Below are 144,179 nucleotides of genomic sequence, written 5' to 3' on the forward strand. Positions count from 1 at the left end.
GGAGTTTTAAACTACAGAAGTAATCCAAGAAAATTATTTCCCTTATTACTTCTCTCTTAATCGACAATACCACCCCCTCCCCTTTGTGGGTTCCTAAGGGTCTTTTGTAAGATCCACATCTCATCTTGTTAGCTCCACATGCCTATCTCGAGCCATTGGCTCTTCTAGTCTAAGCCTCTATTTGGTTAATATTACACATCCTGATACAGACAAAGGAAATCATAATCGATTGTACAGAAGGCGACAGTGAAAAACGAAGCTCCCTAAATACTTCCATATTATCAACGAATCATCCCTTGGACTTAAAGATTCTCCAGCTCTCCTTTTACCATTTCCCATCTTGTGGATAATTCTGGCTAAGTGTTATTTCCTCCTCGCCCTCAGTTGTTCCAGTATCACTGTTAGTACAACGGAACCCAACCCATAATTTTCAAATTCCAAATTCTGTCATTCTTTACTTTCATTTCAATCCCTCTGATAGATACCAACGTGTTTAACTCGATCCCGATTGTTTCATTAATTAGATAACAAAATACTGCGGATGCTGGAAATCCGAAATAACAACAGAAAACACTGGAAAAACTCAGCAGGCCAGGCAACATCGGTGGAGAGAGAAACAGAGTTAATGTTTCAGGTCGAAACCCTTCTTCAGAACTGAGAAAAAAGCAGGAAATGAAACAGATGAAAAGGCCAGTTTGGGGGCTGGGAAATGGGGGCGGGGGTGAAAGAACAAAAGGGAAGGTCCTTTTAATCTGTTTCATTTCCTGCTTTTTTCTCAGTTCTGAAGAAGGGTTTCGACCTGAAACGTTAACTCTGTTTCTCTCTCCACGGATGTTGCCTGGCCTGTTTTGTTTCATTAATTAGATGGTTTCACTGTGGAGCATGTGTCAGTGCCTTGATTTTAAAAAGTTCTAATCAGTAGTGATACATTATATGTTCTCACTCTCCTGCCGACTTTAACCATCCCATGTAGTGGTGTCAATGAGACTGAGCATGTCTGAGACCCGCTCTTCAGTACATCTTTACCGTGCATTCTGCATACTGATTGCCTCACATGCAACAGATCACATCTGCACGCACAGCAGTATCCCAAGATCATGCCACATGTGACATCAAATCCAAGCCATCCCCGCGCTTTCAAGTTATCTTATCAAAAGATCGGGGGGTGTCTGGAGATCTTTCTTTATCTCGTCCTGCATGGTCCCGATGTCCCGGGTGGTGGGCAGGCTATCAAATGCATTTTTCTCATTGATCAGTATAGGCAAGGGCACAACCATATCCAAGAGAAAGCGAGCAATTAACTATTCTTAACTACATTATCCTGACTTTCACGAGATTGTGCATTGATACAGACGGATCTTTTGATGAATCATGCCCAGGTGATTTGTGTTTCTCATGTACTCACCCAGCTTCTCCCTAACCCCTTCTCTTCAGGTTCCTGACTTTCACCCATAATCACCTCGGGCCACCACCTTAGACCCCATTTGCTGCTGTCATTTTCTTTGTTTTTATCTTATACTCTCAGTCACTTCCTCACCTCCAATTTTACACATCCCATTATATAATCTGCTCATCTCATTCCTGAGCCCTGGAGGAACAATACAAATATTGACATGTATCAACACATATTTGTTAAACTCTTCTTTGACCCTTTTTCTCTCCCGGAATATCCCACGATATTGTGCCTGAGCCCATCCTATCTTTTCACGATCTGATTTCCAGAGAGCAGTCTGTAAGTTAGTTACCTTTAACACTATAGTTCCGCCTCCCCCCCCCCGCCCCCTGACACCAAGATTAGCTTCAGTCTGGACTGCCATTGTTGGATTGCCAGGACATGTGAGGATTCGATAATCTCAGCTCTCTTCGCTGTTTCAATGTTACTCGATACACAGCATTGGGCAGGAACCACCTTGACTGGACTCTTTCTTTTTCTCAAAAATAAAAAGTAGATAAGAAGAAGGAAAAGAAAGAGGTTGAGGAGGTCATCCCAATTAAAGAGGAGCCCGAGCAGGAAGATGTGTTGAAGGGAGTGGACATCATGGCTCTGGCAATCAAACCAGAGGATCTGAGTAAGGTACAAAGAAGCATTTTATTTCTCCTGTTGTAGTGATGTGTGTTTGGAATGTGGCTTTCGGATTTCCTGTGGAAATCAGTTTTATGGAGAACCCCAGGCGAAGGACTGAGGCCCACAGAGCAAGACACCACCAGGATTAGGTGTCAGCCGTGGCTCAGTGCTAGCCCTCTCGTCTCTGAGTCAGCAGGTTGTGGGTTCAAGTCCCACTCCAGAGACTTGAGCCCACAATCCAGGCTGACGCTGCAGTGCAATGCTGAAGGAGCGCTGCACTGCACGTCACTCGAATGAGACGTTAAACTGAGGCCCCGTCAGGTGGATGTAAAACATCCCATGGTACTATTCGAACAGGGGAGTTCTCCCTGGTGTCCTGGCCAATATTTATCCCTCAACCAACATCACTAAAAACAGATCTGCTCATTTATTCTATTGCTTGTTTGTGGGACCTCGCTGTGCACAAATGAGCTGCCACATTTCGCTATATTCCCACAATGATTGCACTTCAAACATACTTAATTAGCTGGGAAGCACTTTGGGACACCCTGAGATTCTGAAAGGCACTATATAAATGCAAATTATTTTTTTAAGATGTAAAATATTAGAAGGGGGATAGAATATAAAAACAGGGAGGTATTGTTGCAGTTGTACAAGGTATTGGTGAGACCGCACCTGGAATACTGCATACAGTTTTGGTGTCCATACTTAAGAAAAGACATACTTGTTCTCGAGTCAGTACAAAGAAGGTTCACTCAGTTAATCCCGGGGATGAGGGGGTGGACATATGAGGAGAGGTTGAGTAGACTGGGACTCTACTCATTGGAGTTCAGAAGAATGAGAAGCGATCTTATTGAAACATATATGATTGTGAAGGGGCTTGATCGGGTGGATGCGGTGAGGATGTTTCCAATGATGGGTGAAACTAGAACTAGGGAGCATAATCTCAGAATAAGGGGCTGCTCTTTCAAAACTGAGATGAGGAGAAACTTCTTCACTCAGAGGGTAGTAGGTCTGTGGAATTTGCTGCCCCAGAAAGCTGTGGAAGCTACATTATTAAATAAATTTAAAACAGAAATAGACAGTTTCTTAGAAGTAAAGGGAATTAAGGGTTACGGGGAGCGGGCAGGAAATTGGACATGAGTCTAGGTTCGGAATGGTCATGGCCCTGTGGGTAGCGGAGCGGGCCCAGGGGCCGGCCCTGTGGGTAGCGGAGCGGGCCCAGGGGCCGTGTAGCCTGGTTCTGCTCCTACTTCTTGTGTTCTAATTATGTGTTAGATTTCAGGAGATGTTCTATTCCTGTTCCTGGCTGGGGTGGAGATCACCTTTTACAGAAGGTAAGTACTGTAGAAAATATAGGGACAGAGTGATCTCCTGGACGAGTTTCGATCGCCTAGATGGGTCGGAGAGGAATTTCCCAGATTTTTTTCCCCCCAAATTGGCCATTGGGTTTTTTTATCTGGTTTTTCGCCTCTCCCAGGAGATCACATGGGTTCGGGTGGGATGGAGAGTGGAAGTAGATTTGAGGTTAGGATCAGATCAGCCATGATCTTATTGAATGGTGGAGCAGGCTCGAGGGGCTGATTGGCCTACTCCTGCTCCTATTTCTTATGTTCTTATGTTCTTATGTTAACTAGTGATTAGGTTGGGTTTTTAAAGGCAGTAGATTGTAGAAGGACAAGTATCTCACAACTCGCTGCCACCAGTGTGATTTCGTTTGAAGGTATTTTAGTGAGCCTTTCCCTCTTGCAGCGAGTTTACTGCCCTTGCCGAAAAATGGACCTTCCATCCCCTATGACCCAGAAGCTGCAGTTCTCCAATTTCCTGCCCCTGCAGAGACCTTGTACCCTTCAGGACTCTCATCATCCTAGGTCACGTGTGCTCACTGCTATTTGTCTCTCTCTGATTCTCTCCAGAAGATGATATTGTCAACATACCACATTTTGAGCTCGGCTCAGATTCTATCAATAAATATATAAGACAGATTGTGAGAGGAGGGAGAGGTTGCGCGAAATATAATGTAACAGTGACAATATCTTCAGGCCACCCACCTGGCTGTGACTGAGCAGCACTGCCTCCAGAGGCCGAAGCTGATCGGGGAGGCAGCTACAGAGTTGTGCCCGTTTCTTCAAGGAGATTGGCAGAAGCCTTCTGCATAGGGATGGCAGTGCCAGTGGCTGTCAAGGTGACCACAGCCCTCAATTTCTATTCCACCAGTTGCTTCAATGTCCGTTTGCTGCCCATCGAGTGATTATAGTTAGGAAGAAAGGCTCAAATAATAGGTGCTTTTTTTTTGCACTGGAGCAGAGACGGGCAAAGGGGATCTAATCCAAGTTTCTAAAACTCTGAAAGATGTTGAGAGGATAAATAATGAATGGAAAGGACTTGCATTTATATAACGCCTTTCACCTCAGGACATCCCAAAGTGCTTCACAGCTAATGAAGTACTGTTGTACTTCTGAAGAAGGGTTTCGACCTGAAACATTGACTCTGTTTCTCTCTCCACGGATGTTGTCCGGCCTGCTGAGTTTTTCCAGCGTCTTCGGTTGTTATTACACCCAACTTTCTTTCCTGGCTCCCATATTAACTGATGTTGCTAACGGTTCCCTCTCCTCAGCTACTGTCCCCCCTCCTTCAAATCTGCAATCATCACCCCCTCTCCTCAAAAAAAAACAGCATTGACCCGCTCTGTCCTTGTAAACTACCGCCCCATCTTCAAACCTCGCTTCCCTCTCCAAATTGCTTCAACGAGTTGTCGCCTCCCAAATCTTTCCCACAATTCTATGTTTGAATCCCACCAATCAGGGTTCCGCCCCAGCACAGTATTGAATCACAAATGACATCTTGTGTGACGGTGACTATAATAACCTATCCCTCCTCATCTCCCTCAACCTGTCTGCAGCCTCCGACATTTGTTGACCACTCCATCCTCCTCCAACGCTTCTGCTCCGTGGCCCAGCTGGGTGGGACTGCACTCGCCTGCTTTCATTCTTATCTAGCCAGTTGTACCAGGGATTCACCTGCAATGGCTTCTCTTCCCGCTCCCGCACCGTTACCTATGATGTCCCCCAAGGATCTATCCTTGGGCCCCCTCCTATTTCTCATCCACATGTTGCCCCCTGGCGACATCATCCGAAAACACAACATCAGTTTTCACACGTACGCTGACGACACCCAGCTCTACTTCACCACCACCTCTCTCGACCGCTCCACTGTCTCTAAATTGTCAGACTGCTTGTCCGACATCCAGTACTGGATGAATAGAAATTTGCTCCAACTAAATATTGTGAGGACATTGTCATTGTCTTCAGTCCCCATCACAAACTCCATTCCCTAGCCACCAGCTCCATCCCTCTCCCTGACCACTGTCTGAGATTGAATCAGAGGGCTTGATTTTGCCATTGGGGGTGGGCTGGGGCGTGTCAGGTGGTTTTCATGTCAGGACCCCAACTCCGATGTGAAGTGGGAAACAAGTGCGATTTTGCCCTAATTGGGCACTTGATTTCCAGCGTGTGGGAACCCCTGGCCCAATGAGTCTTTTCATACAGAAAGTCGCCTCCGATGACATCATCAATGCTGCTGGATTTAAGGCCTGCAAGCAGCCTTGCTTTTTCTGAAGACTTTAAACTTCATGCCCATTGTTGTGATCGCTTCATTCAGCAACTATGTCCAGCAGTAGGCCAAAGTGTGCTCCAAGGTTCGATGAGGCCTCCCTCCAAGCTCTGGTGGAGGGAGCAAGATCAAATAAGGAGGTGCTCGTTGTAGTGTATGTATCCGTCTACCTTTAAGAAAACCATTGTATGTAACCATTCACCTTTAAGAGAACTATTTTAGGTGTGGCACTACTTTGTTGGCTTCTGTATACTGTAATACCGACGGTGACCACACCGGTATATAAGTGCTGTGTCAGGATTTATTTGGCAGATTCGCCCTGACCTTCGAATAGTAAAGTCCTGTTTTAAGTTACTCTGGTAGTCTGTGTATTAATTAACTAAACAACCCACAGACTTTACAGTGGCGACGAGTCCGATCGTACCCTGCGGCAACAATACTTCCGAAGCAGTTAACAAGCGTCGAGAAGAGGCAACCGCCCTCGTCATTCTGCTGGGAGAAAACTCGAGTCTGCAGAGCTGGAAAGGAGGAAGAATTCAGAGACAAAGACTTCCATCAGCAACAGGCACTGACTGTCCCTTCTGCCACGGTGAGGAGTGAGCCGATCAGCACGAGAAGCAAGCCGGCCACGGTGACTGTGAGTAAGGGAAAAGTAAAAAGAATAACCGGAGGATAAGGGCGGTGCACTTGACCACGGTCGAGGGGGAAAGGAGCCGGACAGAAGTCGGGCCCAGAGGCGCTGAGACTGGGGCAGCGTGGAGCAAAGAAGCTGCGGTACAGACAGGCTGGGGACGCAACGGCGTCGTGAGACAGCTAGACCGCGACCGGCGAAAAAGGCCGGGCAGCGACCGAAGCCACGAAGCGCTGCGACCGGGAGCGTAGGTGCGGGAAGATATAAAAACTCAGCCGCAGCCGGGGAGGGAAGCACCGGACTGTGAGAGGGCTGGGAGGCGCGATTGGGAGCCGAGCGAGTGGGAGAGGCAGAGCCGACCAAGGGAGACTGAGCGAGAGCCAGTCCAGCGGCTGAAACTGTTCGCCGTCAACGGGGTGTACGCAGCGCCGGTTGCCCTGCCGAGAAAAGGGAAAGCACTGAAGCCGACGCGCAGGCTGTGAACCTGAAAGCCAGTGGCCGTCGCCCGTGGGGAAAGTGTACCCCTCCCGCTAGGGGAAGAAACGCGGGAAGCCGCCATTAGGCGGAGAAGAAGACAGAAGCGGGGAACCGCCATTGAAGTGGGCGGGGAGAGAAGATAAGCGCGGGAAACCGCCATTTTCGCGGGAACCGCCATCTTGAAGAAAAAAAAAGAAAATTTAAAGAAATAATTCGTGGTGTTATCAGGAAGAGAGGAAGATGCCTAAGCGTGGTAACATCAACGATTTTAATTCCGAGGTAGAAGACTGGGCCACGTATGTGGAACGCATTGAGATCTATTGTGAGGCCAAGAACCTTGCTAAACTCGATGGGCGCGAAGACATACGGGCTCTTGAAGCATCTACTAGCACCAGCTAAACCGGCGGATCAGACTTTCGATGATATTGTGACTGTTCTGAAGGATCACTTGAACCCCACACCGTTGATGTTGGCGGAACGATTCAAATTCTATGCGAGAACGCAAAGGAAAGACGAAAGCAACGCAGAATACTTGGTCGAACTGCGTAGACTAGCGAAACACTGCCAGTTTGGAGGGAATCTGACAGAGGCATTGCGAGACAAGTTCGTGTGCGGGTTGTCAAAGGAAGGAACGCAAAAGCGACTACTCGAAGAGAACGACCTTACACTTGACAGGGCTGTCCTTATTGCAGCATCGCACGAAGCCGCAGCGAAGGGAACTGCGGAAATGCAGCTAAAGGCAGCGGCACTCAGTGTGGATCAAATTACCTCGAGTACAACAAAATGCTATCGTTGTGGGAAGACAACACACGACCAGAACCAATGCTGGTTTAAGAACCAGGAATGTAGGAAATGTGGCAAACTGGGTCACATAGCTAAGGTATGCCGGTCAGGGAAGAAGACCAACAACCAAAGGAAGCCATCACAGGAAAAGTACAACAAGGTACACAAGGTGGCTGAGAAGAGTTCAGACGAACAGAATTCGGACTCAGACCCAAACGGCCAGGAGCTGGGCAGTCTGAGAATTCACAATGTGAGTAAGGAAGCTGACCTACAAACTATCTGGGTCATGCTAAAAATAGCTGGAGTCCAAGTGAAAATGGAGTTGGACACTGGATCAGCTCTATCAGTCATAAATCGAAGGGATTACCACCGGCTATTCTCACATATGGCATAGTGGTTAGCACTGTTGCCTCACAGCGCCAGGGACCCGGGTTCGAATCCGGCCTCGGGTGACTGTCTGTGTGGAGTTTGCACATTCTCCCCGTGTTTGCGTGGGTTTTCCCCGGGTGCTCCGGTTTCCTCCCACAGTCCAAAGATGTGCGGGTTAGGTTGATTGGCTATGATAAATTGACCCTTAGTGTTAGGGGGATTAAATACGTGGGGTTACGGGGATAGGGTGGGATATGTGTCGGTGTAGGGGTTACGGGGATCGAGTGGGATATGTGTCGGTGCAGGCTCGATGGGCCGAAATGGCCTCTATCTGCACTGTGGGGTTTCTGTGATTTCTGTGATATCCCCTTAAGAGATACCAAGTTCGTATTGCAGACATACACGGGGCATAAAGTATACCCCATGGGGAAGATAAGAGTCAAGGTGAGAGATGGGGGTAAAGAACACCCAAGAATGAACTTATACGTACTACCTGAGGGAGGACCACCACTTCTGGGACGGGAGTGGATCAAGAAAATAGACATGGAATGGCACTATCTAAAAGCCATAACGAGTGAGGACTCGGTGCAGACAATCAGCTCAGATTCTGAAACGGATGACGATAAGACCAACCCAAATATGAAAGACAAGGCTAAAATGGACTTGCCGACTAAGGTTGGAAGAACGAAGGCATGCATAAAGGCTTATGCTCCAGAGAAGAACAAAGTTTCAGAACAGAACTCCACCAAACAACGACAACATAGTTTGACAGAGAATTCTGAGTCTGTTCAGTTTACGGACATATCCATGACTGACGAACACCGAGCTCGGACTCAACTTTATTTCAAATTACGACAGCAAGTAGAACAAGTGAGTTACCGTCTCGAACAAGAGATGAAAACAATGAAAAAGTTCTATGACACCGAATGGGAGAATCTGGAAAGACAACAGAAGCAGCTAGCTCAAGCAGAGAGCGACCATAGAGCCATTGTGACCAATTACCGATCACATCTCCCTTATGCTGTTCAGGAGTTAGAATATTTGCAGGAAGGAGCAAATGAAGAGGAATCTTCAGGAAGCCAGGATTTTATTCCCGTTCTTCTCTACGACTCCTTACAAGCAGAGTTTGAGAAGTTGAAGGAACAGTATGAACAGGCCCAGGCTACAATCCTGGAGGGGATTAACTCGGCAACCTCCGAAAAGCTAGTTTCAGTAGAAGCATATGAGCAACTAAAGGTTGAACATGAGCAAGAAGTCCAAAGGCTGCAGGAAATTCTTGATGAGCTCAAGGCCAAGACAGACTCATCGGTAGAAGTTCCATCCATAGATGAGAAATTAGAGGTGAAAGACATGGCAGAACATGAAAGACAAGATGTCCAAGAACTCATAAAAATATTGAAGGAAACCCAAGACAAATATGAGGCGGCAATGACCGAGGTTCAACAACTTGAAGAACAGATTCAACTGGGAATCCTTTCAGTGGAAGAAAAGGAAACTGTAAGAAACACAGAGACTGTAAGAATGGCCCCTGAACATGAGCTAGAGAGCATCAAGGCGCAACTTCTCCAAGTGCTGAAAGCCAAAGTACAAGAGGAAAAGAAGGTGAAAGCATTGGAGGAAAAGGTGGATGAAATGGAGAAGACTCTGATCCACAGTGTTCCCGTGGAAGAGTTAACGGTCAGCCAACTCCTTCATATGCTGAGGGACAAGACTCTGCAATGGGAACAATCTGAACACGAGCTTCAATCTTCAAAGGGAAGGAGTTCGGAGCTCTCAAAAGTTATGGAAATAGCTGAGGTTGCAACACAGATTTTACTGGGATGCCAAAAGTACGCTGAATCACGTCTATGTGAACAACAGAATGTTGAAACAGCTGCTCCAGTAGAAGGATTGAATAGCCCGATCAATCAATCCCCGATGGAAGGGGAAGTATTGAAATCACAAATGAGGTCATTAGTGAAGGATTTGCAGGAAACCCAGGAAGAGCGGGATGAATATGAACGCATGAAGAAGTCTCTTCAGGAAAGATGTCTAGGGAGGGAACAACAGTCGGCTAACGTCCAGTTGGGTAAGGAAAAAGTAGCAGGCCCTCTCGCTAGACTAGTTCAGGACGACACCGAATATTACCATGACCTGTTGAGTGACACGGAATATTACGAGGACTTGGTCTGCCCAGCTTGTGATGAAAACTCCCAAAGTGCAGAAATCAGGATGAAGCACTTAAAGTCTAAGGAACATAGGGAGATGGTGGCGCTACAGCTGGCAGCTGATAAGGGAGCCCCGAGAGTCTCCAAGAAGCAGAAAAGAAAAAGACGAAGCAGAAGGTGATAACCATCTAAATCATTATCACTTCTACCAGATCATGTACGTGGGCCCTACGAAGGGAGCCAAATCAGTTGGCAAGTAGGAAAAATTACCAAGGCAGTCCAGCTGTTTTAAAAGTCAGCACTGCTGATTCAGCAGGACGGAAGTTCAGGCTGTTAAGTCAAGGGAAAGACTATTGGATGAGTCACGCTAGCAATGTGAACCGGCTACACCACAGAGATGTTGTTCGGACCGAGTCAAGACCAGAGACTGAATCTGTGAACTGTTCCTGCAGAGACTGTATCTGTAAACTGTTTCCCGCATAGATTATACCTGTGAATTGTTTTACATGAAGTTGAATATATGTTATGTTTAATGGGGGACTAAGTATGTTGTAAGCTAAAAAGGGAGGATTGTAGTGTATGTATCCGTCTACCTTTAAGAAAACCATTGTATGTAACCGTTCACCTTTAAGAGAACTATTTTAGGTGTGGCACTACTTTGTTGGCTTCTGTATACTGTAATACCGACGGTGACCACACCGGTATATAAGTGCTGTGTCAGGATTTATTTGGCAGATTCGCCCTGACCTTCGAATAGTAAAGTCCTGTTTTAAGTTACTCTGGTAGTCTGTGTATTAATTAACTAAACAACCCACAGACTTTACACTCGTCCCTTCCTCGGGGAGGAAAAAGCCTCCCCAGCAAACTAAAGCTGTGTGGATGCAAGTGGCCCAGGAGGTCAACTCAATCTCTATGTGCCGCAGAACCTGGCTGCAGTGCAAGAAGAGGTTTCATGACCTTCTCCGCACAGGAAAAGTGAGTATGACTTTCCCATCACCCTCAATCTGATCCCCATTGCCTCTCCTCACCAGCACTCTGCTTTGCCAACCTCTTCCTCCACATCCCACTTGACACTTATATCCCTACACCCTTACCCATTCCCTCTCTCTCTCTATGGTCACATTCACTTAACTATTTGAACATGCAACCCTCACACTCCCTATCAATGTGATGCAATGACAACAACTTACAACACACAGGGAGGGCCCTTTGTCTCCTAAGCATCTATGCTATGGATTCTCTGCACTCACTCCTTCATTCTCACTCAAACTCTACTTGTGTCCCTCATTGCAGGAAAAGAGAGCCCACAATAAGAGGGAAAGAGCGAGGACAGGAGGAGGGCCACCTTCAGTAGCCCAGCTCACCACCTCAGAGGAGGTGGCCCTGGAAATCGCCGGTGTCGAGGAAGATTCGCAAGTGGGGGATGGATAGACGGGCGCATCACAGCAAGCCGGTGACAGAATAGTTTGGCATCTCTCATTGACATTGCATGAGTGACTGATAATGATTCTGATGCTCTAACAGATTGACTTATGATCATCTGCACAATTCAATGTGCATGCAACCTTTACCTCACATCTCTAACTCTTTCCTTTACTGCCCCACAGGACCATCGACAGCCCCCGTCCCCACTGTCCAGGAGGAACAGCCTGAGCCTCAAGACTCCTCAGAGGAAGCTGCAACCTCTGAGGGCGCAGCGTCAGCAGAATTCAGCGCACCCAGCACCAGCGCAGACACACCTCGGTGGGACTGTCGCGAGATAGAGTAGTGTTGTCATCTGGTGTATCACAGCTCACAAGTGAGCATCAGCCATGGAGGAGCTAAGTCACCAGAGTGTTGAAAACATGGTCACTGTTCAGAATAGACTGACATCTCTGGAGGAGCGATGGGCAGCTATTGAGCATAGAAACCAGACTTTCATGGAATTCCTCTGGAGTAGGACTTCCAGTGCAGAAACGGGTGCTCATGGCCCCCCTGGAGCGCAGCAAGGTGCTGTCAAGCCACTTGCTAGCTCTGAAGTGGGGCTGACCTATGAGAGGGATGTTGGTGGCAGACAACAAGGAAGTGGGGGCTCCTCGCCAAGCGCTCACATGACCATGCCACTGCAAAGCCCTCGGTCAGAGACCCAGATTCCTCACCCAACTGAGATGGGCGTCTCAGCCCCTGCACAGCTGCAGGAGCAGCAGACTGTTTCCGAGCCCTCACAGGCTCGCAACCACAGAGGACGGCCACCAAAGGTGTCGAGACAGGAGCAGCAAGCAAGTGAGCAAGGGGCCTCCACATCTGCTGAAGCCACAGGGGAAGCACCACGTAGGAGCACGCGTAAGAGGAAAATAAAGCACAAGTAGTCACAAGATAGTCACTTGCGTGTTCTGTTGTATTGTTTTTTAACAAGCCATCCTTGTAATGTGATGATAAACAGATTTGATGGCAAACTGTTGAAGTTGTGGCCTGTGTCATCTCGCTCATGAGACTTCCACATTGAGGGCTTAGGGCGACTTGCAATTGTCAGTATGGTGGTCAGAGTGACAGGAATCCGCAGGTTCTTGTCCATTGTCGATGCTCTGGTAAGAAGATGCGAGGCAAAAGTGTTTGTGCAGGCTAAGTAAATCTGGCCAACATGAGTGCGTCCCTTGCATCCCGGGCAGCAATGTGGTTGCGCGCTGGCGCCTTCTGGCCTGTGCAGCTTCAGGTGGGTCAGCAGCAGCTTGGCGCTCCTGTTGTTGCTCCTGTTGTTGTTGCTGCTGCTGTTCATAGTTCTGCTGCTGCCGCGGCTGGTCTTCATCCGAATCTGATGTCCAGGAGGAAAGGAAATAAATGGTTCCCATGCTTCTGGTATATGCCTCAGTTGAGGAAGCACTGTCAAGGTGGGGAGAGGGGTTTCCCAGGAAGTCACACTGGAGATGGGTGTCAGGCTCCAAACTTCCACAACAATAAATATGCCTGCTAAAAGTTCCCCCAGACCTGAGGCAACAAAGTTCTCAGAGCGCTGGTGAAGCTCAGGTGATGTCAGTCAGCAATGGAACACAGACACACTGGTGCCGGCCAGTTCTTAAAGGGGAGGGCCGATCTTGCTCTTCATCCACACCCTGGTCATTGCAGCCTTGAATCTCCGCCTGGAGAGACATGTGCATCAATTCTGCTGGAAATAACAATGGAGAGGCCCAGGAAAAGAGCTCAGAGTGCAGCCCCCTTAGTCTCTTCTAAATCGATGCAAGGAAGCTCAAATCAAAATGAACCTCCAAAGTGCTGCTCAGTACCCAAAACTCTTTCACACAGCGCTGAATCTATCTAGAAGTGTCTCTCTCTCTCTCTCAGAATGCGTGGTGCAAAAATGTCGCCGACAAAAAAAGGCTGGAAGCGGCCGCCTTTAAATAGCGCACCCCCAGTCCCTTCCCGACGACAAAACACTCCCCTCAACCTGTCGTTGCTAGCGCCAGGCGGAAATGCAGGGGGCGCCACTCAATACCTGGTCCGGGGCGTTGCACGCTCGACTGATATCACGATCTGCGGGCACAGGAGATCGTGGCGGTAGTGTTTAGCGCCGCCGCAAAATGTCTGGTCAATTTTGCGAGCGGTGCAAACATCGCCGCGCCCAGACGTTAGTTGCTTTGCGCCCCATTAGCGCCCTCTTAGGGCACTAACGGGAGGCGCTAAGCAACCGAATTCTTCCCCCATATGCTTTGTTAACCACTCTCTCAATCTGTCCTGCCACCTTCAGGGACCTATGCACATTAACTCCCAGGTCCCTCTATCCCTGCACACTCTTTAAAATTGTGCCATTAAGTGTATATTGGCTCTCCCAGTTCCTTCTGACAAAATGCATCACCTCACATTTCTCTGTATTAAATTCTATCTGCCACTTTTCTGCCCATTCTTGACACTGCGGCAGCGGCGGCGGACCTCAGTGGAGCGAGGTAGTGGCGGAGTGACTACAAGAGGCGGCGGCAGCAGGTAGGCCTCACAGCGGCAGCGGACCTAAGTGGAGCGAGGCAGCATCGGAGCGACTACAAGAGGCAGCGGCAGCAGGTAGGCCTCACAGCGGCAGCAGCGGCGGAGCTAAGTGGAGTGAGGCAGCATCGGAGCGACTACAAGAGGCAGCGGCAGCAGGTAGGTTTACCAATCTCCGAGGGAGGGAGAGAGAGAAGTAAAAAGTAATCAAAGTCTGACGTCACCAGAAAGCAGGTAAGTGATTGGTTGGTGAGTATTTCTCTCTTTTTCCAAATTTAAACTCTGTGGTCTATAGTTTAGAGGGTGTCTGTGGTGTAGCGGGGACTGTTTGTAAACCAGGGCCCTTAAGTATATCATTTAACTGTAGTGTAATTGGTGGGATTGATTTGATTTAATTTAATTTGAATTAATTAAAGGGTAAGTCATGGCAGGAGAGCTCGGCCCCGTGGTATGCTCCTCCTGCGCTATGTGGGAACTCAGGGACACTTCCTGTGTCCCTGGCGACCATGTGTGCAGGAAGTGTATCCAGCTGCAGCTACTGGCAGACCGCCTTGCGGCGCTGGGGCTGCGATTGGCTACACACTGGACCATTCACGATGCTGAGGACATCGTGGATATCACGTTTAACCAATTGGTCACAACGCAGGTAAAGGTTGCACAGGCAGAAAGGGAATGGGTGACCACCAGGCAGAGCAGTAGGCGCAGGCAGGTAGTGCAGGAGTCCCCTGTGACCATCCCCCTCTCAAACAGATATACCACTTTGGATACTGTTGGGGGGATGGCTTATCAGGGGAAAGCAGCAGCAGCCAAAATCCTGGCACCAGGGGTGGTTCTGCTGCACAGGATGGGAGGAAAAAGAGGGGTAGAGCTATAGTCACATGGACAAAAGAGCTGAACTCAAGAGGTGAGGTGAGAGTGACTGCCCTTGACATCAAGGCAGCATTTGATCGAGTGTGGCATCAAGGAGCCCTAGCAAAACTGAAGTCAATGGGAATCAAGGGGAAAACTCTCCATTGGTTGGAATCATACCTAGCACAAAGGAAGTTGGCTGTGGTTGTTGGAGGTCATTTATCTCAATTACATGACATCACTGCAGGAGTTCCTCAGGGCAGTGTCCTAGGCCCAACCATCTTCAACTGTTTCATCAATGACCTTCCCTCCATCATAAGGTCAGAAGTGGGGATGTTCGCTGATGATTGCACACTGTTCAGCACCATTCGAGACTCGTCAGATACTGACGCAGTCCGTGTCCATATGCAGCAAGACCTGGACAACATTCAGACTTGGGCTGACAAGTGGCAAGTAACATTCGCACCACACAAGTGCCAGGCAATGACCATCTCCAACAAGCGAGACTCTAACCATCTCCCCATGACATTCCATGGCATTACCATCGCTGAATCCCCCACTATCAACATCATGGGGGTTACCATTGATCAGAAACTGAACTGGACCAGCCATATAAATACTGTGGCTACAAGAGCAGGCCAGAGGCTGGGAATTCTGCGGCGAGTGTCTCACCTCCTGACTCCCCAAAGCCTTTCCACCATCTACAAGGCACAAGTCAGGAGTGTGATGGAATACTCTCCACTTGCCTGGATGAGTGCAGCTCCAACAACACTCAAGAAGCTCGACACCATTCAGGATAAAGCAGCCCGCTTAATTGGCACTCCACCCACCTTCAACATTCACTCCCTCCACCACCGGCGCACTGTGGCTGCAGTGTGTACCATCTACAAGATGCACTGCAGCAACTCGCCAAAGCTCCTTCAACAGCACCTTCCAAACCCGCGACCTCTACCACTTAGAAGGACAAGGGCAGCAGACGCATGGGAACATCACCACCTACAAGTTCCCCTCCAAGCCACACACCATCCTGACTTGGACCTGTATCGCCGTTCCTTCACTGTCACTGGGCCAAAATCCTGGAACTCCCTTCCTAACAGCATTGTGGGTGTACCTACACCATATGGACTGCAGCGGTTCAAGAAGGCGGCTCACCACCATCTTCTCAAGGGCAATTAGGGATGGGCACTAAATGCAGTCCAAGCCAGCCAGCGACGCCCACATACCATCAATGAATAAAAAATTAAAAAAATAGGGGATTCTATTGTAAGGGGAATAGATAGGAGTTTATGCGGCCACAAACGAGACTCCAGGATGGTGTGTTGCCTCCCTGGTGCAAGGGTCAAAGATTTCTCAGAGTGGCTGCAGAACATTTTGGAAGGGGAGGATGAACAGCCAGTTGTCGTGGTGCATATAGGTACCAACGATATAGGTAAAAAACGGGATGAGGTCCTAAAAGCTGAATATAGGGAGTTAGGAGGCAAATTAAAAAATAGGACCTCAAAGGTAGTAATCTCAGGATTGCTACCAGTGCCACGTACCAGTCAGAGTAGAAATAGAAGGATATTTCAGATGAATACGTGGCTAGAGGAATGGTGCAAGGGGGAGGGATTCAAATTCCTGGGACATTGGAACCGGTTCTGGGGGAGGTGGGACGGTTTGCACCTGGGCAGGGCCAGGACCGATGTCCTAGGGGGAGTGTTTGCTAGTGCTCTGGGGGAAGGTTTAAACTAAAATGGCACAGGGTTGGGAACCTGAGCAGGGAGACAGAGGAAAGGAAAAAAGTATAAAAGCAAAAGACAGGAAGGAGAAAAACAAAAGTGTCAGTCAGAGAAATCAACGGTTTAAATCAAACATGGCCACAGTAAATAATAATTCTAAAAGGCCTAAGAGTGTTAAAAAAACAAGCCTGAAGGCTTTGTGTCTTAATGCGAGGAGCATTCGTAATAAGGTGGATGAATTCACTGCGCAAATAGAGGTAAACAAATATGATATGATTGGGATTACGGAAACATGGCTCCAGGGTGGCCAAGGCTGGGAACTCAACATCCAGGGGTATTCAATATTCAGGAAAGATAGGCAAAAAGGAAAAGGAGGTGGGGTAGCATTGCTGGTAAAAGAGGGAATTAACACAATTGTAAGGAAGGATATTAGCGCTGATGATGTGGAATCTGTATGGGTAGAACTGAGAAATACCAAGGGGCAGAAAACGTTAGTGGGAGTGTTATATAGACCTCCAAACAGTAATGCGGAGGTTGGAGATGTCATTAAAAGGGAAATTAGAGAAGCATGCAATAAGGGCACAGCAGTTATCATGGGTGACTTTAATTTACATATAGACTGGGCTAACCAAATTAGTAACAATACTGTGGAGGAGGAATTCCTGGAGTGTATACGGGATGGTTTCCTGGGCCAATGTGTCGAGGAACCAACTAGAGATCAGGCCAACTTAGACTGGGTATTATGTAATGAGAAAGGATTAATTAGCAATCTTGTTGTACGAGGCCCCTTGGGTCGGAGCGATCATAATATGATAGAATTTTTCATTAAGATGGAGAGTGAAGTAGTTGACTCAGAGACTAGGGTGCTGAATTTAAATAAAGGAAACTACGATGGTATGAGGCGCGAGTTGGGTAGGATTGATTGGGGAATGTTACTCAAAGGGTTGACAGTGGATAGGCAATGGCAAACATTCAAAGACGGCATGGATGAACTACAGAATTTGTTCATCCCAGTTTGGCATAAAAATAAAACAAAAAAGGTGACTCAACCATGGCTAACAAGAAAAATTAGGGATAGCATAAGATCCAAGGAGAGGACATATAAATTGACCATAAAAAGCAGTAAACCTGAGGATTGGGAGCAGTTTAGGATTCAACAAAGGAGGACAAAGGGATTAATTAAGAAGGGGAAAATAGTGTATGAGAGTAAGCTTGCAGGGAATATAAAAACTGACTGTAAAAGCTTCTATAGATATGTGAAGAGAAAAAGATTGGTGAAGTCAAGCATAGGTCCCTTGCAGTCAGAATCAGGGGAATTTATAATGGGGAACAAAGAAATGGCAGAGCAACTAAATACATATTTTGGTTCTGTCTTCACAAAGGAGGACACAAATAACCTCCCAGAGATGTCGGGGAGCATAGGGTCTGATGAAAGGGAGGAACTGAAAGAAATCAGTATTTGTAGGGAAATGGTGTTAGGGAAATTGACGGGATTGAAGGCCGATAAACCCCCAGGGCCTGATAATCTACATCCTAGGGTACTTAAGGAAGTCGCCCTAGAAATAGTAGATGCATTGCTGGTCATCTTCCAACATTCGATAGGCTCTGGAACAGTACCCATGGATTGGAGGGTAACTAATGTTACCCCACTATTCAAAAAAGGTGGTAGAGAGAAAACGGGGAATTATAGACTGGTAAGCCTGACATCAATAGTGGGGTAAATGCTAGAGTCCATTATAAAAGATGTAATAGCAGAGCACTTGGAAAACAGTGACAGTATCGGACAAAGTCAACATGGATGTACAAAAGGTAAATCGTGCTTGACTAATCTACTGGAATTTTTTGAGGATGTAACTGGTAAAATAGATAAGGGAGACCCAGTGGATGTGGTGTATTGGGACTTTCAAAAGGCTTTCGAAAAGGTCCCGCATAAGAGATTAGTGTGTAAAGTTGAGGCGCATGGGATTGGGGGCAAGGTATTGACTTGGATAGAGAACTGGTTGGCAGACAGAAAGCAGAGAGTTGGAATAAACGGGTCTTTTTCCGAGTGGCAGGCAGTGACTAGTGGGGTACCGCAGGGATCGGTCCTTGGGCCCCAGCTATTCACAATATATATCAATGATCTAGACAAGGGAACTAGATGTAATATCTCCAAATTTGCAGATGACACAAAGCTGGGTGGGCGTGTGTGCTGTGAGGAGGATGCCGAGAAACTCCAGTATGATTTGGACAGGTTGGGTGATTGGGCAGAAGCATGGCAGATGCAATATAACGTGGATAAATGCAAGGTTATCCATTTTGGTGGCAAAAACAGGAAGGCAGATTATTATCTGAATGGCAATAAATTGGGAGAAGGGGAAGTGCAACGAGACCTGGGTGTCTTTGTGCACCAGTCGCTGAAGGTAAGCATGCAGGTGCAGCAGGTGGCTAAGAAGGCAAATGGTATGTTGGCCTTCGTAGCAAGAGGGTTCGAGTACAAGAACAAGGATGTCTTGCTGCAGTTGTACAGGGCCTTGGTGAGACCACATCTTGAGTATTGTGTGCAGTTTTGGTCGCCTTCTCTGAGGAAGGATGTTCTTGCCATGGAGGGAGTGCAGCGAAGATTCACCAGGCTGATACCTGGGATGGCAGGAATGACGTATGAGGAGAGATTGGGTCGATTGGACTTGCACTCGCTGGAGTTTAGAAGGATGAGAGGGGATCTTATTGAAACTTATAAAATTCTAACAGCACTAGACAGACTAGATGCAGGAAGGATGTTCCCGATGGTCAGGGAGTCCAGAACCAGGGGTCACAGTCTAAGGATAAGGGGTAAGCCATTTAGGACAGAGATGAGGAGGAATTTCTTCACCCAGAGAGTGGTGAACCTGTGGAATTCTCTACCACAGAAGGCAGTTGAGGCCAATTCATTAAATATATTCAAGAAGGAGTTGGATATATTTCTTAAGGCTAAAGGGATCAAGGGATATGGGGAGAAGGCAGGAACGGGGTACTGAATTTGGATGATCAGCCATGATCTCATTGAATGGCGGAGCAGGCTCGAGGGGCCGAATGTCTCTGAGGCATACAGCAGGGCGGGTATCACTGCTGCTCTGTAGACCATGAGCTTAGTGCTGGGTTTGAGGTCCTGGTCTTCAAACACTCTCTTCCTCAGGCGACTGAAGGTTGCACTGGCACACTGAAGGCAGTGTTGGACTTCGTCGTCGACGTCTGCCCTTGTTGACAGTAGGCTTTCGAGTTATGGAAAGTGGTCCACATTGTCCAAGGCCTTGTCGTGGATTTTGATAATCAGGGGGCAGTACTGTGTGGCGGGGGCAGGTTGGTAGAGGACCTTTGTCTTACGGATGTTTAGTGTAAGGCCCATGCTCTCGTATGCTTCAGTGAAGGTGTTGACTGCATACTGTAATTCGACAACAGAGGATGGGACGACCTTGGATCTGGACTGGAGGTGACGGAGGTTGAACAGTTTCTCGTTTGTTCTGTGAATTAGCTCCACTCCAGCGGGGAGCTTACTGAGGGTGAGATGGAGATGGAGCATTGCAGCAAGGAAGATCGAGAAGAGCGTTGGTGCGATGACACAGCCTTGCTTGACCCCGGTTCGTATGTGAATTGGGTCTGTGGTGGAACCGTTGGTCAGGATCACGGCTTGCATGTCATCGTGAAGCAGGCGGAGGATGGTGACAAACTTTTGAGGGCAGCCGAATTTGAGGAGGACACTCCATAATCCCTCACGGTTGACAGTGTCGAAGGCCTTTGTGAGATCAAAGAAGGCCATGTACAGTGGTTGGTGCTGTTCCCGGCATTTCTCTTATAATTGACGTGCGGTGAAGGTCATGTCCATTGTGCCCCTTAGTGGGCAGAATCCGCATTGCGACTCTGAGAGGAGCTCTTCAGACACTGTGAGAACGTGATTGAGGAGGATTCTTGCGATGACTTTCCCTGTGGCAGACAGCAGGGAAACTCCTCTGTAATTACCGCAATCGGATTTGTCACCTTTCTTGAAGATGGTCACAATTACGGCGTCTCTGAGATCCCCTGGCATGCTCTCCTCCTTCCACATAAGAGAAATGAGTTCATGAATTCACGCCAGTAGTGCTTCTCCGCCATGCTTTAGTGCCTCGGCAGGGATTCCACTAATTTGCTGATAAAAAGCCTTTTTATTGCCTTTTATGTCTTTTGATAATTTCCTCTCATAACCTTCCATCACCTTTCTAATCTTTTTTTTTACCTTTCATATATTCTTTATATTAGTCCTGGTTTTCATTGTCATTTTCTGTCCTATGTGCAAAATGCTTCTACTTTTGTTGATAATTTGATTTTATCTCCCTATTCATCCGTGGAGCCCCAGTCATTGATATACACCTTTTATTCTAACTTGGGGGATATTCCTGATTTGTAACCCTTCCATCTCCTGTTCAAATATGTTTCATTGCTAATTCATTGTTCTATTTGCCAACTTTTCTCCTATTTCATCTGGTGAGATTCTTTTTTACCTTGTTATCTTATCTTTTCCGGTAAAGTGCCCTTGCTCTTGACTTTTCTTTCCCCTTTTCGATGCTTACACTGAACCCAAAGTCATCACTGTTTCCCACAACTTTAACATTACTATTAATATACGCCTCTCTAACTTGTCTCCAAATTTCACCCTCCATTTTCTTTCCACTCCAGTTTGTAATGTGCCCCAACCATGTCTCCGATCCTTTGCTTCTCCTCAGATCAATGCAAAGGGATTCTGTCTGTACCACTTCTCCTGGTGACCATGAAGCTATTGGAATGTCATAACACCCCAACTGGTTCACTCATGTCCTTTAGGGAAGCAAGTCTGCTGGTGGTACCCGATCTGGTCTATATGTGAGTCCAGTCCCACACCAATGTGGTTGACTTCCCTTCAAAATGGCCCAACAAAGCCACACAGTTCATGGAAACTAGGGATGGGCTATAAATACCAGCCTTGCCAGAGTCATCCACATCCCGAGAACTAATAATAATAAAAAAGGGTCCTGCCCACCTTGGCAGTGGCTTGGCATCCCACCCCTCCATGTGGGGCGACTGCCACAGATTCTGGTCACACAGGAAAGGTGGGCACCAATGAAACACCTCAATTGGGCCATCCGCCCAATAGTCCCACGCAAATGAGGAGCCCTCCCATTGATCCCCTCCCCCAAACTCTAGGAGCGGTGAGAGTTGGAGGGCTCCACCAGGCAGAATCCCAGCACGGTGGCATAGTGGTTAGCACTGTTGCCTCACAGCGCCAGGGACCCGGGTTCAAATCCGGCCTCGGGTGACTGTCTGTGTGGAGTTTGCACATTCTCCCCGTGTTTGCGTGGGTTTCCTCCGGGTGCTCCGGTTTCCTCCCACAGTCCAAAGATGTGCGGGTTAGGTTGATTGGCTATGATAAATTGACCCTTAGTATTAGGGGGATTAAATACGTGGGGTTACAGGGATAGGGTGGGATATGTGTTGGTGTAGGGTTTACGGGGATCGGGTGGGATATGTGTCGGTGCAGGCTCGATGGGCCGAAATGGCCTCTATCTGCACTGTGGGGTTTCTGTGATTCTGTGAACCACCTGGATTGCCAAACATGGAAGTGTGTCTATCTCTACAGGAGTTTCCAAATAAAACAGGTCCAGCTGCAAAGGCTTGCTTTACATTCTGTGTTGTTATATTGGAGGAGCATCTAACTGCATATTTAAAAAAAATTTCCAGGCCGCTCTTTACTACAGCCATCACATCCGTTCCAGTAACATTTGTTGCAACATATTGGAGGATTGGGATTCCCATCTCTTCATAATTCTACGGTAACAAGTGAAAAGATATTACCACATGGCACAACTGTACAGTTACTGAAAAACCTCTGTGTTGAGAGGACTGTCCTCGGTGCCCAGGTGTGGCAGCAGTATCCATGGCCTGGATGGTCTGAGCTTTAAAGAGAGTTAGGAGATTTTGATGGGATCGCCACTTATTGATTATCCTTGCCTTCTCTTTCATTTTTAAACTTTGTAGGTCCTTCACCTTAAGTTCTCTATAAAAAAAATAGAGAATGTTATTAAAAAGCCTTCCACACTGAATGAGAGCGAATGATCATGTGTCCAGGTGTGGTGTTTCACTGTGAGTTTTTTTTACCGCATTATCTGAATGGAGGAATGTCAATGTTTTGGGGTATCAGCCACCGAGGAACAGCACTGAGGTTTGAGCTGCCTGAGGCGAGTGAGCTCAGTTGTGGGTTGAGTGGTGAAGTGGGCCGCAAACTATCATAGAAACATAGAAGATAGGAGCAGGAGGCCATTCGGCCCCTCAAGCCTGCTCCGCCATTCAATGAGATCATGGCTGATCATCCAAATTCAGTACCCTGTTCCTGCCTTCTCTCCATATCCCTTGATCCCTTTAGCCTTAAGAAATATATCTAACTCCTTCTTGAATATATTTAATAAATTGGCCTCTACTGCCTTCTGTGGTAGAGAATTCCACAGGTTCACCACTCTCTGGGTGATGAAATTCCTCCTCATCTCTGTCCTAAATGGCTTACCCCTTATCCTTAGACTGTGACCCCTGGTTCTGGACTCCCCGACCATCGGGAACATCCTTCCTGCATCTAGTCTGTCTAGTGCTGTTAGAATTTTATAATGAGATCCCCTCTCATTCTTCGAAACTCCAGCGACCCAATCTCCTCATACGTCATTCCTGCCATCCCAGGTATCAGCCTGGTGAATCTTCACTGCACTCCCTCCATGGCAAGAACATCCTTCCTCAGATAAGGCGACCAAAACTGCACACAATACTCAAGATGTGGTCTCACCAAGGCCCTGTACAACTGCAGCAAGACATCCTTGTTCCTGTACTCAAACCCTCTCGCTACGAACATAAGAACATAAGAACATAAGAAATAGGAGCAGGATATTTATCGATAAGATTAAAGATCGAATTGGGAACTGGAGTTAAATTTGAATAAAATTTCTTAACGTGGAAGAATTTTTCCTCATTGATAAAACACGACTCAAATGTTTTCTTGAGACACAAAATCAAATGTGATCATTGTTGTGTATGTACCTTTAAGGGAATAACTGGTCTCAGACTGCATTACCGGCAGTGACCACCCCTGTATAAAAGGCCCTAGCAGGCTTCTGTAGTTTCAGTTTCCAGGTTGTCTCCATTCAGTAAAGACTTGTTATAATCAACTCCTGCAGTCCGTGTCTGAATTATACACGGACATAATACTGGCGACGAGTAAGAAACGAACTTACCTGCAACTCGGCAGCACCTCAGACGACGTTATTGAAGGTCGAAGCCAGAAGAAAGAAAAAAAAAAAATCCAAAGAAACTCGAGAAACGGGCGTCGACCGTGGGCAACTGCCCTCCAAATCATCGAATTGAAAAGTTGCAGGAGATACTGTCGAGAGCCAGGCTTGGTTCTCCAGTCTGTGGTTTCCCAGCTAATCGGGCTGGTGGCAGGTAGTGCACTGATCCTTCCTGGGCTGCGGCAGGCTAGAGCTTGATTGGGTGGCTCTGCAACGGGGTCGGGCAGCGAGTCGGGAAGCAAAGAGAGAGAGAGAGGGTGGAGCACGCAGGGCGCGGCCGGTGTTTCGAAGCCGGGTAGCGTTTGGACCTAAGAAGAGGGAGGGAAGTGTCCCAGAGGGTCCGCTCCACGACGGGAACGGTTCTTCAATTAACGGAGCAAATATTGAAGCGCGATAGAAAAATAAAAATACCGCGGAGAGCGGCGTTGGCAGCAGTGATCGGGGAGGCGCGAAGACCATAGGGCGTCGCCATTACACGATAGTAAAATAAATATAATCGCCAGCAACAGCATTGGCAGCAGCGGCAGCGGCGGGAATGCGCGGGAGGCGCCATCTTAACTCGGCAGGGAAGAAGGAAAAGCGCGGGAGGCGCCATTTTGATCCGTCGGGAACGAAGGCAAAGCGCGGGAGGCGCCGTCTTAGATTTTCAAGATGCCAAAGACTGGCGATATCACTGCCTTCGATAATGCAATAGAAGACTGGACCACGTATGTGGAAAGAGTCGAGGTATTTTGCGAGGGAAACGAAATAGCCGATGAGAAAAAGGCATCGGTATTGCTAAATTTAATGGGCGCAAGAACGTACGGCCTATTGCGGGACCTGATTACTCCAGCCAAACCGAAGGCGAAGAGTTTTAACGAAATTGTTGCTATCCTACAGGAACACCTAAATCCTACACCGCTGCTGATAGCAGAAAGATTTAAATTCCACAGGAGAAATCAGCATAAAAATGAGAGCAATGCTGAATCCCTTATGGAACTACGCAAGCTATCAAAGCACTGCCAGTTCGGAGCAGGACTGGCAGATACCTTACGGGACAAATTTGTCTGTGGACTCCTGAGTGAAGGAACCCAGAAGAGGTTACAATCAGAGAAAGAGCTGACGCTAGATAAGGCTTTCAGCGTGGCAGTATCGTACGAAGCAGCAGCAAGGGGAGCTGTGGAAATACAACAAAAGCCAGAGGAATATGGCACCCACGAAATGACACGGGGATTTGCAAAATGCTTTCGCTGCGGCAGAACAAACCATGACCAGAAGGACTGCTGGTCCAAGGACAAAATATGCAGGCAATGCGGAAAGATGGGACACATTGCACGAGTTTGCAGGTCTGGGAAGAAGACCAACGACAACAAAAAGGCTACTAAGGAACTGTACAGGAAAGTACAAAAGATGACGGACAGTAGTTCCGAAGACCAGATGAGCGACAGTGAATCCGGGAACAAGAGACTAAGCTGTCTCAAACTTCACAACGTAATCGCAAAAGAGGATCACCGAACCATTTGGGTCACCCTCACGATAGCAGGATCCCAAGTCAAAATGGAATTGGATACAGGATCAGCTCTAACCGTCATGAATCGACGAGACTACGAGCGGCTATACTCACACATACCCTTGAGAGAGACATCCATTGTCTTCAGGATGTATACGGGGCAAAAAGTATACCCCAGAGGAAAAATAAGGGTGCCTGTCGAATACAACGGCAAGAAAATACGGAAATTGTATCTCTACATTCTGCAAGATGGTGGACCACCGTTATTGGGACGTGAATGGATCAGAAAGATAAGTTTAGACTGGCACTCCATTCAGGCACTGATGGTGGCTGGTAAAAAGGATGACGACGTCACTCCTGGACGATTGTCAACAATCTTAGCTGACGCCAAAGAGGTATTTCAACAAGAACTGGGCACTCTTAAAGGCGTAACCGCCTCGATAAAAATAGAGGAGAATGCAATTCCCAAGTTTTTCAAAGCAAGACCGGTACCATATGCAATTCGCCCAGCCGTCGAGGCAGAGCTGGAGAATCTGGAGAATGCAGGCGTGTTATCTAAGGTAGACTGGAGCAAGTGGGCGACACCCATCGTTCCTGTCATGAAGAAAACGTTAAACAATAAGTCTGAGGAGCCAAGGAAGGTACGCATCTGTGGGGACTTCAAGGTGACAGTGAACCCAGTCCTTCACACAGTACAATATCCTCTTCCAAAGATAGAAGATATCTTCGCCTCACTATCTGGAGGGAAGCGTTTTACAAAAATTGACCTAGCACAAGCATATTTGCAGATGGAGGTTGAAGAATCCTCTAGGAAGTATCTCACGATAAACACTCACAAAGGTCTTTACCAGTATAATCGACTGGTATTCGGAGTAGCATCAGCTCCGGCGATATGGCAAAGAGCGATGGAACAAGTCCTGCAAGGGATTCCGGGGACTTAGTGTTACTTGGACGACATCCTAGTGACTGGTGAAGATGACAGTGAACACCTTGCCAACCTAGAGCAGGTGCTCACTAGACTACGTGAACACGGGCTACGAGCCAATCGCCCCAAGTGCGAGTTTTTTAAGAAACAGATATCGTATTGTGGCCATGTGATTGATGAAGAGGGGTTGCATAAGTCCCCTGACAAAATTGAAGCGGTAGTTAAGGCTCCAGTGCCTGAAAATGTGTCGCAACTGAGGTCATTCCTCAGATTGGTGAATTACTACCATAAGATTTTGCCGAATTTGTCCACAATTCTGCATCCACTGAACGCCCTACTACGAACGGGAGTAGCATGGAAATGGAGCGATGAATGTAAGCGGGCCTTTCAGAAGAGTAAGGACCTAATCACTTCAAGAGAAGTATTGGCTCACTACAACCCATCACTACCGATAAGACAGGCGTGTGATGCGTCTCCCTACGGCATTGGGGCGGTACTGTCACATAAATTCCTTGATGGTTCAGAGAGGCCGATAGCTTTTGCGTCACGCTCGTTAACTTCAGCTGAGCGTAACTACGCCCAGATTGACAGAGAGGCCCTCAGCCTGGTGTGGGGGGTGAAGAAGTTCAATCACTACCTGCACGGTCAGAAATTTACTCTACTAACTGATCATCAACCTCTCGTCTCCATTTTCAACCCTCAGAAGGGCGTACCGATAATGACGGCACAACGGCTACAGAGGTGGTCCCTTTTCCTAGGGGCACACCAATATGACATCGAGTACAAAGGAACTAAACAGCATGGGAATGCTGATGGATTGTCGTGCCTACCGTTGCCGACGGTGGAAGAAGAACTGGCAGTGGATCCAGTGGAGTTATTCCACTCGACTATAGTCGAATGTCTCCCTGTGACGAATGCAAACATAGAAAAGGAAACACGAAATGACCCGACACTCTCCTGGGTCTATGATTTAACGGTGAAAGGATGGCCAGCACATGGCGAACCACTGCTGCCAGCATTCTCGCCGAGAAGAGAACAGCTGTCAGTGTGCAGAGGAACCTTGATGTGTGGATCCAGAGTAGTAATTCCACCCAAATTGAAGGATAGAGTGCTCAATGAGCTTCATGAGGGTCATCTGGGAGGGGTAAAAATGAAGAACTTAGCCAGAGCGTTTGTGTGGTGGCCGGGAATCGATAGAGAAATCAAAGAGATGACCAAGAGCTGCACAGGATGCCAGAAGGTCCAAAACGCCCCACCACAAGCCCCTCTACATCCATGGGAGTGGCCCTCATCTCCATGGCAAAGGGTGCACATTGATTTTGCTGGTCCCTTTATGGACTTGGTGTTTTTTATTGCGGTGGATGCACATTCAAAGTGGCCAGAGGTAATAAAAATGTCCTCAACCACCACAGAAAAAACTATCACAGTCTTACGAACCATATTCGCCAGGAATGGGCTGCCTGAACAGATTTGCTCTGACAATGGACCACAGTTTGTGTCTGAAGAGTTCCGGAGGTTCTTAAAGAACAATGGTGTTAAGCATTACACATCCGCCCCATATCATCCAGCCACTAATGGATTGGCCGAGAGGTTTGTTCAAACATTCAAGAAGGCTATCAAAGCAATGTGTAATGAAGATATACCCCTACAACACAAGGTGGATAACTTCTTGTTTGCCTACCGGAATGCGACACATGCGGTTACCAACCAAACTCCAGCCATGATGTTCTTCAATCGAAGACTACGATGCCGCTTGGATTTGGTTAAGCCAAACGTCAGAGGAGATGTGGAGAACAGGCAGTTTCAGAATATGAATGAAAGGCCGACCAGGAGTTTTAAGATAGGTCAACCAGTTTTGGCCCGGGACTACCGCACAGAGAAATGGCAGCCAGGAACGATCTGTACACGGCAAGGACCTCTAATGTATACCGTGGACGTTGGAGAGAGCATTGTAAGACGCCATGCTGACCAGATTCTAGAGTCACTGGAAAACGTCAACTCCACACCACGATCTGATACACCTGGCGATGAAACCGAAGTACCAATTGCATCTACCGCAGAATCGGTGATATTGGAAGCAGACGAACCAAACAACGACATTGATCCCGACTCAACCTTGCCAGAAGAACCTGATATCCCAAAGAGGCGTTATCCAGACAGAATCAGGAAGCCTCCTCAAAGACTGAACTTATAATCGCTTAACTTCAACCAATGTATCTAGCAACCGTAATTGTAATTGTAATTAGTTATTATTTAGTTGTTAAATGAATGTTATGTACTGTTTATCTAAAAGGGGAGGAATTGTTGTGTATGTACCTTTAAGGGAATAACTGGTCTCAGACTGCAGTACCGGCAGTGACCACCCCTGTATAAAAGGCCCTAGCAGGCTTCTGTAGTTTCAGTTTCCAGGTTGTCTCCATTCAGTAAAGACTTGTTATAATCAACTCCTGCAGTCCGTGTCTCAATTATACACGGACATAATACTCCACACTCCTCCACACTCCTTCCCCCTCCTCCACCCCTCCTCCACCCTCCTTCATCCTCCTCACCACTCCACCACCCTCCTCCACCCCCCTCCTCCACCCCCTCCCCCCTCCTCCCCCCTCCACCACCCCTCCTCCACCCTCCTCCATAACCCCTCCTCCACCCTCCTCCCCCCTCCACTACCCCTCCTTCACCCTCCTCCACCACCCCTCTTCCACCCTCCTCCAACCTTCCACCCCTCCTTCACCCTCCACCACCCTCCATTCTCACATCATATTAAAAGCTAGCTTTAGAATTGTTGTCAAAAGCAGGAACCATTTGGAGTAAGATTTATGATCTAAAATGGCGAGGCTGATTGTAGACCCAGTTAAATAAGATAAGGCAGGATGTGGCCAAAGTGGACTGGGAGCAGCTACTTATAAGAAAATCCACATCAAAGCAGTGGGAGACTTTCAGAAGGGAAATAGAGAGAGTACAACACCAACATGTTCCCGTAAAGGTCAAGGGTGGGACCAACAAGCAAAGGGAACCTTGGATGACAAGGGATATACAAAAATGCATTAGGAAAAAAAGGGGGGCTTTTGGCAGTTACAAAAGACTAAAGACAGAGGAAGCCCTAGAGGAGTATAAAAAGTGCAGGGGCATACTTAAAAAAGAAATTAGGAGAGCGAGGAGGGGCCATGAAATAACACTGGCGAGCAAAATAAAGGAAAATCCTAAGATGTTTTATAAGTATATTAAGGGCAAGAGGATAACCAGGGAAAGGGTAGGGCCCATTAGGGACCAAAGTGGCAATCTGTGTGTAGAGCCAGATAATGTAGGCGGGGTTTTAAATGAATTTTTTGCATCTGTGTTCACTATGGAGAAAGACGATGTAGACATAGAAATCGGGCAAGGGGACTGTGATATACTTGAACATATTAGCATCGAGAGGGAGGAGGTACTAGCGGTTTTAGCAGGCCAAAAAGTGGATAAATCCCCAGGCCCGGACGAGATGTATCCCAGGCTGCTGTGTGAGGCAAAGGAGGAAATTGCAGGGGCTCTGACACAAATTTTCAGAACCTCTCTGGCCACAGGGGATGTACCAGAGGACTGGAGAACAGCTAACGTAGTACCATTATTCAAGAAGGGTAGCAGGGATAAACCAGGGAATTACAGGCCAGTGAGCCTAACATCTGTGGTAGGGAAATTATTGGAAAAAATTCTGAGGGACAAAATTAGTCTCCACTTGGAGAGGCAAGGATTAATCGGGGATAGTCAGCATGGCTTTGTCAAGGGTAAATCATGTCTGACCAATCTGATTGAATTTTTCGAGGGGGTGACTAGGTGTGTGGATGAGGGAAATGCTGTGGATGTGGTATACATGGACTTCAGTAAGGCTTTTGACAAAGTCCCGCATAGGAGACTGGTCAAGAAGGTAAGAGCCCATGGGATCCAGGGTGCCTTGGCACGTTGGATCCTAAACTGGCTGAGTGGCAGGAGGCAGAGGGTGATGGTCAAAGGTTGCTTTTGTGACTGGAAGCTTCAATTGCTACTTGGCCCTAAACAGACAATATAACATGGCTGATTACCTGACCATGGTAAAGGATAGCAAACTGAGAAAAACCTTGACAATATACAGACTTAGTGAACATAGCCTGGTGATCAAAAAAGGTAGACACAGGCAAACCCGGCTACCAAGAGAGGACAGGATATGCTCTCACTGCAGTCAGGGAGTGGTGGAGACAGAGATGCACTTCCTCACAGCTTGTAAAAAATATCAGGGCATAAGGGAGAATTTCTACCCAAAATTCACAAAAATATGCCCGGAATTCAGAAATTTGAATGACGACCAAAAACTCCCATACCTACTAGGGGAAGAGAGAAATTGTGTAACCTTAGCGGCACACTATGTTACAGCTTGCCATAAACAGAGGGACAACCACTGAATATAAGAAAAGAGTATATACAAATTATATGAATGTATATTTATACACTCAGGGATATATCTGTTTATACACTGTATGGATAGATCTGTATTTTTGTGTACAACCATGAATGTTTTTCGATGCTTTGGCAACATAGGATGTACCTTGTCATGCCAATAAAGTGATTTGAATTGAATTGAATTGAATTGTGTCCAGTGGGGTACCTCAGGGATCGGTGCTGGGTCCCTTGCTATTTGTGATCTACATAAATGATTTGGATGAGAATGTAAAAGGTATGATCAGTAAGTTCGCAGATGACACGAAAATTGGTGGTGTGGTAAATTGCGAGGAGGAAAGCCTCAGGCTACAGGACGATGGGTGGAAAAGTGGCAAATGCAATTTAACCCTGAAAAGTGCGAGGTGATGCATTTTGGACGGCCAAATAAGGCAAGGGAATACACAATGAGTGGTAGGACCCTAGGAAGCACAGAGGGTCAGAGGGACCTTGGTGTACATGTACATAGATCCCTGAAGGCAGCGGAACAGGTAGATAAGGTGGTTAAAAAGGCATATGGGATACTTGCCTTCATTAGCCGAGGCATAGAATATAAGAGCAGGGAGGTTATGATGGAGCTGTACAAAACGCTGGTAAGGCCACAGCTGGAGTACTGTGTGCAGTTCTGGTCGCCTCACTATAGGAAGGATGTGATTGCTTTGGAGAGGGTGCAGAGAAGATTCACCAGGATGTTACCTGGGATGGAGCGCCTCAGCTATGAAGAAAGACTAAACAGGCTGGGGTTGTTTTCCTTGGAGCAAAGAAGGCTGAGGGGGGACCTGATTGAGGTGTACAAAATGATGAGGGGCATAGATAGGGTAGATAAAGAGGAACTTTTCCCCTTAGTAGGGGGATCAATAACAAGGGGGCATAGATTCAGGGTAAGGGGCAGGAGGTTTAGAGGGGATTTGAGGAGGAACTTTTTCACCCAGAGGGTGGTTGGAGTCTGGAACTCACTGCCTGAAAGGGTGGTAGAGGCAGGAACCCTCACAACATTCAAGAAGCATTTGGATGAGCACTTGAAATGCCATTGCATACAAGGCTATGGACCAAATGCTGGAAAATGGGATTAGATTGGACAGGGCTTGATGGACGGCGCAGACACGATGGGCCGAAGGGCCTCTTTCTGTGCTGTATAACTCTATGACTCTATGACTCTAAACACATGTGGCTGCGTTTATTTTGATGTGTGAGTACATGAAAGTTGTACTTTTAAACTGAAATGAGCAAAACCTGGTTAGCATACTGCAGTTTGCAGAATTTTTTTCCAGTGTTTTTACATCAGTTTCAGAAGGTATAAATTATTTTAAATAGCTAAGCTATGTTAAGTCATCAAATAACTACTGGTGGATTTAAACACTGTCTTAAATTCACAAAGATAAGTACAGATGTCAGGGAACACCATCATCTCCAAGTTCCTTTCCAAGTCACAGGCTAACCTGACTAAGACACAGATCACCACTTCATCGCCACTGGGTCAAAATCCCGGGATTCGCTGATTCCCTACCGAACACTGCAGCAACTCGCCAAGGCTTCTTCGGCAGCACCTCCCAAACCCGCGACCTCTTCCACCTAGAAGGACAAGGGCATCAGGCGCATGGGAACACCACTACCTCCAAGTCACACACCATCCTGACTTGGAAATATATCGCCATTCCTTCATCGTCGCTGGGTCAAAATCCAGGAACTCCCTCCCTAACAGCAGTATGGGAGTACCTTCACCACACGGACTGCAGCGGTTCAAGAAGGCAGCTCACCACCACCTTCTCGAGGGCAATTAGGGATGGGCAATAAATGCTGGCCTTACCAGCGACGCCCAGATCCATAAACGAATAAAAAAACATCACTGTGGGAGCAGTACTGCCATAAAGACTGCAGCAGTTCAAGAAGCAGGCCAATGACCACCTTTTCAGGGCCTCACGAGCACTACACATAGTCCCAAGAACAAATATATAAGAAAAGGAGGGAGGCCTTTTGGTCCATCTAACTCATCCTTCCAGAGAAACCTACAATAGTCCTCCACCACTGCATCCAACTGCTTCTTGAATGACTCCATAGATTGTGGGTTCGAGCTCCACTCCAGCACATCGGGGTAGAGTTTCCGGACGCGAATTGCGCTGAAAATCGCGCAAGTTTCCCAAAGTGAGGTTATGGTTTAAGCTTCCGCTCAAACCTATTTCAATAATCACAAACGTAAAATCTTCCATGAACCAGCTCAATCGGGCAGTGTTTTGGAGCATAATGTTTAAAAATATTCCTTGATATATTTAAGAGCGGTAACCTGGTGCAGTTTAATACAGCTGACAATGGGTTCATCACAAAAAATACGCACTTTTAATCAGTCCACCACCTGTGAGTTACCTGATTTTAAATAACTGAAAATGACTTTAAAAACTATACAGAACCATACAGAACTGTACAGTTTCATTGGTGTACAGTAGTCAGTTTCTTAGTAAATGACATTTTTTTAATATTTAAAAGAATTGAAAGATGTCTATTAGTGTCCTCGCGCTTAAAAAAAGGCTTAATTTTAAGAGCCTCTTCAAAGGGCCACAAACAGGCACAATTAGCGGAAACTCGCCTTGCTGACTCATTCGATCTGAGGGCGTGGCCAGTTTTGTGGGCGGGGCCAGCTTCTAACGCGATGTTTCTTAAACCAGCGCAAAAGATCGCGGAAACGGCACGTAACTTGTGCTTGAAATTCCTCGATCTTTTGCGCTGGTTTGGCCGATCTGGGGCGAAACTCTACCCCATAATCCAAGCTGACACTTCAGTGCAGTACTGAGCGAGTTTGCATTGACGGAGATTTTGTATGTTGGAGAAGTCATTAAACCAAGGCCCCCATTTGTTTGTAAAATGAAATCCCATGAAATTATTCGAAGAAGAGCAGGGGATTTCTCCCGGTGTAATGGCCAACATTCACCCTTCAACCAACACCACCGAAAACTGATTCACTGGTTCATTAATCTTGTTGTTTGTCAGACCTTGCTGTGCGTAAAGTGACAACACTTCAAAATTAATTCTTTTGCTTTGGGACATTCTCAGGACATGAAAGGCACGATATCAATTTTTGTTTTATTTATTCATTTATGGGATGTGGGTGTCGCTGGCAAGACCAGCATTTATTGCCCATCCCTAATTGTGCTCGAGAAGGTGGTGGTGAGCCGCCTTCTTGAACCGCTGCAGTCCGTGTGATGAAGGTACTCCCACAGTGCTGTTGGGGAGGGAGTTCCAGGATTTTGACCCAGCAATGATGAAGGAACGGCGATAAACTTTCAAGTCAGGATGGTGTGTGACTTGGAGGGGAACTTGGAGGTGGTGGTGTTCCCATGCGCCTGCTGCCTTTGTCCTTCTAGGTGATAGAGGTCGTGGATTTGGGAGGTGCTGCCGAAGAAAAATGCAAGTTCTTTCGCTCTGTAGCAGAGACAGTGGCCACTCTTTAAAGTGCTTGGATGGGTGACGGTGACTCTTTGTTGGCTTTGCTTACGCCTCCATTGCTGACCTTGTTGAGGTCCAGACCTGTCTCGGAAGTTTTGACTCTGTCAGTGCAGTATAGCCAAGGCTCCTTCCACAGACAGACTAATCAATGCAGAATTTCACACCCATACCAGAATTTCTACTGTCATTCTCCCCACCCCTTGTTATACTTCCTCAAATAGTTTTTCCTGCTGTAATTAGTTTGGAGCCAGTGCTTGATGTACCAATCCCATTATCTGATCTGAATCCAAATAGTGCCAGGATACCAAGGATAGGATTCTCCTCTTCACTGGAGTATGACGGTGAGGTGGGCCGTGGAGGGACCCTGTACCCTGAGACCGCTGAATCCCCGACCCATTTTTTTGCAAGGCATTCTCCAGGGAGGGATCACCGCCACGAGAGAACCTACAAATCATCAGCAACCTGAAGATGCAGTAGTGCTGCAGCACCAGAAGATGTGCCAAGGGACCTGAAGAGACAGAAGAACCAAAGGTGAAGAAACCTACCTGTCTTGTAGGCCTCAGCAGATTGAGGCCTACAAAGGTAAGTGCTGGGGCTGAACAGGAAGTAGAGGAGGCCTCTCCTAGGCCCCCCTCCCTCCATTTAGAGAAATCGGGACCTTTTTCACAACTACCCCGAGCCGACTAACACCTTTCACCATGCAGTCCCGGGGAGCGGCAGTAACAGGGATGGCCGCAGGAAAATCCACTGGGAACTCGAGGCCCAGGACCTGGCTCTCATTTACATGCAGCTGTTGGGAGAAGAGCAGCCAGTGAGGGTCCTGGCGGAGGCAAGGGGTCGGAGCGGGAGCACAGCAAAAGGCTTTACCACCAATGTTGCCCCTTTTCTGCTGCTATCCTGGCCCTTTAGGGAGGAGAAAGCAGAGGAAACCCCAATCTCAAGCCTCTAATCCCCATTATGTGCATATTGTGCACTGAATAGTGTTGAAACATGAAATGCACAGGGACTCTAACACCACGATTGGCAGCTCCTTAACCAACTGTTTATTGCAATTTGGTAGGTTAATAAGCAAGGTGTAAAATGCATGAGGATTACTGAGCTATAAATCAGTGAAGATTAGTGTCACATTCAGATGCAGAACACCATTGACTGGTTTTGGGGTTTCTGAAACAATCCAACAGCTTCATGGTCACTTTTACTGATACCAGCTTTTCATTGCCAGATTTTTTTTAATTGAATTCAAATTCTCGAACTGCCACTGTGGGATTTTAACTCACTTTCACTGGATTATTAAACCAGGCCTCTGGATTACTAGGCCAGTAACATAACCACTGCGCTACCGTTCTCTTGGCAGGACTGGCTTTGGTACATCGGGTATTGGTTACTACTATTGAAGATCTAGTTGCCACGTGTCACCGAACTATCTCACTTTGCTCGGTGAGACAGCCACGTGTTAAGCCACAACTATTACTGCAAGCGCCTGAGCAGTACATTTGGCATAGAGGCGAAACACAGCAAATTGCTTTTAACCTTTTTTTTTTCTAAACAGCCACCAGTTAACTGATGTTTTTATACAGTATCTTTTTTAAAATATATTTATTGCACTGAGATTGGGATGTTTCCAAATCCTGAGCGGGTTTGCTGCAGGAACAACATCCTCATGCCACAGAATTTGGTCCGTTTTTAGTGCAGAAAGGGGCCTTGAGCTGATGCAGAATTTTAGGGACCTTGACTGTTTGCTTGGGAGCGCCTGTCTCCGAGAGCCCAGAATCCGACACACACAAGCCTGCCTAATGAAGGGTGACACCAGCGGTGTTGGAGGGAGTAGCACATCTTTGTCTTGCTGTCGCCGCTCCACGGCAAAGTCCTTTGTCCTTTCCCTTCGACTTCTCAAGGATGTTAGGGCTCAAGACATTGCACATCCAGTCAAGTCAAGAGAGACAGGTCAGCATGTCCTCCAGGGTAGCAGTGGATACAGTGGCTTGAATCTATAAGTTTCTTTATGCTTAACCTTACAACTAGCACACTCATGCTCTGCCAGGGCTCTGTCCGTCCGGCCAGAGGCAGAAACCCCTGGAGTCAACCACAACTTTGGAAGGTAATTGGGAGTTGGAGTCCAATTGTGCCATTCAAGAGGTGGTAAAGAATGAGTCTGCCCTTTTGAAATACCACTCGATCAGGCTGCCTGGATGTTTGAAACCATCGATTCAAGGGTCCCACAGAATTAAATGGGGCAGCTCCCAATACCTTTACTTTATGGTGGAGCCCTTTGCTCTGGATTTCTCAAAAGTCACATTATTCAACTTTTGTGGGATTTGTTTTTGCACTTCTCCCCTTTGGGCAGCTTACAAGGATGTCTGCCCAGATTTGCACAAGGGTTCCATTCATAAATGAACCTTATCGGTGGGTAGGTGGGACAGTACAACTTTCTAGTCAAGTGTTTGGAGGAACGGGTCTCTGCTGACACGAGTCTGATGGTAACGTACCTGAGGGCTGGTCTGCAGTCAGTTTGGTCACAGAGACCTGCAAGGCAGAGAGCTTGGCTTTCATGTTGCGGATCCCATCAGTAAAACGGTTTTCCTGTCCTTTTAGGAATTGTTGCATTTGTCGGATGGCAGTTAGGACCTTCTGTCTGTTCAGGCAACCCTACACAATGAAAATAGGAGTGAATTGGAGGTTAGTTCTGACATTAACCGATTTCTCTGCAGCCTTTGACACGGTTGACCACATCACCCTCCTCCAATGTCTTTCCTCCTTGGTTCCACTGTTACCTATTGAATCGTAGCCAGAGCATCTCCAGAAATAGCTTCTCTTCCCTTCCCTAAAATATTACCTCTAGATTCCTCCAAGGATCTATCCTTAGCCCCCTCCTCTTCCTCACCTATATGGTGGCCCAGGTGACATCATTCAAAGACATAAGGGTCGATTTTCATTGACCCGTGGAGTCAGGATTGGAGGCGTGCGGGGGGTTAAAGTCCCGAATTCGGGGGTCCCGACACGATCCCGCCCCCAACCCGCCTCCAATTAAGTTTCAAAGGAGGCGGATACCCGCCCCGCAATGGGACCCGCCTACCCGAGGCGGGAAGGGATTAGTGCCAATTAACTGCCTGTTAACAGGTAGTTAACAGGCAGTTTTTAGCCTAATCCCTATTTTAAAGCTTGAACTGTGGGATTCCTGATGGCTCCAAACCACGCCAAGTTAGAGGAGTCGGGCCGTCGGGTTGAAGGACTTGGAGGGGTCGAGATAGAAACATAGAAACATAGGAGCAGGAGTAGGCCATTCGGCCCCTCGAGCCTGCTCCGCCATTCAATGAGATCATGGCTGATCATCCAAATTCAGTACCCTGTCCCTGCCTTCTCCCCATATCCCTTGATCCCGTTAGCCTTAAGAAATATATCCAACTACTTCTTGAATATATTTAATGAACTGGCCTCCACCGCCCTCTGTGGCAGAGAATTCCACAGGTTCACCACTCTCTGGGTGAAGAAATTCCTCCTCATTTCAGTCCTAAATGGCTTCCCCCTTATCCTTAGACTATGACCCCCGGTTCTGGACTCCCCGGCCATCGGGAACATCCTTCCTGCATCTAGTCTGTCCAGGCCTGACAGAATTTTATAGGTTTTGATGAGATCCCCTCTCAATCTTCTAAACTCCAGTGAGTATAAGCCCAATCGACACAATCTCTCCTCATACGTCATTCCTGCCATCCCAGGTATCAGCCTGGTGAATCTTCGCTGCACTCCTTCCATGGCAAGAACATCCTTCCTCAGATAAGGCGACCAAAACTGCACACAATACTCAAGGTGCGGTCTCACCAAGGCCCTGTACAACTTCAGCAAGACATCCTTGTTCCTGTACTCGAACCCTCTTGCTATGAAGGCCAACATACCATTTGCCTTCTTAACCGCCTGCTGCACCTGCATGCTTACCTTCAGCGACTGGTGCACAAGAACACCCAGGTCTCTTTGCACTTCCCCTTCTCCCAATCTATTGCCATTCAAATAATAATCTGCCTTACTGTTTTTGCCACCAAAGTGGATAACCTCACATTTATCTACATTATAGTGCATTTGCCATGTTTCTGCCCAATCACCCAACCTGTCCAAATCATACTGGAGTTTCACGACATCCTCCTCACAGCATACCTTCCCACCCAGCTTTGTGTCGTCTGCAAATTTGGAGATACTACATCCAATTCCCTCGTCCAGATCATTAATATATATTGTGAACAGCTGGGGTCCTAGATGTCGGTATTCAGGTGAGTGATGGGTGCATGAGTGCAAAGGTAAGTGTGTTTGGTGTGTCTAAAGTGTGTAAAGAAGTTTAAATTACCTGTACTTACCTTTACAGCCTTCCTTCCTCTAGGTTTCGGGAGTCCATCATCTAATCGGCACAGAAAGCAGAATGGCTGCGATCTGTCAAAAGTGACAGCCTGCAGCTTTCTGTGCTGGTGAGATTTCTAACTGAGTCTGTGTAGAAGGACTCAGGTTAGAAGTAAGACTGTCAGTGTTTGACAGCTTCAAACAGCTGTGAAACGCTGATATTTCATCTGTCAAAAGCTCTTGACAGATGAAATTTCAGTCTGTGATGTCACCTGTAGCCGGGTGGCCCTTAATTGGCCCGCTGAACCCGCTGGGCGGGCTCAACAAGGTCAATCAAGTTAAAATCGCGTGGATTGGCCGCATCTCGATGGAGGCAGGACTACAACCCCGAAAGTTGTAGTCCCGCCTCCTTCTCGACTTCTGAATGAAAATCACCCCCATAGGATCAACTTCCACATGTAAGCTGATGACACCCAATTCTTCTTCTCCACCACCTCTCTTGACTAATGTTCCCTTTAATTTTTTGGGGGTGCGCGGGCCCTTTAAGGGGCTGCGCAGCCCATTCATAATACCACACATGCGTGGTTTTTCCCATTTAAAAGCCGGTGAGCTGGCTGCGTGGGAGCTCCAGAGCGTTGCAGGGCCGCGCAGTTTAACGGGAACATTGCTCTTGACCCCTCCACTGCCTCTCTGTTGTCAGACTGCTTGTCCAATACCCAGTCTTAGATAAGCCTTAATTTCCTCCAGTTAAACATTGGGAACAAAGCCATCATCTTAGGCCCCCAACCAGAACTTCTGTACCCTTGTCACAAATTCCAACCCCCTCCCAGGCCACTGACTCAGGTTGAACTGGACTATTCGCAACATCAGATTCCTGAGCTCAGCTTCTGACCCCATATCCTCTCCATTGCAAAGACCGCCGCTGACCTCCATCTCCACCTCCATCATATACCTGCCTCCTGCCCTAACTCAGCCCACCTGTCACTGAAACCCTATTCCATATCTTTGCCACCTCCAGCCTTAATTGCTCCAATACACTGCTGGCCGGCCTCCCTCAAATCCTGCACTCTTTGTAAACTTCAGCTGCCCATGTCCTATCCTGTATCAAGTCCCGCTCAGCCATCACTCTTGTCCTTGTCTACCTACATTGGCTCCCAGTCCTCCAATTTAAAAGCAAAATATGCGGGAAATCTGAAATAAAAACAGAAGATGCTGGAGACATTTAGCAAGTCAGGCAGCATCTGTGGAGAGAGAAACCGAGTTAACATTTCAGGTCGATGACCCTTCGTCAGAACTGCCTGACCTGCATCTGCATATTTTGTTCTAGCCTTTTCTGTTTTTACCTCCAATTTAATATTCTCATCCTTGTGTTTAAATCCATTTATGACTTTCTTCTCCCTCTCTATGTATCCTCCTCCAGCCCTACAGCCACTTCCCTACCCGAACTCTCCGTTACTCTGACTCTGGCATTTTATTCATCCCCTTCCTCTTTGCCCCGCCGTTGGAAGCTATGCCTTTACCTGCCTGGGCTCCATGCACTGAAAACCCACCTCTTTGACCAAGCTTTTGGTCACCCCCCCATCCTAATATCTCTTTCTCTGGCGGGACCCATTTTTGTCTGACTAGACCTTTGTGCAGCACCTTGGGATGTTTATCTACATTAAAAGCACTATGTAAATGCAAGCACACACATTAAGAAGAGTACTATTTATTTTAACAATTTCATTGAAAAAAATTAAATATTCACCAGAATTTTTCCTGTTGTTTTGGTAAAGATACTTATTTTATTATCCTCATGAAGAGGGTCCTTCCCTGGCAGAGCTGCCATTGACGGGGAGTATCCTGTGCTCCTCTGTAGGAAACATCAGAAGCCACAACTTCAGACTAACTTGGGAGCCGCCAGATCCCAAAGATGCATCTATAAACTGTACCAGGCCCATATGGCAGTGGGCAGCTCTCAGGCTGGTTTAACATTGCATCTCTTCCCCCAGGGTTTTCTTTGTCAGTGAGGTTACCACCCAGCCTAACAAGGAGCGATCTTCAACCTGAGGTCTCCAGGCGTATAATAAAAGCGAGAGAAATTTCTGCTGAAACGTAGAAAGGCCATTTGACCCATCGCGCCCATTCCTTCCACAGCCCACTTACAATCTGCCCAATCATGGACTGCACCACAACAGGTTAACCTTCTGCGGAATTAATTCGGCACAATTACTCCCAGATTCATAAAAGCGATCAGGTGAAACTCCAGAATGTTTATCTATCCTCAAATATCAACTCCTCAATCCTGACCTGCTGCCCTCTCAATCAACAATACTCCCCGGATCCCCAACCCCAGCTCCAACAGCAGAAGATCTATACGTATCTCATGGAGAATTTGCTCATCTCAGTTCACCACCAGACGTTTTTCCAATTCTTTTTTGGAGGACTGATTAACACAGCCGCCTCTGTGTTTTCTGGGAGTCTTTCTGTGGGGCAGAAAGAAAACCACCAAAGGGGGAAAAAAATGACCATTGCCTCTGTCTCATATGTATTTGCACAGGCTGTTTTTAATGCCATTCCATATCAACAGCAAGAATAGATGGCAGGAAGGATGCGGTTGACAGGACAGTGGGTTGTCTGTACAGGGCAGGATGTGGCATCAGATGCTGACAAAATCCAGCAGCAAGTTTGCCAGCAGTTTACACTGGCACATGGCTGCTATGGGACATGGGGCTGGCGCTGATTAGTGCCAACTTAGAATATGTAATTCAGGCAATTTATACTGGTAAACCCAGGGTAGATTTCAGTAAGACGGACTCAACTCCATTTACCATTATTAACATACTGGAAATTGCTCTGAGAATACAGTTAAACTCCAGTCTCAGTACCGTAGCCACTACAACAACAACTTGTATTTATAAAGCGCCTTTAAAGTAGTAAAACGCCCCAAGGCGCTTCACAGGAGCGTTATAAACCAACATCTGACTAAAGCACCAGAGTTTCCCAGATTGTTTATCTTTATGGTCTTTTTAGCTTTCAGGATTCCTGAATTAACGTCAATTCATAGAATCATAGAATAATACAGCACAGAAGGAGGCCATTCGGCCCATCGAGTCTGCGCCAAGCAGATTTGCTGACAAGTCAGTGCTGTGGGCTGATAGGTTGAAACGCTCTGAAACTCATTTTATAAGACACCTGGCAGCTATTAGAGAGAAGAGTTTTGACCCGTTTGCCTGGGCTGGATTGAAATCCATTCTGGCCTAACGCACTCCCTATACGTTTCCTTTTAAGTGGTGAAGGAATATGGTGGAGGACTTGCAAATGAAAAATTGGCAATTGAAAATAAGAAAGTAAGCAAATTGTTAATGTTTACATTCAGGAACAGTAAGGCAGTGATTAATTGGGTTCCTTTTGTTTGACGTCCGCTGAAGTGATGATGTTGAGAGCTCGCTGATAGGGGTGTAAGGTCAGTGGTTGATCAGGTACATTTGAAAGGAGACAGGCGGCAAAACAGCATCCCTATAAGAATGGACAGGGGGAGGCTTGGTTGCTGCTGCTGGTGATGCTGCAAGCCTCCCCCGGTACCACGGTTGAAACCACAGGGAAATCCATCGTCAACCTGTCCGACCACACCCTTCAACCAGACGAAATTGAAGTTCTCAGCCGAGGGCTCAATTTCTGCCCCACCACCAAAATGGACCCCATCGGTCTCGCGGCAGACACAGAGGAATTCATCAGGAGAATGAGGCTCCGGGAATTCTTCCACAAATCCCAAGATGTCAGCAGCGAACCCAATGAGACAATCAATGATCCGGAACAGCAGACAGAGGGATCCGCAGTGCAGCAACCGAAGAAGAAAGAGTCAAATTGGACCCCTCCGGAGGGTCGCTGCCCTAAGCTTGACATGTATGCTCAAGCTGTCAGGAGATGCATCAACGCCAGATTCATCAGCCGCACTCACAAGACAGTCCAGAATGTCACCCGAGCACAACGCAACGCCATCCACGCTCTCAAGACCAACCGCAACATCGTCATCAAACCAGCAGACAAAGGAGGTGCCATCGTCATACAGAACAGAACGGACTATTGCAAAGAAGTATACCGACAACTGGACAACCAGGAACACTACAGACAGTTACCCGCAGATCCGACCAAAGAACACACCCGCCAACTCAACAGACTGATCAAAACCTTCGATCCAGACCTTCAAAGCATCCTACATGCTCTCATCCCACGTACTCCCCGCGTGGGAGACTTCTACTGCCTCCCAAAGATACACAAAGCCAACACACCTGGACGTCCTATCGCATCAGGCAACGGAACCCTGTGTGAGAACCTCTCTGGATATGTCGAGGGCATCCTGAAACCCATCGTACAGGGAACCCCCAGCTTCTGTCGCGACACTACAGACTTCTTACAGAAGCTCAGCACCCACGGACCAGTTGAACCAGGAACACTCCTCGCCACGATGGACGTCTCGGCACTCTACACCAGTATCCCCCACGATGACGGCATCGCTGCGACAGCCTCAGTACTCAACACCAACAACAGCCAATCTCCAGACGCCATCCTACAACTCATCCGCTTCATCCTTGACCACAATGTCTTCACCTTCGACAACCAGTTCTTTACCCAAACACACGGAACAGCCATGGGGACCAAATTCGCACCCCAATACGCAAACATCTTCATGCACAAGTTCGAGCAAGACTTCTTCGCTACACAGGATCTCCAACCAACGCTATACACCAGATACATCGACGACATTTTCTTCCTATGGACCCACGGCGAAGAATCACTGAAAAGACTACACGATAACATCAACAAGTTCCATCCCACCATCAAACTCACCATGGACTACTCCTCAGAATCAGTCTCATTCCTGGACACACGAATCTCCATCAAAGATGGACACCTCAGCACTTCACTCTACCGCAAGCCCACGGACAACCTCATGATGCTTCACTTCTCCAGCTTCCACCCTAACCACGTTAAAGAAGCCATCCCCTATGGACAAGCCCTGCGAATACACAGGATCTGCTCAGACGAGGAGGAACGCGATGGACACCTACAGACACTGAAAGACGCCCTTGTAAGAACGGGATATGACGCTCGACTCGTCGATCGACAGTTCCGACGGGCCACAGCGAAAAATCGCATAGACCTCCTCAGAAGACAAACACGGGACACAACCAACAGAGTACCCTTCGTCGTCCAGTACTTCCCCGGAGCGGAGAAACTACGCCATGTTCTTCGCAGCCTTCAACATGTCATCGATGATGACAAACACCTCGCTAAGGCCATCCCCACGCCTCCACTACTCGCTTTCAAACAGCCGCCTAACCTCAAACAGACCATCGTTCGCAGCAAATTACCCAGCTTTCAGGACAACAGCGACCACGACACCACACAACCCTGCCACAGCAACCTCTGCAAGACATGCCAGATCATCAACACAGATACCATCATCACACGTGAGGACACCACCCACCAGGTACATGGTACATACTCATGTGACTCGGCCAACGTTGTCTACCTCATACGTTGCAGGAAAGGATGCCCCGGAGCATGGTACATCGGCGAGACCATGCAGACACTGCGACAACGGATGAACGGACACCGCACAACAATCACCAGGCAGGAGTGTTCCCTCCCAGTCGGGGAACACTTCAGCAGTCAAGGACATTCAGCCTCCGATCTTCGGGTAAGCATTCTCCAAGGTGGCCTTCGAGACACACGACAACGCAAAATCGTCGAGCAGAAACTGATAGCCAAGTTCCGCACCCATGAGGACGGCCTCAACCGAGATCTTGGGTTCATGTCACGCTACATGTAACCCCACCTGATGCAGGGTCATCCAGACTCGAGTCGACATTGGCTTGTTCTCTCTACACAGATGCGGCCGAACCTGCTGTGATTTCCAGCCAAAAAAATGTTTTTTGTCTGTTTTTTTGTTTTTCATACAGACCCCAGCATCTGCAATATTTGACCCCTTGTGACCCCACCTCATTGTTCTTTGATATAATGTTTCCCTGACTGACCTGTTTGGACACCATTCACACCTTTGACTGCTGTGATTATCTCTCTGCCGAGATGTGATAAATGGCAGTTGGAAAGGTTACCTGTAAACATCTGACATGATTCTCTGACTATATAAGCTGTGGCCTAGAAATTCACTGGCCTTAGCGCCGCTTTTGAGGCGGTAGAGGGCCTAGCGGCGAAGTTATGGCCAGTTTTGAAATTGACAGGGGCCCTAAATCGGCGTTAGGCCGGTAGCGCTGCGCCGGCACTGATGACATCATCGGTGTGCGCAGCGTCCCGGTTGCCATGGTAACCCGCCCGAACTCGGAAATTGAGTTGCGGCCGCCTCGCCCGTGGCAGCCGCAAGCAACGTTCTGGTAGAGGTGCCTTACAGAACGTTGCGCCGGCGCATTAAAGGCCCCGCGGCAGCCGGCCGCTTTCCCGCCGCCCGCCTGGCTGCAGCTCCCTGCCCGGACTTCCCCCCCCCGCCCCCCGGAACAGAAGCAAGCCCGGCACTTGTCCGAGGTGCCGGGCTCATTTTTAAAAAGATTATTGCGGGCCGCGGCCGGGTGCAGGCAGCTCCTCCTTAAGGGAAGGAGGAGGCCTGCACTTCCCGAACCTGCCGCACCGCAGCGGGCGCCGCAGCGCCGGAATAGCGCCGAAATTCAGTGCATAGCGCCAGTTTTCAGGCGCTAACAGCTTTCAGCAGCGCCGGCAGCCGTTTGGGCGCAGAAGTAGTGAATTTTTGGCCCGCCCAGCGCGACTTAGCTCCGGCACTAACTTCCGGCGCTAAAGCCGTCGCTTCGCCAAAACCCAATTTCTAGGCCTGTGTCTTTATGCATTTCTCCACTTCAGCTGAAGAAGGAGCAGCGCTCCGAAAGCTTGTGATTTCAAATAAAGCTGTTGGACTATAACCTGGTGTTGTGTGACTTCTTACATTTGTCCACCCCAGTCCAACTCCGGCATCTCCACACCTTGTTTTATCCAGTTAACTTTGAGCCTTGAAGTTATTGAGGCGCATCAAGGGGTTCCTTTTCATGGGACAGGAAGGAGTTGTACCGATGGGACGGGCTCCACTTGAACCGGGATGGGACCCGTGTCCTAGCGGAAATGGGAAATAGGGAGGTGACAAAGGCTTTAAACTAGTAAGAAGGGGGGAGGGATCGACAAGAAATGAAACCAGCCTAAATATAAACAAGGAAAGGAGAGCATAGGAAAGAGTAAAGAAAGGGAGGACATTGATGGCTAGGGAATAAATAGAGTTAAAAAACAGGAGTTTAAAAAGATGGTTAAAAATAAAGTGAGAGGAACTACTATTAAAAATGAGTTAAACTGTCTGTACAACAATGCACACAATGTCCATAATAAAACAGGGGAGCTGGAGGCAATCATGCGTTGCGAGGAACCAGACATAGTAGGGATTACTGAGACATGCTAAATTCAGCGCGAGTTTAGCGGCGGCGGTAACCGGTACCACCCCACTCCGCTGCACAGGCGACGACGATGTCATCACCGTGCGCAGCGCCCAGTTTTCACCCCGCCTGCAAAATTGGCCGCACGTCCCCTGAATCTGTGCTGGGCGATGACAGCAACTGATTTAAGGGGCAGGAACGGACAACAGGAGGCGCGTGGGGCGGTTAGTAAACGGGAGGTGGCGAGGGGGGAAAATAAAATCGGCGACTTACTTGTTGTGGCTCGTTGCGTCTTTGAGTGCGGGGTCCGTGCCACGATCTGGCAGCCCAGCACTTCACTTGTGTGCCGGGCTGCTGGCATGGCACCCCGCTCCCCGGAGGTCCAGGTAGGGCCCCACAGAGTTGTGGGCTTGGGCCCTCCCCTTTAATGAGGGGAAGAACCCTTCCATGTGACAGCACGACGTGGCCCAGTGCAAAGCGCTGCAGAACGCACTGCCCCGATATTCGGGGTTAGTGCTCTAAGAAGGAAGTGGAGCGTTTGAATTAGCGCTCCACCTCCCTCTTGGGGCGCTAAAACTGAAGTTAGCGATCGCCGGCGCTATTTTTGCGCCGGGCACTAAATTTAGCGCCCAGGCGATATTGGTTGCTAACGAACTTTTCCGCCATGGACTTTCAAAAGGCATTTGATGAAGTATCACATAATAGACTTATTCAGAAAATAGAAGGATATGGTATCAAAGGGACAGTGGTAACTTGATACATTATTGGCTAAGGGATAGGAGGCAGAGAGTAGTGGTGAACCAATGTTTTTCTGACTGGAGGGAAGTGTGCAGTGGGGGTCTCAAGGGGTCAGTATTAGGACTATTGCTTTTTTGTTATATATAAATGACGTGGACTTGAGTATAGGGAGCACAATTTCGAAGTTTGCGGACTATACAAAACTTGGCAACGTAGTAAATAGTGAGCAGGGTAGTAGCAGATTTCAGGAGGACATAGACAGACTGGTGAAATGGGCAGATACATGGCAGCTGCAATTTACTGCAGATAAGTGTGAAGTGATGAACTTTGGAAGGAACAACATGGAGAGGCAGTATAATCTAAATGGTACTATTTTAAGGGGGTGCAAGAACAGAGGGACCTGGGGGTACATATTCACAAATCCTTGAAGGTGGCAGGGCAAGTTGATAAGACAGTTAAGAAAGTGTATGAGATACATGGCTTTGTAAATAGGGCTATTGAATACAAAAACAAGGAAGTCATGCTAAACCTTTACAAATCATTGGTTAGGCCTCAGCTGGAATATTGTGTCCAATTCTGGGCACCGCACTTTAGGAAGGATGTCAAGGCCTTGGAGAGGGTAGAGACGAGGTTTATCAGGATGATACCAGGGATGAGGGACTTCAGTTATGTGGAGAGATTGAAGAAGCTGGGGTTGTTCTCCATAGAGCTGAGAAGGTTGAGGTGAGAGCGAATAGAGGTATTCCAAATTGAGGTGTTCTGATAGATCAAGTAGGGAGAAACTGTTTCCTCTGGCAAGTGGGTGGGCAACCAGAGGTCATAGATTTCAAATAATTGGTAAAAGAACCAGAGGGGAAATGAGAACTTTCTTCACACAGAGAAGGTCTGTTAAGGTCTGAACGCGTTACCTGAAAGGGAATCAGATTCCATAAGAATTTTCAAAAGGCAATTAGACATGTACTTGAAGGCGACTAATTTGCAGAGTTATGGCGGAAAAGTTGGGGTGTGGGACTAAATTGGACAGCTCTTCAAAGAGCCGGCATGGACATGATGGGCCGAATGGCTTCCTTCTGTCCTATCAGATTCTATAATTCCATGACTGTGCCATTGAGGCAGATTTACTGTAAAATATGTGGCTTTGCTCTGCAAATTTCAGTGTCAGCATCGAGCGCTCCCAGGGCAGGCACAGCACTCGTTAGATATAGTGCCGAGCTCCCACTTAATAACAGAGTAACTCGAGGCTTTTCTGCTTGTGCCCGGATGGGAATTTCCCACATCCTGCGCCCTGAACAAGTTGATACAAGTTGTTCAGACGGGATTATGTTACCAGCTGTCAGGATAGTTTGATTGCTGTTTTGAATGACTCAGTATAAACTCTGAGAACAGTTCCCGAATCACTCCAAAAGACGCTTTAAACCACAAGTGAGTTGATCTTTTTGACACTGCATCAGCACACACTGGGTTCTTGCTCCGAAAAACATGTGTGTACGTGAGCCTTTACTGGAACAGTTTATTACTGAAATATAGACTGGCATTTATATCGTGCCTTTCACCACCTCAGGACGTCCCAAAGCGCTTTACAACTAATGAAGTGTAGTCACTGTTGTAATGTAGGAAACTTGGCAGTCAATATGTGCACAGCAAGCTCCCACAAACAGGAATGTGAGATGACCAGATCAACGGATTTTTAGTGATTTTTTTAGTGATGTGGGTTGAAGGATAAATATTAGCCACAGGACACCGGGGAGAACGCTCCTGCTCTTCTTCCAAAACTGGGCGTGGGATCTTTTACGTCCACCTCAGAGGGCAGAAGGGACCTCGGTTTAATGTCTCATCTGAAAGAGGGTGCCTCTGGCAGTGCAGCACTCTCTCAGTACCGCCCCTCCGACAGTGCAGCGCTCCCTCAGTACTGCCCCTCCAACAGTGTGGCGCTCCCTCAGTACTGCCCCTCCAACAGTGCGGCGCTCCCTCAGTACTTCCCCTCCAACAGTGCGGCGCTCCCTCAGTACTGCCCCTCCGACAGTGCGGCGCTCCCTCAGTACTGCCCCTCCGACAGTGCGGCGCTCCCTCAGTACTGCCCCGCCGACAGTGCGGTGCTCCCTCAGTACTGCCCCGCCGACAGTGCGGTGCTCCCTCAGTACTGACACTCCCACAGTGCAGCGCTCCCTCAGTACCGCCCCTCCAACAGTACTGACCCTCCCTCAGTATTGCCCCTCCGACTGTGCAGCGCACCATCAGTACCGCCCCTCCAACAGTGCAGCGCACCATCAGTACCGCCCTTCCAACAGTGCAGCGCCCCCTCAGTACTGCCCCTCCAACAGTGCAGCACTCCCTCAGTACCGCCCCTCCCACAGGGCAGCGCACCATCAGTACTGACCCTCCCACAGTGCAGCGCACCATCAGTACTACCCCTCCAACAGTGCGGCGCTCCCTCAGTACCGCCCCTCCGACAGTGCAGTGCACCATCAGTATTACCCCTCCAACAGTGCGGTGCTCCCTCAGTACCGCCCCTCCGACAGTGCAGTGCACCATCAGTATTACCCCTCCAACAGTGCGGCACTCCCTCAGTACCGCCCCTCCGACAGTGCGGCGCTCCCTCAATATTGCCCCGCCGACAGTGCGGTGCTCCCTCAGTACTGACCCTCCCACAGTGCAGCGCTCCCTCAGTACGGCCGCTCTGACTGTGCAGATCTCCCTCAATGCTGGCACTGGGGCAATGTCGGGAGTTTCAGAGAAGGCACGGGGGCAATTGAACAAAGGGAGAGCTTTTTCAGAGGGAGGGTCACAGTGCCTATCTATTCTAATCCCATTTTCCAGCACTTAGTCTGTAGCCTTGTATGCTATGGCATTTCAAGTGCTCATCTAAATGCTTCTTGAATGTTGTGAGGGTTCCTGCCTCTACCACCCTTTCAGGCAGTGAGTTCCAGATTCCAACCACTCTCTGGGTGAAAAAGGTTTTGCTCAAATCCCCTCTAAACCTCCTGCCCCTTACCTTGAAACTATGCCCCCTGGTTATTAACCCCTCTACTAAGGGGAATAGTCCTTTTCTAACTACCCTATCTATGCCCCTCATAATTTTGTACACCTCAATCAGATTCCCCCCTCAGCCTTCTCTGCTCTAAGGAAAACAACCCCAGCCTGTCCAGTCTCTCTTCATAGCTGAAACGCTCCAGCCCAGGTAACATCCTGGTGAATCTCCTCTGCACCCTCTCCAATGCAATCACATCCTTCCTATAGTGTGGCGACCAGAACTGCACACAGTATTCCAGCTGTGGCCTAACTAGCGTTTTGTACAGCTCCATCATAACCACCCTGCTCTTATATTCTATGCCTCGGCTAATGAAGGCAAGTATCCCATATGCCTTCTTAACTACCTTATCTACCTGTCCTGCTGCCTTCAAGGATCTATGTAAATGCACACCAAGGTCCCTCTGATTCTCTGTCCTTCCTAGGGTCCTACCATTCATTGTGTATTCCCTTGCCTTGTTAGTCCTCCCAAAATGCATCACCTCACACTTTTCAGGGTTAAATTCCATTTGCCACTGTTCTGCCTATCTGACCAACCCCTCTATATTGTCCTGTAGCCTAAGGCTTCCCTCCTCACTATTTACCACTCTACCAATTTTCGTGTCATCTGCAAACTTACTGATCATACCTCCTACATTCATATCTAAATCATTAATGTACACTACAAACAGCAAGGGACCCAACACCGATCCCTGCGGTACACCACTGGACACAGGCTTCCAGTCATAAAAACAACCTTCGACCATCACCTTCTGCCTCCTGCCACTAAGCCAATTTTGGATCTAATGTGCCAAATTGCCGTGGATCCCATGGGCTCTTACCTTCTTGACCAGTCTCCCATGCGGGACTTTGTCTAAAGCCTTACTGAAGTCCATGTAGACTACATCAACTGCATTACCGTCATCCACACACCTAGTCACCCCCTCAAAAAATTCAATCAAATTGGTTAGACATGATCTCCCCCTGACAAAGCCATGCTGACTATCCTTGATTAATCCTTGTCTCTCCAAGTGGAGACTAATCCTGTCCCTCAGAATTTTTTCTAGGCCTGGTAGCACTGCCATTAAGAAGTATCACCATGGCGAACTTCGACCCTAATGCTGAGTTCAGTGCTGGGTCCTAAGCTCACCAGGTAAAGCCAGTGTGAATACAGACTCACAGAGGCGCTGTCAGCACCTGTTAAAGGGACACACACATCGTTCATGTAAGTTTGCATTTAAGCTTTTGGACTGTTTAAAAAAAAATTTTGCTGAAGTAGTGGCTTGTTGCAATAGATGATAAAAGTTTTTTAAGCGTGTAGGGAGTGCTGCTGAATGTTTGCAAGGCCTCGGATAGTAAAGGATGGCCTCTGAGAAGACAAAAAATGCTGCAAATACTCAGTAGGTCAGGCAACATCCGTGGAGAGAGAAACAGAGTTCACGGTCGGGAACCTGCTGTCAAAACATGCCCACCTGCATTTCCTGATGTCAGGTTTGCCAGCGCTGAGCCGTCCCAACAGGCAGCGGCGGGGGACCCAATTCAAATCATTAACAATGCTTTTTTCCCCAGCTTTTTGAATTTGACAGGTTGCCCACCAGTTTCCTGCAGTGCCTAGACTTTGTCTTTGAAGCTGAGGCAGGAGGTCACTGGCCATTGAATCAGATGTGGAGTTGACAGCTTCAGATGTCAAGTCAAAGCTCCCCGCTGATTGAGAAATGTTCCCTTAACCACTAGCTTCTCTAAACTGCATTTCCACTACAGAGTCACAAGTCTCCATCCAGTCTGGCTTCATTACCTCTCCCACCATTGACAGATCGCTTCTGTCATCTCTGTTTCACCTGCCATCTATTCCATCAGCATGGGTGTACTTTATATTGTCTCACCTTGGTCCTCAGAATCTGACCACGATCAGCCCCAACACCAGCATCACCAGGCACACCAGCAGCACCAACAATCACACCAACCTTCTCCGTAATCACCTGATGCTGCACAGAACAGAGGGCATCAGCACCCGACCAGATTTCTGTCCGGGACGCCAGGGATGGCCTCAACAATGCCACATTTACTTCACTTGACGCTGCACACCCTGGCTGCCACATGATGTGCCAAGTTGGCACCATCCCACACCAACAACATAATGCATCTCTACAATGCCCAAGCCATAGAAAAGCAGAGTGTTTTTTGAATGTTGAGAGATTGGGAAATATTGGTATTCAGAGGGACCTGGGTGTCCTTGTACATGAATCATTGAAAGTTAACATGCAGGTACAGCAAGTAATTAGGAAAGCAAATGGTATGTTGGCCTTTATTACACGAGGATTTGAGTATAAGAGTAAAGACGTCTTACTGCAATTATATAGGGCCCTGGTGAGACCCAACCTGGAGCATTGTGTACAGTTTTGATCTCATTACCTAAGGAAGGATATACTTGCCATAGAGGGAGTGCAACGAAGGTTCACCAGACTGGTTCCTGGGATGGGGGGATTGTCCTATGAGGAGAGATTGAGTAGACTAGGCCTATATTCTCTAGGGTTTAGAAGACTGAGAGGTGATCTCATTGAAACATACAAAATACTTACAGGGCTTGACAGGTTAGTTGCAGGGAGGATGTTTCCGCTGGCTGGGGAGTTTAGAACCAGGAGTCACAGTCTCAGAGTATGTGTCGGCCATTTAGGACTGAGATGAGGAGAAATTTCTTCACTCAGAGGGTGGTGAATCTTTGGAATTCTCTACCCCAGAGGGCTGTGGAGGCTCAGTCATTGAGTATATTCAAGACAGAGATCGATAGATTTTTGAATATTAAGGGAATCAAGGGATATGGGGATAGTGCAGGAAAGTGGAGATGAGGTAGAAGATCAGCCATGATCTTATTGAATGGCGGAGCAAGCTGAAAGGGCCGAATTGCTTACTCCTGCTCCTGTTTCTGATGTTCTTATGTTCTTATTTCTTTCACACTCATCACCATTGTGGGGAAGGGGTACCGTTATGTCTCATCACTCACTGCAACACACTAAGCCACTTCCAAAGATGCACACAAATCTGTCCAAGAATGCAAAGTGTTGAAAATAAAGATTTCAATGTTTGACGGCACATTAACAGAAACTTAACATGAACATTGGCTAAAACACACAAGTGCCTACCCTTGTGTGTTGTTAGTTAGTATGATTGGACTAGGATGAGGGTGAGTGTGAGGGGTAACTAGTGAGATGGGGATGTGATAATATAGATAGAGAGGGATGGGTGGAGGTGCAAGGTAAGTTGGTGTGAGTAATGATGTGCAGCAGTAGGGTAGGGAAGGCAGAGTGATGGGGATGTAATGAGTGGCACAACAGGATGAGGTTGAGTGTGCCTTTGCAGTAACGTTTTGTGATCTACTGACATCATTGAAAGGTTTGCGCCACTGCAGCCTGGTCCTCCTGATGACGCTCCTGCTTGTGTCCTCCTATGCAATGTGCAACTAGGCTGTGTTGATCTCCTGGGGAGGTCTCTTCTGACTTTGGAAGGGAAGAGAACCTCCCGGTGCGCTGTGACTCCCTCCATAAGCATATGGAGAGAGTCATGGGAGAGCCTGGGTGCAGCCGTGCACCTCTGTGCAGTGATTGTCAGTGTTTGCAGCACCTCAATGCTGTAGAACACTGAAAGCACAAATGTCAAAGTAAATATTGTTATAAAACACATTTTGTCGTGCACTTGAGTAGTAACAAATTCAGTCATCTGGTTATAATCATTTTATTCTTTAACTTCAGTATTAAAAGCAATTTACAACCTGAGTATTGTCACAGATAGAGTGTACGAACTTAGGCATGGGTCCTGTCTCGAGCTGCTTGAACAAATGAAAAAGTTTATATTTATACATTGTTTTCTTATCAAACTGGAACTGGCATTGCACAATATGTTAGTCTCTGGCTACAGCATAGTCCAGAGATTCAAGGCTACATTTTCTTCAACATGATGCACACAAAAATACCATGGCCTTGCTGTGGTAAGCCTAACCCTTCTAGTTTCTAGACATTCTTACCATAAATAAACATATCCAAGGCTGGTTGGTTGCGAACACCAGCAGTTGCTCAGTGAAATCTGTATCTCTCTCTCTCACTCTATCTCTCTCTCTCTCTAATGATGCCATCCACCTTTTTTCCCTAAATTCAATGAACTAAACATGAACACCTTTCAGAAGCTGAATTAACCGAGTTCCATACGCCAACACTTTGTATCTCACTCATGCTGTACCTGCCTTGGGAGTGTTTGATGGGATAGTGTAGAGGGAGCTTTACTCTGTATCTAACTCGTGTTACATAGAAACATAGAAGATAGGAGTAGGAGTAGGCCCGTCGAGCCTATTCTGCCAATTAATGACATCATGGCTGATCATCCAAACTCAGTATCCTGTCCCTGCTTTCTCCCCATATCCCTTGATCCCTTCAGCCTTAAGAAATATATCTAACTCCTTCTTGAATATAATTAATGAATTGGCCTCAACTGCCTTGTGTGGTAGAGAATTACACAGGTTCACCACTCTCTGGGTGAAGAAATTCCTCCTCATCTCAGTCCTAAATGGCTTACCCCTTATCCTTATACTGTGACCCCTGGTTCTGGACTCCCCGACCATCGGGAACATCCTTCCTGCATCTAGTCTGTCTAGTCCTGTTAGAATTTTATAAGTTTCAATTAGATCCCCTCTCATTCTTCTAAACTCCAGCGAGTACAAGCCCAATCGACCCAATCTCTCTTTATACGTCTGTCATAAATCTCATCATCGAGAAACTAACTATGAAATAACACTGGACGGCCAGCTGGTGGCGCCGTCCAAGGAGTATAAATACTCGGGCGTTGGCCCCAGCTTGCCAGGGACATTTTGTAAAGACAAGGGAGCTGGTGGATACAACTAGACCTCCATGTTCTGAAATAAGTTGATTAAAGCCTTGCTTTATGCTCAAACCAAGTGCGTAGTGAGTTTTATTACATCAACGTCATTCCTGCCATTCCAGGTATCAGCCTGGTGAATCTTTGCTGCACTCCCTCCATGGCAAGAACATCCTTCCTCAGATAAGGCGACCAAAACTGCACACAATACTCAAGGTGTGGTCTCACCAAGGCCCTGTACAACTGCATCAAGACATCCTTGTTACTGTACTCGAACCCTCTTGCTATGAAGGCCATTTGCCTTCTTAACCGCCTGCTGCACCTGCATGCTTACCTTCAGCGACTGGTGCACAAGGACACCCAGGTCTCGTTGCACTTCCCCTTTTCCCAATCTATTGCCGTTCAGATAATAATCTGCCTTCCTGTTTTTGCCACCAAAGTGGATAACCTCTCATTTATCCACATTATACTGCATCTGCCATGCATCTGCCCAATCACCCAACCTGTCCAAATCATACTGGAGTTTCTTGGCATCCTCCTCACAGCACACACGCCCACCCAGCTTTGTGTCGTCTGCAAACTTGGAGATATTACATCTAGTTCCCTCGTCTAGATCACTAATATATATTGTGAATAACTGGGGTCCTAGCACCGATCCCTGCGGTACCCCACTAGTCACTGCCTGCCACTTGGAAAAAGACCCATTTATTCCAACTCTTTGCTTCCTGTCTGCCAACCAGTTCTCTATCCAAGTCAGTACCTTACCCCCAGTCCCATTGGCTTTAACTTTGCATGCTAATCTCTTATGCACGACCTTATTAAAAGCCTTCTGAAAGTCCAAATACACCACATGCAGTGGTTCTCCCTTATCTATTCTACCAGTTACATCCTCAAAAAATTCCAGCAGATTAGTCAAGCACGATTTACCTTTTGCAAATCCATGTTGACTTTGTCCGATCCTGTCACTGTTTTCCAAGTGCTCTGCTATTACATCTTTTATAATGGACTCTAGCATTTTCCCCACTACCGATGTCAGGCTTACCGGTCTATAATTCCCCGTTTTCTCTCTACCAGCTTTTTTAAATAGTGGGGTTACATTAGCTACCCTCCAATCCATGGGTACTGTTCCAGAGTCGATAGAATTTTGGAAGATGACCAGCAATGCATCTACTATTTCTAGGGCCACTTCCTTAAGTACCCTAGGATGTAGATTATCAGGCCCTGGGGATTTATCGGCCTTCAATCCCGTCAATTTCCCTAACACCATTTCCATACAAATACTGATTTCTTTCAGTTCCTCCCTCTCATTAGATCCTATGTTCCCCGACATCTCTGGGAGGTTATTTGTGTCCTCCTTTGTGAAGACAGAACCAAAGTATGTATTTAAGTGGTCAGCCATTTCTTTGTTCCCCATTATAAATTCCCCTGATTCTGACTACAAGGGACCTACACTTGACTTCACCAATCTTTTTCTCTTCACATATGTATAGAAGCTTTTACAGTCAATTTTTATGTTCCCTGCAAGCTTACTCTCATACTCTACTTTCCCCCTCTTAATTAATCCCTTTGTCCTCCTTTGCTGAATCCTAAACTGCTCCCAATCCTCAGGTTTGCTGCTTTTTCTGGCCAATTTATATGTCCTCTCCTTGGACCTTATGCTATCCCTAATTTCCCTTGTTAGCCACGGTTGAGTCACCTTTTTTGTTTTATTTTTATGCCAAACAGGGCTGAACAAATTCTGTAGTTCATCCATGCGATCTTTAAATGTTTGCCATTGCCTATCCACCGTCAATCCTTTAAGTAACATTCCCCAATCCATCCTAGCCAACCCACGCCTCATACCATCGTAGTTTCCTTTATTTAAATTCAGGACCCCAGCCTCTGAGTCAACTACTTCACTCTCCATCTTAATGAAGAATTCGATCATATTATGATCGCTCCGCCCCAAGGGGCCTCGCACAACAAGATTGCTAATTAATCCTTTCTCATTACATAATACCCAGTCTAAGATGGCCTGATCTCTAGTTGGTTCCTCGACATATTGGTCCAGGAAACCATCCCGTATACACACTAGGAATTCCTCCTCCATAGTATTGTTACTAATTTGGTTAGCCCAATCTATATGTAGATTAAAGTCACCCATGATAACTGCTGTGTTCTTATTGCATGCATCTCTAATTTCCCATTTAATGCCATCCCCAACCTCAGCATTACTGTTTGGGGGTCTATATACAACTCCCACTAATATTTTCTGCCCCTTGGCATTTCTCAGCTCTGCCCATACGGATTCCACATCATCAGAGCTAATATCCTTCCTTACTATGATGTTAATCTCCTCGTTAACCAGCAATGCTACCCCACCTCCTTTTCCTTTTTGCCTGTCTTTCCAGAATATTGAATACCCCTGGATGTTGAATTCCCAGCCTTGGTCACCCTGGAGCCATGTCTCCGTAATCCCAATTATATCATATCCGTTTACATCTATTTGCGCAGCTAATTTATCCACCTCATTACGAATGCTCCTCGCATTAAGACACAAAGCCTTCAGGCTTGTTTTTTTAACACTCTTAGACCTTTTAGAATTATTATTTACTGTGGCCATGTTTGATTTACACCTTTGATTTCTCTGACTGCCACTTTTGCTTTTCTCCTTCCTGTCTTTTGCTTCTATCCTTGCTTCCCTTTCCTCTGTCTCCCTGCACAGGTTCCCACCCCCCTGCCATTTTAGTTTAAACCTTCCCCAATAGCACTAGCAAACACTCCCCCTAGGACATCGGTCCCGGTCCTGCCCAGGTGCAAACCGTCCAGTTTGTACTGGTCCCACCTCCGCCAGAACCGGTTCCAATGTCCCAGGAATTTGAATCCCTCCCCCTTCCACCATTCCTCTAGCCATGTATTCATCTGAAATATCCTTCTATTTCTACTATGACTAGCAGGTGGCACAGGTAGCAATCCTGAGATTACTACCTTTGAGGTCCTATTTTTTAATTTACCTCCTAACTCCCTATATTCTGCTTTTAGGACCTCATCCCGGTTTTTACCTATATCATTGGTACCTATATGCACCACGACAACTGGCTTTTCACCCTCCCCCTTCAGAATGCCCTGCAGCCACTCTGAGACATCCTTGACCCTTGCACCAGGGAGGCAACATACCATCCTGGAGTCTCGTTTGCGGCCACAGAAACTCCTATCTATTCCCCTTACAATAGAATCCCCTATCACTATAGCTCTCCCGCTCTTTTTCCTCCCGTCCTGTGCAGCAGAACCACCCATGGTGCCAGGACATTGGCTGCTGCTGCCTTCTCCCGATAAGCCATAAGAACATAAGAACATAAGAAATAGGAGCAGGAGTAGGCCAATCGGCCCCTCGAGCCTGCTCCACCATTCAATAAGATCATGGCTGATCTGATCCTAACCTCAAATCTACTTCCACTCTCCATCCCACCCGAACCCATGTGATCTCCCGGGAGAGGCGAAAAACCAGATTAAAAAAACCAATGGCCAATTTGGGAGAAAAAATCTGGGAAATTCCTCTCCGACCCATCTAGGTGATCGAAACTCGTCCAGGAGATCACTCTGTCCCTATATTTTCTACAGTACTTACCTTCTGTAAAAGGTGCTCTCCACCCCAGCCAGGAACAGGAATAGAACATCTTCTGAAATCTAACACAGAATTAGAACACAAGATGTAGGAGCAGAACCAGGCTACACGGCCCCTGGGCCCGCTCCGCTACCCACAGGGCCATGACCGTTCCGAACCTAGACTCATGTCCAATTTCCTGCCCGCTCCCCGTAAACCCTAATTCCCTTTACTTCTAGGAAACTGTCTATTTCTGTTTTAAATGTATTTAATGATGTAGCTTCCACAGCTTTCTGGGGCAGCAAATTCCACAGACCTACTACCCTCTGAGTGAAGAAGTTTCTCCTCATCTCAGTTTTGAAAGAGCAGCCCCTTATTCTAAGATTATGCCCCCTAGTTCTAGTTTCACCCATCATTGGGAACATCCTCACCGCATCCACCCAATCAAGCCCCTTCACAATCTTATATGTTTCAATAAGATCGCCTCTCATTCATCTCCCTCAACAATATCCAAAGTGGTATATCTGTTTGAGAGGGGGATGGCCACAGGGGACCCCTGCACTACCTGCCTGTGCCTAATACTCTGCCTGGCGGTCACCCATTCCCTTCCTGCCTGTGCAGCCTTTACCTGCGGTGTGACCAACTGATTAAACATGATATCCTGCCTGGGAGTGTTTGATGGGTTAGGATGCTCTGATGGTCCCTCTCTTTGATACCCTGAAGATCCCTCCACTTATTGCTTCTGACACTATTCCTCTAACAGGGAATAGACTTGTTTCAGAGCACAGAGGAGGTTGTGATATCCTTGCCTCATCCCAAACACCATTTTCACAAACTGCCTCTCTCTGCCAAAGCAGGAGGGAGACACAGTGGCTGATATAAAGAGAGGGGAGACTTTCTGGTGTATAAAGCAAGAGCCATTGAATAGTGGGACCTCACATTTGAAGATTGGGAGTTATAATTTATCAGTGGTAATTTTGGGAGTCTGTTCTCCCTATTCGGAGTCTCAGTACCTGGGAGCAAGGTTGGAGATGGGACTGATTGTAAAACCTGTGTTCATGCCCAGTGAGACTGCACACCAGGAGCAGAGCCTGGTCATGTGACCCTGTTATACCTTGAGTGGGAGGGGCCTGGGCTGCTTTGTGACATGGTTCCTGTGGTGTATGTGCCTTTAAGAGCCCCCTGTGTACTGTAATGCCGGTAATGGCCATTCGGGCTATATAAGCCTGTATAGTCTCTTGTATCTGTTAGTTCACCTCCAGACTTTGTTCAGTAAACACCTGTGAAACCAACTCCTGCATTCCGTGTCTCCATTAACACACGGATACAACAGTGGCAACGAATTGGAAACGGACTTACCTGCAATTCGGCAGCACCTCAAGGAGATCGATTCCTCAGACGAAAGTCGAAGAAAAACAAGAAAGAAAAAAAAAACTGTGGTTTCACCAGCTAGCCGAGCTGGCAGCAGGTAGTGCAATAATCCTTCCTGGGTGGCGGGCTGGGGCTCCATCGGCTGTCTCTGCAGCGGGGCCGAGCAGCGAAGGCGGAGTCAAACAGAGACAGAGGGTGGAGCACTCGGGAGATGGCCGGCGCTGCAACGCAGGTCAGCGTTCGGACCAAGCAGAGGGAGGGAAAAGTTCCAGAGAGTCTGGCGGGAACTAGTCTCCACCTATTAAAAAAAATACCTGTGTAAATAAAAACCGCGGAGAACAGCGTTGTCAGCAGCGGCAGCAGCGGGAAAGAGCAGGAGGCGCCATTTTTTTCTGCGGGGAAGAAAGGAAAGCGCGGGAGGTGCCATTTTTTTTCAGGATGCCTAAGACTGACAATATTACTGCTTTCGATAGCGATATAGAGGGATTGGACCACATATATGGAAAGAGTGGAGGTATATTGCACAGCAAATGAAATAGAGGATGATAAAAAGGCATCAGTACTTCTAAATCTAATGGGCGCAAGGACATATGGGCTGTTACGAAACTTAATCACTCCAGCCAAACCGAGGGACAAGAATTTTAAGGAGATTGTTGATACCCTACAGGAGCACTTAAACCCAACACCGCTGCTGATAGCGGAACGATTCAAATTCTTCAGGAGGAATCAGCACAAGAATGAAAGTAACGCTGATTACCTCACCGAATTAAGGAAGCTGTCAAAACACTGCCAATTCGGAGCAGGACTGGCAGATTCTCTTCGAGACAAATTCGTCTGCGGTCTCCTAAGTGAAGGAACACAGAAAAGGCTACTTTCTGAGAAAGATTTGACACTGGACAAGGCTTTCAGTGTGGCTGTATCATATGAAGCAGCCGCAAGAGGAGCTGCAGAGATACAGCAAAAGCCACAGGACTTCGGCACCCATGAAATGACACAGGGTTTCGAGAGATGTTATCGCTGCGGCAGATCCACCCATGACCAGAGGGACTGCTGGTTCAAGGACAAAGCATGCAGGCAATGCGGAAAGATTGGACACATTGCACGTGTATGCCGATCTGGAAAAAAAAAATCCACGGACAGGAAAAAAATCAATAAGGAAAAGTACAGAAAGGTACAAATCATGACGGACAGTAGCTCCGAATACCAGAAGAGCGATAGCGACTCCGGAAACAAGAGACTAAGCTGTCTCAAATTACATAATGTAATTGCCAAAGAAGATTACCAGACCATTTGGGTTACCCTCACAATAGCGGGGTCCCCAGTTAAAATGGAGCTAGATACAGGATCAGCTCTGACCGTCATAAGTCGACGGGATTACGAGCGGCTATTTCCGCATATACCTCTGAAAGACACATCCATTACCTTGAAAACATATATGGGGCAGAAAGTATACCCAAAAGGGAAAATAAGGGTGCCTGTTGTATACAACGGCAAGGAAATACAGAAGTTGTATTTATACGTTCTGCAAGATGGTGGTCCACCGCTGTTGGGACGTGAATGGATCAGGAAGATACGTTTTGACTGGCACTCCATTCAGGCACTGACGGTGACCAGTAAGAAAAAAAATGAGGATGACGTCATACCTGAACGATTAAAAGACATCTTGGCCAACGCCAAGGAAGTGTTTCAACAGGAACTAGGAACCTTCAAAGGCGTCACCGCCTCAATAAAAGTGGAAGATGCGGCAATTCCCAAGTTTTTTAAGGCAAGGCCGGTGCCATACGCAATTCGTCCAGCAGTCGAGGCAGAGCTGGAGAATTTGGAAAAGGCAGGCGTATTATCCAAGTGGGCAACACTCATCGTCCCGGTCATGAAGAAAACGTTAAATAATGATAAATCTGAAGAACAGAGAAAAATTCGCATCTGTGGGGACTTCAAGGTGACTATAAACCCGGTCCTTCACACGGTACAGTATCCTCTTCCGAGGATAGAAGATATTTTCGCCTCACTATCCGGAGGGAAACGTTTCACCAAAATTGACTTGGCACAAGCATATCTACAGATGGAGGTTGAAGAGGCCTCTAAAAAGTATCTCACGATTAATACACACAAAGGCCTGTACCAGTACAATCGACTGGTTTTCGGAGTAGCATCAGCTCCAGCTATCTGGCAAAGAGCTATGGAGCAAGTCCTCCAAGGGATTCCGGGGACTCAATGCTACCTAGACGACATCCTTATAACAGGAGAAAACGACAAGGAGCACCTTGCCAATTTGGAGCAGGTGCTCACTAGGCTGAGAGAACGGGGCCTACGAGCAAATCGCCCCAAGTGCGAATTTTTCCAGAAACAAATATCATATTGTGGCCACATAATTAACGAGGAAGGGTTGCATAAGTCACCTGAAAAAATTGAAGCGGTCATAAAAGCCCCAGCACCTGAAAATGTCTCACAATTAAGGTCGTTCCTGGGATTGATAAATTACTATCATAAATTTTTACCGAACTTGTCAACTGTTCTGCACCCTCTTAACGAACTGCTACAAACGGGAGTAATTTGGAAATGGAGCGAAGACTGTAAACGTGCCTTCCATAAATGCAAAGGCTTGATCACGTCCAAGGAAGTTTTGGCTCATTACAACCCATCACTGCCAATCAGACTGGCGTGCGATGCATCCCCTTACGGCGTAGGAGCGGTATTATCGCATCGATTCCCTGATGGCTCGGAGCGGCCGATAGCTTTTGCGTCACGCTCATTGAACTCAGCTGAGCGTAGCTATGCCCAGATCGACAGGGAAGCACTCAGCCTGGTATGGGGAGTTAAGAAATTCAAGCATTACCTACACAGACAAAAATTTACCTTGTTGACTGACCATCAACCCCTCGTCTCCATATTTAACCCTAAAAAGGGTGTTCCCATTATGACAGCGCAAAGGCTACAGAGGTGGTCCCTTTTCCTAGGGGCACACCAATATGACATAGAATACAAAGGATCAAAACAGCATGGGAACGCTGATGGTTTATCGCGCCTACCGTTGCCAACGGTAGAAGAGGCACCTACAGTGGACCCAGTGGAGATGTTCCACTCAACCATAGTGGAATGTCTACCAGTAACAAATTCTGCCATTGAAAAGGAAACGAGAAATGACCCGACTCTCTCACGAGTCTACGATTTAACGGTGAAGGGATGGCCAGCACATGGCGAACCACTGTTGCCAGCATTCTCGCAAAGAAGAGAACAGCTGTCAGTGTGCCGAGGAACCTTGATGTGTGGATCCAGAGTGGTGATTCCACCCAAACTCCAGGATAAAGTGCTAAAAGAGCTTCACGAGGGGCATCCGGGTGGAGTGAAAATGAAGAACCTAGCCAGAGCATTTGTGTGGTGGCCAGGTATCGATGGAGACATCGAAGAAATGACCAAGAGCTGTCTAGGATGCCAGAAGGTCCAAAACGCCCCACCACAAGCCCCTCTACATCAATGGGAGTGGCCCTCATCTCCATGGCAAAGGGTACACATCGACTTTGCTGGTCCATTTATGGACTCAATGTTCTTAATCGCGGTTGATGCACACTCCAAGTGGCTGGAGGTAATAAAGATGTCCTCCACCACCACGGAAAAAACCATCACAGTATTAAGGACCATATTTGCCAGGAATGGGCTGCCTGAACAGATCTGTTCTGATAATGGACCGCAATTTGTGTCCGAAGAATTCAGGAAGTTCTTAAAAAACAATGGGGTTAAGCACTACACGTCCGCCCCATACCATCCCGCCACCAATGGATTGGCTGAAAGGTTTGTCCAGACCTTCAAGAAGGCCATAAAGGCCATGGGTAATGAGGACATAAATCTACAGCATAAGGTAGATAACTTCTTGTTTGCATACAGGAATGCAACACATGTGGTTACCAACCAAACTCCCGCCATGATGTTCTTCAATAGAAGCCTAAGATGCCGGCTGGATTTGATCAAGCCAAACATCAGAAGGGACGTGGAGAACTGGCAATTTCAAGGCATGAATGAAAGGCCAACTAGAACCTTCCAGATAGGTCAACAAGTTTTGGCCCGGGACTACCGTACCGAGAAATGGCAGCCTGGAACTATTTGCACACGACTAGGACCGCTGATGTATACCGTGGACATTGGAGAAAGCATAATAAGGTGCCATGCTGACCAGATCATAGAGTCATCCGAAAAGGGACAACCTACACCACAACTCTATACGCCTAATGATGAAGCAGAGATACCCATAGTATCTACCTCCAATCCGGTGATACTGGAACCAGATGAACCTGACACTGGCATTCAAGCCGAATCGACCTTGCCAAAAGAACCTACTACACCACCAGAAACTACTACACCACCAAGGCGTTATCCGGACCGAGTCAGGAAGCCTCCAGAGAGACTGACTTATAATTGATTAACTGCAGCAAATGTGTAGATTATTGTTCTTGTAACATGTTAATTAATGATTACTTAAAATGTTCTGTACTGGTTGTCTAAAAGGGGAGGAATTGTGGTGTATGTGCCTTTAAGAGCCCCCTGTGTACTGTAATGCCGGTAATGGCCACTCGGGCTATATAAGCCTGTATAGTGTCTTGTATCTGTTAGTTCACCTCCAGACTTTGTTCAGTAAACACCTGTGAAACCAACTCCTGCATTCCGTGTCTCCATTAACACACGGATACAACAGTTCCTGGCTCCTTTGTGATGTCACCTGGAGACAGGTTTACGCCCCTGATTACACAGGATCAGTGGGAGTCACTGTTGGAGGAGCTGAACTTGGCAGCTGACACTGCGAGTGAGTTTAGTCCATATATGATGCGCTATCAATCACTCAAAAGACTGAGGTTAAGCGAGTAACTAACAGGCTTTTATTAACAAGAGAATGAAGGTGTGCCTCGAGTGGTCTACCAGTCCAGAATACAGAGGGACTGTGGAGCAGTCACATTTATACCTGGACTCGTGGGAGGAGTCAGCCGAGGCATGTACAGACATGTACACAGTAGAATACAAACACTCATACAGGCAGGTATAACAGTGGTTTACCACATTCACCCCTTGTTTAATAATGAGTCCGGCGGGGTGAAGTGTATTAAAAGTTTGTGTATTGGAGTCTCTCCGGAGGTCTTGTCTGCCGCTGTGATCGACGTGGCGACGGCCGGGGTAGTGAAGCTTCCGGCGTCGAGTCCCGCGTAGGCTGGGGCACTGGTGTGTAGTCCTCGTGGGTGTCGAGCGGGTCGCGGGGCCCAGGCGTGCCGTCTGCTGGGGTTGGATATTGGATCGTGGGGGGGGGGTGGTAGTGGGTAGTGGGTTACTGGGGCCCCCGAGGGTGCGAGGTCTCGTATGGAGACTGTGTCCTCCCGCCTGTCCGGGTATGCAATGTAAGCATACTGGGGGTTGGCGTGGAGGAGGTCGACCCTCTCGACCAGGGGGTCCATTTTATGGGTCCTCACGTGTCTTCTCAGTAGGACCGGCCCTGGGGACGTCAGCCATGGTGGTAGCGATGTCCCCGATGTGGACTTCCTTGGGAAGACAAACATTTTCTCATGAGGGGTGGCGTTAGTGGCAGTGCAGAGCAGTGACCGGATAGAGTGGAGCGCATCGGGGAGCACATCCTGCCAGCGGGAGGTCGGAAGGCCCCTAGACTTTAAGGCTAGCAGGGCGGCCTTCCAAACTGTCGCATTCTCTCTTTCCACCTGTCCGTTCCCCCGGGGGTTGTAACTGGTGGTCCTGCTTGTGGCAATACCCCTAGCGAGCAGGTACTGGCGGAGTTCGTCGCTCATAAACGATGAGCCCCGGTCGCTATGGATATAGCTGGGGAAACCGAACAGGGTGAAGAGGTCGTTCAGACATTTAATGACCGTGGCACTGGTCAAGTCCGGGCAGGGGATGGCGAACGGGAGTACTCATCAATAATGTTGAGGAAGTACACATTGCGGTCGGAGGAGGGGAGAGGCCCTTTAAAATCAACGCTCAGGCGCTCGAAGGGGCGAGTGGCTTTCATCAGGTGAGCCCTGTCTGGTCTATAAAAGTGCGGTTTGCACTCAGCGCAGGCTTGGCAGTTCCTGGTCATGGTCCTGACCTCCTCAATGGAGTAAGGCAGGTTGCGGGCCTTGATGAAGTGGAAGAACCTGGTGACCCCCGGGTGGCAGAGGTCATTGTGGAGGGCCCGCAGTCTATCGATCTGCGCGCTGGCGCAGGTGCCACGCGATAGAGCATCCGGGGGTTCATTGAGCTTCCCGGGCCGGTACAAGATCTCATAATTGTAGGTGGAAAGTTCGATTCTCCACCTCAAGATCTTATCGTTTTTGATTTTGCCCCTCTGCTTGTTGTTAAACATAAAAGCAACTGAACGCTGGTCAGTGAGCAGGGTAAATCGTTTTCCGGCCAGGTAGTGCCTCCAATGATACACAGCCTCCACAATAGCCTGGGCCTCCTTCTCAACAGCGGAGTGTCTGGTCTCCGGGCCCTGGAGGGTTCGTGAAAAGAAGGCCACGGGTCTCCCCGCCTGATTAAGGGTAGCGGCCAGGGCAAAGTCGGACGCGTCGCTTTCCACCTGGAAGGGGATGGATTCGTCCACTGCGTGCATGGTGGCTTTGGCAATGTCCTCCTTGATACGGTGGAAGGCTAAGCTGGCCTCTGCCGTCAAGGGAAAAGAGGTGGACTTGATCAGTGGGCGGGCCTTGTCCACATAGTAGGGGACCCACTGGGCGTAATAGGAGAAAACCCTAGGCACCTCTTCAGGGCCTTGAGGCAGTGGGGCAGTGGGAGTTCCATAAGGGGACGCATCTGGTCGGGGTCGGGACCGATGACTCCGTGTTCCACAACACAGCCAAGGATGGCGAGGCAGGTTGTGCGGAATATGCACTTCTCCTTGTTATACGTCAGGTTCAGGAGTTGGGCGGTGCAGAGGAATTTTTCGAGGTTTGTGTCATGGTCCTGCAAGTCGTGGCCGCAGATGGTCACATTGTCCAGATATGGGAAAGTGGCCTGCAATGCATTTTGATCGACCATCCGGTCCGTCTCCCTTTGGAAGACAGAGACCCCGTTGGTGACGCCAAAGGGAACCCTAAGGAAGTGATAGAGGCGGCCGTTTGCCTCGAAGGCAGTATACTGGCAGTCCTCAGGGTGGATAGGGAGCTGGTGGTACGCTGATTTCAGGTCAATGGTCGAGAAGACGCGGTACTGCGCGATCTGGTTGACCATATCAGCTATGCGGGGGAGTGGGTAAGCGTCCAGCAGGGTGTAGCGATTTATTGTCTGGCTGTAGTCGATGACCAGGCGCTGCTTCTCACCGGTCTTAACGACCACAACCTGGGCTCGCCAGGGGCTGGTGCTGCCTTCAATAATCCCCTCCTTCAGGAGCCGCTCCACTTCGGTTTTAATGAAAACCCTGTCCCCGGCACTGTATCGCCTGCTCTTTGTGGCGATGGGCTTACAGTCGGGGGTGAGGTTAGCAAACAGTGGGGGGGGGGTGACTCTGAGTGTGGAGAGGTTGCACCTGGTGCGCGGCGGGCAATTTGGAAGCTGCTGGCTGCGGACTGTGAGTGGGGGGAGGGGTCCACCGTACGCCATCGTAACACTTTTAAGGTGGCACTGAAAATCTAACCCCAGTAGGATGGCAGCGCAGAGGTGGGGCAGGACCAGAAGTTTAAAATTATCGTACACAGTCCCGTCTACTAAGAGTGTCACCACGCAGTAGCCGCCAATGTCCGCCAACTGGGACTCGGAGGCCATGGAAATCCGCTGGTGCGCAGGCAGGACTGGGAGAGAGCAACCCCGCACCGTGTCGGGGTCGATGAAGCTCTCCGTGCTCCCAGAGTCAAAAAGGCAGATTGTTTCGTGACCATTTACCTTAATGTCCATTGTGGACCGGGCCAGTTGGTGCGGTCTCGCTTGGTCCAGCATAACGGAGGCCAGCGTAGGGGTCGGTGTGTCGTTGCGGGTATCAGATGAGGCGGTGTTGGGGGCCAAGATGGCGGCTGGCGTCCAAGATGGCGGCGTCCATGATCCCCATGTGGCTGGAGGCGTCCAAAATGGCTGCTGTTCCGGTGGTTCGCACATGGCTGGGGAGGCCCAAGACGGCGGCCCGCACGGCCCACACGCGGCGCTGCTGGGGTTTGGGGTGGCTTTGGCCCTGCAGATGCTGGCATAGTGTCCCTTCTTCCCGCAGCCCGAGCAGATCGCATTTTTTGCCGGGCAGCGCGCTCTGGGGTGTTTGGCCTGGCCACAGAAGTAGCATTTCTGGCCTTGGGACACTGCTGCGGTAGTTGGGCCGTTGCTGGGATGTGGCTGGGGTGGCACGGCGCTATGAGACGGTCCTACCGTGTCCCAGGCTGTCGTTCCCCGCGGCGTCCACGGTGCAGAGGAGTAGGCATCCATGCCCCGGTAGGCTGCGTCCAATGATAGTGCGAGTTCAGAGGCCTTGTTGAGGTCGAGGTCACTCTGCTCCAACAGTCGCTGTCGGGTGTAATTGGACCTGTGGCCCGCCACAAAAGCGTCCCGGATAAGTTCCTCTGTGTACACGGCGGCCTTTACATCCTTACAACCACAGGCCCGGCCAAGCACAGACAGTGCCTGAAGGTATTCCTCGGTCGATTCCCCAGGTTGTTGTTTACGACTCCCCAGGAGGTGCCTGGCGTACACCTCGTTCACTGGGCGCGTGTACTGGTCCTTGAGGAGCTTGAGAGCAGCTGTGTACGAGGTCGCGTCCTGGATGACCGAGTACGCTCGGTGGTTCACTTTGGAGATCAGGACATCCAGTTTGTCCTCATCCGATTTGACCGTTGCAGTGGAGGCGATCAGGAATTTTTCAAAGCACTTAAGCCAGTGAGCAAACTTGGTGGATGCGTCCGATATTCTCCATTATAAAAAAATCTTGTTAATAAAATTGATGCGCTATCAATCACTCAAAAGACTGAGGTTAAGCGAGTAACTAACAGGCTTTTATTAACAAAAGAATGAAGGTGTGCCTCGAGTGGTCGACCAGTCCAGAATACAGAGGGACTGTGGAGCAGTCACCTTTATACCTGGGCTCGTGGGAGGAGTCAGCCGAGGCATGTACAGACATGTACACAGTGGAATACAAACACTCATACAGGCAGGTATAACAGTGGTTTACCACAATATAAATAGGGGGAAGGGAAAGTACAATGTAATATGAAAGTAAGTAATTCAACCAAATGTCATCAATTGCAATTATATTCACATTAAATATAATCATAGTCACAAAAATAGTCGCACTGTATTCCAAATACAGATTCTAGAATAAATATTAATCACTTATATTTTAAAAGATTCTTGGAGTGAAGAGAATCTCTGGAAGGTGGAAAGAGAGGAGTCGAATCATCATCACACTAACTGGGACTGGAAATGGTCGCTGGATTCACAGAGCAGACCTGGTGGGACCAAGAACTCCAGAGGTGAGAGTCTAACCAGCTACTACTGGGAGCTGTCTGACAGTTGCCATAAGGCTCAGCCTTTGCTGTGACAAGTTGACCTGAGCTTAACCCGTGTGTGAAGCTCGCCAATACCTCAGCTGGGAGTGCTTGACACTTACATGTAGATGAAGTTTTATTCTGTGTTCTTACAATGCAGTACCTGAGCTGGTGTGCTTCATTGGATAGTTTCAGAGGAGCTGCACGCTGCATTTAACACATGCTGGATCTGAGTTGGCTGTGCTTGGTCAACCAATTTAGAGAGAGCTTCACTCTGTATCTAACCCGTGCTCGGCCTGCCCTGGCTGGGAGTGTTTCATGGGAAAGTGTAGATGGAGCATTACTCACTATCTAACCCCATACTGCACCTGCCTCTGGGAGTGTTTGATGGGATCGTGTAGATCAAGCTTTACTCTGTACCTATCCCGTGCTCTGCCTGCCCAGGGAGTGTTTGATGGGACAGTGTAGAGGGAGCTATAGTCTGTACCTAAACTGTGCTGTACCTGGCCTGGGAGTGTCTTATGGGATAGTACAGAGGGAGCTTTACCCCATTATTGTCCATGATGCACCCTCCAATTAATGCTCCGATGATCCCACCACTTGATACCCCTGAAGATCCCTCCACTTATTGCCTATGACACCCTTCTTGTTACAGGGAATAGACTTATTTCAGAGCACAAAGGAGGATGTAATATCGTTGCCTCATCCCAAACACCATTCCCACAAACTGCCTCTCTCTGCCAAAGCAGGAGGGAGACACACTGGCTGATATAAAGAGAAGGGAGACTTTCTGGTGTATAAAGCAAGAGGTAGACATGGGGGCCTTTGAATAGTGGGACCTCACATTTGGAAGATGGGAGGGATAATTTATCAGTGGTAATTTTGGGAGTCTGTGCTCCCTGACTGGAATCTCAGTACATGGGAGCAGGATTGGAGACGGGATTGATTGTATAACCTGCGTTCATGCCCAGTGAGACTGCACACCAGTGCTCCGATGATCCCACCACTTGATACCCATGAAGATCCCTCCACTTATTGCCTGTGGCACCCTTCCTGTTACAGGGAATAGGCTTGTTTCAAGGCACAAAGGAGGCTGTGATATCCAGGGTTGGAGAAGGGACTGATTGTACAACCTGCTTTCATGCCCAGTGAGACTGCACACCAGGAGCAGAGACTGGTCATGTGACCCTGTAATACCTTGAGTGGGAGGGGCTTGGGCTGCTTTGTGACATGTTTCCTGGCTCCTTTGTGATGTCACCTGGAGACAGGTTTACACCCCTGGTTACGCAGCATCAGTGGGAGTCACTGTGGGATGAGCTGGACTTGGCAGCTGACACTGCCAGTGAGTTTAGTCCTTATAAATAGGGGAAAGGAAAGAACAATTTAATATTAAGGTAAGTAATTCAACCAAATGTCATTCATTACAAACATATTCAAATTAAATATAATCATAGTAACAAAAATAGACCGAATGTATTCCAATTACAGATTCTAGAATTAATATTAATTTTTATATTAAATGTTTCATGTAGTGAAGAGTATCTCAGGAGGGTGGAGAGAGTGGAGCCAAATCATCATCACACTAACTGGGACTGGAGAAATGTCGCTGGATTCACAGAGCAGATCTGGTGGGACCAAGACCCTCAATGTCAAAGACGGGATGAAACAAGAAGCCCCAACAATGATTGTAAAGGTAAGGAACTTTACTGAGGATCCCATCAGTCCAGGATTTTGCCAAGGTGAGAGTCTAACCATCGACTGGGTGCTTCTTCGACAAATGCCATAAGGGACTGCCTTTGATACGACAAGTACAATTGAGCTCAACTTGTATGTAAAGCTAGCCCATACCTGGAACAACAACAGAAAATGCTGGAAAAACTCAGCAGGCCAGGCAACATCCGTGGAGAGAGAAATAGAGTCAACGTTTCAGGTCGAAACCCTTTGTCAAGACTGAAAAAACACAGGAAATGAAACAAATTAAAAGGCCAGTTTGGGGCTGGGAAAGAACAAAAGAGAAGTGAAGAGACATTGGGGGAAAAATTGGGTGAGTAGCACCACCTGTTAGCGCCTAAAGAGGCAGTCAGTGGCTGTAGCGCCACTGGCCGCGCCTCCCGTGATATTCAGCAGGGGCGCTAATGGTGGCGCTGCGCCACCACCGATGACGTCATCGGTGTGCGCAGCGCCCCATTCACGCCCCGAACGTGATATTTGGTAGCGAACACCGCTGTAGCGCCGTTCGCTTCCCGCGCCCGGTTCACGGGGCCTTCTTGCGCCGGCAGAGGCGCAAGTTAAGGTGGCGGTGCGGGGCGGCCGCTTTTTCGGCGGCCGCCTGCCAACACCTCCGTCCCCGGCCTCCTGTTCCCCCCCCCGCGGCATTGCCGGCTGTTTCCCGAGAGCCCGGCACTTCTCCTTGGTGCCGGGCTCTTTTGCCAGCACTCGCGATCGGGGTTCGTGCTGTTGCAGGCCCCTCCCCCTTAACAGTGGGAGGAAGGCCTGCAGTACCACAGCATGCCGTGTCGCAGCGTATGGCGCTGCGGCACGTTGCGCTGCGATATTCAGTTTCAACGCCCTAAGAGGGACACGGAGCGCCTCGAGCCTCGCCCCATCTCCCTCTAGGGGCACTTCAACTGAATTTCTGACGATCGCTACAGCTTCGAATGCTGCGCAAAAACCAGCGCCCAGGCGAACTTGACGCCAGTTTGGCGCCTCAACCCAAAGAGGTATTCAAAACGAGACGAGATGGTGATAGGACTAGTGGAGACAAAAGACGGCTCTAGATTAGGTGTGAAATGCGCTGGCAGAATGGGAGACAGCTGCCATGTGGGAGAGAAAAAAAGGGGGAAGGGCACAAAACAAAGGTGTGGATAAAAATTATAAGTAAAAATGCAATGGGGGCCGAGGTTATGATCTGAAATTGTTGAACTCGATATTGAGTACGGAAGGCTGTAAAGTGTCTAATCATACCTGGGACTGCCTGACACTTACATGTAGAGGGATTTTTATTCTAAGTTCATCCCATGCTGTACCTGAGCTGGTGTGCTTCATTGGGTAGTGTCAGAGGAGCTGTACGCTGAATTTAAAACATGCTGGATCTGAGTTGGCTGTGTGTGATCAACCAATTTAGAGAGAGCTTTACACTTCATCTAAGTTGTACTGTACCTGGCCTGGGAGTGTTAGATGGTAATGTAAATGGGAGACTTTACTCTGTATCTAACCAGTGCTATACCAGGCCTGGGAGTGTTTGATGGGACACTGTAGAAGGAACTTTACTCTGTATCTAACCCGTGCTGTACCTTCCCTGTGAGTGTTTGATGAGACAGTGTAGAGGGAGCTTTACTCTGCATTAACTGAGATTGACTGATACTTTCATTGAATATTTCTTTCATATACCCAGCACTGGCCTGAACTCAGATACTTTCTGCATACTCACAGAGATCAGCACGAGAGCACAAAACATCCCAAACACAGGAGCTGACCCTGGGATGGTGCGACACTAACTCTGCAGGTACATTAACAACCTCTAGAGATGAACCCCTGTCCGCACCCATCCTACTTTATCATTTTCTGTTGGAATATTGCGGGTGTGTGACGGCATGCCTAAGGAATTTCCCACCTTTGACCTCTTCAATTTTTTAATTTCAGCTCAGCTTTGAAAACCAGGGCTATCCTTCAGATGTCACGCATTTCCTGACAGCGCATTTCCAGCACTAGACATGTGACAAGAGAATGACACCAAAGAGGTAGGACATGTGCAGCCACACTCATCAACATCCATCTTGCCCACACCTGTTGCTGTGCTGTGAAAGATCGAGAAATGCTGGAGTTCCCCTGTGGAGGGAGGCAACGGCAGCTCTGCTGCAAAAGACAGTCAGTCACTCGACACAAGAGATGGTGAAGGAAAGAATCAGAAAATGTAAAGCTTTGAGGAGCTGGATTCTGAACAAAATGAGGTTCCTCAGATCATGGTGTATTCATACCAGATACACGTGTCAGAAATGTTTGTGTCCACAATTAATCCTGAGTGCCTCCAGCTCCAGAGGAGTAACAGTCAATTCCAGATTAACACATATTGAGGCCTGTTACAAAGGTATTGGAAACCAAACAGGACAAAGACAAATAGCACTGAACTATTGATTAATGGGAAGATCTGAATTATAGACAGATTCAATTTGATCCTGCAGGAAGGAAGGAAAAAATGAAGGAAGGAAGATGCTAATCTGTAATAACCGGGACACAAGCACGAATGTGCTGTGCCATGGACTGAATAGGAGTATCAACATTTCCCACTTTCACTTTCCCACTGCTGATTATGGAGTGGGTTGGCCCCATTAGCTGGGCTTACAGTGAATCACGCCATTTGTTTCTAACATCCAATTTGTTTAAATTCAGTTTATTGTTATGTTTCCTCTCCAGAGGCTGATGGTACAGAGCTGACCAATGTACAGACACTGGCCAACGCTGAAACAGTGGGGAAATTTATAGAGAACATTTTCTCCTCTTTTACCTCACCCATAACTCTTTGGAGACACAAGTGGTAACTTCTGGCTCTGTTAGTCACCATTCCTGTTAATGCTGGGCCAGATTGGGGACACAAGGTCCTGTCCCTCTGAAGTACTTAGATGACATTTCCATAGCCATGGAAAGCTTCATGCGACTGATGTAGAATCCAGTCTCTGGCACTTCATGAGTGGGAGGAGGATCTGCTCTAATGTCACCAGCACTGTCCTTGGGTCTTTTTCTCCCATCAGCAGCAGAACATCCCTTTACCATCTCCTGTATCAAAAACTCGGGTTGACCTGACTGGTCTTCCTTTGATTCCTTTCCTTAGTTTACAGACTTTTCTGCCGTTTATTTTTTGTAATTGTGAACCCAGGTGGAGGGCCCAGACCCAGTAGAAGCAGAGCGTGATTGAGGCCGAAGGCAAATTTGTTGGAACAAATCTCTGGGACTTAGGAATAGAATGACTGTGGAGGCTAAAAAAGTAAATAGAAAAAGAGGCCACGAGAACGGGAAAAGGTTAAAGCAAAATTAAGTTACAATTAAGAAAAACAAGAAACACAATATATAAAAAACACGTTTTAATTCTAATTTATTCATTCTCGGGATGTGGGCATCACTCACAAGGCCAGCATTTATTGCCCATCCCTAGTTACCCTTGAGAAGGTGGTGGTGAGCCGCCTTCTTGAACCGCTGCAATCCGTGTTGTGAAGGTTCTCCCATAGTGCTGTTAGGTAGGGAGTTCCAGAATTCTGTGAGACTTGGAGGGGAACTTGGAGGTGGTGGTGTTCCCATGCACCTGCTGCCCTTGTCCTTTGAGGTGATGCCGCAGGTTTGGGAGGTGCTGTCGTGGAAGCCTTGCTGAGTTGCTGCAGTGCATCTTGTAGATTGAACACACTGCAGCCACAGTGTGCTGGTGGAGGAGGCAGTAAATGCTTAAGGTGGTGGATGGGATGCCAATCAAGCAGGTTGCTTTGTCCTGGATGGTGTTGAGGTTTTTGAGTGTTGTTGGAGCTGCACTCATCCAAGGACATGGAGAGTATTCCATCACACTCCTGACTTGTGCTTTGTAGGTGGTGGAAAGGTTTGGGAAGTCAGGAGGTGAGACACTCGCCGCTAAATACCCAGCTTCTGCCTAGTTCTTGCAGCCACAGTATTTATGTGGCTGGTCTAGTTAAGTGTCTGGTAAATGGTGAACTCCAGGATTTGATGGTGGGGGATTCAACGATGGTAATGCCATTGAACGTCACGGGGAGCTGGTTAGACTCTCTCTTGTTGGCGATGATCATTGTCTGGTGCTTGTGTGGTACAAATGTTACTTGCCACATATCATCCCCGACCTGAACATTGCCCAGGTCTTGCTGCATGACTGCCTCATTTTCTGACGAATTGTAATGTTATCGGGTAGATGCCAGTACTGGATCAGCTTGGCTAGAGGTGCAGCTAGTTCTGGAGCACAGGTCTTCAGCTCTGCAGCTGGGATGTTGCCGGGGCCCACAGTTTTTGCTGTATCCAGTGCGGTCTACTGTTCTTGATATCATGTGGAGTGAAGTGAATTGGCTGAAGACTGGCTTCAGTGAAGGTGGGGACCTCAGGAGCAGGCCGAGATGCATCATCCACTTGGCAGTTGTGACTGAAGATGGTTGCGAAGGCTTCAGCCTTGTCTTTTGCACTCACGTGCTGTGCTCCGCCATCGTTGAGGATGGGGATGTTCAAGGAGCCTCCTCCTCCCGTTAGTTGTTAATTGTCCATCACCATTCACGATGAAGGGATCTCCTCAGTGACTCAATAGTACCATGATTGACCGAGCTTCCTGAGTCCTGAAGGATATAGCAGCCAGACAGGCTCACGGCAGTGAGAGAATAAACACGAGCCACTACCGAGCCACACTTGGTGATGGGCATTGAAGTCCCCCGCCCACAGGACATTCTGTGCCATGACGCCACAGTGCACTGGATAAGAGATTAGCGTGTAAAGTTAAAGCACATGGGATTGGGGGTAAGGTACTGACTTGGACAGAGAACTGGTTGGCAGACAGGAAGCAAAGAGTTGGAATAAACGGCTCTTTTTTCGAGTGGCAGGCAGTGACTAGTGGGGTACCGCAGGGATCGGTGCTAGGACCCCAGCTATTCACAATATATATTAATGATCTAGACGAGGGAACTAGGTGTAATATCTCCAAGTTTGCAGATGACACAAAGCTGGGTCGGTGTGTGTGCTGTGAGGAGGATGCCGAGAAACTCCAGTATGATTTGACAGGTTGGCTGGTTGGGCAGATGCATGGCAGATGCAATATAATGTGGATAAATGCGAGGCTATCCACTTTGGTGGCAAAAACAGGAAGGCAGATTATTATCTGAACAGCAATAGATTGGGAGAAGGGGAAGTGCAACGAGACCTGGGTGTCCTTGTGCACCAGTTGCTAAAGGTAAGCACGCAGGTGCAGCAGGCACTTAAGAAGGCAAATGCTACGTTGTCCTTCATAGCAAAAGGATTTGAGTACAGGAGCAAGGGTATCTTGCTGCATTTGTACAGGGCCTTGGTGAGACCACACCTTGAGTATTGTGTGCAATTTTGGTCGCCTTATCTGAGGAAGGATGTTCTTGCCATGGAGGGAGTGCAGCGAAGATTCACCAGATTGATACCTGGGATGGCAGGAATGATGTCGATTGGGCTGGAGTTTAGAAGAATGAGAGGGGATCTCATTGAAACTTATAAAATTCTAACAGTGCTATACAGACTAGATGCAGGAAGGATGTTCCCGATGGCGGCGGAGTCCAGAACCAGGGGTTACAGTCTAAAGATAAGGGGTAAGCCGTTTGGGACAGAGATGAGGAGGAATTTCTTCACCCAGAGAGTGGTGCTCCTGTGGAATTCTCGACCACAGAAGGCAGTTGAGGCCAATTCATTAAATATATTCAAGAAGGAGTTAGATATATTTCTTAAGGCTAAAGGGATCAAGGGATATGGGGAGAAAGCAGGGCCAGGGTACTGAATTTGGATGATCAGCCATGATCTCATTAAATGGCGGAGCAGACTCGAGGGGCCGAATGGCCTACTCCTGCTGCTATCTTCTATGTTTCTATGGATGAGGAGGGAGTAAATGTTTAAGATGGTGGATGGGTGGCTGATTAAGCGGCCTGCTTTCCTCTGGATTCTGTCGAGCTTCGTGAGTATTGATGGAGCTGCAACTGTCCAGGCAAGTGGAGAATATTCCATCGCACTCCTGACTTGTGCCTTGTAGGGAGTGAAAAGGCTTTGGGGAGTCAGGAGGTGGTGAGTCACTTACGCAGACGACCCAGTGTCTGACTAGCTCTTGTAGTTACAATATTTATTTGGCTGATCTAGTTAAGTTCCTGGTCAATGGTGACCCCCAGGATGTTGATGGTGGGGAATTCAACAATGGTAATGCCATTGATTGTCATGGGGTGGTGGTTAGACTCTCTCTTGTTGGAGATGGTCATTGTCTGGCACTTGTGTGGCACAAATGTTACTTGCCACTTATCATCCCCAACCAGAATGCTGTCCAGGTCGTGCTGGACACAGACTGCCTCATTATCTGATGAAATGCGAATGTAACTTGACACTGTGCAATCAGTAGCGAACATCCCCACTTCTGAAGGTCATTAACAAAGCAGCTAAGATGTTGGGCCTAGGACACTGTCCTGAGTAACTGCTGCAGCGTTGACCTGGGTCCGACATGATTGGCCTCCAATAACCACAACCATCTTCCTTTGTGCTAGATATGACACCATCCAGTGGAGAGTTTTCCCCTGATCCCCATTGATTTCAGTTTTATTAGGGCTCCTTGGTGCCACACTCGGACAAATGCTGCCTTGATGTCGAGGACAGCCACTCTCACCTCACCTCTGGAATTCAGCTCTTTTGTCCATGTTTGGACCAAGGTTGTAATGAGGTCAGGAGCCAAGAGGTCCTGGCGGAAACCAAACTGGGCATCGGTGAGGAGGTTATTTGTGAGTTAGTGCCGCTTGATAGCATTGTCGATGACAGCTTCCATCACTTTGCTGATGATGGAGAGGTGGTTAATGGGGTGGTAACTGTCTGTTGGATTAGTCCAGCTTTATGTGGACTGGACATACCTGGGCAATTTACTACTTTGCCGGGTAGAAGCCAGTACTGGAACAGCTGGGCTAGAGGTGCAGCTATTTCTGGAGCAGAGGTCTTCAGCTCTGTATCGGGGATGTTGTCGGGTCCCAGAGCCTTTGCTGTATCCAGTGCGCTCTACCGTTCTTGATATCATGTCAGTGAAGCGAATTAGTTGTAGACTGGCTTCTGTGATGGTGGGACCTCAGGAGCTGTAATGCATCATCCACTTGGCACTTGTGGCTAAAGGTGGTTGCGAATGCTTCAGCCTTGTCTTTTGCACTCACGTACTGTGCTCTGCCAACGTTGAGGATGGGGATGTTCAAGGAGCCTCCTCCTCCCGTTAGTTGTTAATTATCCATCACCATTCACGACTGGATGTGGCAGGACTGCAGAGCTTTGATCTGATCCATTGGGTGCGGATCGCTTAGCTCTGTCTATAAAATGCTGCTTTCGCTATTTAGCATGCATATAGCCCTGTGTTTTCAGATACACTTGGTGCAGCTCCTGGCATGCTCTTCAACACTCCTTATTGAACCAGGGCTGGTTTGATGGTAATGGTAGAATGAGGGATATGCCGGGCCATGAGGTTACAGATTATGGTGGAATAAAATTCTGTTGCTGCTGATGGGCCCAGCGCCTCATGGATGCCCAGTTTTGAGCTGCTAGATGTGTTCTTAATCTATCCCACTTAGCACGGTGGTAGGGCCACAGGACACGATGAAGGGGTGTCCTCAGTGACTCAATAGTACCATGATTGACCGAGCTGCCTGAGTCCTGAAGGACATAGCAGCCAGACTGGCTCACGGCAGGTTGTGAGAGAATAAACACGAGCCACTACCGAGCCACACTTGGTGATGGACATTGAAGTCCCCCGCCCAGAGGACATTCTGTGCCATGGCGCCACAGTGCACTGGATAAGAGATTAGCGTGTAAAGTTAAAGCTCATGGGATTGGGGGTAAGGTACTGACTTGGATAGAGAACTGGTTAGCAGACAGGAAGCAAAAAGTTGGAATAAACGGCTCTTTTTCCGAGTGGCAGGCAGTGACTAGTGGGGTACCGCAGGGATCGGTGCTAGGACCCCAGCTATTCACAACATATAAGAATGATCTAGACGAGGGAACTAGATGTAATATCTCCAAGTTTGCAGACGACACAAAGCTGGGTCGGCGTGTCTGATGTGAGGAGGATGCCGAGAAACTCCAGTATGATTTGACAGGTTGGCTGATTGGGCAGATGCATGGCAGATGCAATATAATGCGGATAAATGCGAGGTTATCCACTTTGGTGGCAAAAACAGGAAGGCAGATTATTATCTGAACAGCAATAGATTGGGAGAAGGGGAAGTGCAACGAGACCTGGGTGTCCTTGTGCACCAGTTGCTAAAGGTAAGCACGCAGGTGCAGCAGGCACTTAAGAAGGCAAATGCTACGTTGGCCTTCATAGCAAAAGGATTTGAGTACAGGAGCAAGGATGTCTTGCTGCAGTTGTACAGCGCCTTGGTGAGACCACACCTTGAGTATTGTGTGCAATTTTGGTCGCCTTATCTGAGGAAGGATGTTCTTGCCATGGAGGGAGTGCAGCCAAGATTCACCAGATTGATTCCTGGGATGGCAGGAAAGATGTATGAGGAGAGATTGGGTCGATTGGGCTGGAGTTTAGAAGAATGAGAGGGGATCTCATTGAGACTTATAAAATTCTAACAGGGCTAGACAGACTAGATGCAGGAAGGATGTTCCCGATGGCGCGGGAGACCAGAACCAGGGGTTACAGTCTAAAGAAAAGTGGTAAGTCATTTAGGACGGAGATGAGCAGGAATTTCTTCACCCAGAGAGTGGTGAACCTGTGGAATTCTCTACCACAGAAGGCAGTTGTGGCCAATTCATTAATATATTCAAGAAGGAGTTAGAGATATTTCTTAAGGCTAAAGGGATCAAGGGATATGGGGAGAAAGCAGGGCCAGGGTACTGAATTTGGATGATCAGCCATGATCTCATTAAATGGCAGAGCAGACTCGAGGGGCCGAATGGCCTACTCCTGCTGCTATCCTCTATGTTTCTATGGATGAGGAGGGAGTAAATGTTTAAGATGGTGGATGGGTGGCTGATTAAGCGGCCTGCTTTCCCCTGGATTCTGTCGAGATTCGTGAGTATTGATGGAGCTGCAACTGTCCAGGCAAGTGGAGAATATTCCATCGCATTCCTGACTTGTACCTTGTAGGGAGTGAAAAGGCTTTGGGGAGTCAGGAGGTGGTGGGTCACTTACGCAGACTAACCAGTGTCTGACTAGCTCTTGTAGCCACAATATTTATTTGGCTGATCTAGTTAAGTTCCTGGTCAATGGTGACCCCCAGGATGTTGATGGTGGGGAATTCAACAGTGGTAATGCCATTGATTGTCATGGGGTGGTGGTTAGACTCTCTCTTGTTGGAGATGGTCATTGTCTGGCACTTGTGTGGCACAAATGTTACTTGCCACTTATCATCCCCAACCTGAATGTTGTCCAGGTCGTGCTGGACACAGACTGCCTCATTATCTGATGAATTGCGAATGTAACTTGACACTGTGCAATCAGTAGCGAACATCCCCACTTCTGAAGGTCATTAACAAAGCAGCTAAGATGTTGGGCCTAGGACACTTTCCTGAGTAACTGCTGCAGCGATGACCTGGGTCTGAGATGATTGGCCTCCAATAACCACAACCATCTTCCTTTGTGCTAGATATGACACCATCCAGTGGAGCGTTTTCCCCTGATCCCCATTGATTTCAGTTTTATTAGGGCTCCTTGGTGCCACACTCGGACAAATGCTGCCTTGATGTCGAGGACAGTCACTCTCACCTCACCTCTGGAATTCAGCTCTTTTGTCCATGTTTGGACCAAGGTTGTAATGGGGTCAGGAGCCAAGAGGTCCTGGCGGAAACCAAACTGGGCATCGGTGAGGAGGTTATTTGTGAGTTAGTGCCGCTTGATAGCATTGTCGATGACAGCTTCCATCACTTTGCTGATGATGGAGAGGTGGTTAATGGGGTGGTAACTGTCTGTTGGATTAGTCCAGCTTTATGTGGACTGGACATACCTGGGCAATTTACCAGTTTGTCGGGTAGAAGCCAGTACTGGAACAGCTGGGCTAGAGGTGCAGCTATTTCTGGAGCAGAGGTCTTCAGCTCTGTATCGGGGATGTTGTCGGGTCCCAGAGCCTTCGCTGTATCCAGTGCGCTCTGCCGTTCTTGATATCATGTCAGTGAAGCGAATTGGTTGAAGACTGGCTTCTGTGATGGTGGGACCTCAGGAGCTGTAATGCATCATCCACTTGGCACTCGTGACTAAAGATGGTTGCGAAGGCTTCAGCCTTGTCTTTTGCACTCACGTACTGTGCTCTGCCATCGTTGAGGATGGGGATGTTCAAGGAGCTTCCTCCTCCCGTTAGTTGTTAATTGTCCATCATCATTCACGACTGGATGTGGCAGGACTGCAGAGCTTTGATCTGATCCATTGGGTGCGGATCGCTTAGCTCTGTCTATAAAATGCTGCTTTCACTATTTAGCATGCATATAGTCCTGTGTTTTCAGATACATTTGGTGCAGCTCCTGGCATGCTCCTCAACACTCCTTATTGAACCAGGGCTGGTTTGATGGTAATGGTAGAATGAGGGATATGCCGTGCCATGAGGTTACAGATTATGGTGGAATAAAATTCTGTTGCTGCTGATGAGCCCAGCGCCTCATGGATGCCCAGTTTTGAGCTGCTAGATGTGTTCTTAATCTATCCCATTTAGCACGGTGGTAGGGGCACAGGACACGATGAAGGGGTGTCCTCAGTGACTCAATAGTACCATGATTGACCGAGCTGCCTGAGTCCTGAAGGACATAGCAGCCAGACTGGCTCACGGCAGTGAGAGAATAAACACGAGCCACTACCGAGCCACACTTGGTCATGGGCATTGTAGTCCCCCGCCCAGAGTACATACTGTGCCATGACGCCACAGTGCGCTGGATAAGAGATTAACGTGTAAAGTTAAAGCACGTGGGATTGGGGGTAAGGTACTGACTTGGATAGAGAACTGGTTGGCAGACAGGAAGCAAAGAGTTGGAATAAACGGCTCTTTTTCCGAGTGGCAGGCAGTGACTAGTGGGGTACCGCAGGGATCGGTGCTAGGACCCCAGCTATTCACAATATATATTAATGATCTAGACGAGGGAACTAGATGTAATATCTCCAAGTTTGCAGACGACACAAAGCTGGGTGGGCGTGTGTGCTGTGAGGAGGATGCCGAGAGACTCCAGTATGATTTGACAGTTTGGCTGATTGGGCAGATGCATGGCAGATGCAATATAATGTGGATAAATGCGAGGCTATCCACTTTGGTGGCAAAAACAGGAAGGCAGATTATTATCTAAACAGCAATAGATTGGGAGAAGGGGAAGTGCAACGAGACCTGGGTGTCCTTGTGCACCAGTTGCTAAAGGTAAGCACGCAGCTGCAGCAGGCACTTAAGAAGGCAAATGCTACGTTGGCCTTCATAGCAAAAGGATTTGAGTACAGGAGCAAGGATGTCTTGCTGCAGTTGTACAGCGCCTTGGTGAGACCACACCTTGAGTATTGTGTGCAATTTTGGTCGCCTTATCTGAGGAAGGATGTTCTTGCCATGGAGGGAGTGCAGCCAAGATTCACCAGATTGATTCCTGGGATGGCAGGAAAGATGTATGAGGAGAGATTGGGTCGATTGGGCTGGAGTTTAGAAGAATGAGAGGGGATCTCATTGAGACTTATAAAATTCTAACAGGGCTAGACAGACTAGATGCAGGAAGGATGTTCCCGATGGCGCGGGAGACCAGAACCAGGGGTTACAGTCTAAAGAAAAGTGGTAAGTCATTTAGGACGGAGATGAGCAGGAATTTCTTCACCCAGAGAGTGGTGAACCTGTGGAATTCTCTACCACAGAAGGCAGTTGTGGCCAATTCATTAATATATTCAAGAAGGAGTTAGAGATATTTCTTAAGGCTAAAGGGATCAAGGGATATGGGGAGAAAGCAGGGCCAGGGTACTGAATTTGGATGATCAGCCATGATCTCATTAAATGGCAGAGCAGACTCGAGGGGCCGAATGGCCTACTCCTGCTGCTATCCTCTATGTTTCTATGGATGAGGAGGGAGTAAATGTTTAAGATGGTGGATGGGTGGCTGATTAAGCGGCCTGCTTTCCCCTGGATTCTGTCGAGATTCGTGAGTATTGATGGAGCTGCAACTGTCCAGGCAAGTGGAGAATATTCCATCGCATTCCTGACTTGTACCTTGTAGGGAGTGAAAAGGCTTTGGGGAGTCAGGAGGTGGTGGGTCACTTACGCAGACTAACCAGTGTCTGACTAGCTCTTGTAGCCACAATATTTATTTGGCTGATCTAGTTAAGTTCCTGGTCAATGGTGACCCCCAGGATGTTGATGGTGGGGAATTCAACAATGGTAATGCCATTGATTGTCATGGGGTGGTGGTTAGACTCTCTCTTGTTGGAGATGGTCATTGTCTGGCACTTGTGTGGCACAAATGTTACTTGCCACTTATCATCCCCAACCTGAATGTTGTCCAGGTCGTGCTGGACACAGACTGCCTCATTATCTGATGAATTGCGAATGTAACTTGACACTGTGCAATCAGTAGCGAACATCCCCACTTCTGAAGGTCATTAACAAAGCAGCTAAGATGTTGGGCCTAGGACACTTTCCTGAGTAACTGCTGCAGCGATGACCTGGGTCTGAGATGATTGGCCTCCAATAACCACAACCATCTTCCTTTGTGCTAGATATGACACCATCCAGTGGAGCGTTTTCCCCTGATCCCCATTGATTTCAGTTTTATTAGGGCTCCTTGGTGCCACACTCGGACAAATGCTGCCTTGATGTCGAGGACAGTCACTCTCACCTCACCTCTGGAATTCAGCTCTTTTGTCCATGTTTGGACCAAGGTTGTAATGGGGTCAGGAGCCAAGAGGTCCTGGCGGAAACCAAACTGGGCATCGGTGAGGAGGTTATTTGTGAGTTAGTGCCGCTTGATAGCATTGTCGATGACAGCTTCCATCACTTTGCTGATGATGGAGAGGTGGTTAATGGGGTGGTAACTGTCTGTTGGATTAGTCCAGCTTTATGTGGACTGGACATACCTGGGCAATTTACCAGTTTGTCGGGTAGAAGCCAGTACTGGAACAGCTGGGCTAGAGGTGCAGCTATTTCTGGAGCAGAGGTCTTCAGCTCTGTATCGGGGATGTTGTCGGGTCCCAGAGCCTTCGCTGTATCCAGTGCGCTCTGCCGTTCTTGATATCATGTCAGTGAAGCGAATTGGTTGAAGACTGGCTTCTGTGATGGTGGGACCTCAGGAGCTGTAATGCATCATCCACTTGGCACTCGTGACTAAAGATGGTTGCGAAGGCTTCAGCCTTGTCTTTTGCACTCACGTACTGTGCTCTGCCATCGTTGAGGATGGGGATGTTCAAGGAGCTTCCTCCTCCCGTTAGTTGTTAATTGTCCATCATCATTCACGACTGGATGTGGCAGGACTGCAGAGCTTTGATCTGATCCATTGGGTGCGGATCGCTTAGCTCTGTCTATAAAATGCTGCTTTCACTATTTAGCATGCATATAGTCCTGTGTTTTCAGATACATTTGGTGCAGCTCCTGGCATGCTCCTCAACACTCCTTATTGAACCAGGGCTGGTTTGATGGTAATGGTAGAATGAGGGATATGCCGTGCCATGAGGTTACAGATTATGGTGGAATAAAATTCTGTTGCTGCTGATGGGCCCAGCGCCTCATGGATGCCCAGTTTTGAGCTGCTAGATGTGTTCTTAATCTATCCCATTTAGCACGGTGGTAGGGGCACAGGACACGATGAAGGGGTGTCCTCAGTGATTCAATGGTACCATGATTGACCGAGCTGCCTGAGTCCTGAAGGACATAGCAGCCAGACTGGCTCATGGCAGGTAGTGAGAGAATAAACACGAGCCACTACCGAGCCACACTTGGTCATGGGCATTGTAGTCCCCCGCCCAGAGGACATTCTGTGCCATGACGCCACAGTGCGCTGGATAAGAGATTAACGTGTAAAGTTAAAGCACGTGGGATTGGGGGTAAGGTACTGACTTGGATAGAGAACTGGTTGGCAGACAGGAAGCAAAGAGTTGGAATAAACGGCTCTTTTTCCGAGTGGCAGGCAGTGACTAGTGGGGTACCGCAGGGATCGGTGCTAGGACCCCAGCTATTCACAATATATATTAATGATCTAGACGAGGGAACTAGATGTAATATCTCCAAGTTTGCAGACGACACAAAGCTGGGTGGGCGTGTGTGCTGTGAGGAGGATGCCGAGAAACTCCAGTATGATTTGACAGGTTGGCTGATTGGGCAGATGCATGGCAGATGCAATATAATGTGGATAAATGCGAGGCTATCCACTTTGGTGGCAAAAACAGGAAGGCAGATTATTATCTAAACAGCAATAGATTGGGAGAAGGGGAAGTGCAACGAGACCTGGGTGTCCTTGTGCACCAGTTGCTAAAGGTAAGCATGCAGGTGCAGCAGGCACTTAAGAAGGCAAATGCTACGTTGTCCTTCATAGCAAAAGGATTTGAGTACAGGAGCAAGGGTATCTTGCTGCATTTGTACAGGGCCTTGGTGAGACCACACCTTGAGTATTGTGTGCAATTTTGGTCGCCTTATCTGAGGAAGGATGTTCTTGCCATGGAGGGAGTGCAGCGAAGATTCACCAGATTGATACCTGGGATGGCAGGAATGATGTCGATTGGGCTGGAGTTTAGAAGAATGAGAGGGGATCTCATTGAAACTTATAAAATTCTAACAGTGCTATACAGACTAGATGCAGGAAGGATGTTCCCGATGGCGGCGGAGTCCAGAACCAGGGGTTACAGTCTAAAGATAAGGGGTAAGCCGTTTGGGACAGAGATGAGGAGGAATTTCTTCACCCAGAGAGTGGTGCACCTGTGGAATTCTCTACCACAGAAGGCAGTTGAGGCCAATTCATTAAATATATTCAAGAAGGAGTTAGATATATTTCTTAAGGCTAAAGGGATCAAGGGATATGGGGAGAAAGCAGGGCCAGGGTACTGAATTTGGATGATCAGCCATGATCTAATTAAATGGCGGAGCAGACTCGAGGGGCCGAATGGCCTACTCCTGCTGCTATCTTCTATGTTTCTATGGATGAGGAGGGAGTAAATGTTTAAGATGGTGGATGGGTGGCTGATTAAGCGGCCTGCTTTCCTCTGGATTCTGTCGAGCTTCGTGAGTATTGATGGAGCTGCAACTGTCCAGGCAAGTGGAGAATATTCCATCGCACTCCTGACTTGTGCCTTGTAGGGAGTGAAAAGGCTTTGGGGAGTCAGGAGGTGGTGAGTCACTTACGCAGACGACCCAGTGTCTGACTAGCTCTTGTAGCCACAATATTTATTTGGCTGATCTAGTTAAGTTCCTGGTCAATGGTGACCCCCAGGATGTTGATGGTGGGGAATTCAACAATGGTAATGCCATTGATTGTCATGGGGTGGTGGTTAGACTCTCTCTTGTTGGAGATGGTCATTGTCTGGCACTTGTGTGGCACAAATGTTACTTGCCACTTATCATCCCCAACCAGAATGCTGTCCAGGTCGTGCTGGACACAGACTGCCTCATTATCTGATGAAATGCGAATGTAACTTGACACTGTGCAATCAGTAGCGAACATCCCCACTTCTGAAGGTCATTAACAAAGCAGCTAAGATGTTGGGCCTAGGACACTGTCCTGAGTAACTGCTGCAGCGTTGACCTGGGTCCGACATGATTGGCCTCCAATAACCACAACCATCTTCCTTTGTGCTAGATATGACACCATCCAGTGGAGAGTTTTCTCCTGATCCCCATTGATTTCAGTTTTATTAGGGCTCCTTGGTGCCACACTCGGACAAATGCTGCCTTGATGTCGAGGACAGCCACTCTCACCTCACCTCTGGAATTCAGCTCTTTTGTCCATGTTTGGACCAAGGTTGTAATGAGGTCAGGAGCCAAGAGGTCCTGGCGGAAACCAAACTGGGCATCGGTGAGGAGGTTTTTGTGAGTTAGTGCCGCTTGATAGCATTGTCGAAGACAGCTTCCATCACTTTGCTGATGATGGAGAGGTGGTTAATGGGGTGGTAACTGGCTGTTGGATTAGTCCAGCTTTATGTGGACTGGACATACCTGGGCAATTTACTACTTTGCCGGGTAGAAGCCAGTACTGGAACAGCTGGGCTAGAGGTGCAGCTATTTCTGGAGCAGAGGTCTTCAGCTCTGTATCGGGGATGTTGTCGGGTCCCAGAGCCTTTGCTGTATCCAGTGCGCTCTACCGTTCTTGATATCATGTCAGTGAAGCGAATTGGTTGAAGACTGGCTTCTGTGATGGTGGGACCTCAGGAGCTGTAATGCATCATCCACTTGGCACTTGTGGCTAAAGGTGGTTGCGAATGCTTCAGCCTTGTCTTTTGCACTCACGTACTGTGCTCTGCCAACGTTGAGGATGGGGATGTTCAAGGAGCCTCCTCCTCCCTTTAGTTGTTAATTGTCCATCACCATTCACGACTGGATGTGGCAGGACTGCAGAGCTTTGATCTGATCCATTGGGTGCGGATCGCTTAGCTCTGTCTATAAAATGCTGCTTTCGCTATTTAGCATGCATATAGCCCTGTGTTTTCAGATACACTTGGTGCAGCTCCTGGCATGCTCTTCAACACTCCTTATTGAACCAGGGCTGGTTTGATGGTAATGGTAGAATGAGGGATATGCTGGGCCATGAGGTTACAGATTATGGTGGAATAAAATTCTGTTGCTGCTGATGGGCCCAGCGCGTCATGGATGCCCAGTTTTGAGCTGCTAGATGTGTTCTTAATCTATCCCACTTAGCACGGTGGTAGGGCCACAGGACACGATGAAGGGGTGTCCTCAGTGACTCAATAGTACCATGATTGACCGAGCTGCCTGAGTCCTGAAGGACATAGCAGCCAGACTGGCTCACGGCAGGTTGTGAGAGAATAAACACGAGCCACCACCGAGCCACACTTGGTGATGGACATTGAAGTCCCCCGCCCAGAGGACATTCTGTGCCATGGCGCCACAGTGCACTGGATAAGAGATTAGCGTGTAAAGTTAAAGCTCATGGGATTGGGGGTAAGGTACTGACTTGGATAGAGAACTGGTTAGCAGACAGGAAGCAAAAAGTTGGAATAAATGGCTCTTTTTCCGAGTGGCAGGCAGTGACTAGTGGGGTACCGCAGGGATCGGTGCTAGGACCCCAGCTATTCACAACATATAAGAATGATCTAGACGAGGGAACTAGATGTAATATCTCCAAGTTTGCAGACGACACAAAGCTGGGTGGGCGTGTCTGATGTGAGGAGGATGCCGAGAAACTCCAGTATGATTTGACAGGTTGGCTGATTGGGCAGATGCATGGCAGATGCAATATAATGCAGATAAATGCGAGGTTATCCACTTTGGTGGCAAAAACAGGAAGGCAGATTATTATCTGAACAGCAATAGATTGGGAGAAGGGGAAGTGCAACGAGACCTGGGTGTCCTTGTGCACCAGTTGCTAAAGGTAAGCACGCAGGTGCAGCAGGCACTTAAGAAGGCAAATGCTACGTTGGCCTTCATAGCAAAAGGATTTGAGTACAGGAGCAAGGATGTCTTGCTGCAGTTGTACAGCGCCTTGGTGAGACCACACCTTGAGTATTGTGTGCAATTTTGGTCGCCTTATCTGAGGAAGGATGTTCTTGCCATGGAGGGAGTGCAGCCAAGATTCACCAGATTGATTCCTGGGATGGCAGGAAAGATGTATGAGGAGAGATTGGGTCGATTGGGCTGGAGTTTAGAAGAATGAGAGGGGATCTCATTGAGACTTATAAAATTCTAACAGGGCTAGACAGACTAGATGCAGGAAGGATGTTCCCGATGGCGCGGGAGACCAGAACCAGGGGTTACAGTCTAAAGAAAAGTGGTAAGTCATTTAGGACGGAGATGAGCAGGAATTTCTTCACCCAGAGAGTGGTGAACCTGTGGAATTCTCTACCACAGAAGGCAGTTGTGGCCAATTCATTAAATATATTCAAGAAGGAGTTAGAGATATTTCTTAAGGCTAAAGGGATCAAGGGATATGGGGAGAAAGCAGGGCCAGGGTACTGAATTTGGATGATCAGCCATGATCTCATTAAATGGCAGAGCAGACTCGAGGGGCCGAATGGCCTACTCCTGCTGCTATCCTCTATGTTTCTATGGATGAGGAGGGAGTAAATGTTTAAGATGGTGGATGGGTGGCTGATTAAGCGGCCTGCTTTCCCCTGGATTCTGTCGAGATTCGTGAGTATTGATGGAGCTGCAACTGTCCAGGCAAGTGGAGAATATTCCATCGCATTCCTGACTTGTGCCTTGTAGGGAGTGAAAAGGCTTTGGGGAGTCAGGAGGTGGTGAGTCACTTACGCAGACTAACCAGTGTCTGACTAGCTCTTGTAGCCACAATATTTATTTGGCTGATCTAGTTAAGTTCCTGGTCAATGGTGACCCCCAGGATGTTGATGGTGGGGAATTCAACAATGGTAATGCCATTGATTGTCATGGGGTGGTGGTTAGACTCTCTCTTGTTGGAGATGGTCATTGTCTGGCACTTGTGTGGCACAAATGTTACTTGCCACTTATCATCCCCAACCTGAATGTTGTCCAGGTCGTGCTGGACACAGACTGCCTCATTATCTGATGAATTGCGAATGTAACTTGACACTGTGCAATCAGTAGCGAACATCCCCACTTCTGAAGGTCATTAACAAAGCAGCTAAGATGTTGGGCCTAGGACACTTTCCTGAGTAACTGCTGCAGCGATGACCTGGGTCTGAGATGATTGGCCTCCAATAACCACAACCATCTTCCTTTGTGCTAGATATGACACCATCCAGTGGAGCGTTTTCCCCTGATCCCCATTGATTTCAGTTTTATTAGGGCTCCTTGGTGCCACACTCGGACAAATGCTGCCTTGATGTCGAGGACAGTCACTCTCACCTCACCTCTGGAATTCAGCTCTTTTGTCCATGTTTGGACCAAGGTTGTAATGAGGTCAGGAGCCAAGAGGTCCTGGCGGAAACCAAACTGGGCATCGGTGAGGAGGTTATTTGTGAGTTAGTGCCGCTTGATAGCATTGTCGATGACAGCTTCCATCACTTTGCTGATGATGGAGAGGTGGTTAATGGGGTGGTAACTGGCTGTTGGATTAGTCCAGCTTTATGTGGACTGGACATACCTGGGCAATTTACCACTTTGTCGGGTAGAAGCCAGTACTGGAACAGCTGGGCTAGAGGTGCAGCTATTTCTGGAGCAGAGGTCTTCAGCTCTGTATCGGGGATGTTGTCGGGTCCCAGAGCCTTTGCTGTATCCAGTGCGCTCTACCGTTCTTGATATCATGTCAGTGAAGCGAATTGGTTGAAGACTGGCTTCTGTGATGGTGGGACCTCAGGAGCTGTAATGCATCATCCACTTGGCACTCGTGGCTAAAGATGGTTGCGAAGGCTTCAGCCTTGTCTTTTGCACTCACGTACTGTGCTCTGCCATCGTTGAGGATGGGGATGTTCAAGGAGCCTCCTCCTCCCGTTAGTTGTTAATTGTCCATCACCATTCACGACTGGATGTGGCAGGACTGCAGTGCTTTGATCTGATCCATTGGGTGCGGATCGCTTAGCTCTGTCTGTAAAATGCTGCTTTCGCTATTTAGCATGCATATAGTCCTGTGTTTTCAGATACACTTGGTGCAGCTCCTGGCATGCTCTTCAACACTCCTTATTGAACCAGGGCTGGTTTGATGGTAATGGTAGAATGAGGGATATGCCGGGCCATGAGGTTACAGATTATGGTGGAATAAAATTCTGTTGCTGCTGATGGGCCCAGCGCCTCATGGATGCCCAGTTTTGAGCTGCTAGATGTGTTCTTAATCTATCCCATTTAGCACGGTGGTAGGGCCACAGGACACGATGAAGGGGTGTCCTCAGTGACTCAATAATACCATGATTGACCAAGCTGCCTGAGTCCTGAAGGACATAGAAGCCAGACTGGCTCATGGCAGGTACTGAGAGAATAAACACGAGCCACTACCGAGCCACACTTGGTGATGGGCATTGAAGTCCCCCGCCCAGAGGACATTCTGTGCCATGACGCCACAGTGCGCTGGATAAGAGATTAGCGTGTAAATTTAAAGCACATGGGATTGGGGGTAAGGTACTGACTTGGAAAGAGAACTGTTTGGCAGACAGGAAGCAAAGAGTTGGAATAAACGGCTCTTTTTCCGAGTGGCAGGCAGTGCCTAGTGGGGTACTGCAGGGATCGGTGCTAGGACCCCAGCTATTCACAATATATATTAATGATCTAGATGAGGGAACTAGATGTAATATCTCCAAGTTTGCAGATGACACAAAGCTGGGTGGGCGTGTGTGCTGTGAGGAGGATGCCGAGAGACTCCAGTATGATTTGACAGTTTGGCTGATTGGGCAGATGCATGGCAGATGCAATATAATGTGGATAAATGCGAGGCTATCCACTTTGGTAGCAAATACAGGAAGGCAGATTATTATCTGAACAGCAATAGATTGGGAGAAGGGGAAGTGCAACGAGACCTGGGTGTCCTTGTGCACCAGTTGCTAAAGGTAAGCATGCAGGTGCACCAGGCACTTAAGAAGGCAAATGCTACGTTGTCCTTCATAGCAAAAGGATTTGAGTACAGGGCCTTGGTGAGACCACACCTTGAGTATTGTGTGAAGTTTTGGTCGCCTTATCTGAGGAAGGATGTTCTTGCCATGGAGGGAGTGCAGCGAAGATTCACCAGATTGATACCTGGGATGGCAGGAATGATGTCGATTGGGCTGGAGTTTAGAAGAATGAGAGGGGATCTCATTGAAACTTATAAAATTCTAACAGGGCTAGACAGACTAGATGCAGGAAGGATGTTCCCGATGGCGGGGGAGTCCAGAACCAGGGGTTACAGTCTAAAGATAAGGGGTAAGCCATTTAGGACTGAGATGAGAAGGAATTTCTTCAGCCAGAGAGTGGTGAACCTGTGGAATTCTCTACCACAGAAGGCAGTTGAGGCCAATTCATTAAATATATTCAAGAAGGATTTAGATGTATTTCTTAAGGCTAAAGGGATCAAGGGATATGGGGAGAAAGCAGGGCCAGGGTGATGCGCTATCAACAATACCAAAGAGTACGAGATGGACTTAAATGAAGTAGGCTTTTATTGACTAAGAACTGGAGCATGCCTCTGCTGGTGAATCCATCCTAAGAGCTCTCAGGGGAAGGGTGGTGAGTCACTTTTATACCCGGGCTTAGGGGTGGAGCCAGGGGCTGAGACATGCCTGGACTTGTACAGGGTTAACAGTGGTTTACCACACAGGCATGTACAGGTTAACAGTGGTTTACCACATTCACCCCTCGTTTAAAAATGAGTCCGGCGGGGTGAAGTGTTTCAAAAGTTCGTATACGAAAGTCTCTCCGGGGGTCTTGTCTGCCGTAATGATCTTCGTGGTGCCGGTTGCGGCGGTTCTTTGCCCGCGGCCGCTTCTCGCGTGGGACGGAGCACTGGCATGTCGTCCTCTCGGGGTAGGGATGGCACCGGCATGTCGTCAGTTCGTGGTAGACACCCCAGTGGTGCGTCGTGGGTAGTGGTAGTGGGTGGAGGTAGTGGATGGTGATCGATGGTGTTTTGGGTGGTACCTGAGGGCGCGAGGTCTCGAATTGAGACTGTGTCCTCCCGCCCGTCAGGATACGCCACGTAGGCGCACTGTGGGTTGGCGTGGAGGAGGTGAACCTTTTCGACCAGGGGGTCCGTCTTATGGCTCCTCACGTGTTTCCTGAGCAGGATGGGTCCCAGAGACGTCAGCCATGGCGGTAGTGATGTCCCCGAGGTGGATTTCCTGGGGAAGACGAACATCTTCTCGTGAGGGGTGGCGTTTGTGGCAGTACAGAGCAGTGATCGTATGGAGTGGAGCGCATCGGGGAGGACATCTTGCCAGCGGGAGATTGGGAGGCCCTTGGATTTTAGGGCGAGCATGGCGTTCTTCCACACCGTTGCGTTCTCCCTCTCTACCTGTCCGTTACCCCGGGGGTTGTAGCTGGTAGTCCTGCTCGTGGCTATGCCCTTCTCGAGCAGGTACTGGCGCAGCTCGTCGCTCATGAACGACGAGCCCCTGTCGCTGTGGATGTAATTGGGGAAGCCAAATATGGCGAACAGGTCATGGAGGCACCTGATGACTGTGGCGCTGGTCATGTCCGGGCAGGGGATGGCGAAGGGGAAACGGGAGTACTCGTCAATAATATTGAGGAAGTACGTGTTGCGGTCAGAGGAGGGAAGGGGCCCCTTGAAATCGACGCTGAGACGTTCGAAGGGGCGGGTGGCTTTAATCAGGTGTGCCCTGTCTGGCCTATAAAAATGCGGTTTGCATTCGGCGCAGACCTGGCAGTTCCTGATCATGGTCCTGACCTCCTCGATGGAGTAAGGCAGGTTGCGAGCTTTAATAAAGTGGAAGAACCTGGTGACCCCCGGGTGGCAGAGATCATTGTGGAGGGTCCGTAGCCTATCGACTTGTGCGTTGGCACATGTCCCACGGGATAGGGCGTCTGGGGGCTCATTAAGTTTCCCGGGCCGGTATAAGATATCGTAGTTGTAGGTGGATAACTCGATCCTCCACCGCAATATCTTATCATTTTTGATTTTCACCCTTTGTCTGTTGTTAAACATAAATGCTACTGACCGTTGGTCAGTGAGCAGGGTGAAACGTTTACCGGCCAGGTAATGTCTCCAGTGCCGTACAGCCTCCACTATCGCCTGGGCCTCCTTCTCGACTGAGGAGTGTCGAATTTCGGGGCCCTGGAGGGTCCGTGAAAAGAAGGCCACGGGTCTCCCCGCCTGGTTAAGGGTTGCGGCTAGGGCGAAGTCGGATGCATCGCTCTCCACTTGGAAAGGGATGGACTCATCCACTGCGTGCATTGTGGCCTTCGCAATGTCCTCTTTTATGAGGGTGAAGGCCGCACGGGCCTCTGCCGTCAGGGAGAAGGAGGTTGACTTGATGAGGGGCCGGGCTTTGTCCGCATAGTTGGGCACCCACTGGGCGTAGTAAGAGAAGAACCCTAGGCATCTCTTCAGGGCTTTTAGGCAGTGGGGGGGGGGGGGGGTAGTTCCAGGAGGGGGCGCATTCGGTCAGGGTCGGGGCCGATGACTCCGTTTTCCACCACGCAGCCAAGAATAGCGAGGCGCGCGGTGCGGAACATACATTTTTCTCTGTTGTATGTCAGATTCAGCCGTTGGGCCGTACGGAGGAATTTTTCTAGGTTAGCGTCGTGGTCCTGCCGGTCATGGCCGCAGATGGTGATGTTGTCTAGATAGGGGAAGGTGGCCTGCAGCGCGTTCTGGTCAACCATCCAGTCCATCTCCCTTTGGAAGACCGAGACCCCGTTGGTGACGCCGAAGGGGACTCGGAGGAAGTGGTAGAGGTGACCGTCATCCTCGAAGGCCGTGTACTGGCGGTCCTCAGGCCTGATGGGGAGCTGGTGGTATGCCGACTTCAGATCAATCGTCGAGAATACCCGGTATTGTGCTATCTGGTTGACCATGTCAGATATGCGGGGAAGTGGGTATGCGTCTAATTGCGTGTATCGATTGATCGTCTGGCTGTAGTCAATAACCAGGCGCTGTTTTTCGCCGGTCTATACTACCACCACTTGGGCTCGCCATGGGCTGGTGCTGCCCTCGATAATCCCTTCCCTCAGGAGTCTTTGTACTTCTGATTTAATAAAGCTCCTATCCCCGGCACTGTACCGCCTGCTTTTAGTAGCAATTGGCTTGCAGTCTTTGGCGAGGTTAGCAAACAACGGGGGGGGGTTTGACCTTCAGGGTGGACAGGCTACATACTTTGCGCGGCGCCGTGTTTAAATTCTGCTGGCTGCAGACTGTAAGTGGGGGCAGGGGCCCGCCATATGCCATCGTGACGCTCTCCAGATGGCACTGGAAGTCTAATCCTAGCAGTACGGGAGCGCAGAGCTGTGGCAGGACGAGGAATTTAAACTCTCTGTACTCCACGCCGTTCACTGTCAGAGTCGCTACACAGTAGCCGCCGACGTCCGCCGTATGGGACTTTGAGGTCATAAAGACCTGGTGGCGTGTGCGCATAACCGATAGGGAGTAGCGTCGCGCCGTGTCGGGGTGGATGAAGCTCTCCGTGCTTCCGCAGTCGAAAAGGCAATTTGTGGCATGGCCATTTACCTTTACGTTCATCATGGACCTGGCTAGTTGATGGGGCCTAGATTGGTCCAGGGTGATGGAGGCCATCGTCGAGGTCGGTGGGTCGCTGTAGTATTCGCCCGCGCCGAGGGCCTGGTCCCGAGATGGTGTCCAAGATGGCGGCTCCCCCTCGGCTGGTGGTGTCCAAAATGGCGGCCCGCACGGCTCACACGTGGTTGGTGGGGTCCAAAATGGCGGCCTGTACGGTTCACACGCGGCGCTGCTGGAATTGGGGGTCGATTTCGCCTTGCACACTCTCGCGTCGTGGCCTTTCTTGCCGCATTTGGAGCAGGTCGCGTCCTTTGCTGGGCATTGCTGTCTGGGGTGCTTGGCCTGGCCGCAGAAGTAGCATTTCTGGCCTCTGGTCATTGCAGCTGTAGTTGGGCTGCTGGCGGCTTGTGGCCTTACCGGGTCCCAAGATGGCTGCTCCCGTGGCATCCACGTGGCCATCCGGTCAGGGGGGTAGGCGTCCATGTTCTGGAGGGCCACGTCTAACGAGTTAGCGAGGGCCACCGTCTTCTGCAGGTCGAGCCCCCTCTGTTCCAGCAGCCTCTGCCGAGTATAGTTGGACCTGATGCCGGCTACGTAGGCGTCTCGGATCAGGTATTCCGTGCATTCCTTGGCCGTCACCGCTTTGCAATTACAGTCCCGGACGAGGACTCTCGGTGTCAGTAAATATTCAGCGCCCGATTCCCCGGGGCGCTGCTTTCGGGTAGCCAGGAGGTGTCTGGCGTAGACCTCGTTAACAGGCCTCACATATTGTTCCTTTAGCGTTGCGATGGCGGCCGCGTAAGTAGTGGCGTCTCGGATGATCGAGTAGACTCGGTGGCTCACCCGTGAGTTCAAGACAAGCCGTTTCGCATCATCTGTAGTGACAGTAGTGCTGGAGGCCTCAAGGAAGGCTTCGAAACAGCTCAGCCAGTGTTCAAAGTTATTGGCTGCATCTGCTGCTTGAGGATCCAGGTCTAAACGTTCCGGATTCATGATTTGCTCCATGTTGAAAATTAGTCAATAAAATTGATGTGCTATCAACAATGCCAAAGGCTACGAGATGGACTTAAATGAAGTAGGCTTTTATTGACTAAGAACTAGAGCATGCCTCTGCTAGTGAATCCATCCTAAGAGCTCTTGGGGGAAGGGTGGTGAGTCACCTTTATACCCGGGCTTAGGGTTGGAGCCAGGGGCTGAGACATGCCTGGACTTGTACAGGGTTAACAGTGGTTTACCACACAGGGTACTGAATTTGGATGATCAGCCATGATCTCATTAAATGGCGGAGCAGACTCGAGGGGCCGAATGGCCTACTCCTGCTGCTATCTTCTATGTTTCTATGGATGAGGAGGGAGTAAATGTTTAAGATGGTGGATGGGTGGCTGATTAAGCGGCCTGCTTTCCCCTGGATTCTGTCGAGCTTCGTGAGTATTGATGGAGCTGCAACTGTCCAGGCAAGTGGAGAATATTCCATCGCACTCCTGACTTGTGCCTTGTAGGGAGTGAAAAGGCTTTGGGGAGTCAGGAGGTGGTGAGTCACTTACGCAGACTACCCAGTGTCTGACTAGCTCTTGTAGCCACAATATTTATTTGGCTGATCTAGTTAAGTTCCTGGTCAATGGTGACCCCCAGGATGTTGATGGTGGGGAATTCAACAATGGTAATGCCATTGATTGTCATGGGGTGGTGGTTAGACTCTCTCTTGTTGGAGATGGTCATTGTCTGGCACTTGTGTGGCACAAATGTTACTTGCCACTTATCATCCCCAACCTGAATGTTGTCCAGGTCGTGCTGGACACAGACTGCCTCATTATCTGATGAATTGCAAATGTGACTTGACACTGTGCAATCAGTAGCGAACATCCCCACTTCTGAAGGTCATTAACAAAGCAGCTAAGATGTTGGGCCTAGGACATTGTCCTGAGTAACTGCTGCAGCGATGACCTGGGTCTGAGATGATTGGCCTCCAATAACCACAACCATCTTCCATTGTGCTAGATATGACACCATCCAGTGGAGAGTTTTCCCCTGATCCCCATTGATTTCTGTTTTATTAGGGCTCCTTGGTGCCACACTCGGAAATATGCTGCCTTGATGTCGAGGACAGTCACTCTCACCTCACCTCTGGAATTCAGCTCTTTTGTCCATGTTTGGACCAAGGTTGTAATGAGGTCAGGAGCCAAGAGGTCCTGGCGGAAACCAAACTGGGCATCGGTGAGGAGGTTATTTGTGAGTTAGTGCCCCTTGATAGCATTGTCGATGACAGCTTCCATCACTTTGCTGATGATGGAGAGGTGGTTATTGGGGTGGTAACTGGCTGTTGGATTGGTCCAGCTTTATGTGGACTGGACATACCTGGGCAATTTACCACTTTGTCGGGTAGATGCCAGTACTGGAACAACTTGGCTAGAGGTGCAGCTAGTTCTGGAGCACAGGTCTCCAGTTCTGCAGCCGGGATGGTTTCGGGGCCCATAGCCTTTGCTGTATCCAGTGCGCTCTACCAATCTTGATATCACGTTCAGTGATGATGAGGACCTCAGGAGCCAGCCGAGATGCATCATCCACTTGGCACTTCTGACTGAAGATGGTTGCGAAAGCTTCAGCCTTGTCTTTTGCACTCACGTGCTGTGCTCTGCCATCATTGAGGATGGGGATGTTCAAGGAGCCTCCTCCTCCCATTAGTTGTTAATTGTCCATCACCATTCCCGACTGGGTGTGGCAGGACTGCAGAGCTTTGCTCTGATCAATTGTGTGAAGGATCGCTTAGCTCTGCCTATAGCATGCAGCTTCCACTGTTTAGCCTGCATATAGTCCTGTGTTGTAGCTTCACCAAGTTGGTTTCTGATTTTCAGATACACTTGGTGCAGCTCCGGGCATTCTCTTCAACACTAATTATTGAACCAGGGCTGGTTTGATGCTAATGGTAGAATGAGAGATATGCCGGGCCATGAGGTTACAGATTATGGTGGAATACAATTCTGTTGCGGCTGATGGGCCCACAGCGCCTCATGGTTGCCCAGTTTTGAGCTGCTAGATGTGTTCTTAATCTATCCCATTTAGCACGGTGGTAGGGCACACAACACGATGAAGAGGTCTCCTCAGTGGCTGGGTAGTACCATGAATGATCAAGCTGGCTGAGTCCTGAAGGACTTAGAAGCCAGACTGGCTCACGGCAGGTGGTGAGTGACAAACACGAGCCACTATCGAGCCACACTTGGTGATGGACATTGAAGTCCCCCATCCAGAGGACATTCTGTGCCCTTGATGCCACAGTGAGCCGGATGAGGAGGGAGTAAATGTTTAAGATGGTGGATGGGGGGCTGATTAAGCGGCCTGCTTTCCCCTGGATTGTGCCGAGCTTCGTGAGTTTTGATGGAGCTGCAACTGCCCAGGCAAGTGGAGTATATTCCATCACACTCCTGACTTGTGCCTTGTAGGGGGTGGAAAGGCTTTGGGGAGTCAGGAGGTGGTGAGTCACTTGTCACAGAATACCCAGCGTCTGACTAGCTCTTGTAGCCACAACATTTATTTGGCTGATCTAATTAAGTGTCTGGTCAATGGTGACCCCCAGGCTGTTGGTGGGGAATTCAACAATGGTAATGCCATTGAATGTCATGGGGAGGTGGTTAGACTCTCTCTTGTTCGAGATGGTCATTGTCTGGCACTTGTGTGGTACAAATGTTACTTGCCAATTATCATCCCCAACCTGAATGTTGTCCAGGTCTTGCTGCATGTGGACACAGACTGCCTCATATCTGATGAATTGCGAATGTAACTTGACACTGTGCAATCAGCTGCGAACATCCCCACTTCTGAAGGTCATTAATAAAGCAGTTGAAGATGTTGGGCCTAGGACACTGTCCTGAGTAACCGCTGTACCGATGACCTGGGGCTGAGATGATTGGACTCCAATAACCACAACCATCTTCCTTGTGCTAGATATGACACCCTCCAGTGGAGAGTTATCCCCCAATCCCCATTGATTTCAGTTTTACTAGGGCTCCTTGGTGCCACACTCGTTCAAATGCTGCCTTGATGTCGAGGACAGTAACGCTCACCTCACTTCTGGAATTCAGCTCTTTTGTCCATATTTGGACCAAGGCTGTAATGAGGTCAGGAGCCAAGTGGTCCTGGCAGACACCAAACTGGGCATAGGTGAGCAGGTTATTTGTGCATAAGTGTCGCTTGATCGCATTGTCGATGACAGCTTCCATCACTTTGCTGATGATGGAGAGGTGGTTAATGGGTAGTAACTGGCTGTTGGATTAGTCCAGCTTTTTGTGTACTGGACATACCTGGGCACTTTACCACTTTGTCGGGTAGAAGCCAGTACTGGAACAGCTGGGCTAGAGGTGCAGCTATTTCTGGAGCAGAGGTCTACAGCTCTGTATCCGGGATGTTGTCGGGTCCCAGAGCCTTTGCTGTATCCAGTGCGCTCTACCGTTCTTGATATCATGTCAGTGAAGCGAATTGGTTGAAGACTGGCTTCTGTGATGGTGGGACCTCAGGAGCTGTAATGCATCATCCACTTGGCACTCGTGACTAAAGATGGTTGCGAAGGCTTCAGCCTTGTCTTTTGCACTCACGTACTGTACTGTGCCATCGTTGAGAATGGGGATGTTCAAGGAGCCTCCTCCTCCCGTTAGTTGTTAATTGTCCATCACCATTCACGACTGGATGTGGCAGGACTGCAGAGCTTTGATCTGATCCATTGGGTGCGGATCGCTTAGCTCTGTCTATAAAATGCTGCTTTCGCTATTTAGCATGCATATAGTCCTGTGTTTTCAGATACACTTGGTGCAGCTCCTGGCATGCTCTTCAACACTCCTTATTGAACCAGGGCTGGTTTGATGGTAATGGTAGAATGAGGGATATGCCGGGCCATGAGGTTACAGATTATGGTGGAATAAAATTCTGTTGCTGCTGATGGGCCCAGCGCCTCATGGATGCCCAGTTTTGACCTGCAAGATGTGTTCTTAATCTATCCCATTTAGCACGGTGGTAGGGGCACAGGACACGATGAAGGGGTGTCCTCAGTGACTCAATAGTACCATGATTGACCGAGCTGCCTGAGTCCTGAAGGACATAGCAGCCAGACTGGCTCACGGCAGTGAGAGAATAAACACGTGCCACTACCGAGCCACACTTGGTGATGGGCATTGAAGTCCCCCGCCCAGAGGACATTCTGTGCCATGACGCCACAGTGCGCTGGATAAGAGATTAGCGTGTAAAGTTAAAGCACATGGGATTGGGGGTAAGGTACTGACTTGGATAGAGAACTGGTTGGCAGACAGGAAGCAAAGAGTTGGAATAAACGGCTCTTTTTCCGAGTGGCAGGCAGTGACTAGTGGGGTACCGCAGGGATCGGTGCTAGGACCCCAGCTATTCACAATATATATTAATGATCTAGACGAGGGAACTAGATGTAATATCTCCAAGTTTGCAGACGACACAAAGCTGGGTGGGCGTGTGTGCTGTGAGGAGGATGCCGAGAAACTCCAGTATGATTTGGCAGGTTGGCTGATTGGGCAGATGCATGGCAGATGCAATATAATGTGGATAAATGCGAGGCTATCCACTTTGGTGGCAAAAACAGGAAGGCAGATTATTATCTGAACAGCAATAGATTGGGAGAAGGGGAAGTGCAACGAGACCTGGGTGTCCTTGTGCACCAGTTGCTAAAGGTAAGCATGCAGGTGCAGCAGGCACTTAAGAAGGCAAATGCTACGTTGTCCTTCATAGCAAAAGGATTTGAGTACAGGAGCAAGGGTATCTTGCTCCAGTTGTACAGGGCCTTGGTGAGGCCACACCTTGAGTATTGTGTGCAATTTTGGTCGCCTTATCTGAGGAAGGATGTTCTTGCCATGGAGGGAGTGCAGCGAAGATTCACCAGATTGATACCTGGGATGGCAGGAATGATGTCGATTGGGCTGGAGTTTAGAAGAATGAGAGGGGATCTCATTGAAACTTATAAAATTCTAACAGGGTTAGACAGACTAGATGCAGGAAGGATGTTGCCGATGGCGGGAGAGTCCAGAACCAGGGGTTACAGTCTAAAGATAAGGGGTAAGCCATTTAGGACTGAGATGAGGAGGAATTTCTTCACCCAGAGAGTGGTGAACCTGTGGAATTCTCTACCACAGAAGGCAGTTGAGGCTAATTCATTAAATATATTCAAGAAGGAGTTAGATATATTTCTTAAGGCTAAAGGGATCAAGGGATATGGGGAGAAAGCAGGGCCAGGGTACTGAATTTGGATGATCAGCCATGATCTCATTAAATGGCGGAGCAGACTCGAGGGGCCGAATGGCCTACTCCTGCTGCTATCTTCTATGTTTCTATGGATGAGGAGGGAGTAAATGTTTTAGATGGTGGATGGGTAGCTGATTAAGCGGCCTGCTTTCCCCTGGATTCTGTCGAGCTTCGTGAGTATTGATGGAGCTGCAAATGTCCAGGCAAGTGGAGAATATTCCATCGCACTCCTGACTTGTGCCTTGTAGGGAGTGAAAAGGCTTTGGGGAGTCAGGAGGTGGCGATTCACTAACGCAGACTGTCCAGTGTCTGACTAGCTCTTGTAGCCACAATATTTATTTGGCTGATCTAGTTAAGTTCCTGGTCAATGGTGACCCCCAGGATGTTGATGGTGGGGAATTCAACAATGGTAATGCCATTGATTGTCATGGGGTGGTGGTTAGACTCTCTCTTGTTGGAGATGGTCATTGTCTGGCACTTGTGTGGCACAAATGTTACTTGCCACATATCATCCCCAACCTGAATGTTGTCCAGGTCGTGCTGGACACAGACTGCCTCATTATCTGATGAATTGCGAATGTAACTTGACACTGTGCAATCAGTAGCGAACATCCCCACTTCTGAAGGTCATTAACAAAGCAGCTAAGATGTTGGGCCTAGGACACTGTCCTGAGTAACTGCTGCAGCGATGACCTGGGTCTGAGATGATTGGCCTCCGATAACCACAACCATCTTCCTTTGTGCTAAATATGACACCATCCAGTGGAGAGTTTTCACCAGATCCCCATTGATTTCAGTTTTATTAGGGCTGCTTGGTGCCACACTCGGACAAATGCTGCCTTGATGTCGAGGACAGTCACTCTCACCTCACCTCTGGAATTCAGCTCTTTTGTCCATGTTTGGACCAAGGTTGTAATGAGGTCAGGAGCCAAGAGGTCCTGGCGGAAACCAAACTGGGCATCGGTGAGGAGGTTATTTGTGAGTTAGTGCCGCTTGATAGCATTGTCGATGACAGCTTCCATCACTTTGCTGATGATGGAGAGGTGGTTAATGGGGTGATAACTGGCTGTTGGATTAGTCCAGCTTTATGTGGACTGGACATACCTGGGCAATTTACCAGTTTGTCGGGTAGAAGCCAGTACTGGAACAGCTGGGCTAGAGGTGCAGCTATTTCTGGAGCAGAGGTCTTCAGCTCTGTATCGGGGATGTTGTCGGGTCCCAGAGCCTTTGCTGTATCCAGTGCGCTCTACCGTTCTTGATATCATGTCAGTGAAGCGAATTGGTTGAAGACTGGCTTCTGTGATGGTGGGACCTCAGGAGCTGTAATGCATCATCCACTTGGCACTCGTGACTAAAGATGGTTGCGAAGGCTTCAGCCTTGTCTTTTGCACTCACGTACTGTGCTCTGCCATCGTTGAGGATGGGGATGTTCAAGGAGCCTCCTCCTCCCGTTAGTTGTTAATTGTCCATCACCATTCACGACTGGATGTGGCAGGACTGCAGAGCTTTGATCTGATCCATTGGGTGCGGATCGCTTAGCTCTGTCTATAAAATGCTGCTTTCGCTATTTAGCATGCACATAGTCCTTTGTTTTCAGATACACTTGGTGCAGCTCCTGGCATGCTCTTCAACACTCCGAACAGTTGCAACACTGTTGGACGGAGTATTAATCAGGAAATAGTTGAGGCTTGTAATAAGGGAACAGCTATAATTATGGGGGATTTTAATTATCATATTAACTGGACAAATCAAATTGGGCAGAGCAGCCTTGAGGAAGAGTTCATTGAGTGTATTAGGGATCGGTTTCTTGAGCAGTATGTAACTGAACCGACCAGGGGGCAAGCAACCTTAGATTTGGTCCTGTGTAATGAGACAGGATTAATTAAAAATGTCCTAGTAAAGGATCCCCTTGGAATGAGTGACCATAACATGGTTGAGTTCCATATTCAATTAGAGGGTGAGAAGGTTGGATCTCAAACAAGCGTGCTGAGCTTGAATAAAGGAGACTATGAAGGTATGAGAGCGGAATTAATTAGAGTGGACTGGGAAAATAGATTAAAGGGTAAGACGGTACATGACCAGTGGTGTACATTTAAGGAGTTATTTTACAACTTCCAAAAAAAATATATTCCACTGAGGAAAAAAGGGTGTAAAAGAAAAGTTAGCCATCCGTGGCTAAGTAAAGTAATTAAGGATAGTATCCGACTAAAAACAAGGGCATATAAGGTAGCCAAATCTAGTGGGAGGATGGAAGATTGGGAAGTCTTTAAAAGACAGCAAAAAATAACAAAAAGATTGATTAAGAAAGGGAAGATAGATTATGAAAGTAAATTAGCAAAAAATATAAAAACAGACAGTAAAAGTTTCTATAGTTATATAAAAAGAAAAAGGATGGCTAAAGTAAATGTTGGTCCCTTAGAGGATGAGACCGGGAAATTAATGGTGGGAAACATGGAGATGGCAAAAACACTGAACAATTATTTTGTATCAGTCTTTACAGTAGAGGACACTAAGAATATCCCAACACTGGACAAACAGGGGGCTCTAGGGGGGGAGGAACTAAATACAATTAAAATCACTAAGGAAGTGGTACTTGGTAAAATAATGGGACTCAAGGCGGATAAATCCCCTGGACCTGATGGCTTGCATCCCAGGGTCTTGAGGGAAGTAGCGGTAGGGATTGTGGATGCATTGGTAATAATTTTCCAAAACTCACTGGACTCAGCAAAGGTCCCGGCAGATTGGAAAACTGCTAATGTAACACCCTTATTTAAAAAGGGTAGTAGGCAGAAGGCTGGAAACTATAGACCTGTTAGCCTAACATCTGTGGTTGGTAAAATGTTAGAGTCCATTATTAAGGAGACAGTAACGGGACATTTGGATAAACATAATTTAATAGGGCAAACTCAGCATGGTTTCATGAAGGGGAAGTCATGTTTAACAAATTTGCTTGAGTTTTTTGAGGAAGTAACATACAGGGTGGATAAAGGGGAACCAGTGGACGTAGTGTATTTAGACTTCCAAAAGGCATTTGACAAGGTGCCACACAAAAGATTATTGCTCAAGATAAAAAATCACGGGATTGGGGGTAATATTCTGGCGTGGGTGGAGGATTGGCTCTCTAACAGAAAGCAGAGAGTTGGGATAAATGGTTCGTTCTCAGATTGGCAACCAGTAACTAGTGGTGTTCCGCAGGGGTCAGTGCTGGGTCCCCAACTCTTTACAATCTATATTAACGATTTGGAGGAGGGGACCGAGTGTAACATATCAAAGTTTGCAGATGATACAAAGATGGGACGGAAAGTAGTGAGTGAGGAGGACATAAAAAACCTGCAAAGGGACATAGACAGGCTAAGTAAGTGGGCAGAGATTTGGCAGATGGAATACAATACTGGAAAGTGTGAGGTTATGCACTTTGGCAGGAAAAATCATAGAGCAAGTTATTATCTTAATGGCAAGAAACTGGAAAGTACTGTAGTACAAAGGGATCTGGGGGTCCTGGTGCACGAAACTCAAAAAGTTAGTATGCAGGTGCAGCAAGTGATTAAGAAGGCCAATGGAATGTTGGCTTTTATTGCTAGGGGGTTGGAATATAAAAACAGGGAGGTATTGCTGCAGTTGTACAAGGTATTGGTGAGGCCGCACCTGGAATACTGCATACAGTTTTGGTGTCCATACTTAAGAAAAGACATACTTGCTCTCGAGTCAGTACAAAGAAGGTTCACTCGGTTAATCCCGGGGATGAGGGGGTGGTCATATGAGGAGAGGTTGAGTAGATTGGGACTCTACTCATTGGAGTTCAGAAGAATGAGAGGCGATCTTATTGAAACATATAAGATTGTGAAGGGGCTTGATCGGGTGGATGCGGTGAGGATGTTCCCAATGATGGGTGAAACTAGAACTAGGGGGCATAATCGTAAAATAAGGGGCTGCTCATTCAAAACTGAGATGAGGAGAAACTTCTTCACTCAGAGGGTGGTAGGTTTGTGGAATTTGCTGCCCCAGAAAGCTGTGGAATCTACATCATTAAATAAATTTAAAACAGAAATAGATAGTTTCCTAGAAGTAAAGGGAACTAAGGGTTACGGGGAGCGGGCAGGAAATTGGACATGAGTCTGGGTTCGGAATGGTCATGGCCCTGTGGGTAGTGGAGCGGGCCCAGGGGCCGTGTAGCCTTGTTCTGCTCCTACTGTGTTCTAATTCTGTTAGATTTCAGGAGATGGTTTTATTCCTGTTCCTGGCTGGGGTGGAGATCGCCTTTACAGAAGGTAAGTACTGTAGAAAATATAGGGACAGAGTGATCTCCTGGAAGAATTTCGATCGCCTAGATGGGTCGGAGAGGAATTTCCCAGATTTTTTTCTCCCAAATTGGCCATTGGGTCTTTATCTGGTTTTTCGCCTCTCCCGGGAGATCACATGGGTTCGGGTGGATGCAGAGTGATAGAAGATTTGAGGTTAGGATCAGATCGGCCATGATCTTATTGAATGGTGGAGCAGGCTCGAGGGGCCGATTGACCTACTCCTGCTCCTATTTCTTATGTTCTTATGTTCTTATGTCCTTATTGAACCAGGGCTGGTTTGATGATAATGGTAGAATGAGGGATATGCCGTGCCATGAGGTTACAGGTTATGGTGGAATAAAATTCTGTTGCTGCTGATGTGCCCAGCGCCTCATGGATGCCCAGTTTGAGCTGCTAGATGTGTTCTTAATCTATCCCATTTAGCACGGTGGTAGGGCCACAGGACACGATGAAGGGGTGTCCTCAGTGACTCAATAGTACCATGATTGACCGAGCTGCCTGAGTCCTGAAGGACATAGCAGCCAGACTGGCTCACGGCAGGTAGTGAGAGAATAAACACGAGCCACTACCGAGCCACACTTGGTGATGGACATTGAAGTCCCCCGCCCAGAGGACATTCTGTACCATGACTCCACAGTGCGCTGGATAAGAGATTAGCTTGTAAAGTTAAAGCACATGGGATTGGGGTAAGGTACTGACTTGGATAGAGAACTGGTTGGCAGACAGGAAGCAAAGAGTTGGAATAAACGGCTCTTTTTCCGAGTGGCAGGCAGTGACTAGTGGGGTACCGCAGGGATCGGTGCTAGGACCCCAGGTATTCACAGTATATATTAATGATCTAGACGAGGGAACTAGATGTAATATCTCCAAGTTTGCAGACGACACAAAGCTGGGTGGGCGTGTGTGCTGTGAGGAGGATGCCGAGAAACTCCAGTATGATTTGACAGGTTGGCTGATTGGGCAGATGCATGGCAGATGCAATATAATGTGGATAAATGCGAGGCTATCCACTTTGGTGGCAAAAACAGGAAGGCAGATTATTATCTGAACAGCAATAGATTGGGAGAAGGGGAAGTGCAACGAGACCTGGGTGTCCTTGTGCACCAGTTGCTAAAGGTAAGCATGCAGGTGCAGCAGGCACTTAAGAAGGCAAATGCTACGTTGGCCTTCATAGCAAAAGGATTTGAGTACAGGAGCAAGGATGTCTTGCTGCAGTTGTACAGGGCCTTGGTGAGACAACACCTTGAGTATTGTGTGCAATTTTGTTCGCCTTATCTGAGGAAGGATGTTCTTGCCATGGAGGGAGTGCAGCCAAGATTCACCAGATTGATACCTGGGATGGCAGGAATGATGTATGAGGAGAGATTGGGTCGATTGGGCTGGAGTTTAGAAGAATGAGAGGGGATCTCATTGAAACTTATAAAATTCTAACAGTGCTATACAGACTAGATGCAGGAAGGATGTTCCCGATGGCGGGAGAGTCCAGAACCAAGGGTTACAGTTTAAAGATAAGGGGTAAGCCGTTTAGGACGGAGATGAGGAGGAATTTCTTCACCCAGAGAGTGGTGAACCTGTGGAATTCTCTACCACAGAAGGCAGTTGAGGCTAATTTGTTAAATATATTCAAGAAGGAGTTAGATATATTTCTTAAGGCTAAAGGGATCAAGGGATATGGGGAGAAAGCAGGGACAGGGTACTGAATTTGGATGATCAGCCATGATCTCATTAAATCGTGGAGCAGACTCGAGGGGCCGAATGGCCTACTCCTGCTGCTATCTTCTATGTTTCTATGGATGAGGAGGGAGTAAATGTTTAAGATGGTGGATGGGGGGCTGATTAAGCGGCCTGCTTTCCCCTGGATTCTGTCGAGCTTCGTGAGTATTGATGGAGCTGCAACTGTCCAGGCAAGTGGAGAATATTCCATCGCACTCCTGACTTGTGCCTTGTAGGGAGTGAAAAGGCTTTGGGGAGTCAGGAGGTGGTGAGTCACTTACGCAGACTACCCAGTGTCTGACTAGCTCTTGTAGCCACAATATTTATTTGGCTGGTCTAGTTAAGTTCCTGGTCAATGGTGACCCCCAGGATGTTGATGGTGGGGAATTCAACAATGGTAATGCCATTGACTGTCATGGGGTGGTGGTTAGACTCTCTCTTGTTGGAGATGGTCATTGTCTGGCACTTGTGTGGCAGAAATGTTACTTGCCACTTATCATCCCCAACCTGAATGTTGTCCAGGTCTTGCTGGACACAGACTGCCTCATTATCTGATGAATTGCGAATGTGACTTGACACTGTGCAATCAGTAGCGAACATCCCCACTTCTGAAAGTCATTAACAAAGCAGCTAAGATGTTGGGCCTAGGACACTGTCCTGAGTAACTGCTGCAGCGATGACCTGGGTCTGAGATGATTGGCCTCCAATAACCACAACCATCTTCCTTTGTGCTAGATATGACAGCATCCAGTGGAGAGTGTGCCCCTGATCCCCATTGATTTCTGTTTTATTAGGGCTCCTTGGTGCCACACTCGGACAAATGCTGCCTTGATGTCGAGGACAGTCACTCTCACCTCACCTCTGGAATTCAGCTCTTTTGTCCATGTTTGGACCAAGGTGGTAATGAGGTCAGGAGCCAAGAGGCCCTGGCGGAAACCAAACTGGGCATCGGTGAGGAGGTTATTTGTGAGTTAGTGCCCCTTGATAGCATTGTCGATGACAGCTTCCATCACTTTGCTGATGATGGAGAGGTGGTTAATGGGGTGGTAACTGGCTGTTGGATTGGTCCAGCTTTATGTGGACTGGACATACCTGGGCAATTTACCACTTTGTCGGGTAGATGCCAGGACTGGATCAACTTGGCTAGAGGTGCAGCTAGTTCTGGAGCACTGGTCTTCAGTTCTGCAGCCGGGATGGTGACGGGGCCCATAGCCTTTGCTGTATCCAGTGCGCTCTACCAATCTTGATATCACGTGGAGTGAAGTGAATTGGCTGAAGGCAGGCTTCAGTGATGATGAGGACCTCAGGAGCCAGCCGAGATGCATCATCCACTTGGCACTTGTGACTGAAGATGGTTGCGAAAGCTTGAGCCTTGTCTTTTGCACTCACGTGCTGTGCTCTGCCATCATTGAGGATGGGGATGTTCAAGGAGCCTCCTCCTCCCATTAGTTGTTAATTATCCATCACCATTCCCGACTGGGTGTGGCAGGACTGCAGAGCTTTGATCTGATCGATTGTGTGAAGGATCGCTTAGCTCTGTCTATAGCATGCAGCTTCCACTGTTTAGCCTGCATATAGCCCTGTGTTGTAGCTTCACCAAGTTGGTTTCTGATTTTCAGATACACTTGGTGCAGCTCCGGGCATTTTCTTCAACACTAATTATTGAACCAGGGCTGGTTTGATGCTAATGGTAGAATGAGAGATATGCCGGGCCATGAGGTTACAGATTATGGTGGAATACAATTCTGTTGCTGCTGATGGGCCCAACGCGCCTCATGGTTGCCCAGTTTTGAGCTGCTAGATGTGTTCTTAACCTATCCCATTTAGCACGGTGGTAGGACACACAACACGATGAAGAGGTCTCCTCAGTAGCTGGGTAGTACCATGAATGACCAAGCTGGCTGAGTCCTGAAGGACTTAGAAGGCAGACTGGCTCACGGCAGGTGGTGAGTGACAAACACGAGCCACTATCGAGCCACACTTGGTGATGGACATTGAAGTCCCCCATCCAGAGGACATTCTGTGCCCGCAGCCACAGTGCGCCGGATGAGGAGAGAGGAAATGTTTAAGATGGTGGATGGGGAGCTGATTAAGCAGCCTGCTTTCCCCTGGATTGTGTCGAGCTTCGTGAGTGTTGTTGGAGCTGCAACCGTCCAGGCAAGTGGAGAATATTCCATCGCACTCCTGACTTGTCTTGTAGGGGGTGGAAAGGCTTTGGAGAGTCAGGAGGAGGTGAGGCACTTGTGCAGAATACCCAGCCTCTCACTAGCACTTGTAGCCACAATGTTTATTTGGCTGATCTAGTTAAGTTTTTGGTCAATGGGGATCCCCAGGATGTTGATGGTGGGGGATTCAATGATGGTAATGCCATTGAATGTCATGGGGAGGTGGTTAGACTCTCTCTTGTTGGAGATGCTCATTGTCTGGCACTTGTGTGTCACAAATGTTACTTGCCACTTATCATCCCCAACCTCAATGTTGTCCAGGTCATGCTGGACACAGACTGCCTCATTATCTGACGAATAGCAAATGTAACTTGACACTGTGCAATCAGCATCGAACGTCCCCAATTCTGAAGGTCATTAATAAAGCAGTTGAAGATGTTGGGCCTAGGACACTGTCCTGAGTAACCGCTGCAGCGATGACCTGGGGCTGAGATGATTGGACTCCAATAACCACAACCATCTTCCTTGTGCTAGATATGACACCATCCAGTGGAGAGTTTTCCCCTGATCCCCATTGATTTCTGTTTTATTAGGGCTCCTTGGTGCCACACTCGGTTAAATGCTGCCTTGATGTCGAGGACAGTCACTCTCACCTCACCTCTGGAATTCAGCTCTTTTGTCCATGTTTGGACGAAGGTTGTAATGAGGTCAGGAGCCAAGAGGTCCTGGCGGAAACCAAACTGGGCATCGGTGAGGAGGTTACTTCTGAGTTAGTGCCACTTGATAGCATTGTCGATGACAGCTTCCATCATTTTGCTGATGATGGAGAGGTGGTTAATGGGGTGGTAACTGGCTGTTGGATTAGTGCAGCTTTTTGTGGACTGGACATACCTGGGCAATTTACCACTTTGTCGGGTAGATGCCAGGACTGGAACAGCTGGGCTAGAGGTGCAGCTATTTCTGGAGCACAGGTCTTCAGCTCTGCAGCCGGGATGGTGACGGGGCCCATAGCCTTTGCTGTATCCAGTGCGCTCTACCAATCTTGATATCACGTGGAGTGAAGTGAATTGGCTGAAGGCAGGCTTCAGTGATGATGAGGTCCTCAGGAGCCAGCCAAGATGCATCATCCACTTGGCACTTGTGACTGAAGATGGTTGCGAAAGCTTCAGCCTTTTCTTTTGCACTCACGTACTGTGCTCCGCCATCGTTGAGGATGGGGATGTTCAAGGAGCCTCCTCCTCCCATTAGTTGTTAATTGTCCATCACCATTCCCGACTGGGTGTGGCAGGACTGCAGAGCTTTGATCTGATCGATTGGGTGAAGGATCGCTTATCTCTGTCTATAGCATGCAGCTTCCACTGTTTAGCCTGCATATAGTCCTGTGTTGTAGCTTCATCAAGTTGGTTTCTGATTTTCAGATACACTTGGTGCAGCTCCGGGCATTCTCTTCAACACTAATTATTGAACCAGGGCTGGTTTGATGCTAATGGTAGAATGAGAGATATGCCGGGCCATGAGGTTACAGATTATGGTGGAATACAATTCTGTTGCTGCTGATGGGCCCACAGCGCCTCATGGTTGCCCAGTTTTGAGCTGCTAGATGTGTTCTTAATCTATCCCATTTAGCACGGTGGTAGGGCACACAACACGATGAAGAGGTCTCCTCAGTAGCTGGGTAGTACCATGAATGACCAAGCTGGCTGAGTCCTGAAGGACTTAGAAGCCAGACTGGTTCACGGCAGGTGGTGAGTGACAAACACGAGCCACGATCGAGCCACACTTGGTGATGGACATTGAAGTCCCCCACCCAGAGGACATTCTGTGCCCGCAGCCACAGTGCGCCGGATGAGGAGGGAGTAAATGTTTAAGATGGTGGATGGGGAGCTGATTAAGCGGCCTGCTTTCCCCTGGATTGTGTCGAGCTTCGTGAGTGTTGTTGGAGCTGCAACCGTCCAGGCAAGTGGATAATATTCCATCGCACTCCTGACTTGTCTTGTAGGGGGTGGAAAGGCTTTGGAGAGTCAGGAGGTGGTGAGTCACTTGCACAGAATACCCAGCCTCTCACTAGCTCTTGTGGACACAGTAATTATTTGGCTGATCTAGTTAAGTTTCTGGTCAATGGTGACCCCCAGAATGTAGATGGTGGGGATTTCAATTATGGTAATGCCATTGCATGTCATGGGGAGGTGGTTAGACTCTCTCTTGTTGGAGATGGTCATTGTCTGGTACTTGTGTGGCACAAATGTTACTTGCCACTTATCATCCCCAACCTGGATGTTGTCCAGACCTTGCTGCATGTGGACACAGACTGCCTCATATCTGACGTATTACAAATTTACTTGACACTGTACAATCAGCAGCAAACATCCCCACTTCTGAAGGTCATTAATAAAGCAGTTGAAGATGTTGGGCCTAGGACACTGTCCTGATTAACTGCTGCAGCGATGACCTGGGGCTAAGATCATTGGCCTCCAATAACCACAGCCAGCTTTCTTGTGCTAGATATGACACCGTCCAGTGGAGAGTTTTCCCCCGATCCCCACTGACTTCAGTTTTAAGAGGGCTCCTTGGTGCCACACTTGGTCAAATGCTGCCTTGATGTCGAGGACAGTCACTCCCACCTCACCTCTGTATTTCAGCTCTTTTGTCCATGTTTGGACCAAGGCTGTAATGAGACTGAAGATGATTGCGAAGGCTTCAGCCTTGTCTTTTGCACTAACGTGCTGTGCTCCGCCATCGATTAGGATGGGGATGTTCAAGGAGCCTCCTCCTCCCATTAGTTGTTTAATTGTCCATCACCATTCACGACTGGATGTGGCAGGACTGCAGAGCTTTGATCTGATCCATTGGGTGTGGGATCACTTAGCTCTGTCTATAGCAATGTTGCTGCTGTTTAGCATGCATATAGTCCTGTGTTGTAGCTTCACCAAGTTGGTATCTGATTTTTACATACCCCTGGCATGCTTTTTAACACTCCTCATTGAACCAGGGTGGGTTTGATGGCAATGTTAGAGGGAGGGATATATCACTCCATGAGGTTACAGAGTGTGGTGGAATACAATTCCGTTGCTGCTGATGGCCCACTGCACCTCCTTGGTGCCCAGTTTTGAGCTGCTAGATATATTCTGATTCTATCCCATTTAGTACGGTGGTAGTGCCACAAAACACGATGAAGGGGTGTGCTCAGTGTGAATACTGGACTTCATCCCCACAAGGACTGTGCAATGGTCACTGTGACCAATACTGTCATGGACAGATGATCTGCGACAGGTAGATTGTTGAGGACGAGATCAAATCGGTTTTTTCCTCGTGTTTGCTCTCTCTCCCCCTGCAGTGAGTCCAGTCTGGCAGCTATCTCCTTGAGGACTTAGCCAGCTCAGTGAATAGTGGTACTACCGAGCCACTCTCGGTGATGCCCTAGCAGCCACAGTGTGCCGGATGAGGAGGGAGTAAATGTTTATGATGATGGATTAAGCGGACTGCTTTCTGCTGGATTGTGTCGCGCTTCTTGAGTGTTGTTCGATCTGCAACCATCCAGGCAAGTGGAGAATATTCAATCACAATCCTGACTTGTGCCTTGTAGGTGCTCGAATGGTTTTGGGGAGTCAGGAGGTGAGTCACTTGCCGGAGAATACCCAGCCTCTGACCTGCTCTTATAGCCACAGTATTTACGTGGCCTGGCTAGTTACTTTGCTGATGATTGAGAGTAGACTGATGGGGCAGTAATTGGCTGGATTGGAATTTTCCTGCCTTTTGCAGAAAGGACATACCTGCCCAATTTTCCACTTTGTCAGGTAGATGCCAGTACAGGAACAGCTTGGCTAGCGGTACGGCTAGTTCTGGAGTGCAGGTCTTTAGCTCTACAGCTGTGATGTTGTTGGGGCCCACAGCCTTTGCTGTATCCAGTGTGCTCTGACATTTTTTGATATCAAGTGGAGTGAATTGAATTGGCTCAGGACTGGTATCTATGAGGGTGGGGAGCTCAGGAGGAGGCCGCGATGGATCCACTTGTCACTTGTACAGGGCCTTGGTGAGACCTGACCTGGAGTACTGTGCACAGTTTTGGTCTCCTTATCTAAGGAGGAGTACACTTGCCTTGGAGGTGGTGCAACGAAGGTTCACTAGATTGATTCCTGGGGTGAGAGGGCTGTCCTATGAGGAGAGATTGTGTAGAATGGGCCGATACTCTCTGGAGTTTAGAAGAATGAGAGGTGATCTCATTGAAACATACAAGATTCTGAAGGGGATTGACAGGGTAGATGCGGAGAGGTTGTTTCCCCTGGCCGGAGTGTCTAGAACTAGGGGGCATAGTCTCAGGATAAGGGGCGGCCATTTAAGACTGAGATGAGGAGGAATTTCTTCACTCAGAGGGTTGTGAATCTTTGGAATTCTCTGCCCCAGAGGGCTGTGAATGCTGAGTCATTGAGTATATTCAAGGCTGAGATCGATAGATTTTTGGACTCTAGGGGACTCGAGGGATATGGAGATCGGGCGGGAAAGTGGAGCTGAGGTCGATGATCAGCCATGATGTTATTGAATGGCGGAGCAGGCTCGAGGGGCCGTATGGCCTACTCCTGCTCCTATTTGTTATTTCTTATTTTCTGCCTGAAGGTGGTTGTGAAAGAAGATGAGGAGAGAGAAAACACAATACAAAAGCTAGAGCTGACTTTAATCATTTATAAAAATGGACCAAATATAACACTAACCGTTTACATATTTTGTTCATGGACGAACAAAATGCCACCAATTAATTCTCCCCTGAGGCTAACGGAACAGACTGCTGCTGATTGGAGGCAAAGAGCTCGAGACACTTTCAGAGTGAGACCTGTATGGGAGGGGAGGCGATGCCATGTGACCCAGGCAGCTCCTGGAGGGCACAGAGTTCAAAGGAACGGTGAACCCAAGGTCTCTCCCTCCTCCCGTCTTCCCTCTCCCCTCCCTCTCCCCATTTTAGATGCTGTCTTATTACAGATGTTAAAATATGAGGGCGTTCACTGTATTTCCCACTCCATGAAAAAAAAACAACGTGGGATTTTAAACATCGTTCGGAGTTACATTTCATACTTCATGTACAGATTGCTGACTTTGAGAACTACTTCAGTGTAAAAACCTGTTTCATGTAACAATTAAAAAATTGTATTTACCTACTTGTTGGTCAATGTTTTCATTTCATACTTTCATCTCATCAACTCATGTAAATAGTCGATATTTATCAACACAGATTAATGTGAGGTATTACATTTTGGTAAGAAAAATAGGGAGGTCACATATTACTTGGAAATAACGAATCTAAATGGGGTAGAAGATCAAAGGGATCTGGGAGTACAAACACAAAAATCACTGAAAGTAGTGACACAGCTTAACAAGGCCATAAAAAACGCAAGCACTGGGGTTTATTTCTGGAGGGATTGAATTGAAAAGTAGTGAAGTTATGCTAAACGTGTATCGAACCTTGGTTGGACCACACTTGGAGTACTGCGGACAATTCTGGACACCATGTCATAAAAAGGAATTCGAGGCACTGAAGAGGGTGCAAAAAAGATGAGTCAAACATTAGAGCTGAAGGACAGGCGAGGGTGTGTGGCCCAAATAAGGGTTCTTTACACAAATGCACGGAGTATAAGGAATAAATTGAATGAACTGCAGGCATGAATTCAAATTGGAGGGTATGACATTGTAGCCATTACTGAGACATGGCTGCAAGACGGTCAGGACTGGGAACTAAATATACCAGGTTATAAGGTCTACAGGGAAGATAGGGAAAATGGCAGAGGGGGAGGAGTAGCCTTAGTGATTAAGGATGAAATCACTTCAATGATAAGAGAGGATTTAAAGAGAGGTAAGCAGGCAATGGCGACTTTAAGGGATGAATTAAGAAATAAATGATCTAAGACTGTATTGGGAGTTGTGTATAGGCCTCCTATAGCAGCTCTGAAGTGCTACATTGTATAAATGAAGAGATTAGACAAGCATGTAGCAAAGGCAGAGTGTTTTTAATGGGGGATTTTAACTTTCATAGAGATTGGGAAAAGCAGACTAGCACCTGTCAGAAAGGTAGTGAATTTCTTGTGTGTCTGGGATAGTTTTCTACAACAATATGTCCTAGAGGCAACAAGGGGGCATGTCATATTAGATTTAGTGATGAGTAATGAGCCAGATTTAGTTAACAGTCTAACTGTGCATGAACATTTATCCAATAGCGATCATAACATGATCGAGTTCAACATAGTGTTTGAAGGGGGAAAAACGCAAAACAGCTACTAAGATTCTAGATTTAGGTAAGGCTGACCAATGGGATGTCCGCAGTAAACTGGGCAAATCTGTTAATGGGTAAAACGACAGAAGATCAGTGGGAGATGTTTAAAAAAGAATTTAATGTGATACAGAACCAGTTTATACCCCTGAGGGGCAAGAGCTCTACTTGTCAATAAAACCCAGCCATGAACCACTAAAGAGGTAAAGGCCAGCATAAAACTATAAAGGGAAAGGGTATACAAAAATACAAAAAATAGCTCAGATCCTGGCGAATGGGAAAGATACAAAGAACAGCAAAGGGTCACACAACAGTTAGTAAGAGTTACAAAAAGGGAGTATGAAAAGAAACTTGCAAGAGATATCAAAATCAATGCGAACATTTTTTACAGTTACATTAGGAAAAAGAGGGTGGTCAGGAGCAATGTTGGCCCCTTAAAAATAAAGTGGTGATATTGTCAATGACAGTGGGGAAATGGCGGACATGTTGAATAATTACTTTGCGTCAGTATTTACAGTAGAGGAAGAGGACACCATGCCGGAAATCCTAAAGAAACTAATATTGAATCGGGGAAAGGGACTCAATAAAACTAACGTAAGTAAAATAACAGTAATGAAGAAAATAATGGCACAAAAGAGTGACAGATCCCCAGGACCAGATGGTTTCCATCCCAGGGTTTTAAAGGAACTAGGAGCACATTGCAGATGCCCTAATTATAATCTTCCAATGTTCTCTAGATTCAGGAACCGTCCTTTCGTTTGGAAAATTGCGCATGTTACTCTGCATTTAAGAATGGCAAGAGAGGGAAACCAGTGAATTATAAACCAGTTAGTCTAATATCTGTTGTCGGGAAATTACTAGGGTCTATAATTAAGGATAGGGTGACAGAACACCTCGAAAATTTTCAGCTGATCAGAGGGAGCCAGCATGGATTTGTGAAAGGTACCATTAATTAGAGGGAAACTAAAATAAATCAAGGGAATGCACTTATTGTAATCAATATTAGTAATAAAATGGTAATGGAGAAAATAATGGGACCAGGATAAATAAATCACCAGGACCTGATGGTTTCCATCCCAGGGTATTAAAAGAAGTGGGGAAATTGCAGAAGCATTAGCTATAATCATTCAAACTCTTGATTTGGGAACTATGCTGCTAAACTCAAAAATTGCAAATGTCAGTCCATTATTTAAGAAGGGTGGGAGAGGGAAACCAGGTAACCACAGGCCTGTGAATTTAAAATCAATTGTGGGGACGCTACTAGAATCTCTCATTAGGGATAGAGTGACTGAGCACTTGTCCAAAAATGAGCTGATCAGAGAGAGCCAGCATGGCAAGACTTGGGTTGGAAGTTGGTTGGGAGGTAGGAGACAGTGATTGGGGATAAAGGGTTTGTACTCAGATTGGCAGAATGTGACAAGTGGATCTGTTCTGGAGCCGCAACTTTTTCCCATATTTATTAATCAATTGGATCAAGGAATAGAGCTGTATATCCAAGCTTCCAGATGACACTAAAGTCAGAGACACAGTAAGTAGTGTGGGAGCAGGAAGTTGCAAAACTATGACAGATGGACAAGTGTGAGGTCGTCCACTTTGGACCAAAGAAAACTACATTTTCCAAATGGTGAGAAACTAGGAACTGTAGAGGAGCAAAGAGATTTGGGAGTCTAACTCCACAAATCATTTAAAACTAGTCGACAGGTACAAAAAGTAATAAATAAGGCCAATGGAAATTTGGCCTTTATCTTAAGATGTCTGGATTACAAATAGGAAGAATTGTAATTTTAAAATGTGGCCATTTAGGATGAAAGTCATGAAGTACCTTTTCACACAAGGCATTAGAAATCTGGAATTCTCTCCCCAAAGGGCTGTGGATTCGAGGACAAGTGGAGCTTTTAAGGCTGAGATTGATAGATTTTAGTTGGGAAAGACTAACAAGGGACATGGGGCAAAGGTGGGTAAATAGACTTGAGGCACAGATCAGCAGTGATCTAATTGAATGGCATTGGAGGCTCGAGGGACGGAATGGCCGACTCCTGTTCCTATCTTCCTTTTAATCTGCTTGGTTTCCGACAGGTTTTGTCAGGAGCAATAAAAATTCTTCGGGCTAGATTTTCAGTTGATAGCGCCAGCAGTTAGCGCCTTAAGAGAAGTGATTTTCGGGCGCTATGCGTGTAGCGCCCGTGCGCAGCGCAGTTTGCGCCCCACCCCAAATTAAGTTGCCCGTTAGCGCCGGCGCAAAGTTTAGCGCCCGCCCGGATGCGCGCGCAGAAAATGACGTCACATCCTCGTGCAACGCCCTTTGTGCGCCCCTATTCCAAACTTCAGTCGGACCGCCCCATTGTGCGGCTGGCGGCCGGAGCGTTTGGAAAAAGGAACGCAACACAACCAGCGCGGGCCCCGGGGGGCGCAAATTAAAGGGGACGTGCTCTCCAGTATAAAGGCCAGCCTTTTTTCAGAATACACTCTTGTGCAACGCATTTCTGGAGACACAACAAGGAGGATAGCTAACTGGTTTCAAGCAGCAAGAGCTCAGGTATTTTTGGACTCAGGCCAGAGCGCTGCAAGTGGCCTTTTGGAAATTAGAGTGTTTGCCAGGATTTGATGGGGGTTGCATGGGGTGCCAACGCGGAGCTGCAGCTCCATGTCCGTAGGGCTCGCAGACGCATTGTGAGAGGGGCAGCCCTGGCTAGAGGCAGAGGGGGCTACAGGCGTCGGCCACGTAGGCCTTACCCAGTCAGGCTATACCGCCAGCAGCGCTCCTACCTAAACATGAGTGCCGCGCGATGTGTTAGAAGGCTCCGATTCCGAAAGGAGGTGATTGCAGAGATCTGCCACCTGCTTCGCCGAGATCTGCGGCCAAAGCTCAGGTGCAGGACGTCTCTGTCGGTGGATGTGAAGGTGACGGTGGCATTGAACTTCTATGCCACCGGCTCCTTCCAATACGCTGCTGGGGACATAGCAAACATCTCCCAGTACGGCGCGCATCGCTGCATCCGCCAGGTGACCGAAGCACTGTTCAGAAGGAGAAGCCAATTCATCTCCTTCCCCATGGCCCTGGAGAGCCAGCATCAGCGCGCATTGGGATTTTCCAGACTCGGGGAATTCCCCTTGGTGCAGGGCGCCATTGACTGTACGCATGTGGCTTTGCGGGCCCCTCTGGAGCATGGCGAGCAGTATCGCAACAGGAAGGGCTACCATTCTCTGAATGTGCAGCTGGTGTGTGACCACAAGCAGCGCATCATGGCAGTCAATGCCAGCTTCCCAGGCAGCAGCCACGATGCCTTTATCCTGCGGCAGAGTACTGTGCATGACATGTTCCAGGCACAGCCTCCCGCAAGAGGATGGCTACTCGGGGACAAAGGCTATCCTTTGTGCACCTGGCTCATGACCCCGCTCCGCGCGCCCAGGACCGCTGCTGAAGAGGCCTACAACGAGAGCCATCAAACCACCCGCAACATCATCGAGCTAACTATTGGGGTCCTCAAGCAGCGGTTCCGCTGCCTTGATCGCTCCGGAGGAGCTCTCCAGTATTCGCCGGACCGGGTCTCCCAATTTGTGGTGGTTTGCTGCATGCTGCACAACCTGGCTATCCGCAGGACTCAGGCACTGCCACCTGACGTTGGACCAGCACCTCAGGAGGAGGAGCAGGAGGAGCATGAGGAGGAGGAGGAGGAGGAGCAGGAGTACGTTCCCAGGAGGGAGCGACCAGGGCCAAGGGCCGCACGACGCCACCTTATTACACGGTACTTCTAAGCCCCCTGTCAGGGAATGGCCAGGGGCCATGAGGGAAGATGAATGCAGCCGCTCCGCAAGCCCTCAGCCGGCGAAGCCAACAAACACTAAGAAGAACAACCATGGAGACTGCATGAATAAAGATAATTTTTTATTACACAAAAATGAAAAGCCCTTCCCTCATGAATCCCCAAAAACAATAAACGGGCCCCACAAAAAGCCCAACAAATGACTCACTCCCACAAACTGGGGAGGAGTCACTCCACCTTTCTTCAAACCGGGCCTCAACGTCGGCCTAACGCAAAAAATAAGCCCTCCAACAACACAACCATGGGCAAAATAAAGATGGCCACCGCCATATAAAACGAAAGCTGGCCACACCCTCTACTGAGTGGCCTGCGAGGGCGAGACCTTGCCCAGCCTTTTGCCTCCCCTGCCCGGCCTGCTGCTCCTTCGCAAGCTCTGCCCAGTGGCTGCTGCGAGGCTGGGGGAAGGTGCCTGAGGCTCAGATGCCCTTCCGCCAGATGCCGCTGGGGGGCGGCCTACACGGTGTTTGGGCCTCGAGGGGCCGTCTGCTGAGTGGCGCACCTGAGCCTGGCCACCATCAGCTGCAGCCGCTTGCCCTTGACGCCCCAGTGGGGGAATGGCGGCGACGGATGGCGCAATGTGGGCCAGCTGGCGTCTGGGATGCGCTGGCTGGTGCTGTGGCGCGGTGGCACTCGGCCGGGCCCGCATTGCAGGATCCGCAACAATCAGCCGAGGGGCGGCTTGCTGGGATGGTCCAGCGCGGCGGCTGCCCTGGCGATGCCTGCCTGAGACAGCGCGTGTGGCAGCAGTGAGTGCCCCTGTTGTCCTGGTGTGCGCGCGCATCACATCCGCCAGGGTCTTGACGGCATCAGTCAGCATGCGTCCACTCGCGGCAGTTGCTGCCCCGAACTCGCGCACACTGGTCGCCAGCGACTCGATGGCCTCAGGCATGCGCCCCACCACGCTCATGAGCTCCGTGTGGCGCCGGTCCGAATCCTCGGCCATCTTATCCAGCTTCCGCACCTCCTCCGAGGTGAAGGTGTCCGGATTGGAGTCGCGGCTCTCCCGCTGGGGAGGAGGGGGCCGAACTAAGGGACCCTTGCCACGTTGGTGGCGGCGAGTGTGCCGATCAGCAGCACTCCCCTCTGCTCCTCCCCCCCTTTGGGGGGAAGGCCGCGGGCCACGCGCACGGCTCCTGGGTGGCTGGACGCCACTGGTCCCAGAAGCTGCATTGCCCTGCGACAGTTCCTCCAGGCACTCGTCCAGTGAGGAGGTGTCAAGCATTTCCTCCTCTCCTGCGGGACGTGACTGTTCCCCCGATGGTCCGGCTTGCTCCTCCTCCTCCTCCTACTCGGAGGTGCTGTCACTGGCAGCTTCAGGGTCCTGGTCGTCACCAGCTGAAAGCAGGAATGCACAAGAGTAGCTTCAGAGTGAGGAGACGGCGTCAGCGAGGGAGTTAGGACTGGTGGTATTCAGCACATTGGTGGGACAGTGGCAAAGGAGGTAGCTCGGATGGGCCAGTGCGACGCGAGAGGGCCAAAAGGCGAGGTCCTTACCATTGCCGGGCAGTGGAGGGTCGGATACTCCGCACGCTGTGGGGACAATCACACGGGCTCCCATGAGCACACACACGCGCTCCTCCAGCCGAGTGAGCTTCTGCAGCTTGGCGCGGCCACCCCTGGCACGGGCCTGGCGATTAAAGGCTACTTTAGCCTGCAAGAGAAAGGACGGGCTGTAAGTGCGCAGTGTAGCCCTGATGTAGTGTGCACTGCCTCCCATGGTGGAATAGCTTGGCCAGAGTGAAGCCCTGATGTAGTGTGCACTGCCTCCCATGGTGGAATAGCTTGGCCAGAGTGAAGCCCTGATGTAGTGTGCACTGCCTCCCATGGTGGAATAGCTTGGCCAGAGTGAAGCCCTGATGTAGTGTGCACTGCCTCCCATGGTGGAATAGCTTGGCCAGAGTGAAGCCCTGATGTAGTGTGCACAGCCTCCCATGGTGGAATAGCTTGGCCAGAGTGAAGCCCTGATGTAGTGTGCACAGCCTCCCATGGTGGAATAGCTTGGCCAGAGTGAAGCCCTGATGTAGTGTGCACAGCCTCCCATGGTGGAACAGCTTGGCCAAAGTGTAGAGTGCCGAATGGCCATTTGATGCTCATGACTGTCCCAATGCTGCTGGCTGAGGGCTGGCCAATAGGACTTTCAGCTCCCTTTGCCCATCATGTCAGGTGTACATGCAAGAATGAGGAGGAGACTGGAAAGGCTACTCACCTTGACAATCCTGGTCAGGTCGTTGTATTTTTTACGACATTGTTTGTGGGTCCTGGGGGCATCGCCGGTGAACGTCACCCTCTGGGCGATCTGCTTCCAGGCTTTGGTGTAGTCGTGGCGGGTTGGATTCCTCCCACTCTCTGGGAACAAGATCTTGCGCCTCACCTCCAGAGCTGTGACCATTATGTCCAGATCACCCTCTGAGAAGCGCAGGACACGCTGACGGGCCTTCTCTGGCGTTGCCATGACTCCCTGGGGCTGAGCAGCAGTGTTGAGGCCTCTTTGCAAGGCTGCAGTGTGCAGGGCGTCGCAGCAGACCAATTCGTCCCTTCCCCCTTTAAGAGCTGGTCGGCGCCACGGGGTCTGCTGTCAGTCCAAAAATGACCGCACCCGCGCTGCGCCCCGCCTGGGCGCTATCCCTCTGGACCGCCGGCTTAGCGCCTAAAGATAGTAGTGGAACGCCTCTTTTAGCGCTCCACCAACCTCTTAGGGCGAAGCCACTGAATTCCCGGCAACGGGGCGCTACTTTGGGGCGGGCGCTAACTTCGGGCGGGCGCTAAGGTTAGCGCCCCAAAACTGCCTATACTGAAAATCTAGCCCTTCATTCTTAATTCTGTTGCAGGGATTTCAAAAACAATGGTCATTTTCATGAAGGACTCGTGGCAGAATTATTAAGGTCTTGGAGCAAGACAATTGATAAGAGTTCCTTTTACATGTATTTTTCCAGCTTACGTGGGTTAGTTGCCTTGTTGAAGAAAGATGAATGAAACTTTTCTGAAAGGTTCTGTTCCCGTTATAGACATCAAACATTGAGATGTACTTAACTCTATTCTTAAACTGCTTTGACCTGCCACCAACGCCATATTGGATTTAACCCTATGCATGTGGCAGTGTTGGAATTTTGAATGATTCCCCCCAGGCCCCATCTCCAGAGCCCTGTGCATGGTGACCCTGTTTATAAATACTGCCCTCTACTGGCAGTTGCCAGTTTTTGTCTCCCACCCACACTGCTGCATTGTGAGGTGGAGCTTCTTCATTCACAATTATTCAGCGACGTTAACTCCAACACGGAGATTTTCTTTCACAATCTCTGGTTTGAAACTGATGTCCTAGGGGGCATCTTTGCTAGTGCTGTTGGGGAGGGTTTAAACTAAAATGGCAGGGGGTTGGGAACCTGTGCCGGGAGACAGAGGAAAGGGAAACAAGGATAGAAACAAAAGACAGGAAGGAGAAAAGCAAAAGTGGAAGGCAGAGAAATCAAGGGTGTAAATCAAACAGGGCCACAGTAAATAATAATTCCAAAAAGGCTAAGAGTGTTAAAATATCAAGCCTGAAGGCTTTGTGCCTTAATGCGAGGAGCATTCGTAATAAGGTGGATGAATTAGCTGCGCAAATAGATGTAAACGAATATGATATAATTAGGATTATGGAGATATGGCTCCAGGGTGACCAAGACTGGGAATTCAACATCCAGGGGTATTCAATATTCAGGAAGGACAGGAAAAAAGGAAAAGAAGGTGGGGTAGCATTGCTGGTTAAAGCGGAGATTAACACAATAGTAAGGAAGGATATTAGCTCTGATGATGTGGAATCTGTATGGGTCGAGCTGAAAAATACAACGGTGCAGAAAACGTTAGTGGGAGTTGTAAACAGACCCCAAACAGTAATGCTAAGGTTGGGGATGGCATTAAACAGGAAATTGGAGACGCGTGCAATAAGGGCACTGCAGTTATCATGGGTGGCTTTAATCTACATATAGATTGGGCTAACCAAATTAGTAACAATACTGCAGAGGAGGAGTATACGGGATGGTTTCCTGGACCAATATGTCGAGGAACCAACTAGAGATCAGGCCATCTTAGACTGGGTATTATGTAATGAGAAAGGATTGATTAGCAATCTTGTTGTGCGAGGCCCCTTGGGGAGGAGCGATCATAATATGATAGAATTCTTCATTAAGATGGCGAGTGAAGTAGTTGACTCAGAGACTAGGGTCCTGAATTTAAATAAAGGAAACTACGATGGTATGAGGCGTGAGTTGGCTAGGATGGATTGGGGAACGTTACTTAAAGGGTTGACGGTGGATAGGCAATGGCAAGCATTTAAAGATCGCATGGATGAACTACAGAATTTGTTCATCCCTGTCTGGCATAAAAATAAGACAAAAAAGGTGGCGCAACCGTGGCTCACAAGGGAAATTAGGGATAGCATAAGATCCAAGGAGAGGACATATAAATTGGCCATAAAAAGCAGCAAACCTGAGGATTGGGAGCAGTTTAGGATTCAGCAAAGGAGGACAGAAGGATTAATTAAGAGGGGGAAAATAGAGTATGAGAGTAAGCTTGAGGTAACATAAAAACTGACTATAATAGCTTCTATAGATATGTGAAGAGAAAAAGATTGGTGAAGTCAAGCGTAGGTCCCTTGCAGTCAGAATCAGGGGAATTTATAATGTGGAACAAAGAAATGGCTGACCAATTAAATACATATTTTGGTTCTCTCTTCACAAAGGAGGACACAAATAACCTCCCAGAGATGTTGGGGAACATAGCGTCTAATGAGAGGGAGGAACTGAATGAAATCAGTATTTGTAGGGAAATTATGTTAGGGAAATTGACGGGATTGAAGGCCAATAAATCCCCAGGGCCCGATAATCTACATGCTAGGGTACTTAAGGAAGTGGCCCTAGAAATAGTAGATGCATTGCTGGTCATCTTCCAAAATTCTACAGACTCTGGCACAGTTCCCATGGATTGGAGGGTAGCTAATGTAACCCCACTATTTAAAAAAGATGGTAGAGGGAAAACGTAGAATTATAGACCGGTAAGCCTGACATCGGTACTGGGGGAAATGCTAGTATCCATTATAAAAGGTGTAATAGCAGAGCACTTGGAAAACAGTGACAGGATCGGACAAAGTCAACATGGATTTGCAAAAGGTAAATCGTGCTTGACTAATCTACTGGAATTTTTTGAGGATGTAACTGGTAGAAAAGATAAGGGAGAACCAGTGGATGTGGTGTATTTGGACTTTCAGAAGGCTTTCGATTAGTGCGTAAAGTTAAAGCACATGGGATTGGGGGTAAGGTACTGACTTGGATAGAGAACTGGTTGGCAGACAGGAAGCAAAGAGTTGGAATAAACGGGTCTTTTTTCGAGTGGCAGGTAGTGACTAGTGGGGTACGGCAAGGATCAGTCCTAGGACCTCAGCTGTTCACAATATATATTAATGATCTAGACAACGGAACTAGATGTAATATCTCCAAGTTTGCAGATGACACAAAGCTGGGTGGGCGTGTGTGCTGTGAGGAGGATGCCGAGAAACTCCAATATGATTTGGACAGGTTGGGTGTTTGGGCAGACGCATGGCAGATGCAATATAACGTGGATAAATGTGAGGTTATCCACTTTGGTGGCAAAAACAGAAAGGCAGATTATTATCTGAACAGCAATAGATTGGGAGAAGGGGAAGTGCAACGAGACCTGGGTGTCCTTATGCACCAGTCGCTGAAGGTAAGCATGCAGGCGCAGCAGGCGGTTACGAAGGCAAATGGTTTGTTGGCCTTCATAGCGAGAGGATTCGAGTACAGGAGCAAGGATGTCTTGCTGCAGTTGTACAGGGCCTTGGTGAGACCACACCTTGAATATTGTGTGCAATTTTGGTCGCCTTATCTGAGGAAGGATGTTCTTGCCATGGAGGGAGTGCAGCGAAGATTCACCAGATTGACACCTGGGATGGCAGGAATGATGTATGAGGAGAGATTGGGTCGATTGTGCTGGAGTTTAGAAGAATGAGAGGGGATCTCATTTAAACTTATAAAATTCTAACAGGGCTAGACAGACTAGATGCAGGAAGGATGTTCCCAATGGCGGGGGAGTCCAGAACCAGGGGTTACAGTCTAAAGATAAGGGGTAAGCCATTTAGGACGGAGATGAGGAGGAATTTCTTCACCCAGAGAGTGGTGAACCTGTGGAATTCTCTACCACAGAAGGCAGTTGAGGCCAATTCATTAAATATATTCAAGAAGATATATTTCTTAAGGCTAAAGGGATCAAGGGATATGGGGAGAAAGCAGGGGCAGGGTACTGAATTTGGATGATCAGCCATGATCTCATTAAATGGCGGAGCAGACTCGAGGGGCCGAATGGCCTACTCCTGCTGCTATCTTCTATGTTTCTATGGATGAGGAGGGAGTAAATGTTTGAGATGGTGGATGGGTGGCTGATTAAGCGGCCTGCTTTCCCCTGGATTCTGTCGAGCTTCGTGAGTATTGATGGAGCTGCAACTGTCCAGGCAAGTGGAGAATATTCCATCGCACTCCTGACTTGTGCCTTGTAGGGAGTGAAAAGGCTTTGGGGAGTCAGGAGGTGGTGAGTCACTTACGCAGACTACCCAGTGTCTGACTAGCTCTTGTAGCCACAATATTTGTTTGGCTGATCTAGTTAAGTTCCTGGTCAATGGTGACCCCCAGGATGTTGATGGTGGGGAATTCAACAATGGTAATGCCTTTGAATGTCTTGGGGGGGTGGTTAGACTCTCTCTTGTTAGAGATGGTCATTGTCTGGCACTTGTGTGGCACAAATGTTACTTGCCACTTATCATCCCCAACCTGAATGTTGTCCAGGTCTTGCTACATGTGGACACAGACTGCCTCATTATCTGACGAATTGCGAATGTAACTTGACACTGTGCAATCAGCAGCGAACATCCCCACTTCTGAAGGTCATTAATAAAGCAGTTGAAGATGTTGGGTCTAGGACACTGTCCTCAGTAACTGCTGCAGCGATGACCTGGGTCTGAGATGATTGGACTCCAATAACCACAGCCATCTTCCTTGTGCTAGATATCACACCCTCCAGTGGAGAGTTTTCCTGCGATTAACATTGACTTCAGTTTTACTAGGGCTCCTTGCTGCCACACTCGGTCAAATGCTGCTTTGATGTCGAGGACAGTCACTCTCACCTCACCTCTGGAATAGAGCTCGTGTCCATGTTTGGACCAAGGCTGTAATGAGGTCAGGCGGAAACCAAACTCGGCATCGGTGAGCAGGTTATTTGTGCGTAAGTGTCACTTGATAGCATTGTCGATGACAGCTTCCATCACTTTGCTGATGATGGAGTGATGGCTGATGGGGTGGTAACCGGCTGTTGGAATAGTCCAGCTTTTTGTGCACTGGACATCCCTGGCCAATTTACCACTTTGTCGAGTACATTCAGTGCGCTCTATCGTTCTTGATATCACGTGGAGTGAAGCGAATTGGCTGAAGACTGGCTTCTGTGATGGTGGAAGCTCAGGAGCAGGCCGAGATGCATCATCCACTTGGCACTTGTGACTGAAGATGGTTGCGAAGGCATTGTCTTTTGCACTCACGAGGTGGGCTCTGCCATCATTGAGGATGAGGATGTTCAAGGAGCCTCCTCCTCATGTTAGTTGTTAATTGTCCATCACCATGCACGACTGGATGTGGCAGGACTGCAGAGCTTTGATCCGATCCATTGGGTGTGGGATCGCTCAGCTCTGTGTATAGCATGCTGCTTCCGCTAGTTAGCATGCATATAGTCCTGTGTTGTAGCTTCACCAAGTTGGTATCTGATTTTCAGGTACACCTGGCATGCTCGTCAACACTCCTCATTGAACCAGGGTTGGTTTGATGGGAATGGTAGAGGGAGGGATATATCAGCCCATGAGGTTACAGAGTGTGGTGGAATACAATTCCGTTGCTGCTGATGGCCCACTGCACCTCCTTGGTGCCCAGTTTTTAGCCACTAGATCTGTTCTGATTCTATCCCATTTAGTACGGTTGTAGTGCCACACAACACCATGAAAGGTTGTCCTCAGTGTGAAGACGGGCCTTCATACCCACAAGGAGTGTGCGGTGGTCACTGCAACCAATACTGTCATGGACAGATGATCTGCGACATGTAGTTTGGTGAGGACGAGATCAAGTAGGTTTTTTCCTCGTGTTTGCTCTCTCACCACCTGGTATGAGTCCAGTCTGGCAGTTATCTCCTTGAGGACTTGGCCAGCTCGGTGAATAGTGGTACTACCGACCCACACTTGGTGATGGACATTGAAGTCCCCCACCCAGAGGACATTCTGTGCCCGCAGCCAAAGTGCGCCGGAAGAGGAGGGAGTAAATGTTTAAGATGGTGGATGGGGAGCTGATTAAGCAGCCTGCTTTCCCCTGGATTGTGTCGAGCTTCATGAGTGTTGTTGGAGCTGCAACCGTCCAGGTAAGTGGAGAATATTCCATCGCACTCCTGACTTGTCTTGTAGGGGGTGGAAAGGCTTTGGAGAGTCAGGAGGAGGTGAGGCCCTTGCGCAGAATACCATTGTCTGACTAGCTCTTGTAGCCACAATATTTATTTGGCTGATCTAGTTAAGTTTCTGGTCAATGGTGATCCCCAGGATGTTGATGGTGGGGAATTCAAAGATGGTAATGCCATTGAACATCATGGGGAGGTGGTTAGACTCTCTCTTGTTGGAGATGGTCATTGTCTGGTACTTGTGTGGCACAAATGTTACTTGTAACTTATCATCCCCAACCTGAATGTTGTCCAGGTCTTGCTGCATGTGGACACAGACTGCCTCATTATCTGACGAATTGCGAATGTAACTTGACACTGTGCAATCAGCAGCGAACCTCCCCACTTCTGAAGGTCATTTAACAAAGCAGTTGAAGATGTTGGGCCTAGGACACTGTCCTGAGTAACTGCTGCAGCGATGACCTGGGTCTGAGATGATTGGCCTCCAATAACCATAGACATCTTCCTTTGTGCTAGATATGACACCATCCAGTGGAGAGTTTTCCCCCGATTCCCATTGACTTCAGTTTTACTAGGGCTCCTTGGTACCACACTCGGTCAAATGCTGCCTTGATGTCGAGGACAGTCACTCCCACCTCGCCTCTGGAATTCAGCTCTTTTGTCCATGTTTGGACCAAGGCTGTAATGAGGTCAGGAGCCAAGTGGTCCTGGTGGAAACCAAACTGGGCTTCAGTGAGCAAGTTATTTGTGCTTTGTTAGTGCCGCTTGATAGCATTGTCAATGACAGCTTCCTTCATTTTGCTGATGCTGGAGAGGTGGCTGATGGGGTGGTAACTGGCTGTTGGATTAGTCCAGCTTTTTGCTCACTGGACATACCTGGCCAATTTACCACTTTGTCGGGTAGATGCCAGTACTGGAACAGCTTGGCTGGAGGTGCAGCTAGTTCTGGGGCACAGGTCTTCAGCTCTGCAGCCGGGATGGTGTTGGGGCCCTTAGCCTTTGCTGTATCCAGTGCGCTCCACCGTTCTTGATATCACGTGGAGTGAAGTGAATTGGCTGAAGACTGGCTTCAGTGATGGTGGGGACCTCAGGAGTCAGCCGAGATGCATCATCCACTTGGCACTTGTGACTGAAGATGGTTGCGAAGGCTTCAGCCTGGTCTTTTGCCCTCACGTGCTGTGCTCTGCCATCATTGAGGATGGAGATGTTCAAGGAGCCTCCTCCTCCCGTTAGTTGTTAATTGTCTATCACCAATTACGACTGGATGTGGCAGGACTGCAGAGCTTTGATCTGATCGATTGGGTGTGGGATCGCTTAGCTCTGTCTATAGCATGCAGCTTCCACTGTTTAGCCTGCATATAGTCCTGTGTTGTAGCTTCACCAAGTTGGTTTCTGATTTTCAGATACACTTGGTGCAGCTCCGGGCATTCTCTTCAACACTAATTATTGAACCATGGCTGGTTTGATGCTAATGGTAGAATGAGAGATATGCCGGGCCATGAGGTTACAGATTATGGTGGAATACAATTCTATTGCTGCTGATGGGCCACAGCACCTCATGAATGCCCAGTTTTGAGCTGCTAGATGTGTTCTTAATCTATCCCATTGAGCACGGTGGTAGGGCACACAACACAATGAAGGGGTATCCTCAGTGGCTGGGTAGTACCATGAGTGACCAAGCTGGCTGAGTCCTGAAGGACATAGCAGCCAGACTGGCTCACGGCAGGTGGTGAGAGAACAAACATGAGCCCACTACCGTGCCACACTTGGTGATGGACATTGAAGTCCCCCATCCAGAGGACATTCTGTGCCCTTGCTGACACAGTGCATCATATGAGGAGGGAGTAAATGTTTAAGATGGTGTATGGGGGGCTGATTAAGCGGCCTGCTTTCCCCTGGATTGTGTCGAGCTTCGTGAAACTTGGAGCTGCAACCGTCCAGGCAAGTGGAGAATATTCCATCGCACTCCTGACTTGTGCCTTGTAGGGGGTGGAAAGGCTTTGGGGAGTCAGGAGGTGGTGGGTCACTTGCATAGAATACCCAGCCTCTCACTAGCACTTGTGGACACAGTAATTATTTGGCTGATCCAGTTAAGTTTCTGGTCAATGGTGACCCCCAGAATGTAGATGGTGGGGAATTCGATTATGGTAATGCCATTGTATGTCATGGGGAGCTGGTTAGACTCTCTCTTGTTGGAGATGGTCATTGTCTGGTACTTGTGTGGCACAAATGTTACTTGCCACTTATCATCCCCAACCTGAATGTTGTCCACATCTTGCTGCATGTGGACACAGACTGCCTCATATCTGACGAATTGCAAATTTACTTGACACTGTACAATCAGCAGCAAACATCCCCACTTCTGAAGGTGATTAATAAAGCAGTTGAAGATGTTGGGCCCAGGACACTGTCCTGATTAACTGCTGCAGTGATGACCTGGGGCTAAGATCATTGGCCTCCAATAACCACAGCCAGCTTTCTTGTGCTAGATATGACACCGTCCAGTGGAGAGTTTTCCCCCGATCCCCACTGACTTCAGTTTTAAGAGGGCTCCTTGGTGCCACACTTGGTCAAATACTGCCTTGATGTCGAGGACAGTCACTCCCACCTCACCTCTGTATTTCAGCTCTTTTGGCCATGTTTGGACCAAGGCTGTAATGAGACTGAAGATGATTGCGAAGGCTTCAGCCTTGTCTTTTGCACTAACGTGCTGTGCTCCGCCATCGATTAGGATGGGGATGTTCAAGGAGCCTCCTCCTCCCATTAGTTGTTTAATTGTCCATCACCATTCACGACTGGATGTGGCAGGACTGCAGAGCTTTGATCTGATCCATTGGGTGTGGGATCACTTAGCTCTGTCTATAGCAATGTTGCTGCTGTTTAGCATGCATATAGTCCTGTGTTGTAGCTTCACCAAGTTGGTTTCTGATTTTTACATACCCCTGGCATGCTTTTCAACACTCCTCATTGAACCAGGGTTGGTTTGATGGTAATGGTAGAGGGAGGGATATATCACTCCATGAGGTTATAGAGTGTGGTGGAATACAATTCCGTTGCTGCTGATGGCCCACTGCACCTCCTTGGTGCCCAGTTTTGAGCTGCTAGATATGTTCTGATTCTATCCCATTTAGTACGGTGGTAGTGCCACAAAACACGATGAAGGGGTGTGCTCAGTGTGAATACTGGACTTCATCCCCACAAGGACTGTGCAGTGGTCACTGTGACCAATACTGTCATGGACAGATGATCTGCGACAGGTAGATTGTTGAGGACGAGATCAAATCGGTTTTTTCCTCGTGTGTGCTCTCTCTCCACCTGCAGTGAGTCCAGTCTGGCAGCTATCTCCTTGAGGACTTAGTCAGCTCAGTGAATAGTGGTACTACCGAGCCACTCTCGGTGATGCCCTAGCACCCACAGTGTGCCGGATGAGGAGGGAGTAAATGTTTATGATGATGGATTAAGCGGACTGCTTTCTGCTGGATTGTGTCGCGCTTCTTGAGTGTTGTTCGATCTGCAACCATCCAGGCAAGTGGAGAATATTCAATCACAATCCTGACTTGTGCCTTGTAGGTGCTCGAATGGTTTTGGGGAGTCAGGAGGTGAGTCACTTGCCGGAGAATACCCAGCCTCTGACCTGCTCTTATAGCCACAGTATTTACGTGGCCTGGCTAGTTACTTTGCTGATGATTGAGAGTAGACTGATGGGGCAGTAATTGGCCGGATTGGAATTTTCCTGCCTTTTGCAGAAAGGACATACCTGCCCAATTTTCCACTTTGTCAGGTAGATGCCAGTACAGGAACAGCTTGGCTAGCGGTACGGCTAGTTCTGGAGTGCAGGTCTTTAGCTCTACAGCTGTGATGTTGTTGGGGCCCACAGCCTTTGCTGTATCCAGTGTGCTCTGACATTTTTTGATATCAAGTGGAGTGAATTGAATTGGCTCAGGACTGGCATCTATGAGGGTGGGGAGCTCAGGAGGAGGCCGCGATGGATCCACTTGTCACTTGTACAGGGCCTTGGTGAGACCTGACCTGGAGTAATGTGCACAGTTTTGATCTCCTTATCTAAGGAGGAGTACACTTGCCTTGGAGGCGGTGCAACGAAGGTTCACTAGATTGATTCCTGGGATGAGAGGGCTGTCCTATGATGAGAGATTGTGTAGAGTGGGCCTATACTCTCTGGAGTTTAGAAGAATGAGAGGTGATCTCATTGAAACATACAAGATTCTGAAGGGGATTGACAGGGTAGATGCGGAGAGGTTGTTTCCCCTGGCTGGAGTGTCTAGAACTAGGGGGCATAGTCTCAGGATAAGGGGCGGCCATTTAAGACTGAGATGAGGAGGAATTTCTTCACTCAGAGGGTTGTGAATCTTTGGAATTCTCTGCCCCAGAGGGCTGTGAATGCTGAGTCATTGAGTATATTCAAGGCTGCGATCGATAGATTTTTGGACTCTAGGGGACTCGAGGGATATGGAGATCGGGCGGGAAAGTGGAGCTGAGGTCGATGATCAGCCATGATGTTATTGAATGGCGGAGCAGGCTCGAGGGGCCGTATGGCCTACTCCTGCTCCTATTTCTTATTTCTTATTTTCTGCCTGAAGGTGGTTGTGAAAGAAGATGAGGAGAGAGAAAACACAATACAAAAGCTAGAGTTGACTTTAATCATTTATAAAAATGGACCAAATATAACACTAACCGTTTACATATTTTGTTCATGGACGAACAAAATGCCACCAATTAATTCTCCCTGAGGCTAACGGAACAGACTGCTGCTGATTGGAGACAAAGAGCTCGAGACACTTTCAGAGTGAGACCTGTATGGGAGGGGAGGCGATGCCATGTGACCCAGGCAGCTCCTGGAGGGCACGGAGTTCAAAGGAACGGTGAACCCAAGGTCTCTCCCTCCTCCCGTCTTCCCTCTCCCCCTCCCTCTCCCCATTTTAGATGCTGTCTTATTACAGATGTTAAAATATGAGGGCGTTCACTGTATTTCCCACTCCATGAAAAAAAAACAACGTGGGATTTGAAACATCGTTCGGAGTTACATTTCATACTTCATGTACAGATTGCTGACTTTGAGAACTACTTCAGTGTAAAAACCTGTTTCATGTAACAATTAAAAAATTGTATTTACCTACTTGTTGGTCAATGTTTTCATTTCATACTTTCATCTCATCAACTCCTGTAAATAGTCGATATTTATCAACACAGATTAATGCGAGGTATTACATTTTGGTAAGAAAAATAGGGAGGTCACATATTACTTGGAAATAACGAATCTAAATGGGGTAGAAGATCAAAGGGATCTGGGAGTACAAACACAAAAATCACTGAAAGTAGTGACACAGCTTAACAAGGCCATAAAAAACACAAGCACTGGGGTTTATTTCTGGAGGGATTGAATTGAAAAGTAGTGAAGTTATGCTAAACGTGTATCGAACCTTGGTTGGACCACACTTGGAGTACTGCGTACAATTCTGGACACCATGTCATAAAAAGGAATTCGAGGCACTGAAGAGGGTGCAAAAAAGATGAGTAAAACATTAGAGCTGAAGGACAGGCGAGGGTGTGTGGCCCAAATAAGGGTTCTTTACACCAATGCACGGAGTATAAGGAATAAATTGAATGAACTGCAGGCATGAATTCAAATTGGAGGGTATGACATTGTAGCCATTACTGAGACATGGCTGCAAGACGGTCAGGACTGGGAACTAAATATACCAGGTTATAAGGTCTACAGGGAAGATAGGGAAAATGGCAGAGGGGGAGGAGTAGCCTTAGTGATTAAGGATGAAATCACTTCAATGATAAGAGAGGGTTTAAAGAGAGGTAAGCAGGCAATGGCGACTTTAAGGGATGAATGAAGAAATAAATGATCTAAGACTGTATTGGGAGTTGTGTATAGGCCTCCTATAGCAGCTCTGAAGTGCTACATTGTATAAATGAAGAGATTAGACAAGCATGTAGCAAAGGCAGAGTGTTTTTAATGGGGGATTTTAACTTTCATAGAGATTGGGAAAAGCAGACTAGCACCTGTCAGAAAGGTAGTGAATTTCTTGTGTGTCTGGGATAGTTTTCTACAACAATATGTCCTAGAGGCAACAAGGGGGCATGTCATATTAGATTTAGTGATGAGTAATGAGCCAGATTTAGTTAACAGTCTAACTGTGCATGAACATTTATCCAATAGCGATCATAACATGATCGAGTTCAACATAGTGTTTGAAGGGGAAAAACGCAAAACAGCTACTAAGATTCTAGATTTAGGTAAGGCTGACCAACGGGATGTCCGCAGTAAACTGGGCAAACCTGTTAATGGGTAAAACGACAGAAGATCAGTGGGAGATGTTTAAAAAAGAATTTAATGTGATACAGAACCAGTTTATACCCCTGAGGGGCAAGAGCTCTACTTGTCAATAAAACCCAGCCATGAACCACTAAAGAGGTAAAGGCCAGCATAAAACTATAAAGGGAAAGGTATACAAAAATACAAAAAATAGCACAGATCCTGGCAAATGGGAAAGATACAAAGAACAGCAAAGGGTCACACAACAGTTAGTAAGAGTTACAAAAAGGGAGTATGAAAAGAAACTTGCACGAGATATCAAAATCAATGCGAACATTTTTTACAGTTACATTAGGAAAAAGAGGGTGGTCAGGAGCAATGTTGGCCCCTTAAAAATAAAGTGGTGATATTGTCAATGACAATGGGGAAATGGCGGACATGTTGAATAATTACTTTGCGTCAGTATTTACAGTAGAGGAAGAGGACACCATGCCGGAAATCCTAAAGAAACTAATATTGAATCGGGGAAAGGGACTCAATAAAACTAACGTAAGTAAAATAACAGTAATGAAGAAAATAATGGCACAAAAGAGTGACAGATCCCCAGGACCAGATGGTTTCCATCCCAGGGGTTTAAAGGAACTAGGAGCACATTGCAGATGCCCTAATTATAATCTTCCAATGTTCTCTAGATTCAGGAACCGTCCTTTCGTTTGGAAAATTGCGCATGTTACTCTGCATTTAAGAATGGCAAGAGAGGGAAACCAGTGAATTATAAACCAGCTAGTCTAATATCTGTTGTCGGGAAATTACTAGGGTCTATAATTAAGGATAGGGTGACAGAACACCTCGAAAATTTTCAGCTGATCAGAGGGAGCCAGCATGGATTTGTGAAAGGTACCATTAATTGGAGGGAAACTAAAATAAATCAAGGGAATGCACTTATTGTAATCAATATTAGTAATAAAATGGTAATGGAGAAAATAATGGGACCAGGATAAATAAATCACCAGGACCTGATGGTTTCCATCCCAGGGTATTAAAAGAAGTGGGGAAATTGCAGAAGCATTAGCTATAATCATTCAAACTCTTGATTTGGGAACTATGCTGCTAAACTCAAAAATTGCAAATGTCAGTCCATTATTTAAGAAGGGTGGGAGAGAGAAACCAGGTAACCACAGGCCTGTGAATTTAAAATCAATTGTGGGGACGCTACTAGAATCTCTCATTAGGGATAGAGTGACTGAGCACTTGTCCAAAAATGAGCTGATCAGAGAGAGCCAGCATGGCAAGACTTGGGTTGGAAGTTGGTTGGGAGGTAGGAGACAGTGATTGGGGATAAAGGGTTTGTACTCAGATTGGCAGAATGTGACAAGTGGATCTGTTCTGGAGCCGCAACTTTTTCCCATATTTATTAATCAATTGGATCAAGGAATAGAGCTGTATATCCAAGCTTCCAGATGACACTAAAGTCAGAGACACAGTAAGTAGTGTGGGAGCAGGAAGTTGCAAAACTATGACAGATGGACAAGTGTGAGGTCGTCCACTTTGGACCAAAGAAAACTACATTTTCCAAATGGTGAGAAACTAGGAACTGTAGAGGAGCAAAGAGATTTGGGAGTCTAACTCCACAAATCATTTAAAACTAGTCGACAGGTACAAAAAGTAATAAATAAGGCCAATGGAAATTTGGCCTTTATCTTAAGATGGCTGGATTACAAATAGGAAGAATTGTAATTTTAAAATGTGGCCATTTAGGATGAAAGTCATGAAGTACCTTTTCACACAAGGTATTAGAAATCTGGAATTCTCTCCCCAAAGGGCTGTGGATTCTAGGACAAGTGGAGCTTTTAAGGCTGAGATTGATAGATTTTAGTTGGGAAAGACTAACAAGGGACATGGGGCAAAGGTGGGTAAATAGACTTGAGGCACAGATCAGCAGTGATCTAATTGAATGGCATTGGAGGCTCGAGGGGCGGAATGGCAGACTCCTGTTCCTATCTTCCTTTTAATCTGATTGGTTTCCGACAGGTTTTGTCAGGAGCAATAAAAATTCTTCAGGCTAGATTTTCAGTTGATAGCGCCAGCAGTTAGCGCCTTAAGAGAAGTGATTTTCGGGCGCTATGCGTGTAGCGCCCGTGCGCAGCGCAGTTTGCGCCCCACCCCAAATTAAGTTGCCCGTTAGCGCCGCCGCAAAGTTTAGCGCCCGCCCGGATGCGCGCGCAGAAAATGACGTCACATCCTCGTGCAACGCCCTTTGTGCGCCCCAATTCCAAACTTCAGTCGGACCGCCCCATTGTGCGGCTGGCGGCCGGAGCGTTTGGAAAAAGGAACGCAACACAACCAGCACGGGCCCCGGGGGGCGCAAATTAAAGGGGACGTGCTCTCCAGTATAAAGGCCAGCCTTTTTTCAGAATACACTCTTGTGCAACGCATTTCTGGAGACACAACAAGGAGGATAGCTAACTGGTTTCAAGCAGCAAGAGCTCAGGTATTTTTGGACTCAGGCCAGAGCGCTGCAAGTGGCCTTTTGGAAATTAGAGTGTTTGCCAGGATTTGATGGGGGTTGCATGGGGTGCCAACGCGGAGCTGCAGCTCCATGTCCGTAGGGCTCGCAGACGCATTGTGAGAGGGGCAGCCCTGGCTAGAGGCAGAGGGGGCTACAGGCGTCGGCCACGTAGGCCTTACCCAGTCAGGCTATACCGCCAGCAGCGCTCCTACCTAAACATGAGTGTTAAAAGGCTCCGATTCCGAAAGGAGGTGATTGCAGAGATCTGCCACCTGCTTCGCCGAGATCTGCGGCCAAAGCTCAGGTGCAGGACGTCTCTGTCGGTGGAAGTGAAGGTGATGGTGGCATTGAACTTCTATGCCACCGGCTCCTTCCAATACGCTGCTGGGGACATAGCAAACATCTCCCAGTACGGCGCGCATCGCTGCATCCGCCAGGTGACCGAAGCACTGTTCAGAAGGAGAAGCCAATTCATCTCCTTCCCCATGGCCCTGGAGAGCCAGCATCAGCGCGCATTGGGATTTTCCAGACTCGGGGAATTCCCCTTGGTGCAGGGCGCCATTGACTGTACGCATGTGGCTTTGCGGGCCCCTCTGGAGCATGGCGAGCAGTATCGCAACAGGAAGGGCTACCATTCTCTGAATGTGCAGCTGGTGTGTGACCACAAGCAGCGCATCATGGCAGTCAATGCCAGCTTCCCAGGCAGCAGCCACGATGCCTTTATCCTGCGGCAGAGTACTGTGCATGACATGTTCCAGGCACAGCCTCCCCCAAGAGGATGGCTACTCGGGGACAAAGGCTATCCTTTGTGCACCTGGCTCATGACCCCGCTCCGCGCGCCCAGGACCGCTGCTGAAGAGGCCTCCAACGAGAGCCATCAAACCACCCGCAACATCATCGAGCTAACTATTGGGGTCCTCAAGCAGCGGTTCCGCTGCCTTGATCGCTCCGGAGGAGCTCTCCAGTATTCGCCGGACCGGGTCTCCCAATTTGTGGTGGTTTGCTGCATGCTACACAACCTGGCTATCCGCAGGACTCAGGCACTGCCACCTGACATTGGACCAGCACCTCAGGAGGAGGAGCAGGAGGAGCATGAGGAGGAGGAGGAGGAGGAGGAGGAGCAGGAGTACGTTCCCAGGAGGGAGCGACCAGGGCCAAGGGCCGCACGACGCCACCTTATTACACGGTACTTCTAAGCCCCCTGTCAGGGAATGGCCAGGGGCCATGAGGGAAGATGAATGCAGCCGCTCCGCAAGCCCTCAGCCGGCGAAGCCAACAAACACTAAGAAGAACAACCATGGAGACTGCATGAATAAAGATAATTTTTTATTACACAAAAATGAAAAGCCCTTCCCTCATGAATCCCCAAAAACAATAAACGGGCCCCACAAAAAGCCCAACAAACGACTCACTCCCACAAACTGGGGAGGAGTCACTCCACCTTTCTTCAAACCGGGCCTCAACGTCGGCCTAACGCAAAAAATAAGCCCTCCAACAACACAACCATGGGCAAAATAAAGATGGCCACCGCCAAAAAAAAGGAAAGCTGGCCACACCCTCTACTGAGTGGCCCGCGAGGGCGAGACCTTGCCCAGCCTTTTGCCTCCCCTGCCCGGCCTGCTGCTCCTTCGCAAGCTCTGCCCAGTGGCTGCTGCGAGGCTGGGGGAAGGTGCCTGAGGCTCAGATGCCCTTCCGCCAGATGCCGCTGGGGGGCGGCCTACACGGCGTTTGGGCCTCGAGGGGCCGTCTGCTGAGTGGCGCACCTGAGCCTGGCCACCATCAGCTGCAGCCGCTTGCCCTTGACGCCCCAGTGGGGGAATGGCGGCGACGGATGGCGCAATGTGGGCCAGCTGGCGTCTGGGATGCGCTGGCTGGTGCTGTGGCGCGGTGTCACTCGGCCGGGCCCGCACTGCAGGATCCGCAACAATCAGCCGAGGGGCGGCTTGCTGGGATGGTCCAGCGCGGCGGCTGCCCTGGCGATGCCTGCCTGAGACAGCGCGTGTGGCAGCAGTGAGTGCCCCTGTTGTCCTGGTGTGCGCGCGCATCACATCCGCCAGGGTCTTGACGGCATCAGTCAGCATGCGGCCACTCGCGGCAGTTGCTGCCCCGAACTCGCGCACACTGGTCGCCAGCGACTCGATGGCCTCAGGCATGCGCCCCACCACGCTCATGAGCTCCGTGTGGCGCCGGTCCGAATCCTCGGCCATCTTATCCAGCTTCCGCACCTCCTCTGAGGTGAAGGTGTCCGGATTGGAGTCGCGGCTCTCCCGCTGGGGAGGAGGGGGCCGAACTAAGGGACCCTTGCCACGTTGGTGGCGGCGAGTGTGCCGATCAGCAGCACTCCCCTCTGCTCCTCCCCCCCTTTGGGGGGAAGGCCGCGGGCCACGCGCACGGCTCCTGGGTGGCTGGACGCCACTGGTCCCAGAAGCTGCATTGCCCTGCGACAGTTCCTCCAGGCACTCGTCCAGTGAGGAGGTGTCAAGCATTTCCTCCTCTCCTGCGGGACGTGACTGTTCCCCCGATGGTCCGGCTTGCTCCTCCTCCTCCTCCTGCTCGGAGGTGCTGTCACTGGCAGCTTCAGGGTCCTGGTCGTCACCAGCTGAAAGCAGGAATGCACAAGAGTAGCTTCAGAGTGAGGAGACGGCGTCAGCGAGGGAGTTAGGACTGGTGGCATTCAGCACATTGGTGGGACAGTGGCAAAGGAGGTAGCTCGGATGGGCCAGTGCGACGCGAGAGGGCCAAAAGGCGAGGTCCTTACCATTGCCGGGCAGTGGAGGGTCGGATACTCCGCACGCTGTGGGGACGATCACACGGGCTCCCATGAGCACACACACGCGCTCCTCCAGCCGAGTGAGCTTCTGCAGCTTGGCGCGGCCACCCCTGGCACGGGCCTGGCGATTAAAGGCTACTTTAGCCTGCAAGAGAAAGGACGGGCTGTAAGTGCGCAGTGTAGCCCTGATGTAGTGTGCACTGCCTCCCATGGTGGAATAGCTTGGCCAGAGTGAAGCCCTGATGTAGTGTGCACTGCCTCCCATGGTGGAATAGCTTGGCCAGAGTGAAGCCCTGATGTAGTGTGCACTGCCTCCCATGGTGGAATAGCTTGGCCAGAGTGAAGCCCTGATGTAGTGTGCACTGCCTCCCATGGTGGAATAGCTTGGCCAGAGTGAAGCCCTGATGTAGTGTGCACAGCCTCCCATGGTGGAATAGCTTGGCCAGAGTGAAGCCCTGATGTAGTGTGCACAGCCTCCCATGGTGGAATAGCTTGGCCAGAGTGAAGCCCTGATGTAGTGTGCACAGCCTCCCATGGTGGAATAGCTTGGCCAAAGTGTAGAGTGCCGAATGGCCATTTGATGCTCATGACTGTCCCAATGCTGCTGGCTGAGGGCTGGCCAATAGGACTTTCAGCTCCCTTTGCCCATCATGTCAGGTGTACATGCAAGAATGAGGAGGAGACTGGAAAGGCTACTCACCTTGACAATCCTGGTCAGGTCGTTGTATTTTTTACGACATTGTTTGTGGGTCCTGGGGGCATCGCCGGTGAACGTCACCCTCTGGGCGATCTGCTTCCAGGCTTTGGTGTAGTCGTGGTGGGTTGGATTCCTCCCACTCTCTGGGAACAAGATCTTGCGCCTCACCTCCAGAGCTGTGACTATTATGTCCAGATCACCCTCTGAGAAGCGCAGGGCACGCTGACGGGCCTTCTCTGGCGTTGCCATGACTCCCTGGGGCTGAGCAGCAGTGTTGAGGCCTCTTTGCAAGGCTGCAGTGTGCAGGGCGTGGCAGCAGACCAATTCGTCCCTTCCCCCTTTAAGAGCTGGTCGGCGCCACGGGGTCTGCTGTCAGTCCAAAAATGACCGCACCCGCGCTGCGCCCCGCCTGGGCGCTATCCCTCTGGACCGCCGGCTTAGCACCTAAAGATAGTAGTGGAACGCCTCTTTTAGCGCTCCACCAACCTCTTAGGGCGAAGCCACTGAATTCCCGGCAACGGGGCGCTACTTTGGGGCGGGCGCTAACTTCGGGCGGGCGCTAAGGTTAGCGCCCCAAAACTGCCTATACTGAAAATCTAGCCCTTCATTCTTAATTCTGTTGCAGGGATTTCAAAAACAATGGTCATTTTCATGAAGGACTCGTGGCAGAATTATTAAGGTCTTGGAGCAAGACAATTGATAAGAGTTCCTTTTACATCTATTTTTCCAGCTTACGTGGGTTAGTTGCCTTGTTAAAGAAAGATGAATGAAACTTTTCTGAAAGGTTCTGTTCCCGTTATAGACATCAAACATTGAGATGTACTTAACTCTATTCTTAAACTGCTTTGACCTGCCACCAACGCCATATTGGATTTAACCCTAGGCATGTGGCAGTGTTGGAATTTTGAATGATTCCCCCCAGGCCCCATCTCCAGAGCCCTGTGCATGGTGACCCTGTTTATAAATACTGCCCTCTACTGGCAGTTGCCAGTTTTTGTCTACCACCCACACTGCTGCATTGTGAGGTGGAGCTTCTTCATTCACAATTATTCAGCGACGTTAACTCCAACACGGAGATTTTCTTTCACAATCTCTGGTTTGAAACTGATGTCCTAGGAGGCATCTTTGCTAGTGCTGTTGGGGAGGGCTTAAACTAAAATGGCAGGGGGTTGGGAACCTGTGCCGGGAGACAGAGGAAAGGGAAGCAAGGATAGAAACAAAAGACAGGAAGGAGAAAAGCAAAAGTGGAAGGCAGAGAAATCAAGGGTGTAAATCAAACAGGGCCGCAGTAAATAATAATTCCAAAAAGGCTAAGAGTGTTAAAATATCAAGCCTGAAGGCTTTGTGCCTTAATGCGAGGAGCATTCGTAATAAGGTGAATGAATTAGCTGCGCAAATAGATGTAAACGAATATGATATGATTAGGATTACGGAGATATGGCTCCAGGGTGACCAAGACTGGGAATTCAACATCCAGGGGTATTCAATATTCAGGAAGGACAGGAAAAAAGGAAAAGAAGGTGGGGTAGCATTGCTGGATAAAGTGGAGATTAACACAATAGTAAGGAAGGATATCAGCTCTGATGATGTGGAATCTGTATGGGTCGAGCTGAAAAATACAACGGTGCAGAAAACGTTAGTGGGAGTTGTAAACAGACCCCAAACAGTAATGCTAAGGTTGGGGATGGCATTAAACAGGAAATTGGAGACGCGTGCAATAAGGGCACTGCAGTTATCATGGGTGACTTTAATCTACATATAGATTGGGCTAACCAAATTAGTAACAATACTGCAGAGGAGGAATTCCTAGAGTGTATACGGGATGGTTTCCTGGACCAATATGTCGAGGAACCAACTAGAGATCAGGCCATCTTAGACTGGGTATTATGTAATGAGAAAGGATTGATTAGCAATCTTGTTGTGCGAGGCCCCTTGGGGAGGAGCGATCATAATATGATAGAATTCTTCATTAAGGTGGAGAGTGAAGTAGTTGACTCAGAGACTAGGGTCCTGAATTTAAATAAAGGAAACTACGATGGTATGAGGCGTGAGTTGGCTAGGATGGATTGGGAAACGTTACTTAAAGGGTTGACGGTGGATAGGCAATGGCAAGCATTTAAAGATCGCATGGATGAACTACAGAATTTGTTCATCCCTGTCTGGCATAAAAATAAGACAAAAAAGGTGGCGCAACCGTGGCTCACAAGGGAAATTAGGGATAGCATAAGATCCAAGGAGAGGACATATAAATTGGCCAGAAAAAGCAGCAAACCTGAGGATTGGGAGCAGTTTAGGATTCAGCAAAGGAGGACAGAAGGATTAATTAAGAGGGGGAAAATAGAGTATGAGAGTAAGCTTGAGGTAACATAAAAACTGACTATAATAGCTTCTATAGATATGTGAAGAGAAAAAGATTGGTGAAGTCAAGCGTAGGTCCCTTGCAGTCAGAATCAGGGGAATTTATAATGTGGAACAAAGAAATGGCTGACCAATTAAATACATATTTTGGTTCTCTCTTCACAAAGGAGGACACAAATAACCTCCCAGAGATGTTGGGGAACATAGCGTCTAATGAGAGGGAGGAACTGAATGAAATCAGTATTTGTAGGGAAATTATGTTAGGGAAATTGACGGGATTGAAGGCCAATAAATCCCCAGGGCCTGATAATCTACATGCTAGGGTACTTAAGGAAGTGGCCCTAGAAATAGTAGATGCATTGCTGGTCATCTTCCAAAATTCTATAGACTCTGGCACAGTTCCCATGGATTGGAGGGTAGCTAATGTAACCTCACTATTTAAAAAAGATGGTAGAGGGAAAACGTAGAATTATAGACCGGTAAGCCTGACATCGGTACTGGGGGAAATGCTAGTATCGATTATAAAAGGTGTAATAGCAGAGCACTTGGAAAACAGTGACAGGATCGGACAAAGTCAACATGGATTTACAAAAGGTAAATCGTGCTTGACTAATCTACTGGAATTTTTTGAGGATGTAACTGGTAGAAAAGATAAGGGAGAACCAGTGGATGTGGTGTATTTGGACTTTCAGAAGGCTTTCGATGAGTGCGTAAAGTTAAAGCCCATGGGATTGGGGGTAAGGTACTGACTTGGATAGAGAACTGGTTGGCAGACAGGAAGCAAAGAGTTGGAATAAACAGGTCTTTTTTCGAGTGGCAGGTAGTGACTAGTTGGGTACCACAGGGATCGGTGCTAGGACCCCAGCTGTTCACAATATATATTAATGATCTAGACAAGGGAACTAGATGTAATATCTCCAAGTTTGCAGATGACACAAAGCTGGGTGGGCGTGTGTGCTGTGAGGAGGATGCCGAGAAACTCCAGTATGATTTGGACAGGTTGGGTGTTTGGGCAGACGCATGGCAGATGCAGTATAACGTGGATAAATGTGAGGTTATCCACTTTGGTGGCAAAAACAGAAAGGCAGATTATTATCTGAACAGCAATAGATTGGGAGAAGGGGAAGTGCAACGAGACCTGGGTGTCCTTATGCACCAGTCGCTGAAGGTAAGCATGCAGGCGCAGCAGGCGGTTACGAAGGCAAATGGTTTGTTGGCCTTCATAGCGAGAGGATTCGAGTACAGGAGCAAGGATGTCTTGCTGCAGTTGTACAGGGCCTTGGTGAGACCACACCTTGAGTATTGTGTGCAATTTTGGTCGCCTTATCTGAGGAAGGATGTTCTTGCCATGGAGGGAGTGCAGCGAAGATTCACCAGATTGATACCTGGGATGGCAGGAATGATGTATGAGGAGAGATTGGGTCGATTGTGCTGGAGTTTAGAAGAATGAGAGGGGATCTCATTTAAACTTATAAAATTCTAACAGGGCTAGACAGACTAGATGCAGGAAGGATGTTCCCAATGGCGGGGGAGTCCAGAACCAGGGGTTACAGTCTAAAGATAAGGGGTAATCCATTTAGGACGGAGATGAGGAGGAATTTCTTCACCCAGAGAGTGGTGAACCTGTGGAATTCTCTACCACAGAAGGCAGTTGAGGCCAATTCATTAAATATATTCAAGAAGATATATTTCTTAAGGCTAAAGGGATCAAGGGATATGGGGAGAAAGCAGGGGCAGGGTACT

This window comes from Somniosus microcephalus, chromosome 21 (assembly GCF_052327205.1).
Source record: "Somniosus microcephalus isolate GS21.2 chromosome 21, FLI_Smic_1.0, whole genome shotgun sequence".
Classification (NCBI taxonomy): Eukaryota; Metazoa; Chordata; class Chondrichthyes; order Squaliformes; family Somniosidae; genus Somniosus; species Somniosus microcephalus.